The sequence below is a fragment of the Prionailurus viverrinus genome, chromosome B4 (assembly GCF_022837055.1).
Source record: "Prionailurus viverrinus isolate Anna chromosome B4, UM_Priviv_1.0, whole genome shotgun sequence".
NCBI classification, from domain to species: Eukaryota; Metazoa; Chordata; class Mammalia; order Carnivora; family Felidae; genus Prionailurus; species Prionailurus viverrinus.
Window position 1 is genome coordinate 45,668,095 of NC_062567.1, and position 144,179 is coordinate 45,812,273.

At 38.8% G+C, this 144,179-nt stretch overlaps 1 protein-coding gene across 1 annotated transcript; it reads right to left on the reverse strand.

Annotated features, from left to right (window-relative positions):
• Positions 1 to 7,772: 7,772 nt before the first annotated feature.
• On the reverse strand, positions 7,773 to 121,227 carry RERG (RAS like estrogen regulated growth inhibitor). Its single transcript, XM_047868474.1, has 5 exons — positions 120,734 to 121,227; positions 117,130 to 117,293; positions 22,233 to 22,289; positions 11,074 to 11,147; positions 7,773 to 9,503 (listed from the first exon to the last, which is right to left on the reverse strand). The coding sequence occupies exons 2-5, from the start codon at positions 117,188 to 117,190 to the stop codon at positions 9,096 to 9,098; spliced, it is 600 nt and encodes a 199-aa protein (XP_047724430.1). The 5' UTR covers positions 117,191 to 117,293; positions 120,734 to 121,227; the 3' UTR covers positions 7,773 to 9,095.
• Positions 121,228 to 144,179: the final 22,952 nt, after the last annotated feature.

A 144,179-nucleotide genomic window follows, 5' to 3' on the forward strand; every position in this document is an offset into this window, starting at 1 on the left:
GAATTCCCAAATGAAAGATATGTTTCTTTTTCTAATCTGCATTTTTTAGATACCATTTATATTTAATAAAGAAACCAATTTCACATTTATGTGTTGATGCATTTTAGAAAGCATATACAATCCTTTAACTACTGCTACATTTATAATATAGCATATTTCCATCACCCTAGAAAGTTCCCTTGAGTCCCTCAGTATGCTCTATTCCAGGTTGTTACCTTCAGATTCTGGTGACCACAGATCTGCTTTTACTGTCATTTTCCTTTTCTCGATTTTGTATCGTATAGGTGGAATCTTAATCATATGTGGTATCTTGTGTCTGGCTTCTTTTACGTAGCATAATGCTTTGAGAATCACGTAGCCGTTTGCCACTTTCAGCGTGTAGTGGTTTTTCACAGCACAGGTACACCATAATTTGCTTATTCATTGACTCATTGATAGAAAGTTGAGTTGTTGCCAAGTCTGTGGGGGGATTTTTTGGGCAATTATGAATAAAGCTGCTGTAAATGTTGGCAGACAGGTCTTTATGTGGACATAGATTTTCATTTGCCTTAGGGCATAAGAAAGGATTGCTGAATCATATGTTAAGTATATGTTGAACTTTAAAATAACTGCTATCCTGTTTTCCAGGTTGGCTGTACCATCTTGCATCCCCACTGGTGACATTCCAGGAGGTAGTCAAGTCACCTTTACCCATATATGTATCGTCAATCTTTCTTTGAATTTTAGCCATTCTAGCGGGTGTGTATAAGTAATGCATTATACTTTTCATTTGTATTTCCCTAATGTCTGAGGGTGTTCAACATCTTTTCATGCAATAGTTTTCCATTTGTATATCTTCTTTGGTGAATTATCTATTCAAAACATTTGCAGAATATTTGCCTTATTATTGAGTTCTAAGAGTTTGTATGTTCTGGATATACTTTCTTGGTGAGATATGTATTTTCTGCACATTTTTCTATCTGGCTTGCTGTTGCATTTTCTGAAAGCCTTTTATAAAATAATAACCTTTTAATTTTCATTTTATTTGTGCTTTTCGTGTTCTAAGAGATCCTTGCCTAACTCAAGGTCACAGAAATTTTCTTCTGTTTTCTACTGAAAGTTTTATAGTGTTAGCTCTTTTATATAGCTCAAGACACATTGAGAATTTAAATTTTGTATATAATGTGAAGTATGAGTTGATATTTATTTATTTATTTGGCAGACAGATATGCAATTGTTGTAGCGTTGTTTGTTGAAAACAGTATTTTTTTTAAACTGAATTATCTTGCTACCTTTGTCAAAAATCAATCAGTCTTACAGGGTGGTTCTACTTTTGCTTGATCTATTATTTGCTTGATAAGTTATTTTGACTATTCTAGGTCCTTTGCAGTTCAATATCAATTTCACAATCAGCTTGTCCTCCTTAGAAAATAGACTGTTAAAATTTTGATTGGCATTTTGTTGAATCTATAAATCAAGTTAGAAAAAAGTTAACATCTTAACAATATTGAGTCTTCCAACCCATGGACATGCATATGTCTGCAATTATTTGTAGATTCCTTAGGATTTTCTATACAAATGATCATTTCATCTGCAAATAAAAACCATTCACTTCTCCATTCCCTTATCTTATTGCACTGTCTAGAACCTACAGTATAATGTTGAATATATGTGATGAGAGCATGCTTACTTGTCTTGTTCCCTCTCTTGGGGAAAAGCTTTCAGTCTTTCAACGTTGAACATGATGTTAGCTTTGAAAATTTTGAAGATAGGCTTTTTCAGAGTGAGGAAGTTTTCTTCTGGTCCTAGTTTCCTGGGAAATATCTTAGGTTTTGTTTTTTTACATCATGATTTGGTATTGGAGTTTATAAAAATACTTTTGAGATTGTGACTCCTTTGAGATTATTATAAAATTGTATCTTAATTTGTTAAAATTGTGAATTACATTAATTGACTTTTGAATGTTAAGCCAACTTCACAATTACTAAATTTTGGCAAGGATTTTTGTTTCTATGTTCCTGAGGACTATAGGTCTGTAGTTTAACAAGTTGTTCCAACATTTACAATATACTCATTCAACTCATCACTGCCTACCTTTGAATAATATAGTTACATTTTATCACTCTTCTCTCTTACCCACTGTACACATGTGTTTCCATCTTCCCACCCCACCCTTGGCTACTTGAAAATTTTTCTGTTCGTCATTGCTTTTAAGAAATTTGATTTTGATGTTCCTTAGTGCTGCTTCCTCCACTTTTTATTCCTGAGGGCCCCTTATCCCTCTCCTTTGTTTCCAGGAATCCAATTATATGGGTGTGAGATTGATTTTGGCTCACAGACCATTGGTCTTTCCTTCATTATTGACTTTTTAGTCTTTTTGCCTTCTTTGCTTCATTTTGGGTTGTTTCTAGTGTCATCAAGTTCACTGGTCATTTCTTTAGGGTCTAATCTAATGTTAATCCAACTCGGTATTTCATTATTTTAGATATTATATTTTCCACTCCAAAAATTATATTTAGGCCTTGTTTATATCTTTCATTTCTGTCCTTATTATGCTCATGTCTTTCCATACCCTGAACACATAAAGCATATTTATAATACCTGTCCTGAATTCTCTGTCATTTCTTGTTCTGTTCCTATTTATGGGTCATATTTTCCTGTTTCTTAGCATTCCTGGTACTTTTCAACTGGGTGCCAACATTGTAACTTTTGTCAGTTGGGTGCAGGACTTTATTTTAACATATCTTTTTATAGTGTATTGGGTATTTTTCTATCACAAAATCAAGTTACTTTGACTCAGTTTGAAAATTTTCAGACTTGCTTTTGAGCTTTGTTGGGCAAATACTTAGCAGCCTGGTCTATGACTAGTTTAGATTCATAACTAATGTGATATCTTTTTAAGGTCTTGTGTATTACCTGATGCCCTAAGTATTACAAGGTCTTTCCACTCTGGTCAGTGGAAATACAAACTATTCTCAACTTTACGTATGCCCCCAAAGATTTGACCTATTGCTTTTTGGTATTTTTTTCCCTCCACCCTTGAATAAGTTTTTCTCACCATACAAAGATCTATACTCAGCTAAAGACTAAAGAGAACCCTTCTAAAGATCTCTAGAGGTTTTGCTCTATAGCTCCTTTCCTTCCAAAAATTCTATCCTGCAGATCCTTATCAGCTTGGCCTCCTCAAACTGATTTTTGTCTCCTCAACTCAGTAAGACTGCCAGGGTGTGTTTGGGTACGTGCTACTTCCTGCAACCTGCCGTTTGGCAGTAAGCTGGCACGATTATAGTTACCTCATTTTTTCCCCTTCTGTCAGGGATCACTGTAATGCTTTTTCAAATCTGAAAGCTATTGCTTCATATATTTCGTCTGATTGTTTCTAGTTGTTAATACGTAAGGGTAAATTTGGTAGCTGTTACTCCATCATGGCCAGATGAATTATATACTTTTAACACTGAAAATAAAAATCCAGCCCTACTGCAGCTAAATAAATCTTTCTCCATTCACATTCATGAAAACGAAGCTCGGCTTCCAAGTAACTAGTAGTCTCAACTTGTTTAGGATTGGCCAATCAAGATGGCTGCATAAGACCTCCCTCACACGTATCCTCCCCTCAACAACAATAATTTGGCATTTATCCATGGACAAAAGTACTTGTGGGAAATTTGAGACCTAGGTAGGAGATTCTGAAACCATAGTGCAATCCAAGGCTGAGAAGAGCCATGTTGAGAAAGCAGGCTCACAACCAGGTGGCTGAATTGCCAACTGTGGTCCCAGCTACAGATAAAGCAACAGGCTTCATACCTATGAGAACTCAGCTACGGCCCCATTTGCATTTGGGTTTTTCACCAGCACCATGCACTAAGGGACCCAGGAGGAGTCCCACTAACTCATGTTTTGGGTATGTCTATACAGACCTCAGTTTTAGCTGTGGACACTGACAAGCCTGTGAACTAGCTCTAGCCCCTGGCAGCTGTGGTCCAGGAGTCCCTGGAGGTAAAGCCCACCACATCTGGTTAGACTAGATTCTGAAAAGGCCCTGTAACTGGTCTCCAGCCCATCCAGTTTTGCTGCCACGGGGACCCTGCAAGAGACACTCCCATCTGTACTCCTGGAGTCCTGAAAGGGCCCTATACTAGGCATCAACTCCCTCCTACTTGTATCACAAGGAGCTGTGAACAAGGCAGGATAAATTCTAATCTGGCCCCGGAGATCCTAAAAGGGCCCTAAATGCAGTAGTCTTTTTAATAAATAGTGTTGAAAAAAGCAGACATTCATATGTAAAAGAATGAAATTGGGGGGTGCCTGGATGGCGCAGTTGGATAAGCATCTGACTCTTGATTTCAGCTCAGGCCATGATGTTGCGGTTTGTGATAGAGCCCTGCATTGGGCTCTAGGCCAGATGCAGTGGACAGTGCAGAGCCTGGTTGGAATTCTCTCTGTCCTTCCCTCTCATACCCTCCCATTCTCTCTCTCTCTCTCTCAAAATCAATAAAGTTAAAAAAAAAAGAATGAAATTGGACCCCTGTTTTACACCACTTATAAAAATAGCTTCAAATGGATTAAAAACTTAAGGGCAAGACATGAAACCATTCAAGTCCTAGATGAAAACACAGAGAAAACTCCTTGACATTGATCTTGGCAATGAAATTTTGGATATGACACAAAAAGCACAAGCAACAAAAGCAAAAATAAAGTGGGTGTACATGAAACTAAAGTCTCTATACAGCAAAAGAAACAATCAACAAAAAGAAGAAGCAACCTATGGAATGGGAAAAATATTTGCAAACCATATATCAGATAAAGGGTTAACATCCAACATATATAAGAAACTCATACAGCTCAATAGCAAAAATAATTCAAATCAAAAATGGGTAAAGGGCCTGAATAGACATTTTTCCAAAAAACCTGCAGATGGCCAACAGGCATATGAAAAGATGCTCATCATCACTCATCATCAGGGAAATGGAAATGAAAGCCACAATGAGGTATCACTTCACACTTGTTAGAATGGTATTATCCAAAAGACAAGAGACAACAAGTATTGATGAAGAAATGGAGAAGAATCCCCTAGTACACTGTTGGTGAGAATGCAGATTTGTACAATCAATATGGAAAACAGTATGGAATTTCCTTAGTAAATTTCAAATAGAGCTATCATATGATCCAGTAATCCCACTTCTGGGTATATATCAAAAGGCAATGAAATCACCATCTCAAGAAGAGAGCTACACCCCCATGTTCATTGCAGCATTATTTACAATAACCAAGATGTGGCAACAACTTAAGTGTTCATCAGTGGATAAATAGATTTTTAAAAAAGTGAGATAGATACATACACACACACACTTGAATATTATTCAGTCAGGAAAAAAGAAAGAAATCCAGTCCTTTCTGACAACATGGGAAGACTTTGAGAGCATCAGGGTAAATGAAAGAAATCAGTTAGAGAAAGGTATATTCCATATGATCTCACTTGTCTGTAGAAACTAAAAGAAAGTCATAGAAACAGATTATAGAATGATGTCCCAGGTATGGGGTTGGGGAAATGGGGAGATGTTGGTCAAAGTCTCCAACTTCCAGTTATGAGTAAGATCTGATATTCAGCATGGTGACTATAGTTAACAATACTGTATTATATACTTGAAAGTTGTTAAGAGTAAATCTTGAATACTCTCACAATGGAAAAAAAAAGGCAATTTTGTGAGGTGATCAATATGTTAATGAACCTTATTGTGGTAATCATTTCACAACATGCACATGTATCAAATCGCCGTGTTGTATACCTTAAACTTACACAATGTTATATGTCAATTATATCTCAATAAAGCTGAAAAAAAGTGGGCATTGGGTTCCAAGCTTAAACAGGAAAATTTCCTTCAAATTCCATTTTAGAACAAACAGTTGTATAGTGATATCCAAACCAAAAAATTCATTCTTAATTTTGATCACCCAATCAGAGCTACTTTAACATATTATCAGGCTCAATTTTAAAATATCATGGCTCTAGAGCATGAATAGACAGACCAGTGAAACAGAATGGACAGTCCGAAAATAGACAGGTATGTATGCTAAACATAGCATTTCAAATCTATGGGTAAAATTAATTCATGACATTTTTTTTTTTTTTTGCCCTCAGAATCTCCCAATAAGTTGTTAGCTCAGGACAACTTTACTCTGATTAAATTTGGCCCAATGAACTGACCGCTTTCTTACCATCTTCAAGGTGGGTACAGGCCGGCTTTAATAAGAATTCTTGGTTGGTACTATATTTGGAACCCAAAATGTTGTGTTTGTCTATGTATGTGTAAGTATTACACATGTTATTTAAAAGAAAGATCCTGAATTATTGGTTCCTTCCCTTAGTGCTGTGAGGCATGTGAACACAAACACAGTATTTAGAAATAAAGTTTTTTGAATTTTGAAAGAAAAGAAAAACAACTACAAACAGCAAATGTTGGTAGTGGTAGCGTGGTGATAACAACCCATTATTATTCAAGAACACACAGGTTTCCATTATTAAAATATCCTGTTAAAAAACCCAACTTATTTATAACCTTCATTTGTGAAGAAGCCTGAGGCAGGAAAGGAATAACTAATTTATATTTGTGCAATCTCATGTTCTTCTATAATTACCAGTTGGGATGTATGCCAGTGGTTCTTTGAATTTTCAACAGGTCCGGATTTGTATGTGTATGTCTAGGGAAGTTGATGGTGTTGTTGACTATGAATTTCACTTCCTCAGCGTCTGACCCAAAATGGCACCCAGGTATTTCACTACATCTCCTTAGGAGCTTGCTCCTTATAAGAACTGACTGAGGTCCATCTACAAGCATAGGTATGAGAGAGTGAAAGAGTTGTGATCCTAGAAGATGACAACATTTAGAAAATAATTTTACTCTCCTTTCCTTTTCCATATCCTGTCTAGATGGACATTACCACAAACGAATTACAGCTAGTCTACCTACTTGGTCCTTTCACGTGTAGTTACCTAATCTTGCAGTTTTATGAATTTTTGACATTTTTTCTTACTTCCAAATGCCTTATTTTTTTCTTTCTTTTAATTCCTTCCCTCTGCTCTCCCTTCCCTTTTGTTCCTGAAGAATGATATATGTGGATCTCTCAACTGTTTTTAATGACTACACTCATTATCACCTTTCATATCTTCGTATTTTTGGTTCCATTCTATTCCTTCTGGCTAGAATATTTTCACCATCTCTTTCCTGGATTGCTTGTACGTATTCTTCAGTGTTCAGCTAAGACACTATCAAATGGACTAAATTGTGTCAAGTTATATGCCCAGCTTCTATATAAATATTTCCTAATGAATGAATGAAATCATAAATGAAGCAAGTCTTCCCTACATTTTCTCCTTCCTGTGTCTTAATTCCCACAGCATCAGAATAAGAGCTATATGTCATTTTACTAATATTCCATAGTGGATAATAGTATGGGCTCTACAGTGTCACTGCCTCTCTGGGTTCAAATCCTGACTCTACCCACTAAATAGCTGTGCCGTCATTTTTTCTCAGGGCTCAATATCTTCATCCGTGCAATTGTGATCATCGTAATATCTCTTGCATAAGGTATTTGAGGATTTGATAATACATAAAGTGTGTAAAATAACACCTAAGCATTCTAAAACAATAGCTATTATTATGAACAGGAGCTTGTTTTGTATATTACATTCACTGCTGCATCGACCCTGCAATTTGATTGTCTTTTCAAGCCTTTCCTAAAATTACAAACTTTTCATGTTATCACAAGAAAGACTGCTTGGATGTGACAGAATGTGAAAATTATGCTTTTTATTATATCACATAAAATAGTTACACCAAATTGTCCAAATGCATTGGTGAATTAAAGCCTTCAACTCTTACAAATTTTTATACATATACTTATGCATTTATAAATACACACATATGTAAAAGATATATATTTTCTTCTAAAATAAAGTGCCCAAATTTTGATATATGGGGGCATAATAGGGAAAAAAGAGTCATAAAGTTTTATCAGTTATAGACCTTACTTCACAATATAAGAATCTGTTTTATACACATTTATTCAGATATAGTGAATTTCAATCACTCATTCTTTTCTGAATTCTAAGTGAATCAACTTATCCTAAAAATTAGAAGAAGTCATGTACCCAATTTAATGAATCAGAGGCTAATTTTTCTTACTGGCATTAGAGCGTTGGCTCCCCCAATGGAAGGTTGGTTCAGCTTTATTCTTACTTTTCCTGTTTTTTGGACTGTTGTCTTTCTGCTAAGATGACAAGCAGAGACAAATGAATGGGGCATCTCTAATCTAAATCCTTTAGTAGCATTCAATAAAGTCAGGGTTTGGTGAAAAGACTCCTAAAGTCTTTACATTGCCCTGGGCTTTGTGAGAAATGGCCCAGCAGGCTCTGAAGATCAATTCTGCCTCTCTTATGCTGAAATCTTACTGAAGCCACACAAGAAGAATCAGAGTACGATGATCAATGGCCCATTGAGAGAGCCCGCTCAAACTGAAATGGAACTCTACTACGGTGGAAAACTGTGAGAACACGTTTGGGTTTAAGGACAAAATAAAGGTTAAAGAAAAACTAGACAATTGGAGATCATTCAGAAAATCCTCTTTTCAAAAAGGAACCAGGGCTCTATTCCCTGCTCCACTGCCTCAGCTACTCTTCCTGGGTTTTTACTGGATCTTCCATTACCTTAGACGTTTAAGATGATCATTTGCAGTCTTTGACAAAGAATGGAATTTAAAAATGCCTTTGAAAGCTTCCAACCTATTGAAGCAAGGTGAAGATGCCTAAAAATAGTGTAATATGAGCCCAGCCATTTCAGAATCTCTGGTGATTACAGGTTCAAACTGCAATAGAGTGTATCTTATTCAAGCAGGAAAGGGAGACATTGTCAGCACTAAAATTGCATAAAACACCCTATGACTTCTCAACATCCAGGAAGCCCGGGAACAATGGGAAGCCCAGGCATTTCCCAGAGTCAGCACAAGGAATGCAGTATTTTCTTTTATTTTTTGGGAAAAGGGGTGGGGGGAAGAGGGCAAGAAAGTGTTTCCAATAACCTCACTCACCTCCGTAGGGGCTTTGCAAGAACAGTGCTGCCTTAACTACTGATTTTGGTGAGCATCTTGTTAATGGCTTGCTTGACATGCGTGGTGGAGCTGCGTCGCCTCGTCTTGCCCTGGACCATCCTCCTGCGACGCACCTCTCGACACAGCTCATAGAATATCTCGGTGATGTTCCCTTCTCCAGTGCAGGCAGAACACTCATAAAAAGCACATGCCAGTTCGGTGGCCAGCTTCTCCCCTTCTTCTGTACTAACCTGTCTGGAGTGGTCCAAGTCAGCTTTGTTTCCAACCAAGATGAGTGTCACATTCTTGGGCTTCTTGACCTCATCCAGGATGTTCTTAAGTGGCAGCACTTCCTCAAAACTTCCTCGGTCAGTAATGTCATAAACCAGCACAAAGCCTTCTCCCCAACGCATGTGTCCTTCCCTCTGAATGGTGTCTTCCTGTTGACAAGAAAACAATGGCAGTTGGGAGAATTAGAAGTAATCACCATGTATAGATGTGGCTAATGCCAATGGTGATTCCTTAATTACTACTCCATGTCATTAAAATTTCTTGATAGTCTGCCTGTACAAGCTTACCTTCTACTCCAATCACTTTGGAATAGAAGCATTACTTACTCATAGCAAGATATGTTGGGGAACTAAAAACGTTCTTAACTGCATAGACCTTTAACTTTCTGCTTCTAATTTTCTTCTTGCCATATCATTAAATCCATAATTACAAGAACTATAAAGAAATTATCTTAGTTGAACACACTGCCTCTAAGGCTTTTCATCACAAAGAATTGGCAAATAGGTAACAGACAAGTAGACATTACCCCACCCTATAGAGATCAGATTTAGAGGCACAGCTTAGTGAATGGTTTTGATTTTGTTTTTTGCTTTAATCTCTTTGTCTTCGGCTTATAGACAATTAGGCACCAGGGACAGAAAAACAGTGAACAAATGGATAGAAAGTCAAACTCAAAGCTAGGGGCTTTGGGCGTTTTTTTTTTCTTTCTATCTTAACACCACAGAAATATTATAAAGTCCCAATAATGATAGAAATTCATTTCAAGTGGTTTTCTAAGGGGATGATCACTCCTTCTTAGGAAAGTAGCACGTATGATTTGAAAATGCATTGCCCTCATGAGCTCAAATAACCTTTGCAGACATGTAATTCCCTGTCGCCTCTTTCTAGAATCAGGGCTGGGTGGAAGGGAAAAGATAAAAAGGAGGTGATGGTGAGAAAGAAAAGTGTATAGCTAGTTACAAGAACATTTCTTGGATTAAACAGTTTAATTCAAGTCTTCTTTGGGTCATAGGTCACTGATGAAGCACCATGGAATGCGTCAGCTTCCTGATTTTCATTCTTAGTGGTCATTCTTATTCTTGGGAATGAAACCTATCCTATGAACCCATTTGTAATCTCAGAACATATGGACATCAGAGCAAATTTATATTAGCTTCCTTTTTAATGGATTATTATTGTTCAATTATGTGGCTCAAATTTTCAATAGGATATGGTGAGGTCTGGAAAGAATATTACAGGAGAGATTCCCAAATAAAGTATTCTGAAAAAATATTCGGAGGTTATATAAGTTTGGAACAGAACAGCTACCGAAACTCTTAAGGATTCATCATACGCTAAGGCATACTAAAGGCTCTGAGAACTACTCCAGTAAAAATATCTGCTTCACTCTATCAGAGCATTTCAAACACTGAACCATGAATCTATTAATATCTTGCCATCCCCCAAAAATATATGTTGGTAATTCTATTCTGGATGACGTCATGTGAATGTTATTTTCAACCTCCCCCAACCCCTGAAGTACTGGGCAATTTATATAAGGATGCATACACAAGCTGTTGCAAATATGTTAATATACAAATAACTAGATAATTAAAGAAAAAAGTCTTTAGGCATAATTAGTTAATTGTAGGAAAATATCTTAATTTTGTTTATAGAATGCACATACATGTATCATTTTTATTTAATACAGAAAACATTTTAGCTGAACCCTTTATTCACCTGACCAGCAGTATCTAGTATCTCCATGGTAACAACTTCATCATCAATGTTTGCTTGGTGTCGGTAGGTTGATTCTGAGGGAATGAGCAGAAAAAAAAAGAAGATAAAAAAGTAAATAAGTGCATGATTTAATTCAACCTTTAGTCACAGAAGTATGTCTGTTTATTTGGCATAAGGAAATGTGCATCCTGGAAGGAGAGGATGGATGTCTAAGAATGTGCCACTTCTGTACTCTTTAAGATCCTGGAAGTATAGGGTCTCATCAGGGAGCCACAGACTTTCAGGGTATAGCATGGGAGAATCTCTTTGTCTCTTCACTCACTCTATTCTCCTATCAGCTCAGCTTTCTGATGATCTCTTCCTCCTAAAATAAGGCTTCCACATCCTAGACTGAGAAGGTGATTCCCACAAAACACATTCTGTCTTGATACTCCTAAAATCCAGTTTCTGGAAATCACTTTTAATTACTGTTCCTGACAAGATGACATAAAAGCAGGAGCCGTTCATTTCTTTCAAGACCTCAACCCTGACAATGCGATAGACATTAGAGGATGTGGATAGCCATCCATGTAAAAAATTACCATTTAAAGCTATGAAAAACCCTTGTGGCAGTAGAAGGAGATCGGACCCCACATTTGGGGGTTGTGAGGAAAGCAGAGGAAGGCTGGGCCACAGGGATGGAGACACAAGAAAGCAGAGTTCTCTTGCTCTTATTACCTCTTCAAGGTAGAAAAATAACAGCTCAGTACCAGCTGAAGGCTGGTAGGTTAATATCAGAGTGGTCGGTCCCCAAGCTCTACTGGGGTGAGGAGAAGTTAGGAGAAGTGAGAACTTTGGGTGGTCTGAGTGTGCCTTTCACCACATGAAATTTAAACCAGAGATTAAAATAAATACCACCTGGTGCTGCTCTGTATGAAAACTAGAACAGTTGAAATAATGAAGTCAACAAATGTTTGACCGAGCTGAAGGCCAGGTTGGGGAACTCTTCCAGAAGATATCAGTAAATGATAAGAAGAAGAAAAATGTAAAGCTAAAATATAAGAGTGATGGATAATAGATCTAGACATGTTATTCTCTCTTATAAAATGAGCCTCAAAGAGAATAAAACATATGGGGGGGTGGGGGATGGGGGTAAACATATATGAGGCTGTAATATCTGAGAATTTCTAAGATAAAAGACATTGAACAATTCAGTTCAAATGGACAAAAAGGGCACACAAGAGGAAAAGCCCCATATATAAAACAATTATAGAAACATTTAGGGATATCAATGATACAGAAAATTTTTAAAGGATCTAGAGAAAAAAGGCACATCACTTACAAAAGGACTTGACTCAGATTGATATTAGACTTCTCACCAGTAAAACTGAATACAAGGTCCCAATGGAGTAAAACAAAGGAATAAAACCACATTGAAAGTAATTGAGAACTACTATTCTAGATGATACCAATATATCAGGGTGTGAGGGCTGGGGAGAGACAAGAGGCATATTTGAATGAACTAATGTAGTTGTCTTACTCCCGAAGATGACATCAATAAATAAGAATAGGAAAAAAGTGAGTTAAGTAGTCAACTCAACATATCAGAAGAGGAACATAGAATAAATCCAAGAAAATAGGAGGAAAGAAATAAAAGAGAAAAAAGTGCAGAAGAAAAAATTAGACAAGGTTAACAAACCAAAGCATGAGGCTTGAAAGGATTAAAAAAAGAGGGGGGGAGTAGAGATAAAAAAAAATGTGGCAATACTGACTAGTAAATTGAAAAAGAAGGAGTAATCAAACAAAATTTGGCATAAAGGAAGAAATAACTACATATTCTGATGAAATGAAAATACAATAATATTATGAACTGTATACCAACACATTTCAAACCCTGATAAATTCTTGGATTAAAAGATGCACTGATGGGTGCACTGAGAACTACAGCACTTAAGTTGATCACTAACCAGTAAATAATTTAGACATTAATTGTAGATCTCTTCTAATCATGAAAAGCAACTGCATCCAATTGGTTTTAAAGGAGATTTCTAGAAACATTAAACAAGTTGTTCTAGAAAATAGAAAAGGATATCTATCCAATTCCTTTTATGGGGCATATGCTGACTCTAATAAGTATTACAAGAGTAATAAGAGAAAAAATAAAATAAAATCATAGGTTCACTTCATTCTTGAACATTGATTCATAAATTTTTTTAAGTTTTTTTTTTAAGTTGATTTTTTGAGAGAAAGACAGAGACAGAGATAAAGACAGAGAGCAAGAGCAGGGTAGGGGCACAGAGAGAGAGAGAGAGAGAGAGAGAGAGAGAGAGAGAGAGAATCCCAAGCAGGCTCCATGCTGTCAGCACAGAGCCTGATGCAGGGCTCAATCCCACAAACCATGAGATCATGACCCAAGCCGGGATCAAGAGTTTGATGAGCCACCCAGACACCCTAGAGTCATGAATTCTAAATAAAATATTATCCAATGGAATCTAACAGTGTAATAAGAAAAGTATATCACTGATCAGTTAATTTCAAAAATGCAGGGTGTTTAAAATCTATCAGTGCAATTTTTTTCAGTTTTTATTTAACCAGTTAGTTATACACCTGGTGCTCATCATAAGTGGACTTCTTAATCCTCGTCACCTATTTCACCCATCCCTCCACCCACTGCCCCCCCCCCCCCCCCCCCGCTAACCATCAGTTTGTTCTCTATAGTTAAGAGTCTATTTCTTGGTTTGCCTCTCTACCCCTCCCGCCCCCATCATTATTTGTTTTGTTGCTAAAATTCCACATATGAGTGAGATCATATGGTATCTGTCTTTCCCTGGTTGACTTTTTTTGCTTAGGTGATACTCTCTAGCTCCATCCACGTTGTGGCAAATGGTAAGATGCCATTCTTTTTTATGTCTGAGTAGTATTTCATTGTATATACATACAACCTCTTCTTTATCCATTCATCAGTTGATGGAAATTTGGGCTCTTTCCATAATTTGGAGAGGTTTTTTAAAAATTTTTTAATGTTTATTTATTTTTGAGAGAGAGAAAGAGACAGAGCGTGAGCAGAGGAGGGGCAGAGAGAGAGGGAGACACAGAATCTGAAGTAGGATCCAGGTTCTGAGATGTCAGCACAGAGCCTGATGCGGGGCTCGAACTCACAGACTGTGAGATCATGACCTGAGCCAAAGTCGGATGCTTAACCGACTGAGCCACCCAGGTGCCCCAAAATTTGGGTATTGTTTCTATCCATGCAATGTAATACACTGAAGCACTAAAGGGAAAAAAAAAGCACTAGAATAAAGAACCACATGATTACCATTATAGGAAGATCTATAGCACAATGAAGTTTATATGAATTTAAAGTATATGGATACACACAAAAATACCTTTTTCAAAAAATATGTAATACTTAGTACATACTGCTTGCCATTTGAACATGAATTGTTCTAATGCTTTACTCATATTAATTCATTTAATCTTCACAAATATCTCTGTGGTAGGTATTACTGTTACCTCCATTTTACACAAGGATACTGAGGCACAACAACATTTAATAACTTGTCAAAGGTCACACAGGGATAAGTGGTAAGTAAGTGGTAGCATTGGCCTTGAAACTCAGGAAGACTGCCTTTGGAATCGGCTTCTACCACTATGTAAAGTGTCAAACATATTAGATTATACACCTATGGGAAAGAGGAGGGCAATGGTGTCAAATGGGAATGCCAGAAAAAGAAAGTGAAATAATATAAATAATATATATAATAATAGAAATATAATAATACCTAAAATATACGATATAATTATGTAAACATAATATAAATAATATAAAGGCTTCACAAGCACATGGATACAGCAGTATGATTAATTTAATTCTTTACACCTCAACTATCCAATTCACCAACCAATCGACCAACCAACCAAATAAACCTGCAGGTTTCTCTCTCAACAGGGTAACCAGTGAGCCAGTCCTTTTATTTATTTGTTCTTATCTCATTTTTCTGACTTTCATTTCTTTATCTCATCAACTATTTTACAGTTCTTTTGGGACCACACAGTTTTTTGCTACTTTGCTACAAATATATCGTCCTACCTAAAAATACAAACTGCAGAAAGGAGGCTTAACTAAGTGGCATAACCTAGCCTTCTACCTGCCATCAGCCTGTGTCATGATCATTGCCATAGGCATGGCACATAACTGAAGTCTTTTCTGAACAGTAAAATGCAAATTTTTAAAAATATTTATTTATTTTTGAAAGAGAGACAGAGTGTGAGCAGGGGAAGGGCAGAGACAGAGGGAGACACAGAATCTGAAGCAGGTTCCAGGCTCTGAGCTGTCAGCACAGAGCCTTTTGCGGGGCTCAAACTCATGAACCGTGAGATCATGAGCTGAGCCGAAGTCGGATGCTTAACAGACTGAGCCACCCAGGCGCCCCTGAATAGTAAAATTTTAAAGTGAGGTTATGTTTGGGGTGCCTGGGTGTCTGTTGAGCATCAGAGTCTTGATTTCAGCTCAGGTCATAATCTCATGGTTGTGAGATCGAGCCCTGAGTGTTGAGTGTGGAGCCTGTTTAAGATTCTCTCTCTCTGCCCCTCCCCTGCTCAAGTGCGTGTGCTCTCTCCCTCTCTCTCAAAAAAATAGTGAGGTTATACTTAATATATTTTAATAAGCATATTTTGCAGCATTATTATTCTCTTAGAATAGGTAATCCATACGTGGTATGGACAATGGTTCTCAATTCTAGAACATTTCATCCCCCTACTCTTTATGTTAAATGGGAGGTTATTCTTTTGTATAATTTACTGCTCTAAAATACCATTTACAGGTGCATGTGGGTGGCTCAGTGGGTTAAGCGGCAGTCTTTGGCTCAGGTCACAATCTCGAGGTTTGCGAGTTCAAGCCTCCGGTGGGCTCTGTGGTGACAGCTCAGTCTGGAGCTTGCTTTGAATTCTGTATCTCCCTCTCTCCCTGCCCCTCTCCCCTGCTTTCTCTCTCCCTCTCTCTCTCTCAAATAAATAAATAGTAAAAAATTAAAAAAACACCATTTACAGCAACTACTCATGTATGAATCTTCTCTCAATGATTTCCTTTTGCATCTTCAGTGCTCCAGCTTGAGGAAGAGAGGCCCAGACTGCAGCATGCATGCTAGGATCTATGTCCTTTCTGTCTCTCCTGCTACTGTTCAGCGGTGGCCTTTGTGCTACCTTCCTTTTTAAAAGGGCTGGCATCCACCCTGGGGCCTGGAAAACAGAGTTCTGGGCCCTCTTCCATCTCCTTACGCCATAAGTTGCCTGACAGACAGGGACATTTTTCTCTGTTGCTTCCATGATAAATAGGATATGTGTTTCAACCACAGAAGGCCACAGTAGGGGGGAAATAAAATATAATGAAAATTGTATGGAGCTGTGCGATTCTTTGGCTGTTTGTTAGCTAAAATGAAAGTGATGAAATGCAGGAAATGAGGGAATGTCTGTCACAGACACAGCAGCGGGGAGTGACAGTGATTTCATCTAAGCTGAATACTGGTTTTATGCCATTTTGAGCCTTCTCTCTTTAAGCCTCTTCTCTCATTAGAAACACATATCTTCACGTAAACAGCGGAAGTATAGCCCACACAGGCGAAATGTACATCTGTGTGCTAACTGCAATGAAGATATAATTCTAAAAAATGTACTGAGCACTTTTTGGAATTAAACTCCACTATGCATTTTAAAACGTAAGAGACAATGTGAATCTGTGTGGAGGTTGGACACACTTTTCATTTTGTTCATATTAACTTAAAATGTAATTTTGAGTCTTTTTTTTCTTTTCTTCCTTTTTCTTTTTTCTTTGAGAGAGAGAGCGCGTGTGTGCATGTGTGCACACAGAGAGCAGGGGGGCAGAGGGAAAGGGACAGAGAGAATCTTAAGCAGGCTCCACACCTCGTGTGGAGTCTGACTTGGGGCTTGATCCTATGACTCTGGGAGCATGACCTGAACCTAAATCAAGAGTCAGAAGCTCAACCAACTGAGCCACCCAGGCACCCCAAGTCTTTTTTTCCCTTTTAAAGGGAAGCGGGGGGTGATTATTTTTTTTTAATTTTTTTTTAACGTTTATTTATTTTTGAGACAGAGAGAGACAGAGCATGAACGGGGGAGGGTCAGAGAGAGAGGGAGACACAGAATCCGAAACAGGCTCCAGGCTCTGAGTAGTCAACACAGAGCCCGACGCAGGGCTCGAACTCACATACCGCGAGATCGTGACCTGAGCCGAAGTCGGACGCTTAACCGACTGAGCCAACCAGGCGCCCCAAGGGGGGTGATTATTTAAGGCATATATCTAAATGAACCAAAATATCATATACTATAACACCAATTATTAGTTTCAAGATGAAATTAGGCATATTAAAAATTATATCTGAGTTTCATTGTATATGAACTGCATTCAGCAACATTTTTATAAATCGAAGTATATTTTGTATATTCTAAGAGAAATTGATGCTCAGAGGGACGTCGTATATGGTTAATCCTTTTACCAATTTAGCTTTTTGCAAATTTCAACGTATTAAGATGGACATGTAGCCAGCACAGTAACAACAGCAGTTAGTAATGTTTTGATTTATGCTACAATGGAAATTGTACTGACTTGAGTTCCATTATTTGACTTGAGTTCTATTCCTGGTCTAACCACAAACTAGCCACATAATCTTGGATAAATTTACTTCACTGGCCTTGTTTCCTTATTTGTCAAACGATGATCTTTACGTTCCTTGCTGAGCCGATATTAAATAGTTCCATGAGTCGGCTAAGCACCTCTGCCTTAGTATCCAGTTGAGTAAATTTGTTCCGGGTGTGCCTCTCTCTTGGATAAGCCTTTCCAAACAGAGGGTAGTGCAGTGCAGGAAGGAAGAACCAATCACAAAATCAAAGTGCCAATGGATCTGTCTGCCAATTCCTACCCTCATTCCCATCTGAGCCTTTACTAATGACACAGAGAGCCCTGTAATCCATTCAAATGGAGTAGGGTGCCTCCAATACAGTAGTAGTAGCGGTAAGTGCTGACGAATAGTTTCTCTTCCTCTCCAAACACCCCCAACACACACACACACACACACACACACACACACACACACACACACACCTATACACACCATTTCAGCCTTTACCGTATTCTCTGGCACGATCAACACTCTCAGAGGGTAATACGACTCTCAGAAGTAGGGATTCAGTTCTTGCTGGGGATCTAATCAGAACATGGACCGTGTTGTTCGACAACTAGAATATTACACTCACCACCATCAGGGTTTTTCCTGGTCAGATGATGCAAGTCCCAAATCTCACAGGCTGCAGTGCTGGTTTTCAAATGCTATTCCTAGGTCAGCTCTGGTCTCTGACAAAGAGTTCACTGATCCCACAGTGAAATAAAAAAAAATTAAGGAAAACTAAATTTCTTAGGTTATATCCTCCAAAAAAAATTGGATGTTAAAGGTATTCGCTGCTTCTATGAAATGCAAGTGCAAATAGAATCTGGGTTTAGTTCTCTCTCACCCTCTGAGCCTTGCTTACATCCTAATTGGAGTTCCTATGAAAATCCTTCTCCTTAAAAAAACAAAAAGTGGGGTGCCTGGGTGGCTCAATCGGTTAAGCATCCGCCTTCGGCGCAGGTCATGATCTGGCGGTTCATGGGTTCAAGCCCGTGTCGGGTTCTGTGCTGCCAGCTCAGAGCTTGGAGTCTGCTTCGGATTCTGTCTCTCTCTCTTTCTCTCTTTCTCTGCCCCTCTTCCACTCACACTCTGTCTCTTTCTCCTTCAAAAATAAATATTAAAAACAATTAAAAAAACAAAAAGCAAAACCTACTGAAATCTAAAAGTCCGGGACTCATTTGCTAGTGTACTAGCAAATCTATTCTTCATAGATTTACTTCAGAGCAGTAGATATTATTCCAACTGGGTTAATATGTGGAATGGTGTTCATAGTCTTCAGCTTCTCATGGGGCAATAATTCTGTTACAGGTGGAAAAAATTGCACTATTAAACATTTTTTCCCTTTCTTTCTCTTATTGAAATATAATTAACATACAGTGTTATACCCCATGGTTTTGAGGAAGGCTCTGAATTCAGAATTCAAGACTGGTTTTTACAGATATGCCACTTTGCTTTTTAATGGTAGCTTTCCCTTTTTGGTGGTGGTTTTGAAACTCTATGACAAAATGTAGTGAAGTCCAGGACGTGCTTGATTCATCTTGAATCAAATAGATGGGGGGCTCCTGTTAGCTAGAACACTGGGGACTTCTAGCACACAAATACACACACATGCACACACACACACACACACACACACATCAGTTTCCAGGGTGAGTTCGTAAAACTCTCACCTGGGAGTGAGTCATATGCCTGGTACTCCCGAAGTCTGATCAACGCTTTGTTGCTTAGCAGCTGAAATCCTTTCTGAACAGTACAGTACAAGGTCACTCAATAAAGTTTCATTGTTCTTAGTGAAGGAGGTCTGCATTATAAATAACTGATACAGGCAGATTTCTATTAACAGCAGTTGTTTTTCAGAATGAATAAAAGAAAAGGGAAAATGGTTCACCTAAGACTAATGTAAAATAGTAACATTAGTTACTGGAACATATTCAGAGAGGTAAAAAAATTTATGAGATCATTTTTCATAAGTTTCATCTTTTGTTGAGATACACTGGGATTGGTAAATAAGATTAGTATTTTTCTACTGAACGCCCATAGCCATTAAGAGTCTCTGAACTACAATCTTTATAGAAATTATGTAAGTAATAAAAATGTAAGAGTAAGCATTTACTTACGTGGGACAAACAATACACAATTGTTTGATATTTTAAAACCAAGTGTGTTCTTGATCCAAATACATCCTCTTAAGATTAGATTGTGGCTATATTCAAAACATTTTTAAAATTATTGATGTTTAAAAACTATTTAATAGCAAAAACAGAGAAGTAAAGATTAATAAATGTAGAGGCATACTATTAGATTAAAAAAAAAACAAAACAAAACCCTGAATCCCATAAGGATGTGACTCTTCTCAAAGTAATTTATAGTTTTAATGCAATTCTAATCAAAATCATGTCATGTTATGACAGAGTTTTTAAAATTGGCCTGGGGGCGCCTGGGTGGCGCAGTCGGTTAAGCGTCCGACTTCAGCCAGGTCACGATCTCGCGGTCCGTGAGTTCGAGCCCCGTGTCAGGCTCTGGGCTGATGGCTCAGAGCCTGGAGCCTGTTTCTGATTCTGTGTCTCCCTCTCTCTCTGCCCCTCCCCCGTTCATGCTCTGTCTCTCTCTGTCCCAAAAATAAATAAACGTTGAAAAAAAAATTAAAAAAAAAATTGGCCTGGAAGAATAAACTAGAAATACTGGCCAAGATAATTTTGTAGAAAGTTAAAGAGAGAAGATTTTCCCTCCTGTGTGTCACAATGTGCTAAAAAGCATACAGTTATCAAGAGTGCGGTACTGGGGATAGACATGAGAAGCAAATCTAGAACTGCAGCCTAGTGTAAATAATCCAGTGTATTAAAAACAAAAACAAAAACAGCTTTGAAAGTAGTGGGGAAAGGTGGGGACCATTTACTAAACAATAGTAGGAAAGTTTGTCAACTATTTGGAAAGATTGTTTGATCTTCAGTGTGTACTTCTCACTAAAATAAGTTCCAGATAGATTAAAAAGTTAAAAAATAAGTAAACTATAAGATCACTCTGTATTCCTTCTAAGTCCAGTCTTCCTTCATAGTACTTATCACTATTCATTGTTTATTTGTTTATTGACTCTTCTGTCTTTACTAGACTGTTAGCTCAGAAAAAGCCACAGGCTTAGAAAAAGCCACAGGCTTTCTCTTTCTGCCTATTGGTTTATCTTCACCACCTAGAATAATATATACGGCATTATATATATATATGTGTGTTGTATATAATATATATGACATAGGAGGCATTTAATACTTATTTGTTGAATGAATGAGTAAAATCAATGAAAGGAGGCACAAAGGGAAGCCCAATGTGGGGCTCAAACCCACAACCCTGAGATCAAGAGCTGGATGCCCTACCAACTGAACCACCCAAGTGCCCCAAGAAGGCTGCCTTTTAACTTGAACATATGTATGTAGGGGCGCCTGGGTGGCTCAGTTGGCTACGCGGCCGACTTCCGCTCAGGTCATGATCTTAATGGTTCGTGGGTTCGAGCCCCGCATCGGGCTCTGTGCTGACAACTCAGAGCCTGGAGCCTGCTTCGGATTCTGTTTCCCTCTCTCTGCCCCTCCCCCACTTGTGCTCTTTCTCTGTCTCTCATAAATAAATGAACATTAAAAAATTAAATTGAACATATGTCAGCTTGGAGTGATAACCAAAACAAAACAAAATGAAACTTTCAAAAGAGGAGTATTCTTTGCCCGTTTCACTATTCTGAGTGAGGCCAGCTCAACCTGGACACTATGCCTGGTAATCAAACAATGGATGTACGTCTCTCCTGTCTCTGGATCAAAGTAACAACTTTTACAATACCAGCTGGGCTCCTTGAAGCATCAGAAACAAAACTCAAAGGATTCACGCAGAATAAAATCTGAAGCTTAAATTAGAACCCATGGATTGTCAGCATTATTTTGAAGATGGTAACTGAATAGGTATCTGATATGTTTTGGACAATTTAAAAAACACCATGAATGGTTCATACATCAATATTATGGCTACTTTCAAGATCCACAGATACCAGGTTTGCTACCACTTTTTTCTTTTTTAAATAGGCTTTGATCAGATTCACTGAAGAGAAATATGGTTTACTTTTATGTTTTCCCAAAATCAGCATTCAGAAGGCTTCTTTTATTGTAATATTCTCCTCAGCATGCCATTCTCTTCCACACCAGATTAGCCTGTGCACTGTGGCATCCTTCTCCCATTAAAACGATGCTACATTTCCAACAGATGGACATCATGTTGTACCCACTCCCTTCTTGTCCCCAGTTTGACCTGATTTCTTCATGTAGGCATGAAAATCCTGCATGGTTCTAAGCACGGAGAGCATGAGACATACGGCTAGCTCTTTAAAGACTTCTTTGCATGATTTGATAAGGCACTTCCCAAACACCTGGTAGGTGCTTCAAAAGGTTGCAACAGAAAATGTTATTGTCTCTTTTGGGTCATAAACTTTGAGTGGAAAGGAAGAGGAAACAAAATTTGACTTACCAAGAGTGGGATCATATTCCCAGATGAAGCGCTTGGTCAGGAATCTCACTACAAGAGCTGTGGAAGAAAAGAGCAACATTTCAAACAAATTTGTTAATTTCCTTATAGTTCTTATCCTTGTGTGGAAAGAGAAATTGCCCAGACAACTATATGTGCTTTATAGTTCTTGGCATATAAACCCAATCCATTCATTTATGTTTATTCAGATGCTTTTTCTATTTCATATTGTGGCCTAAAAACTGGTATAATGTTTTAATGGCGCATTAACCAACAGGCTAGATTTGTTCTCTTAGTTATAGGATAAAAACAAACAAACAAAGAAAAGACATCACAATTTGAACATGCCCATATATAAAATTTTTAGCAGAACAATGAATTTGGATGTAAAGTGTCACAATACAGGCATCTGAAGTTTTGAATATTGCTAACAATTGACAAAGGTGAGTTGAAAACATGATTTTTAACTGCAATGAAAAGATCATTAGCTGGTAATTGGTATTATTTAAAAAAACAGATTTTCAAAATTAAGGATTTTATTAGTACTCATTAAAGCTCATCAAAGGTAACACTGATGAAATAATACAGTCAGAGTTAGGGTATGGAACTGGGCTAACACTTCACTTACATGATCTTCTCAACCCTTACCTCCTCCCTATGAGTCAGATACTGTGATTATTCCCATTTTTCAAATAAGGAAACTGAGGCTCTGAAAACTTAACAAATTTAACTGAGCTCACTGAGCTAGTTAGTGGCCAAGTCAGGATTTGAGTCTAAGCAGTCAACTTCCAAAGCCTGTGATTTATCTATTGTTCTAAACTAAATATGAGGCCGGGGCCATTTAGATAATACTTGACTGGAAGCCCATGACAGAAGGAGAGGTGGCATAACTAGAGGAGGCTCTATTGTCCTTAAAACCTGATGGGACACATGCTCAACATTTTCCTATAGGTGTAGCGAAAGCAGCGGCTTTTAATCTTCTTAAAAACATTTTTTTTTTTTTTGGAAAGGGGTGTCACAGACACTTTGAAAATGGAATGAAAGCTTGGAATCTTTTCCCCGGTAAAATGTATATACACACATTTTGGCAGATAATTTCAGCAGCCTCATGAGCCCTCTGAAGACCTTTAGTGGTCTTCCTGGGAATCTCACTGATCCTAACAAAAGAATCAATGTCTATCATATTTTATAGTCAAAAAAAAATCTATTATGAGAATATTTTTATTTTTACTGAAATGCCCTGTATGTAGTAACCCAAAGCTACTCTTTGAAGAAAGACAACTAGTCAGCTGGTATTGCCATCAGTCTGTCCTTTGTCTGTTGCCACTGTTAGGATCAATAGAAGTCTGTCATCCCTACCATAGTGCCTTATGTGAAAGATCACAGTGCAATTTGCAATGAGAACCTCAAAACAGAACACAAACATATGTGGCTTGGCTGGAGCCTGAAAGTACAATGTTTTTTCTAATTACAGAGTGTGAGTCTGAATTTAAGCCAAAATATTTGCAGTGCCTAAAGTAGCAAGGCCACTGACCCTATAATACTTCCCACAGTAAGTGTACTTGTGGGTTCATCTGCAATTTTCAGAGTCTGTCACTGTTCACTCTCTTGAGGATGCATTTTTTTGCATGTAAGAAGCAGTAAGCAGTAGCCAATTATTTTTCTGTTTTTAAATTAGCACATTAGTAAACATAACTGCCTGTACTATTGAGTTTTACCATTTGTTAGAGTTATGTAGTTTTAACTCGAAAGGTTTGGACCAGAAAAATTCATTCATCTGACATCCTGAAGCAATGAGGTATTAAAATTAATCAAGTTTCACATAGCTGAAGTTTGAACTTCCCTGATTCTGAGGCCATTTAAACTTTAATTACTTCTCAACGAAATCTTTCTACAATGCATTAGGCTTTCCATTGCCTTTCAAAACCGGGTATATTGAACATAACTGAATCATTTGAAAATGTCTGGATCTTAGTTAACAACCTGGATTAGTGCCCTGTGCGGTTATACAGCAATACTTTGAGAAGCCGAAGAATGGTCAAGGCAGCACAGCTCAAGAGTGCTAGGGCTTAAATGGTTTTAGCTTTTGAATATATGTATTCATACACACATACACACACCTTTTTTCCTCCTTCGAAAACAATGGCTTTCTCTTTTTGCCATGGTCACTGAGACCACCTCCCATAACCAACCCATCTGTATGTCTCCTTTGTGACTTTTATCATTCCAAAGACTGATGAGCCACGTGAATGAGCCTGTTAGAATTTTTTCTCATATTAGAATAAATTAGCTCTGGGGTTGGATTCTAAGGAAGCTGTTCTATGAATACAAAGAGGATTCTGGTGACCTTTGAGATGTCATGTTTGTTTTTGAGAAGCTGCTCCTGCTGGCTGCTGGGTTATTGGCTCCGTTTCAGGAAGGTACTTTCCAATGGGGCAGTGTTGCTAGGCTTAATCACTGATATCAATCTAAATATTTCTAATATTCTTTTTAAGAGATGAACATTATTATTTGATGGCTATTTTGACAATAGGATCATATGTTTTTTTAAACAAAATTTACTCTATTTCAAATACAGCAAAAAACCCCAGCAAAACCATACTGAAAAACTGACATGCCTTATGTTTATTCTTGGAAGACGTGTTTTTATCTCTCTTACACAGATTATTCATGGAAAAGACAAATGCACTGTCTGTATTTTTAAGTTTTAAAAAATATTTTACTTTCAAATTGTCAGTCTAAAGAATGAAAATAATGTTGTATACGTGGAAGTGATAGCTGTTAAAGTCTTGATTACTTACTTTGTTGTTTGAAGTGCTTAAATAACATTCACCACCTACTGATGTAACCATCAATCTTCAGTATTATTTACCCACAAATTTGATTAGAATTTTATTAGGGAATATAACTTTTACATGGGACATACCTTGCAGGTCTCACCTCCTCCATCACTACCACTCTCTCATCACATGCTTTCACCTGTTAACGATAATGCAATTGTTTCCTTGGGGTGTCCCTCCTTCAGCCATATCCCTAGAATTCCTTTAAACTACTCTCTATGCAGCAGCCAATGTTTCTGCTAAAACTTAAGCCATCTCAGGCCACATTTTTTCCTCAAATTCTTCTTGACCTCATCTCACTGAATAAATACTTACTGACTGCCTGCTCTGTATCAGGTTCTGTTTCAGGTGTTTGGAATAATCCAATAAGCAATTCAAAGATCTCTGACTTTACAGAGCTTATACTCTACCAGGAGGAGACAGATAAAAAATAAAAATAATAAATACGTTACATAATACATTAGAGGTAGTAAGTGCTATGGGAAAGGAAGTAGAACAAGGTAAGGGTATTGGCATTGGGGTAGGAAGATGTAAGAGTTATTATTTAAGATAGGGTGACCAAGATAATCCTCATTGAGGAGGCGGTGTAAGAAACAGATGAGAGAAGATTTCTGGGGGTAGAGTGTTTGAAGGAGAGGGAGAAGCCAGTGCAAAGGCCCTAAAGCAGGAAGGCATGCTTGATATGGTCAGGGAACAACAAGCTGACCCACTGGTGTGGCTAAATCAGAATGGCAACAGTGAGTGGAATAGGAGATGAGGTCATTTCTTGCCACTGTCCCAGTCAGACATTCCATAAATCTACAATTACTATTGTTAATATCCCCACCACTAATAATAATAATAGTGATGATAAAAACAACTGAAATGCTATTTTACTATTATCATTATTTTATTATTATTATCATTATTATTATTATTTTACTTGATTCCTTCTTTAGAATGTATATTCATAAGGGCATTACATTTGTTTGATTTATCACTGTTCTCTAGTATCTGGAACAGTGTCTGGCACACAGTAGACTATAAAATACTTCTTAAATAGATGAGAAAGATTGATCACTTCAGGTCACAGCTCACTCTTCTTAACAGTTAAACAATAACCAGGCATTGAGAGAATAAGCAGAAAAAACAATCCAAGAGAATTCACAACAGAACCATGCCATCTTTCTACGACTTTTTCTTGAAAGGTGATATTAACATATAATCTGAATGCCTTCTAATGGCTATTCCATGATCCTTCTGCAAATTATACTTCTGGAGTTTACTCAAATGGTTAATACAAAATTGATTTACTTTTCTTTTGAATACCTGGTCCTCTCTATCCCAAGTATCTTGAGCAAAGGTTTTCTTTTGATGCAAAAGGGTGGTTTTGCTAAACTTCATTTCCACTGGCAATCTGATATAAGATCTTGTTTTCCCTGAAGTTTTAAGATTTGACATATTAGATTGGTTGCAGTTAAGTTTCTGCATCCTGAAATATCTTATTTTCTTCCCATTGCCTTGAAAACCTACCTTTCCACTGAATAGGTGAACATGTCTCAAAGTCAATCTGGAGAAGAACATTTTGCCTAATTTATAACCAACATGAATAATTCTTCATTTTATGTGGTTTATTTTTTATATTACTGGAATTGCATTTCATGATTACCTATGAAAGCTGGTTTTAACAAAATGGAAAATTCATGAAGTAGAATTTAATCCAACGATAATATTTCATTTATAAGCAAATGCTAAAAGGCATTATTTCTACAAATAGTTATGTCATTTTGAAATAGATTAACAAGTCTGGGCTAGTTATTCAAAATAATTTCTGATGTCATCATCAAGATGAGGAGGACATTGAAAGTACCAACTTTCGTGATCAGAATAATATTTTAAAATGAAAATTCAATGGATATGATCCATACAGTAGATAAACTTTTGGAAATGAACTTTTTTTTTAACATTTATTTATTTTTGACAGACAGAGCGTGAGCAGGGGAAGGGCAGAGAGAGAGGGAGACACAGAATCAGAAGCAGGCTCCAGGCTCTGACCTGTTAGCACAGAGCCCTATGTGGGGATCCAACCCACGAACTGTAATGGTTAACAGTGTGATCATGAGATCATGACCTGAGCCAAAGTCAGATACTTATCGGACTAAGCCATGCAGGCGTCCCAGAAATGAACTTTTGAGGTAAATGAAAACTAACACACACGATATTCTTTTGCTCTTAAAGACATTTAACAATATACTCTAGAGATTCCAATAGAACTTTCAAGTGTTACTTTTTACTTACATTTACTTTTTTTAATGTTTATTTTCATTTTTGAGAGAGATAGAAAGAGCATGAGCCAGGGAGGGGAAGAGAGAGATGGGGACAGAGGATCTAAAGTGGGCTCTGTGCTGACAGCAGAGAACCTCAGGCGGGGCTTGAACTCACAAACTGAGAGATCATGACCTGAGCTGAAGTTGGACATTCAACCCACTGAGCCACCTAGGTGCCCCTAGGCCCAAATTCTTAAACAAAATTCTTGTTACATCATTATTTTTCACTTATATCGTTTATGAAATAACCTGAAATAACCTGATTAACAATGCATACAATACAATTGTTCCGTGGCTACTTAAGCATATATGACCGCCTAAATATTTGTGATTATTGTTCTTCTCTATAGGTCCTTTAAAGAAGCATCCTTACTGTAAAAATCTAGTCCTTTTGTCTGAAGGGAACATCCATGTCTTTTCACTGATGTGTACTGAATGCTCTATCAGTTAAAGTAGTTTCCAGTTACCTGTCCTCTCCAAACTTCGGCTTTCTCATCTGTAACAGATGGCTAGCCACCTTGTGGGTCAGAGTTGATTCCTTTCCTTCCTCTGATCCCCACAGACCTGTGCAACCTGAATTTCAATTACTTTCAGTAGCACTCCTTATGCTTACGTCAGCCCAGCAGACTGACTGTACTACTTAATATGCACATTCAACTCTTAACGCATCTAATCATGTTGTTACCTCTGCCTCGAAGGTCCCTATCCAACTAATAAAATCCTAATCATCCTTCAAAATCTAATTCACATATAACCTCCTTTGTGAAACCTTTCCTTTCTTTCTATTAGTTATTGCTGCTGAACAAATCTATCTCAAAACTCAGCAGCATGCAACAATAAGCATTTATCATGGGAAAATTATAATAAGCTTATGGAATTGTGGTCGACTGATTGTTCTGGAAAAAGCCTGCTACACATGTTTCAAATGGCCAGTTCAGATATTTTTTTAAGACAGGTAAAGAATCTGTGGTTCAATTAAGTACTTCAAAGAACTTCATCACCTGAATTCCTTTTGGATTTTATCTATAATCCTGATAACACACCCAGTGAAAACCATTGATTTAATGCAGACTCAAAGATTGTGCTTGTTATCTACTACATTCATATCATAATGAAAAGTTATTATGAATATATATTAAGTGATGTGTATGGTTTTCATTCTGTAACCTGCAGAACCTTCATAAAAAATACACAGTTACTTTTTTTTTAAGTTTACTTATTTTCAGAAAGAGAGAGAGAGAGAGAATAAGTGGGGAAGGGGCAGAGAGAGGCAGAGGGAGAGAGAAAGAATAAGTGGGGAAGGGGCAGAGAGAGGCAGAGGGAGAGAGAAAATCCCAAGCAGGCTGCAGCTCTCAGCACAGAGCCTGATGTGGGGCTTGATCCCATGACCCTGGGATCATGACCTGAGCCAAAATCAAGAGTCTGATGGATGCTTAATTGACTGAGCCACCCAGGTACCCCATATATAGTTACTTTTAAGTTGTAAGGCAATGAACTAGTCTTTAATGACCTTCCATAAGAGTATGCTAAATTCAGAACAATTATGTCGCAGAGTGTCAATTATTCTGTGAAAAATAAACAGCTATTTTTGTTACAGGAAAAGAAGGCAAATGTGGACAATACACACAGTCATAGTCCACTATCGGTTGTAAGTATGTTCACAACTTGTTATTCAAATTTTTTCTCTTTTTTTACAACAAAATTTTTCAATGTTTCATAGAATTCTTAAAGCTTGAAAACCACATGGAAACATTATAATAAATTTACGCAGCATCCTAAACGTGAAACTTCTCAAAATTATGCTGCAGCTGGGAGATAGAGTAGCTCTCTCCCCGTCTTCTCCTCCTTTCTACTTCAGTACAGAATTTACAGAATCTTTACTTGGCCAGCAGAAAACAAGAGGCAATGGTGTGTATTCCTAAGCCAACACGGGTGGCCAAATCAACAGTAAATTGCTTTCAGTTTGAATTTTATGAATGTCACAATCAATGATGTATTTGAAAAATAATGAACAATACAAAGGTGAGAGAGTTTAATACAACTTGGGAATTGTTTTTCTCACTTCATTAAACACTGATGTGCTTAAGCAATATCATAAACATTATGACGGGAAAGCATTTAAAAATAATGCAGTATTGTTAGTATCACTATCCACGTTCATCTATTGAGAATGCACTATTAGGTCGGGTGTTATGCCATATCTTTACATACATAGTTGACCCTTGAACAACACAGGTTTGAACTGTGTGTCTACTTACGTGCACAGTTTTTCAATAAATACAGTACAGTACCATACATTTATTTTCTTTGCCTCATGATTTTTCCAATAACATTTTTTCTTTAGTTACTTTATTGTAAGAATACAATACATGATATATAACATACAAAATATGTGTTAATTGACTATTAATGGTATTGGTAAGGCTTCTGCTCAACAGTAGACTATTAGTAGTTAAGTTTTGGGGGAGTCAAAAGTCATATACGGACTCTCAACTGCACGGGGGGGGGGTGGTTAATGTCACTAACTCCTGCGTTATTCAAGGGACAAATGTGTGTCTTTACCCTTCATTGTCCTATAGCACCGAATATATGTATATGTATATACTTAGGCCTATGTATATGTATCTGTGTGCAATAACAAAGAAAATGAAGCTCAGATTATTTACATTTCTTCCTCAAATATGTGTGCACCCTGGTCTGATCCCAGGAACCACATTCTTTCTTTTTTTGTTTTTTAAATGTCTATTTATTTCTGAGACAGAGAGAGACAGAGCGTGAGTCGGGGAGGGGCAGAAAGAGAGGGAGACACAGAATCCGAAGCAGGTTCCAGGCTCCGAGCTGTCAACACAGAGCCAGACGCGGGGCTCGAACTCACAAACCGTGAGATCATGACCTGAGCTGAAGTCGGTCGCTCAACCTACTGAGCCACCCAGGCGCCCCACCCACATTCTTTCAGTGACTCACCCTGACTCATTTAATAGAATCTTCTTTTTTTACAGGCGAGAAATTTGTCATCAAACGGCCTACAATTCCTGGTAATATACTCCTCTCCTGTTACTAAGCTCTTAATTTGAAAAATTTGGGAGTGAAAATTGCATATACTTTACATATAGGGTACTTCTTAAAAATGTTTATTTAGAGAGAGAGAGAGGGCATGTTTATTTAGAGAGAGAGAGAGGGTATGTTTATTTAGAGAGAGAGGAAGGGGCAGTGACAGAGAGGGAGAGGGAGAGAGAGAAAATCCCAAGCAGGCTCCACACTGCCAGCTCAGAGCCGGAGGCAGGGCTCAATCCCACCAACTGTGAGATCATGGCTAGAGCTGAAATCAAGAGTCCAGATGCTTAGCCAACTGAGGCACCCAGGAGCCTCAATATAGGGTCCTTTGATTACGCTACTTCATTACAAAAGATTAAAATCAAATCTCTGGCAAAAATAAAGCCTGAAGTGTCTCTAGGAAAAAAAATGACTTTCTAGACATAAGCTTCTAAACATTCATGAGCTTCTTTTATTGCCTCCATGTGGAGCACTAAACACTATTCATTCTGTAATCCATGGTGGATAAAACCGTACATAAGACATTGTAATCATCCTCATGATGCAGTTTTTCTTCATCATTTCAATGTAGTTGACTTTATGTTTCTTTAAGGTGTCTTTTAGGATCTATTGCTACTATTTTAAATACAAGGCAAGACCATAGCTTCTTTTGGGTGCTCCATAAATACTGTCAGGCTCATTTCCTTTTTAACTTGGCACCCCTGAAAGTCCAAATATGCTAAAAACGAGTCAGCATATTAAGTAGGAGATAGAACTACTTTGGTAGATCAAAGAAAGGGGCAAAGACAGATGAATTTAGAAAGCTGCAGACTCACAGATAGTGTTACTATTCACCGCATTTCGGTCTGTGGTAACTAGTGAAGGAGCACCTCCTTTAAAGTCTTCCCTGGCCTTCCCCAACCATTAATCACTCCTTGTATGACATGAAATTGTCATTTGTTTCTTCTCTATTATAGGACAACTATAGAACAACTTAGGCAGCTTGCAACTGCCTTATAAATATGAAGTTATATTCCTGTATGTCTTACAGATTCTGAGATTGTAGCCTTATTCATCTTCATCTCTGGTGGCTGGCACACTGCCTTATACGTGACATGTGCTCAATAAATATTTGAGATATAAACGAGGAAACAATTAAAACCTGGATAAATTATTTGACTCCCCTATTACCATTGCACTTAGGTCTGTACTCTAGGGTGTCTTTATTGTTTAAAAAACAAGTCCCTTGAAGGAACTTCCATTGACTATCTACCACCATTTCACTGGTCCAATGTCTAGTTCAGGTGCCCATTGCAAACTTGATGGACTGAAAAGGGCAAGATCCACCAAATTTGTGGAGCCAAGAATTCATATACAGTAAAACCTTGGTTTGCAAGCACAATTTGCTCCAGAAACATGCTTGTAATCCAAAGCACTTGCATATCAAAGCGAATTTCCCCATAAGAAGTAACGGAAACTCAGGTGATTTGTTCCACAACCCAAAAGTATTCATATAAAAATGATTACAATACTATGCTATAATACAAAATAATAAAGAAAATACAAAATATAAAGTAAGCAAATTAACCTACACTTACCTTTGAAAACCTTCGTGGCTGGTATGAGGGAGACCAGAGAGAGGAGGGTTATTGTGTAGGATGACCTTCACTATCACTAACAGAGGTTGACTACAGTACAGTATGAATGAACTCTTGTCATATACTGTATTTAATGTAACTGGCAATAAGGCCACGGAGGAAAAGGTCTATATCTGTAGGCAGCCCAGCCTACAATGAAGCGAAGCATTCCTAAGGTTACTCTTGTATGGAAAAGTAACGGACTGTCCACAGGTGCTTTGAAGTGACAAAAAATACACTAGTGCCAGTTGTGGGTACCTTCCAATGTTCTGAAAAATTACTGATTTCTGCCAAACACAGAGCGTCCAAACATGGGAGATGATCACCCACCATCCCATAGTGAAAGACAGAGAAAAGAACCATGGCTCAGTTGTGATCATGTGATGTTTGGTGTCACATACGACTCAAGGCATCGCTCCTTTATCAAGTTAAACTTAATAGAAATGCTTGCTCATCTTTCATAACACTCGCAAAACAAGTTACTCGCAATCCAAGGTTCTACTGTATTAGTGATATTAGCTCTTGGATTAAAAATGTATATACTCTTCAAAAATATCTTTAGGCTTGGGGTGCCTGGGTGGCTCAGTTGGTTAAGCATCCAACTTCAGCTCAGGTCATGATCTCACAGTTTGTGGGTTCGAGCCCCACGTCGGGCTCTGTGCTGACAGCCCAGAGCCTCAGAGCCTACTTCAGATTCTGTGTCTCCCTCACTCTGCCCCTCCCCCACTCATGTTCTGTCTCTCCTGTCTCTCCCTCTCTCTCTCAAAAATAAATAAACATGAAAACAGTTTAAAAAATATCTTTAGGCTTTAGTTATGTTCTAAATTCAAACATGAATGGGAATTCTGGAATGCTAAATATCAGAAGGGGAGTTTGTACTGAAGTTTGTATTGAATACTGACTACGAGCTTATTTATTTCTCAAAACACTCTTAAAAGTAGGAATTAATGGTCCTATTTTACATATAAGAAATCTGAACTGAAAAGTAAATAAACTTGTCTATTTTACAAAGCAGTGAAGTGACAGATCTGAGATTGAGCCCAGGTTTGTATACTTTAAAACTCATTTTCCCCCAATATTCAATACACACCACTATATTTTAATATTTCAATGGATATGATATAATTCTGAATGGCTGATAGTATTTTCCAGATGAGTATACTTTTTATGAAGAGGCATGCTTTGAAAAGCACATTTTTTGCTCATGAGTAGATTTCTTCATCCTTAGTGGAGGGAACATCCATGACCAGAAACCATGGCAACACAGAGAGAGAATATGAATTTCAAGAAGGAAACTCTTATATAAATAAGATTTTTGTTTTTCTCTTGAGAAGGTCTTTAAGGATGCAGCAAAGGAGGAAAACAAGTAGATAATGATATAGACATAAAGTGGAATGTGATAAGTAACTGTTTCCTCACTAGTTTCCTCAGTCATTAGCAAGTTCATTCTTTCAGCAACAAAAAACAGAATGTCAGGAACCATTTTAGGCCAAATGGCAAAAAAAAATAAGATACAGTTTCTATTCTTTAGGAGATGAGAGTTTGGGTCTTTGCATCTTTCAGGAAAAATAAAAAAGATCTGGGGGGGGGCGGGAAACACTTGTGTTTTGTGGAAGAGAAAATGTAATAGACAACATCAGGGTGGTATGTATAAAGCATCAATCCTATAACTACATCTGTTCCATCTTAGAGACAGCCAACCAGAAGGTTTACCTAAAATATAAGAGGAAGTTCAGTTTCACTTTCTTTGCTCTGTCACCTAGACCTCTATTAGCCTCCTGTCAATCAAAACTCTGAATCAAATTTCCCTATTCCCCCACCTCCTGGATCCAACACTTCTGTTCCTTCATACTTTATTCCTGGGTCTTTCCTAAACCACCAACCCCCAAGTTCATGTTCTCATTTTTAACAGTCCTCTCTTTTCTGTGATTATTCTAACCTCGTCTAAGAAACATGGGCCATTTTGCCTGAAATCAAAGTGAACTATGGAGATCTTGGCACTGAGGCCTGGTCTAGTAGGTCATGGCAGGTGAGGGACTAACAACTGTCAGTGGCAGCTGAGACCAAGAATGCACCAGTTTTGAATCTCACGGCCTGTAGTGGGAAGGCATGCTTTGAAACTGAGGAGCTTGAGGTGCCTGGGTGGCTTGGTTGGTTAAGCATCCAACTTTGGCTCAGGTCATTGTCTCACAGTTCGTGGGTCCGAGCCCCACGTTGGGCTCTGTGCTTATAACTCAGAGCTTGGAGCCTGCTTCAGATTCTGTGTCTCCTTCTCTCTCTACCCCTCCCTTGCTCATGCTCTGTCTCTCTAAATAAATAAATAAATAAATAAATATTTTTAAAAAATTTTTAAATGAAAGTGAGGAGCTGAACTAGAAAGGAGTTATCAATAAACTCCAGCAAACTGTGACTTAAAATGCCAGATCTTAAGGAGAGGGGCTCAGAGCAAAGTTGTACACACAGCATTCAGAACAGAAATATTGATACCTAAATTTAATAATTTTCAAGTGCTCTCTCATTGGCTCTCTCATTAAATGTTTCTGTTCTCCCTACTCCCCTATGGGTTCTACACACATCCATTTGATCAATATTCATTGAGCGCTGTGCTAGCCACCAAAGAAAGCAAGACAAAGAAGATTCCCTAAGCAAGATATTAGAAATGACTCTATATTAGAGCTAAATTTTGAGCTGGGTCTTGGATGAGTTGAAGCTCACTAATTTAGGCAGAGCATTCCAAGCAAAGAGCATCTTCAAAGGCTTCTTTCATGGGAGAGCCTGGTTTAGTTAGGAATCCCATGTGGTTCAGGGTAGGTTGAGTGGTGTTGAGGGTGGAGCTGTGTGGAAGGTACTTATGAGCTTTTTCAGAAACCAGACTAGGAAGATGCTTATATGTCACCTTGAGGAGTTTAGATTTCACTCTGAAGTCTATGAACACATAGCAATTTGAGTAGGGGTATGGCTCAGTATGAACTGGTTACCTATAGAAATTGTTCATTGATTAGCTATAGAGGTAGAGAAGTCAGTCCATATGAAATAAAAGTCTGGGGTAGCATTATTCTTTGAGACAGAAGATAATGAGGAAATGATGTAAGAGCAAGTGAGGTTAGGCTTAAACATGTTGAACATGAGACACAATGAGAACTTCCAGATAGAAATGTTCCATCCATCATCCATCCATCCATCCATCCATCCATCCATCCATCCATCCATCCATCCTCTATCCTTCCATTCATCTATCATACATTCAACATGTTTGTCAAATATCTATCACGTCCCAAGTACTGCTTGACACTATCACATAGAAAACCGTCTTCATACTCCTGAAGCTGGAGGGAGTGATCATTGCCATAGTGACACTTTCTAGTGATTAGTAAATGCAATGGGTATGGTTAAGATGTCCCATATAGGTATTTAAAGTAGGAAAAGAGGACTTAGCACAAAACTCTATGTTTAGCTTAATCTCATGATGTCCTTTTTTGCTTCCTATGTTCTCCCCACTTCAACTCCTCAACATTTCTAGCTAAACTATAAAATAGTTAACAGATTAAGCCAAGGGACAAAAATTTGTCCATATAGCTGTAGTTTCTGAAGCAGTCTGTCTCCTACCCCATCCCCTCCCCTCCCTGCCCCCACCTGCCTTGCTCTACTCCCTGTGAAGGTCAAAATCATTGGACATAAAAAACCCTTAAGCCACATAAAAACATAGGAATTGAGTAATTTAATGGAAATTTAAAATTAACACAATATAAAAGTGAATGCTTTATAACACCACAAATTAAAATGAGACATAAATTAGTTCCATATGGGGGTCTAGAAATTGCTTTTAAATTATTATGGTTAAGCCTGAAATTTTGACCTGTTCTGCATTCTGACAAAATTATCACTCTGAGAAAGAGTTAGAGAATAGACGTCAGTTCTCCTCACGAGGAATTTCTTAAGGATAAATGGTATAGTCTCTAAGAATTATGAGGCAAACACTTGTCTCTGAAAACCTAGCCTGGCAGTCTGGCTTCAGTGCATCCCAAGTCCTAAAAAGTAGGAAGGTAAAGGTTAATTTGATACTGATAACTGGGTTTAGGATGACAAATGAGAATGGGAAAATGGCAGAATCATGACTTATAATTCCTAGCATGTTTGATAGGGAGTAGAGGTTAGGGAATGCTTATAAAGGATGTAAAACAACAACAAAAAAGATGTTCAAAATTAAAAAAATAACTTGTATGATTCAATAACAATAAACTCTTCCTGAATTTAAACTGAAAACAGAAATAAGAGGAATTAAGTTTGAAATATATAATCAGCTGATTTGGCTTTGTCTTTTGGCTTGTATCTTGAGGGTTAATAAACCGAAAGCTATGGATTCTGTGCCCAAGAATTCAAACCAGTTTTGTTTAAGTTGAAAATTATTTATTCATTTTAATTATGAGTGATGCTTAAGCATTAAATTACTAAATTTTCCAAACTAGAATTTTTAACTTAATAATTTATAATTTATTATGCTTTTTATTAAAAATAATATTTTATCTCTAAGCATTACATTTAAATAGAATTATCTGTACTATATTGAGTATTTTTCTAAGTTTTCAAGGAATTTGGATATAAAGGGATTTGGGTATAAAATTTGTATTTTTTTTATTTTAAAAAGACAAAATGTACATGTATGCAATAATAGAAAGGACAGAGGCAGAGAGAGAGAGAGAGAGAGAGAGAGAGAGAGAATCTTAAGTAGGCTCCATGCTCAGCATGGAGCCCAATGTGGGGCTCGATCCCATGACCCTGAGATCATGAGTTGAGTTGAAATCAAGAGTTAGATGCTCAACTGACTGAGCCACCTAGGCTCCCTAAAATTTGTATTTTTAACTTACATTTTTTATGAAAGAGGACATACATATGGTGTTAATGTCTTAATTTTTTCTATGCTTCATTTTTACTAGAGCACATGAGAAACTGGCAACTGAAAACATTTGGACTTTGTTGGGACATAAAAGTGATTCAGAATGACTAAATATCCCAGAGAAGCAAAGGAATATCTCATATAATCCCCCTCTTTTGTAAAGAAACAGGGAGCTTACAAGTTACTCTGCTCATGTATGCCCTGTGCCCCAGACTCCATTTGCTTCACACAGAGATTTAATAGGCTGTTGCTATGACTCTAGCCCAGAGGGGCTACCTATAGAAGTCTCCATTTACGGCACGAACCACCAATCCTACTCCTATCTTTTTAGCTTCATGAAACAAAAACAAAAACAAAAAAAAAATGGAAACTTAATCCATAGTATGTATGGAGAACTAGAATCTGGCAAAATAAGAGTGGAAGTGAGAGGAATTGGGAGAGATGGGCCAGAAAAGTACTCACATTCTGAAAAGCTGATAACCCAAACTAAGAAATTTCAAATTAGGCTTAACATGATGATAAGCCATTAAAGTACTATAAACACAAAGATGTCACGATCATCTTTTTTGTTTCATAAGGGTCACTGCTGTTTCAGTACCAAGATGAACAAGGGGGAATGTAGGTAAGACTGGAGACAGGAGGACCGACAAGGGAACAATTCCAGTACTGCAGAAAGGAAAAAACATGAAGCCAGATGGCTTCTCGTTCACGCCTCTCCACTAGTCAATATGCCAAGTCATAATTAGAATTATACAGTTCAGTCTGACTTCTTCTACTTAGCACTATGCATTTAAGGTTTTTCTGTGTCATGTCCTGGCTCAAGAGTTTATTTCTGTTTATGGTTGAGTAGTCCGTTGTATGGATATACCACAGTTAGTTTATCCAGTCACCAGCAGAAGAACATCTTGGATGCTTCCAATTTGGAGCAATAATGTTTTGGCTATAAACATTCACATGAGGGTATTTATGTAGCCAGAAGTTATCAGATAGTTGGGTAAATATGTAGGAGCACGATTCCTGGATTATGGTAAGCTTTGTAAGAAACTGCAAAACTGTTTCCAAAGTGGCTGTACCCTTCTGCATTCCCACGAGTAATGAATGACAGTTTCTGTTGCTATTTTTGTCAGCATTTGGTATTGTCACTTGTCAAGCACGTAGCCTGCTTAAGATTCTGTCTCTCCCCCTCCTCATACCCCTCCCCTGCTTGCAAGCACACTCTCTCTAAGTAAAATAAAGTACTAACATAAAATAGAATAAAATAAAACTATACTGTTTTGCAAGTAATGCAAGTTACTTTATAACAGGATATTCCCAATACCTCTCTTTCATCTCTTATGGCATCACTGTGACTCATTTCACTTGCCCATATGCTATAATTATTCAATACATTATTACCACTATTACTTTGAACAATAGTTATCTATGAAGTCAATTAAGAATAAGAAACATACAAGATTTTATTTTTTTTGCGTTTATTCTTTCTACAATGCTTTTCTTTTTTTCTGTAAACCTGAGCTTCTGACCTGTATAATTTTCTTCTTCACGAAGAACTTCTGTGTACATTTCTTGCACAGTAGCTCTGCTAGTGATGAATTCTGTCAGTTTCTGTTTGAGAAAATCTTTACATCTTCACTTGTAAAGGATAATTTCTATGTTTACATCCTTTCTAATATAAAATTCTAGGTTGTTGGGGTTTCTTTTTTCTTTCAATACTTTAAAATATGTTATTACACTCTCTTCTTACTTGGTTCCTGATGAAAAGTTGACTGTAGAATTCTTACACTTACTCCTCTATAGGTAAGATGACCCCACTCCATTCCAGTTTCTTTCAAGGTATTTTCTTTGTCTTTGGTTTTTTGCGGTTTGAGTATGATGTGCTTTCATGTAGATTTTTTGGTATTCACCCTTCTTGGTGTTCTCTGAGACTTTTGGAACTATAGTTTTGGTGTCTATTACTCGTTTTGGAACATTTTTAGTCATCATTATCTCAAATATATCTTCTGCCCCATTCTCTTTATTTTCCTTATGGGTTTCCAACTGTTTGCATTTTATACTTTTTGGGGGGATTATCCTATGGTTCTTAGATAGTCTGTATTTGTCTTTTTACGTTTTAGCTTGGGAAATTTCTATTGACATATGTTAAAGCTTACTGAATCTCTCCTCAGCTGCGTCCAGCCTACTGGTGAATCCATCAAAGGCATTCTTCATTTCTTTTACAAAGTTCTTCCTTTTCAGCATAACCTCCTGATTCTTTCATAAAGCTTCTATCTTTCTGCTTACATTACCCATCCATTCTTGCATGTTGTCTACAATCCACAGAGAACGGTTCACAGTTCCATTAGTTTCTGCCCAGATAAGCTAATCTTGGCTATGATTTTCAATACTTGCTCCTCTCCAGATTTCAGGATATATGGTAGACTGCTCAGCAACTTCATTTTTTTGACTGTTCCAAGAAAAGTAATTGATTTTGTTTGTTCAGCTCTTCTCTTGCTGTAAGGATAGAAGTGATGATTTAGAAGCTCTTTACATTTCAGGGCTGAAATTGAAAGGTTGTCCAGCTTTTTTACATGGTAAGTAGGCTTCAGAGCTTCTTCACCCTGTTGTTCTTTTCTGCCTCTTTTATATTCTCACTCTTCTTCTAGCTCAGCCATGAGTTACCTTTATTCTAGAATTTTTAAATAATGCATTATTCACATATTTTTACGTATGCAATGTAAAGATGAATTTCGCTGATCTACATCAACACCGTATGGTTGGAAACAGAATTCAGTTGATAATATTTACTATTCTACCATTAGTCTTATTTAGTTTATTTCTAACTTTTCCAAATTACTCATATTACTTCAATTTACATATTTTACAAGAATATCTAGTTGATGTATTTTATATATATATGTTATATATGTATATACATAATCACAAACTGATGATTATCCTCTATTAATAAAGTGTGTTCACATTTTTTCATAGAGTCATAACCTTACATGTGTTATATTTTACCCATCGATTTATTTAAATTGAGAAGTTATACTCCAGATTCACTTTCCTAATCTTATTTTTTCAACACAAATGACACAAACATATTCTCTTGCTAGCAATTTCTCTAAGAGTAAGTTGTCAAGAAAAACCAAATTGTAACAGCTAGAAATTTATGGACATGAAACAAAGTTTCTATGTCACTCACTAGAGTATTTTATGAAAAGATTCCACTTTATTTTTTATCTGTTTTGTTACTTTTGTTCTAAAATAAATTCATCTTAAAAGCTCACCAACTCATTGTCATGTTCATTTGTTTATTATATACATGATCCTAAGATGAATATACGGTTGATAAGACTCACATGGTGTGATTTAAGTGTCAATTATGGACTATTTGGTGGTGATTTATCAATTAGTCTTTTTTCATTTTCATTTTTCAAGCAGTTTTTCTGGATAACAATAATATTTTGGATCCCAGGAGAATACTTTGGATGGGATAAAAGAAATAAAAAATGTAACACTAGCTCTTCTAATTAGATAAGTTAAACCATCTAAAAAAATCACTGGCATGTCTTTATACACACTTTCTAAAACTATATTGTCATCTGTTATGTTTTCATTTTGAAATAATTGGCCCAAATTTGATGCATATATTGGCAGAAGCACACAACTTAACCAACTCTTTTCTAGCTGTTCCAAACCCATTTTTCATAGTGTGGGATAGAAAAGCAATCTGTACCATAGCAGGGAATAGATTTGGATGCAGAATAGAGTGACAGAACCCTAATTTCAAATCCAAAGGATTTGGCTCAATGATCTTCTTTAGTACATGTTTTCTAAAACTCTGCTGGGCACTAATGGTCGGAATAGTATATTAAAGTGGTAGCTCATGTTAGTAGCTATTAACAAAGGCCTTTATCCAGTATATGTTACCAGGCTTGTACTTAAGCTCACTAAAGGATAATTCAACAATAATTAATGGTTCCTTCCACAGAAAATCTCAGAACAAAGACACAAGCTATAGAAAAAATAAAGTGTATATTTTTTCTGTGTTTCAGAGTTCAAGACAAATTCTCATAGGTTTAACCCATTTCATTACATCAATGCAACATATTTTTAGTAATAACTATTATGTGTTGTCACTGAGCTGGTTGCTGAGTAACAGTACTGGCCCAAGGTTGTTTGTTCATTAATCCACTCAATATTTATTGAGCAACTACAATGTGCCAAGCTCCTTTAAGATCTAGAGGTGTAGGGGCGCCTGGGTGGCGCAGTCGGTTGAGCGTCCGACTTCAGCCAGGTCACGATCTCGCGGTCCGGGAGTTCGAGCCCCGCGTCAGGCTCTGGGCTGATGGCTCAGAGCCTGGAGCCTGTTTCCGATTCTGTGTCTCCCTCTCTCTCTGCCCCTCCCCCGTTCATGCTCTGTCTCTCTCTGTCCCAAAAATAGATAAACGTTGAAAAAAAAAAAAGATCTAGAGATGTAAACAGACAGAGCATAGTCTCATCCCACAAGACTTATGGTCCTTAGATTCCAGTACAGGAGGGCAGATAAATAAAATAAAAATATAAATAATAAAATAAAACAAAATAAAATAAAATAAAATAAAACAAGTAAATAAATAGTGTGTTATATGGTGATATGCTATGCAGAAAAGTAAAGCAGAGAAGAGGGGAGTGGAGGAGCTGGAACGGGGTACTATTTTCAAAAGTGTGATCAAGGAAGGCTTTACTGGAAAGATGTTATCCTGGAAGAGATGCAAAGTGGGTAATGGAGTCACCTGTCTAAATATCTGGGGGGAAATGTTTCAGACAGAAGAAAGAACAAATGTAAAGGCCCTGGGGAATAAAGGCACTCGGTATGTTTAAATAATAGGAGGCAGCCATTGTGACTGGAGTAGAGAGAACAAAGGGAGGAGTGGAAGGGAAGAAGAAAGTGAACAGTGGTGGGGTCCTGCAGAGTCATGTAGGTGAGTGTACAGATGTTGACTGGAGACAGAGAAACATCAGACCATGGTGAGGAAAGAGGGGATGTGATTTGATCCCTATAAAGGCTAAGAAAGGAAAGGAGAAGGAGAGTAATTAAGAGGTTATTGTGATAACCGAGATCATGGCAGTAGGACCAGGGCAGAGCAGCGGAGTTGGTGAGGAAAATCAAATTTGCTTTTGAACTTGCTAAAGAGTGTGAGAGGAAAAGAGTGGAGAATGGTTCCAAGGTTTATGGACTAAGAAACGGGAAAGATAAAGTGCCATTTGCGCAGATGAGGAAAGACTACACAGGTAGAGAAGATTGTAGAGGGAAGATCAGGAGCCAATTTCAAACATGGCAAGTGTGTGATATCCTTTAGACGTGCAATGCGGACGTTAGGAGGCAGTGGGATAGAAGAGTTTGGAGCTGAGGGCAGAGATCCAATGTAGGGAGGCAAATCTGCAAATATGTCAGCATAAAGATGGTATTTAAAGACACAAGACTGGATGAAGTCACCTGAAGGCTGTAGAGATATAGGAGCTCCCTGAATTGGGGGGTACCTCTTTTAGCAGTGAAGTTGATGAGGTAAAAACCCGTGAAGGTGACTAGGAAGGTATGTAGGAGGAAGACTTGGAGGTTCCAAGTCCTGGGAGCTATACAAAGAAAGGTTTTTTTGTGTTTGGTTTGTGTGTGTGTGTGTGTGTGTGTGTGTGTGTGTGTGTGAAGAAGGGATTGATGAACCATTTCAAATGCTGCAAGTAAGAGAGGGATGGAGAATTGGATTTAGCTGTGTGAAATCATTGGCGATGGAGTGGTGTGAATGACAGCTCAATGCAAGTGGGCTCAAGAGAATACAGACGGGAGGAAATGGAGAAGTAAATCTAGGCTTTGAGGCTGTTATCAAATGGTTCTGAATCACATAACAATTCACAGTGATGTGCCCATTTTAAACATTTGTCAGTCATCGTTGTGTTTGAAGATGACATTGTGAATCACACAAACTTAATGATACATTCAGCTACTATTTAGCAGTATGCTAAATATAGTTTGAATGTGTAATGCTATAGTGACAAGACCAGAATGAAATGACAGAAAGTTGTAAGATAAGAGTGAGAGATAATGTGGTGAAGCATTTACTTAAGTGCATGTGTGGCTTTTTTTAGTAGAAAATGTCTTGATTTTTTTCCCCCACTCTCTTTCCCCCTTTAAATTAGACCTTGACTTCCACTCACCCAAGGAAAGGTAAACCAGAGCAAGAATACAAAGAGAAATCAGATATTAATTCCCGGATTGGAGCATCCAGAAGGCAGGATTTTGGCATTAATAATTAGATTCTACCCAGAACCCTGTCTACCCCCAACTCCCAAACACCCCTATTCTCAGATGCCTGAGAAAAATGCTGTTTTTATAACAGGAAGAGAAAAACACAGAGAGAAAAGCAGGTGAAATTTTGATATGAGCCTATACTTCCCTCCCTCTTAGGCTGAGCCAGAAATGTGGGGCTGGAGAAAAGGTCGGAGGAATCTCTAGTTAGCCTTAGTGGATTTAGAACAAGGGGGAAGAACCTCTCCTCCACAGCCTGTCCTGGCCCTCAGAGCCCTTGCCAAATCCCCTGCGGCTAAGGAGGAACAGCAGGGGCACCTCATGGGATGACCAAGCTTATGGGATTTCCAACAGGTTCTCGGAACCACTGTCCAAATAGACCCACGGCATCTCTAAAAGCTTGCTCCATGGCTCAGAAAGCGCCCAGGGTGTGCCTTCAAGAGCCAGTGGGCCTGAGCATATTCTAGAGTCTGACAAGGGGATTTCAACAGAAAATGTGCTCAAGTTCATCACTGGTGTGGCTACACAGAGGGAGGGCTGTGACTGAATGCCGATGCCAGCAGACACCTGCCAGGAAGTGGTAACGAGCTTCCAATGCTTGATATAAGCTTGTGTATTTTATATCTCACACCAGGGAGTGGAGAGGGGGCACAGCAAAAGCCGACCGTGGACCATAAATCCACTAAAAGTTTCAGACGAAACGCACGTAAAATTGACTATTTTAAATTCATGTCAGAATGCAGAATAAGACATAAGATTGACATTAGGTTGTTTTAGAGAAATTTATACCGGCTACAGGAGCCTACAATCACACAGAAAATGTGTTTACAAGCTCTTTGGGTGAAGCCCTGGTATAGGGAAGGACAATACCCGGTCCTTGGAACGGTAAGACTTGGGTATGAACCTCAGCTCTGTTCTTTCTCGAGAATTTCAAGCAAGGTCATTATGCTTTCTGAGCTCCGGGGCCCTTATTGGTAAAACGAGGACAAGTAAATACACCTTGCAAGGCTGTTGTGATTATAAAATGCCATACCATATGTAAACATGTTTTATAAACTTTAAATGTTGCAAAACAAAGGATAAAGAAACCGCCACCACGTGTTGCAATGTACCAAGCTCCTTGTATTATAGTAAATATTATGTGTATTTTATACTATATTTTTATATTTAATGTACAGTATACTATAATATATATCCTAGCTATGTTGCTTTATCGGAAATCAAATCTAGGTCCACCACCTTGAAACGTCAGGCTGTTTTTATCTATTGTACCCTCGTGTAAGGTAAGATATTACTCTCTTTTTCCCTTTTTTTATTGAAGCACAATCAACATACAGTGTTATTTTAGTGTCAGACCTCCAACATAACGATTCAACAATTCTACGTATCACTCAGTGCCCGTCATGAGAGGTATATTTTAATCCCTTCACCTATTTTATCCATTCCCCCCCACCCACCCAGTTTGTTCTCTGTATTTAAGTCCGTTTTTTCGTTTGCTCACTTGTTTTGTGTCTTAAATTCCACACGTGAGTGAAATCATATGGTATCTGTCTCTCTCTGACTGACAGCATTACTCTTGATTTGCATTAGAACTATGTGATGTGTAAATTGAAGCAATTTCTCTGAGGCCCAGGGGAGGGGACCCATTTGGACTGACAGCAGCTCACATCAAGGGCAGGATAAAGGCTAATCCTTGAATCCCAGAGCAGGCAGCCTCCCAAATCCTGTTTACCTTTAGCGATTTGGCCTTTGCATTGTATTGGCAAACAGTACAAAAGCATGCAGATCTGCTTTCAGCAAACCAGCTTAGAAATATTACACTAACAACCCCTCTTCGGTTTTCTTTTATTTTTATTTGGGTTTTAGTCTAATAGTCTTAAAAGGGAAATCTACATCTCTCTCAAATCTGCCTTTTCCTTGCTATTCTAAAGCTTTTAATTGCGTCCAGCTTGTAAATGTAATTTAGTGAAACCTGAAAAAAAAAAAAAAAAAGCTATGTTTGCTTCAGCTCAGCCTGGATAAGGTTCATGCCAGATCTCATTTTAACAAAGTGAATTCACTATTCCCTGGTAAACATTGGATGAAAGTTATAATTATACTGGTAACCAGAAAGCCTCTCTGGCTTTAGTTTACAGAATTATGTGGGCTTAAATTAATATTATAAATCAAAAAGATTAAAATCTGGATCTGAAAGTGAACACTATTTCTATTGTAAAATTTGCTTTAAGCAAAAAAAAACGTTTTATAACATTCTCTAAGTAAAAATGCATCTTTACAAGCCAAATACAATGGATATTTTGGGGGAATGATCATTAGTTAATTCAGGCTGAAAGAATCTAAATGAAAACGGAGGCAAAGTGGAATCATTTTTATTTTTATTTTGGGGGGGTTATTTATTTTTGAGAGAGAGAGAGACAGAGTGTGAGTCGGGAAGAGACGGAGAGAGAGAAGGTGACATAGAATCTGAAGCAGGCTCCAGGCTCTGAGCTGTCGGCACAGAGCCTGACTAGGGGCTCAAACTCAGGAATGGCAAGATCATGACCGAGGCTGAAGTCGGATGCTTTACCGACTGAGCCACCCAGGCACCCCAAAAGTGGAATCATTTTATAACTGTAATTATGCAGGTATATTTATTTTTCAGAATTGTGAGGGCATAAATTAGCATATTCTTATACTGATAAAAGATGAGGGAAACTAAAACTTTTTAAAATATATATGTACACATAGAACCTGTATCTGAAATGAGGCCCCCTGACCCAGATACCTCTATCAAAATGTGCTTAACTATTTAAAAATATTAAACATCAAACCAATTGATATCCCAGAATGATTCACTGAAGATTAGATCTGAATGCAGTAGAAAGTAGATTGTGAGAAATTCATGTATTAAGGTGCTGAACAAGAAAAGAGAGACCAATGAACTTTTTTCTACCTGGGAAAACATATGTTTATAAATTGGCGCTAATCCTACCATTTCTATAGAATCAAAAATGTGATCTCAGGAATCAGACAGCACATCTGTGAATCTTGATGGATAATACTAATCTGTGCACATGAAGCATCAAACACATATGTGAAGTGTATCACATTTCCTCAGAATAACATGCGGGAGTGTCCAGATCTGGGATCTCCACTCACAGATAGTGTGGTCAGTAGATCCTAGAAAACACTTCAAAAGTTGAAAGCAGTCTCACAGCCTAGGGACTGATTGCAATACATTCTAAGATAATGTGAACTGAGAGGGGGAACAAAAGCCATATGGAGACGTTCTCCAGAAGACAAGGCTATAGAGGCATGCAAAATAAATTACAAGTGAGTTGTAGGTAACAAAGTCAAAGGACACCCAGAAAGCTAGGCAGACATCATGGGGACTTTTGGGATGTTGAAAAGATCAGTAGAAATGCTAACTGGAATAAACTAGAAGCGGTAAATAAAGAATGTAGAAGGAAAGAAAGAAAGAAAGAAAGAAAGAAAGAAAGAAAGAAAGAAAGAGCAAGAAAGAGAAAGAAAGGGAGAAAGAAAGAAAAATCGAAACAAAAACAAAGACAGCAAAGGAAGAAGAATGCCAGTAATAGTATGCTTTAGTGAGCCTACTGTTTCTGGAAGAACGGGGACTGAGTACTCTAAGAATTAAACTTAAAGACACTAGAAAAAGATTTCTATCCATGTCATCCCAAGAAACTTTGTAATAATCCAAGCACATGAGTTATTAATGAATAAGCTGTATGTAAGATGAGTTGATAAATCAGCCATAGATGCCAAGTGCAAAGGCACTGAGGGGACATGAAGTGAATTAGAGAAGGTCACTTTTTAATTAAAACTACCTGTTCCATAGGCATTTAGAGATTTTTTAATACTCCTATATTCCAGTTCCAATATTAATGTGCCCATTTATCATCGATATTTTGGTCTGTACACTAACACCACAATCACTGGGACAATGGTTCCATTAAATGCATTAGCGACCTTTAACTGTTAATGTCCTTACAGCAACTGAGAAAAACAGGGCTGAAAAATAGTAAAAAGTATCCTTATATTTAAAGCAAAACATGTGTATCCACATCTACTATGGAAAAAGGCAATGCTGTCAGTGTCATCGGGGTGGGAATGAAACACAGAAGCCAAAGACAGAACTTCTACTTCAGGGCTCGGCTCTTCTGATGGGAGGACAGTTGTTCACTAATAATAGTACGTGGCAGAATGTGACCTGTGTCATCTATTGGAAGGGCAGAGTGCATTCTATAAAAGACTGGAGATTTAACTCCATAGTGACAAGTCCACTTGCAGGAATTTATCTCAAAAGATGTGCTGGACAAATGCAAAAAGATGTCTGTACCAAGATGACTCCTATGTCAGTATTTTGCCTACGTATACTGAACAACTAGCCATCTGCTTGATTGTGCCAACATGCCAGTCCCTGTTACACTGGATTTGGAGTCAACAGGAAATTAAATACTTAAAAGAAAGAGTGTACATATGTAAATGCTATCTGGGGCCAGCCTACAGACGTTCACTATCCCTTTCTGTGCCTGTGACAGACATGACTAATTGATCATGGCGTGCTTTCATCCGTGTTCTCACCACGTCCTTAGAATCCTTCCTTCTTGACATATTATTCTTGAGAGTTGCTACCAAGTGAATAAGGTGGCAGGAATGCATTTTATTATCCAGGATCTAGGCACTCATTCTCATGCCACACTCTCCGGGTCAGGGAAAGTTCTTGGGAGCTGCTAGAAGCAGTGAGTAGAAGGGAGAGAGTGTGTGGAGATCCGAGGTTTCTCACTGTTGCTTCTGTCATAGCAGCTCCTCTGGCCAACAGTTTGCACTTCAGAATAAGAGTTCTTTGGGGCAAATGGATTTGCTACTAATAATGTGAAAACTACTGGGGTACCTGGGTGGCTCAGTCGGTTGAGCAGCCGACTTCTGCTCAGGTCATGATTTCATGGTTTGTGAGTTTGAGCCCCGCGTCGGGCTCACTGCTGTCAGTGCAGAGCCCACTTCAGATCTTCTGTCTCCCTCTCTCTGTGCCCTTTTCCTGATTGCGTTTTCTCTCAAAAATAAATAAATCTTTAGAATCTGAAAACTTAAGACTTATAATTTCCCTAATTGATAAGGACAAGATCCTTGATCTTGAACAACTTGTTCTATGACCCAGTTTATGGATGACTATATGATAATGACCATAGAAAAAAACTTGCAAGAACACAAGCAATCAGACTATTCTGTTCTTTGCCATAAATACCACACCATAAATGCCATGCCATACTTTGCCATAAATACCACATCCTTGCTCACTCTTAATTTTATCCTTTTAAATTTAGATTTCTTGATATCTCATTCATATCATAGAATTTAACTGTTACAAATGAGTCATTTCTATTGTGTAAGTAAATTTAAACTCAAGTGCTTTTCAGAAGCTAATAATTATTAATGGATTTCATTTTTTAATGAAAATATCACTTAAACTATGTCTTTTGTTCTACTGTTTTAAAAATAAAAAATGGCCTCTAATTCTCTTATGTTGGTTAAAAGTTAAATCTCCACAGAGTGTAAACTGATATAACTATTTTGGAAAATTAAATGGCAATACAATTCTAAAGCCAAAAATATGCTTACCTCATGACCCAGCAATTGGGCTCCTAGGTGTTTATCCAATGGAAAGGCATACATATGTTCACCCAAAGTCATGTGCAAGCATTATCACTGTATCAATATTCGTAATTGTCCCAAGTTGGAAATCTCCCAAATGTCCCAGAGTGGAATGTATACGTTGTGATGGGCCACTTAATAGAATGTCATGTATAGAGTAATGAAAATGAATGAACAACTGGGATAAGTCTCACAAATATAAAACTAAATGATAGAAGTCAGACACAAAAAAGGGTTATAATGTCTACTTCGGTGTATATAAGGTTCAAAAATAGGCACACCATCTAGGTGTTGGACATGAGCTCAGTGGTAACCATTGAGCTCATGTCCAACACCTAGATGGTTTGCCTATTTTTGAACCTTATATACATGTGACTGGGACAAGTCACTGAGCCCTCCGTTTCATTTTCCTTATTTGAAACAGGGATAAGAATATCTAACTCATAGATTGTTATGAGGGTTAAATGACATAATAAATGGTAAGAACTTGGTATAATGTCTAATATGTCATCTAAAATATTAATAATAACAGCTAACATTTATAGACTACTCCCCATGTACCCAGCTAACATTTATAGACTACTCCCCATGTGCCCAGCACTTAATTTTCTCCTAAAAATCCTGTGGGGCAGGACCTTTATTTGACAAAGGGAGACACTGTAGCACTGATTTTAAATTACTCGTCCAAGATCACACAGCTATTAGGGGGAAAAGCCAAAATTACAATCCAATCAGGCTACCTACTTAACCAGTAAATTATCTTGTGTAATAAGGTCCTAATAAATGGCAGTTATTAGTACTGCGAAAACAAATACTGGGAGAGATGTGGGAGAGGTTATAGGAAAGAACTGAGTGTGAGCGAAATTGCTGTTTTCCGGGAGGTGAATGGCAACTCCAGTGTTAGGCTCTGAAAATCTGTGCTAAATAAATGGCTGCTATTATTATTATGCAATTGCCGTACCTAATTTGAGAGAGAAAATGAAATACATAAATGCAATATTATCATTGCCCTTTATAAATTGAAAAAACAGCTGTGTGGAAAGTTAATGACATGCTCACCCTCAGTCCATCAGAGCCCGCTCCCTTAGGATATATCTCAGGGAAGCAGTCTACCTTGGTAAGCTGTATCTAAAACCAGTCTTGGCTTTGGCGGAACTGTGGGCGATATTTTTGCTCTCTGGATTTTCACTATTGTCTACCATGCACACACTTTACTTCACAGTGGAAAACTCACTTTAAAAATAAAATGAAGTGAAAACAAAAACCAATTTCTGTAAGGCAATAAGAACCACATGTCTTTTAAATGGAAAACATGCTCATTTCTCCTTTGTTTCTTGGAAGCAGCTTGCCAGACACACAGTCCACAGCTTTGAACCGTTTACATAAACAGACTCGAGCCAAGGGCTTGCACGCAACAGTTAAATTGCACCCACATTGGCAACTGAATAACTTTGAAGGGCAGTGGTAAAAATTGATACTCACTTCAGTTGAATTCACCTTAAAAATTTCTCACAAAGCACACACCAGTGACATCTGTGGTAGACTGGAGCATCCCAAGTCACTCTGAGAGAAAACCCCATTGATGTTGAGATGGGGGAGAAAGGACAAAGTGGTTGCAAAAGGTATAGATCCTTCCAGTGAAATGGAATGTCCAGGAATTGAGTGCTGCAAGAGCATTTTTATCATCCACTAGAGGGCGCTACCAGTATGTATGTACACAACTTCCTCAGGAAAAGTTGAACATCGCACTCCCCTCCCCAGTTCTAAGCAGACAAAACCAATGTGATTAAGTCAACAGAATTCCACTTTTATTCTGCTTGCTTTCCCTTCATAAATTAGGTAAGGTATTTCCTCCTTATGAGGGGATTGATGGACTATGGGTTACCCTTCGTATTTGGACTCCCTTAAATTGCTGTAACCATTTGTAAAAACGCAATTTTACAATAAATGTTGTGTATTCCGACGTGCTAAATACCAAGCTTGTCACTATGATGGTACAAATTAACTACAAGACCACCTCCTTGCCTTCAAGTTGGAGATAAATAAAAAAGCATCTGAGATAGCCATGGGGCACATGAAACAAACTGGGAACTATAAACCATAGAAGATTTACGCTATTTTGCTTTACACTGCTAAATACTATTGCTCAGTGATGAGAATATTGGCCATAGTCATTTTGGAAAGCCATTAGAGGAAGACACAGAAGGTGATGCAACTAGAACAAGCAGAGAGGAAAGGAGAAACCAGCATTAGCAATGTCACAGAAGTAGAAATTTCACTAAGAAAAACAAATGCCTTCCTTAAAAGTTTATTTATTTATTTATTTGGGGAGTAGGGACAGAGAGAGAGAAGGAGAGAGAGAGAATCCCAAGCAAGCTCTGCACCGTCAGCAGTGTGGAGCACGATTCCGGGCTCGAACTCGCAAAACCATGAGATCATGACCTCAGCAGAAATCAAGAGTCAGGCGCTTAACCGACTGAGCCACCCAGGCACCCCTAATGCCTTTTACTTAATATTGCTGGCTGTGTGAACACTGATTTGGAAAACTTTTAAAAATTCACCTGCTTTAGAGAAGAAGTGATGGTTCTGTCTCTCCTACTGTAATAGGTGGGCTTTTCGTATTTTCTGAAGCTGGTATCTATAGTGGGTTGTGTTTTGTCTATTGGTTCCTTTGTTTTTTCCCTAACAGAGCAGACTCTGAAGCAAGCCACCTCTTAGGAACTCAGATCCTCACCTTGTCCTGCCTGATCCTGGACGTAGTAGGGGTTTGCTCTAAGAACAGGAAACACATGGCACTGTCCCACTTGTGTGGGTCATGTATCAGTGCCCAAGGAGTGAAGTTTGACACTGACCACTTGAACTGAGGGAACCAATCTGGCTGTAACATCTCCTAGTGTTTTCCCATGGACTATGAGTGGAAATTTGCTATGAACAATTATATTTTATTAAAAGTCAGGGGTGCCTGGGTGGCTCAGTCAGTTAAGTTTCGGCTCTTGGTTTTGGCTCAGGTCATGATCTCACAGTTTGTGAGTTTGAGCCCCATATCAGGATCCATGCTGCTAATAGTGTAGAGCCTGCTTGTGATTCTCTCTCCCCCTCTCTCTCTGCTGCTCCCCCTGCTCATGATCTCTCTCTCAAAATAAATAAATAAAAATAAATAAAAGTTAATTTTCAAGTAGTATTTGAAATTTAACAGAATTTTTTTTTTTTGGAACAAGATCTAGTATACATGTTTTCAAGTATTAAAGTGTAACATAATTTCATTATTATTATTTGGAAAAAAAGGATTATTTTATCATAATAACTTTTCTTTAAAAATATCACTGGGGCATCTGGGTGGCTCGGTCAGTTAAGCATTCGACTTTGGCTCAGGTCATGATCTCATGGTTTGTAGGTTCAAGCCCCGCATCGGGCTCTGGGCTGACAAGCTAGCTCAGAGCCTGCAGCCGGCTTCTGATTGTGTGTCTCCCTCTTTTTCTGACCCTCAACTGCTTGCACGCTGTCTCTCTCAAAAATAAATAGAAACATTAAAAAAAAATCACCACTTTTTACTTATATTGAACAATTGTTTCTTCTGTTGTACTACTTAGGAAAATGCTACTTTCTTGTTAAATTAATATGTGCAGACAAGCATTTACTCATTACACATCAACATGACCTCCTTATAAGTCATCACTCCTAATATTTATGGCCTAAGGATGAAGTAGTCGGGGTGAGTCACATATTTACACTTAGCCCAGAGTTTAAAAAAAAAATTAATACCATAATTTCCCTTGAGTAATGGAAAAGATTGTTGCACATCTATTTTCTGGGTCAGTATTTTTCCAGTCATTCCACAGAGCTCAAGTGTCAATCAAGGCTTCTTCAGATTTTCTTGAAAGGAAGAATAGGGGAGGTTATGATGGATCCTTAATTTTAGATTACAATTGTCTGCTACTTTAAGAGAACACAGCCAGGAGTGCCTGGCTGGCTCAGTCTGTTAAGAATCTGACTCTTGGGGCGCCTGGGTGGCGCAGTCGGTTAAGCGTCCGACTTCAGCCAGGTCACGATCTCGCGGTCCGTGAGTTCGAGCCCCGCGTCAGGCTCTGGGCTGATGGCTCGGAGCCTGGAGCCTGTTTCCGATTGTGTCTCCCTCTCTCTCTGCCCTTCCCCCATTCATGCTCTGTCTCTCTCTGTCCCAAAAATAAATAAACGTTGAAAAAAAATTAAAAAAAAAAAAAAGAATCTGACTCTTGATTTCCGTTCAGGTCATGATCTCACGGTTCGTGAGTTCAAGTCCCATGTAAGGCTCCACACTGACAGTGTGAGATTCTCTCTCTCCCACTCTCTCTGCCCCTCCCCTGCTCATGTGCAAGCTCTCCCTCTCTCTCTCAAAATAAAGAAATAGGGGCGCCTGGGTGGCGCAGTCGGTTAAGCGTCCGACTTCAGCCAGGTCACGATCTCGCAGTCTGTGAGTTCGAGCCCCGCGTCGGGCTCTGGGCTGATGGCTCGGAGCCTGGAGCCTGTTTCCGATTCTGTGTCTCCCTCTCTCTCTGCCCCTCCCCCGTTCATGCTCTGTCTCTCTCTGTCCCAAAAATAAATAAACGTTGAAAAAAAAAAAAAAAAAAAAAAAAAAAGAAATAAATTTTAAAAAGAGAGAGAGTTCTCTGGGAAGGTTACTCTTCTGGACAGTGGAAAATATAAACCGGTGGTATAGACTTTGAATGTTTGAAATAAATGAAAGTGAACTAAATTTCCCAAGCAACAGGGCTCCAGACATGTTACCCAGCAAAAAAAAAAAAAAAGAGAGAGAGAGAGAGTCTGGTGTTTATAAATGAAGAGAAAGCAATGAAGTTCAGGAAAATGCCAACAGGGTCTATGAGGAAATAACAGAGAGTCAGTCTCTGGAAAATGTAGGAATAATTGAATAGTATTTATAATTTATATTAAAAAAACATTCATGGTACATTACTTTTGGCATCCTATCATCTAAATAAGACATCTGGAATAAATAAATTCACTGAAGGCAAATGATATGATTCACATAAATTTTATTAGTAGTTATAATGATCCTCTCTGGCGATTTTTCGAGATAAATACTGCTATGGAGTGAATTGATTTTGAATTAATATTGATATTGAAGTCCTAGCCCCCAGTGCCTTTGAATATGACTATATTTGGAGATAAGGTCTTTGCAGATGGTCAAGTTAAGATGAAGTCATTAGGATGGGCCCTAATCCAATACGACTGCATCCTTATAAGAAGAGAAATTTGAATGCAGGGACAGACATGTAGAGAGGGAAGATGATGTGAAGACATGGAAGACCACTATCCATAAGCCAAGGAATGCCTGAACCACCAGAAGCAGGAGAGAGGCCCAGAACAGATGCTGCCTCACAGCCTCAGAAAGAATCAACCGTGCTGTTGACACCTTGATCTTAGACCTCCAGCCTCCAGAGTGGACCGATGATATATCTCTGTTGTTTGAGCCACCCCGTTTGTGGTGCCTGGTTATGGTAGCCCCAGAAAACAAATACAGATATGTTTTCCTAATCCCAGTCTGTTGGCTTGCCATTTAGTTGCTGAGCCTTCCTGGCAATCAACAGAGCACAGAAGTTGTGTCCAGATTGCCTTTATAGTCAACCACCTGATCTGGGTCTAAACCATCTCACACTGCCACCCATCTAAGGCAAGTTCCTTTTAAAATGTGCCAGAGCGATACAATTAGAAGGGCAAATCTGTTGTAAAAACTCACATACTGCGTGACGAAGTGAAACAAATGCTACTTTGATTACCGCTCCTCATAAAGGAGGCAGTGGCCTCAATAAGCAGAAAAGAATCAAGGGTGGACTGTATTTCATTTTCTTCCAGGAAAATCTGGCCAATAGCTAGAGTAGCCTGATTTATAAGAATTTAGCAGAATGTAAAAATAAAACAAAAACAAAAACAGAAACAAAAACCACTGGAATTAACCAGAAGCTACTCTGGATATCCATTGACGGTCAAGGAACACAGCAAGTCTTCTGGTGCTTCTATTTACATGGCGGGTCATTCATCTCCTATTCAAAAGGAAATCAATGTAGGTTAAAACTTGCCTCAGTCATGCTCAACAGTCATGTTTATAAACATTATTTCTGTGTATTACTTAGGAAAGATGATGACTTAAACACTCTCATGCAAACAGAATTTTTACTATTATAGTTTTTAAAATTATATTAAGCTTCAAGAATGGGTCTGTCCTGATATTTGATGGCAAAGCTTTAGAGAAGCTAATTTAACTGAAATTACAGTATCATACATTTTTGTTTTTTGAAATGTAAGTTACACATGCTTAGGCTCAATCCTTGCTCCACAAAGAGACTTGGAAAAGAAACTGAATAGCATATGTATAAAATGGTAAGTTGTGATGAGAAGCTCAGCTAAGAGATATTCAGGGGGAAAAAAAAAGAAAGAAAGAAAGACCAAACAAGGAAACTTAGGTGAAGGAAGGAAAAAAAAAAAGCAATCATACTAATAGACTATCTAAAGTAATCTAACACCAACCACTAAGTTTTTTCATCTTTCATTTTCCCGTAAGGGTCTGTGATGCATTGTAACTATCAGAAAGATATGCACACACCTGGTGCCACCTTGTGTAGGTGTGAACAGAATCCGCCTGTTGGAAAATAAAGGATTTAAAAAAATGAAATTAGAGAAAATGACACATAAAAGGACAACTTGAGTTTCCAGCAATGCAAATATACTACTAAGATCATCAACCCTCCAGCATAGTCCTTCCGGGCTGTGTTTTCACAGGAAAATGAGGGTGGAGAGAATCACAAAAGTCTTGGCTCCCATCCATCCCTGTGGCCTGCTAACACAGGCCCAGCTCCCTAGAGCACTGGAGTCTACTGGAGTTGCTGCCAGGAGATCTGTTGTCATGAAAATGGAGCGGGAAGGAGAACCAGCAGTGTGGCTGGGCAGAATAACTGCCCAGCCTTCTGGTCCTGGAAGGGGTTGGGGTTACAGAGGGGAGGGGTTTCTTTCTCACTGGGAGGCACTGGGTTGGACGTGCATGGTAGTACCTACCAATTATTTTGTCTGGCATTTACAGCTTTCCCCATTCCTGGGGTCACTGCAGTGCCCCAGGGACTCCAAAAGCAGCCAGTTGTTATTCTCATTAAGGTTATGATGGGGTTTATGCTATAGAGCAGAATTCTTAACCATTCTTGTGTCACGTACTATTTTGGCATAGACTATAAACCAACTCTCAGAATAATAATAATATATGGGGGCACCTAGGTGGCTTAGTTGGTTAAGCATCAGACTCTTGATTTTGGCTCAGGTCATGATCTCATGGTTCGTGAGATCAAGCCCTGCACTGGGCTCTGTGCTGTCGGCACAGAGCCTGCTTGGGATTCTCTCTCTCCCTCTCTCTCTGCCCCTTCCCCACTTGCATTCTTTTACTCTCTCTCTCAAAATAAATAAATAAACATTTAAAAAACATAAAAGACATATAATTACAAATAACACCAACTAGGTTGAGAAAATACTATTAAAATATTTAAAAATACTAACATCCTATTATAAAAATATTATTAAAAAAATTTGTGATATAGCAATTACATGCTTCTTTGTTAACATTTTAAATAAGAACTAGTCACAAGTTTGATAATTACCTAAAAATTATCATAATCTCAGTTTTTTTTTAAAGATTTTAAGTCATCTCTACACCCAACATGGGTCTCGAATTTACAACCCCCGAGATCAAGAGTTGGACGCTTTACCGACTGAGCCAGCCAGGCGCCCCATAATCTCAGATTAATTGTGAATATAAATGACATTTGAAACATCAGCAACAACTGACAGGACTGAAAATATCTGTGATTTCTGTTGGTGACAAAGTCTGACAACAATACTGTGATATGTATCTACATTCACAACAGAAGGCGGTGCTAGATTTCACTTAAATAAAATTTAAACGTTAGTGGAAATTAAGACGAAATGTATTCCCATCCAAGTTCACAGACCCTCTGAAATCTATCCGCTGGCTGCTCGGTGGGTCTGGCCCTCAGGTTAAAAACTATACTATAGAGGTATACCTACCCTGATACAGAAGTTTACCACAAATAATGACAATATCACAACAGTTTTTAAGCAATTGTATTATGATTACCCACTTTTAAGAAGTGATAATTTAATCTCTGTCTCTCTGATGATTCAGAAGTCACTTCAAAATCTCATAGTGTGCCCACCCAGAAGTAACACTGTGAGAACCAAATACTGTTGGCCTGAAAAGGAATGCTTGTTAATGAAATTGCTGGGGTCAGAAAACCTGTAATGGATGTTGGTGTTTTCTTTTTAAACCAGGATAGGCAACAAATTAAGTAAGAGTGGATGATGTTCTCAATGTGCTATGAGCCTTCAGGAAAAAAAAGTAGAGTGTGTTGATCAATATAGTTCATAGGACAGCATAGTTAAAGCTTAGTGAGATTCTGAAGTTATTCAGAAGTTCCTTCAAACCTCAACCCTGCCACTCACGTTTGGCAAGTCATTTTACTTCTCTAAATTTTAGTTATCCGAGCTGCTGAAGGGAGATAAAAATAGTGCCCATCTCAGAAATACTAAGGGACCAAATGAGATAAAGTCATAGAGTACCCCTGTTGTGAAATGAGCAAATGAGGGTCGGCCACAGATCTAACATCTCAACCTGTCTTCCCTTTCAGCTTCTTTTCTTGGATCCGCTCTAGATTCTCCCCTTTAGTGGATATGCTCTGCTTTTCATTCTGGACTCCAGGTCTCCTCAGCTTAAAAAAGCAGGAAGAGATGGAAGAGGCCGCTTAGATTACATAAGGCAGATGCTCAGGGCATACCAGAATAGCGTAAAATTATTTGTAGTCAGCAGATAAGAGTGTAGGTCTGCTATCAGCTCTAAAATATTTTGTGATTCGGGGAAATATTTTACAATCCAGCCACCCCCAGTTTTGCTTTGCCAAAATGTCACAAGGGACATGCAAGAAGCTTGAGAACTAGCAAGTAATTTTTCATGCAAATTCCCACCCGTTGGGGCTGACTTGAAGAATGTAATTTATCGCCCTTCTTGCGAAACAACCATATTCCTGTTTTACGAAAATATGGTACTATAACTGATCAACTGCATTCTGTCCCTAAAATAGTAGGCCTGAACGTACCAGGAGTGTCTCTTTTTTACCCCTTTTGGTTCTTACCTTACACTTAAAGATACAGAAATTTAAAATAAAGCAGAGCAGAACTCTAACTCCAAAACACATGAGCTAGGGAATGAGAGTTTGGGGCTGCTTATTTAAAGAAGTTGGGCTTTCCTTTCTTATCCTGGTGAGATGCAGATGATTGCATCTGCTGATGGGGAAATTTTGCTTTCCCATATTTTTTGTCATTTTTTGAGAACGTGTTGTCAAACCTAGAGAAAAGCTATGAAAATAGAATAGCTCTCATATACTCTTTATTAAAATCCACTCATTGTTTACCCTTTGTCTCATTTATTTTATCATTAACTCTCTTCTCTCTATACCTAGATGGACGATAGAGAAATAGATAGATATAGATATATAGATTGCTCTCTCTCTCTCTCTCTCTCTCTATATATAGCTACACACGGAATATATATACATATATTCACATTTTCCAGTACCATTAGAGAGTAAGTTGGAGATATGCATTCTTACCTCTAAATATGTCAGTATTTATACTTAATAATAAAGATATTTTGTAACATGCCAATACAATTATCAAGATCAGAATTTTTTTTTTAATTTTTTAATGTTTACTTATTTTTGAGAGGGGGTGGGAAGGGCAGAGAGAGAGGGAGACACAGAATCCGAAGCAGGCTCCAGGGTCCGAGCTATCAGCACAGAGCCCGATGTGGGGCTCGAACTCACCAACCGGGAGATCATGACCTGAGCGGAAGTCAGACGCTTAACCGACAGAATCACCCAAAGTGCCCCTCAATATCAAAAAATTTAACATTGATACAATATTATCTAATCCACAGTTCATATTCAGATTTCTTCAGTTGTCCCCATGGTCCAGAGTCTGATCCAAGAGCAAACATTCCATTTAGTTGTTACATATCTTAACTCTCTTTTATTTTTTATTATTTTTTAATTTTTAATTTTTATTTTTTTTAATTTTTATTTTTTAAAAATTTTTTTTCAACGTTTATTTATTTTTGGGACAGAGAGAGACAGAGCATGAACGGGGGAGGGGCAGAGAGAGAGGGAGACACAGAATCGGAAACAGGCTCCAGGCTCCGAGCCATCAGCCCAGAGCCTGACGCGGGGCTCGAACTCACGGACCGCGAGATCATGACCTGGCTGAAGTCGGACGCTTAACCGACTGCGCCACCCAGGCGCCCCTTTTTTAATTTTTTAAAATGTTATTTATTTTTGAGAGAAAGAGAGACAGAGTGTGAGTGGGGGAGGGGCAGAGAGAAAAGGAGACACAGAATCTGAAGCAGGCTCCAGGCTCTGAGATGTTAGCACAGAGCCCATGGTGGGGCTTGAACTCAAAAACTGCAATATCATGACCTGAGCCGAAGTAGGATGCTTAACAGATTGAGCCACCACCCTCTCTGCCCCTCCTCTGCTTGCTCTCTCTTTGTCTCTCTCAAAATAAATAAGTAAACTTAAAAAAAAAGAAAAAGAATCAATAATATCAGTAACAATCTAATAATAACGACAAACCATATTGTTGAGCACTTACTAATTACAGGTTTGTTCTGTTTACATGAAAAATTTTCCCCTAAAACATGGATATCTATATCTATATCTATATCTATATCTATATCTATATCTCATCTATATCTATATCTCATCTATATCTATGTATCATCTATATCTATATAGATTTCTATATATCTATACCTATATTTATATCTACTGTTGTTATTATCATTTCACAATTTTTAAAAGTAAGTCTTGAGAAGCTTAAGTAACTACCTGGCAGAGGCAGAATTTAAGCCCCGTCTGTCTTCAGTATCTGTATTCTTGGTAAGGAAAGTAGAGAACGCTGTAAATATACTCTAGCCCACACTAGGGGTAGAAATGAAAGACTTTCCTGAGGAAGTGTTATCTGAACTAAGACATGAAAGATGAGATACTGCCTTCATCCAAATGAGTCTCTTATGAAGCTTTCAAGGTCCTTACATAGGACAATGGTAGGGCGATGGGAAGAGAAACGTTTGGAGGCAGAGGAACTAAAATGTCATCGTGGAAATGACCACCCACTTTGGTTATGCACCAAGTAGACACAGGGGCACACACAGCCCGGACAGGGCACTGTCACCAGGAGAAAGAATGGGGTGTGCCAATCAGAATAAGGGGAAAAACCAGGAGATCTAGTCTTCCAAAACACCGATATAATCCTCCAGCTAAGAAGTCTGAAAACAGAGACTCCAAGGCCCCATTAGTCTTTCCTCCCACTTTTAGAGCCAACTGCCACAGCACTGTTTCCGGGGCAAAGGGATAATGAGGCATGCTTCACACATCAAAGTGTTAGGGACTAATATGGATGGAAGTATCAGAGTGGGGAAAGGAAGCAAGAAAAAAGGTTTTGCTTTCCATGCTCAAGAAGATCTCAATCTCAAGGAGGGAAAATAAAGTATGAAGAATATGAAAAAGCACAACTGAATTTACCATACAGTTATAACTATATTTCTGGGCTCTGAGAGATTATCTAGTCAAAATCGCTTAGTTGGCAAATGTGAAAAGAGACCCATAAAGAAAAGTCTTGCTCCTGGTCACATAGCTACTGACTGGCACAGGTCCCTTTACAATATAGTGCCAGGCCTTGAAATCCTATAATATACATTTGTATTGTGAACAATTTAAATTCTTACCATTATCAGTAGCTCTATAGAGAGATATTCAGGTAAGCCTAAATTTTTGCTAAGAATTTCGACAAATTTTGCTGAAGCAAATAATGAGGATCCCCAGCTTCACAGTGGCATGGCATTTCTGCCTTCTGTTTGAAATATGACAGATGTGGGTGGACATCACAAGCACTTTCCTTTCGCTGTGAGCCAACAATGCCAGAAGCACTACAGGAACCTGAGCAGAAACCGCCCCCGCCAGGTGGCCTGATATTCAAAAACGAGAAAGGAATAGCATAATAGGAAAAGTCGATGACTCAGGCTGAAGGGAAGGAGGGATGAGGATTAACATTTATAATTTCATTTTGTGACTCATAAGACCATCTTTCCTAGATTGTATTGCAAATGGTGCCAGCTAAGTTTTTAAATGGATATATTGATTTGACACAAAAAGGACAGATGACCCAAAAGAACTAAAATTCAACATGGATATGAAGAACCAGCCTAGAAAGAAGAACTATTGTCAGTAGAAAATAGGAAATAAATCTGGACTAGGAAAGGAAGAAATTTAATAGTCAGATGGTCTCTGATGCAATTTCAGATCTTCTCAGTGGGAGTGCATCATAGGGTCTAGACAGAAAAATATAATATCATTCTAGGTCTTCCAAATAGAGGGCATTTAATAGAAGGAAATTGTTATTCAAAGTGATAGAAGACCTGGAAAACCAATTAGGAGATGGAGAGGCAACAGCAGAAAGCTATAACGCCAACTAGAGCTGAAAGGACAATGGGAGAAAACAAGGAAGGCCTAGCATCTGGAACCTTCCAAAAGGAGCCGGAGTCAGTGGAGACTGCCTCTGGGAGATGGGATCATGGAGGGAGGGCTTTTTTTTTTTTTTTTTTGAGGTAATTAGAACTCTAGAGGAAATGTAGATACCACAGGAGACATAAAAAGAAGCAGAGAGAGAGAAAGAGGGAGAAATATTGTGGTTTTCCTCTTTCCTACCCTTCAATCTTCTGCCATTGCCTCTCACTGGCCAAATATACTGGTAAAGCAAAGGACAAAGGAGCCTAGAAAATGTAATTCCATTTGAAACAGAGAAGAATTTGAATTTGAAACAGAAAAGGATTTGAATTTGAAATTTGAATTTGAAACAGAAAAAGGTAGAAATAAATCTAAAATTACACAGGTAGTTGACCAGAACTCAGCACATTTAACACAGTCTGACCCTAACAGATGCTGTTCCATTGATCTCTGAGCAAGTCCTGACTGAAGCCAGTTTTCCATTAGGACTCTGGTTACTGTGGGGTCTAGATTTGCCCATTCTCCCCTCTGGTGCTTCTGAAGTAAGCTCCAAATTCACCATCTATTCGCCAAACTTTAAAGTGTTTGGACCATCATAAAGTTCAGCTCCAGCTCACCACAAGAGTCTACTCTGAACCTGCTACATTTTTCTAGGACCCTGACAGCCTAAGCAGGTCTTACTAATTCCCTCTTTCAAGATACATGAGCAATCCTGAACTCTCAAATTTGGACCAGAATACTGATCCAAAATGAACTGATCACCTGGCATCTCAGTGCAGCCATCAATAGGATGTCCTTCATGGCCACCAGTGAGTGTCCCTGACTCAGTTTCCCCAACCACCAGATTGGACCTCCTTGATATGGTCAACAGTGCCTGCTTTCTTCATCTGAAGGCTGTCAGCCTTGGGGCAACAGAACTACTGTTTAGTTCCCTGCACTCAGATAGCCCCTGGTTTCCACTAAGCACTAAAATTCAGTTTTCCTTCTTTCCTTCATTAATTTGCCACCCAGGAAAGATGTTAATTAGCACAAAACAGTCAATAGGTGTATGAGAATAAGATAGAAATAAAACTAAATTTCTTTAGAAGCTCTACCCTTGGTCCCTGGAGAGACTCCAAAATAACGTTTTTGAAGTTTTCCACTGAAGTGCTCTCTCCATTAAGCCAGAGTGCCGCCCCAAAAATTTAAATGTAAGAGCACATTGTAAATAATCCTCTTGGCACTAAGGCTTGTGATCTTTCTTCAAGGCTTCACACTGCTCCTCTAGAGCAGACTCTGTGCTAAATGAAAGTGGAGAACAAAGTGTACTGAAACCCCAATGGATTCTGAGGACACGGTCAGCTGCTTGACCATTTTTCCTTTCCCTACGGCACTTCAAAGCTCAAGGTGAAAGGAAGTCTCCTGGCTTCCCTGCTGAGGCTTGGTGGCATTAGTCATAGCAGGACAGCAGCCACTCAAAAACTGCAAATTACTGACTTCTGGCTCTGTATGTAAACCGTTACGGTACAACGGAAGAGACTAGATTGGAACCCCATATACCAACTGCTTCTTCTAGCCAACAATCTTTTAACTTCTGCCAAGGATTTTTTTCACTAAAATAAAGTTGCCCAGTCTCCAAAAATAACATCTGTTGCTCAGAGTAACATTTTCAAACAACACAATAAACTGTACTTCCAGAAAATATACACTCTACGTTTTCCTGAGGGACCTTGTAGAATGGATGATGGAGGGGTTCCTGGCTCCCCCATTTCCTGCTCTGCCTGCTCCTGGGCAAACGATTTTGTTGTCATGAATGGCGGTAAGAGTTACCATGCACAAGTTACATCCAATTGCAGCAGGCAGTGACTGGGCAGGCTTTAAATGACAGCTGTACCCAGATGTCTGGGGCAGGCTTTCACAAGCAGGATGTTTTTAAACTGGGGTATGGTACCCCGGAGTTGGTTCCAGGGAGATCCAAGAAAGTTAAAAAATAAAAATGACAACGGTAACACTTTCAGCATAGCACATTGCTAGATTCCCTGAAAGTCAGCTCTGCTTTCAGGGATCACCTAACCTCTTCATTTCCAATTCCTCAGGAGTAATGGGCAATTTGCTAATCTTAGCGCTTTATCCTCTCCATCCCTCCCACTCAATCTTTTAGAGATAGGACAAAAGCAAGGAGGTATTTGGATCACAGTCTGCTCCAGGACTACAGTGAGCTCCCCTGATCACTCGTTACAGGAGGATTGGGATAGATAGGCTATGTTGGTGGTGTAGAATCACTACCACTACTGGAGAGAATTCAAGACGTTCATTTCTGTATGCACAGGGTGAAGGACTTAGCTCTATGACCTATCATTTCTCATTTGAGCAAGAGCCCCAAAGACATTTCTATTGTTACTGACCTCTTAAAAGCCTGAGAGATTGCTCTGCTGTCTGCCTGGGAAACGATGTGTGGTACACACGATGAAGGAAAGTGGCTACCAAGAGCAGATGAGCAAAGAGGCATAGCTAGTGACCCCAGGGTTTCTTAGAGCCTAAAAAATATTGAAAAGGCATATCCACTCTCATGGGCTTGCAAGGAGAATTTTTACAAAGAAACCCTCATATTCATACAATTCTTCCAATTTAATCTAATTGCTTGATCCTATGGAAGTGTAATGCAAAGAGGATGGGAAATGTGAATTTCAGTCGGAATTTTCCCATTTAATTATGGGACACTGGAAAAGTCACTCAGCCTATCGGAGCTTCAGTTTCCTCATGATGATGATGATACCCACATTCCCTAATACACAGGTTATTTAAAAATTGCATTAAATTAGCATATACTAACCTATAAAGATGTACCAAATTATAAAAGATATTTCACTTTGCTATTATCATGACTATCACCATCATGATTATTATTGAGAATGTTGTAAATAACGACCATACTGCCTGACAAAGAGCTGGACTACGTGGCTTTCAAGAACCTCCTGACCCTAAGATTCTACTATCTCATGCACTCACACTCTCTCTTACTATCTAAGGTCAAAACACCAATGAAAATACCCTGTCTTGCAAGTAAGGCAAATCGTACCAGGGAGACAATGCAGAAGCAAGACTTGCATATCATCTCTGCCAGATGCAGAAGAGGAATTTTCTTACCTAGTGTAGGCCATGTGTAAAGATTCCTCTGCGTTAGCAGGACTTGGCTTTCCCAATTGGCACTGCCTGGAGGACCAAGCATACCAGGATTTCTCTGAGACTGTATTTCCTAGCCCAGATTGAATGCAACCCCCTGCTGGGTTGCCCTGAGAGGAATTCAGTCTCTAGACTGGCCCTCCCAGTTTGTTCCATAGTAAAATCAGAGGGGATTTAGGTTTTGCCCTGAAAGAACCCTACCCCCGCGTCAATGCCTGACTCTTCTGGAGAAGATATTTTCAAAGTTTAAAATCATCAGAATCACTTGGAGGGCTTCATAGAGATTCCTGGACCCTAACTCTACAGTTTCTGATGTGGTAGTTCTGGGGTGGAGCCTGAGAACTTGCATTCCCAAGGTAATGCCCATGCTCATGGTCTGAGGACCACACACTGAGAGTCACTATTCTGGAGGAGCCAACATATGTACTGGTATCTAAAATAACTGTTTACTTATTTTTAATATTTATTTATTTATCTTGAGAGAGACAGAGAGAGTGTGCATTAGCAGGAGAGGGATGGAGAGAGAATCCCAAGCAGGCTCCATGTTGTCAGCGCAGAGACCAGTGTGGGGCTCAATCTCATGAACCACGAGATCATGACCTGAGCTGAAATCAACAGTCAGTGGCACTTAATCAGCTGTGCCACCCACGCACCCCTAAAATAACTGTTTTAATGTGCCTCAGAAACAAGCGGTCTTCTGAGTTGGTTCTGATGGAAGCTAGAATAGAAAAAGTTGTTTTAAAGAAGGGTATGAACTTTAAAAATAGGTTATCCAAATAGATTCATCCAAATAGATACTCCTTTATGGTAGACTTTTCTTTTTAACATTTTTTATGAAGACAAAATCATCAGGTATCTTTTTTGTTTGTTTTATCTCCCCCTGCCCCCAACCTCCGGCTAGGAAAGCGAATAAAGTTTTAATTGGTTCTTTGCCCAAATCAAGGCAAAAGGCTTTCAGATTGGCAACACAGATACACACTTTGTCCTCGGGAAGTTGAATAATAATTAGAAATTATGGCCCGAGAGAAGGTAAGGTCAATTTTAGACCTCAGGTTTTTCCTTCATTATATCTCCAAGTTTGGCTTATGATTGCTTCCTACTTAATTAACCAATTAAGCTCCTAGCCTTTTGTTGTCACCCTCAGGGCTTCAAGGCTCCACTTTAATAGTGTATTCCATCATAACAAAATGTGGACAAGTTCCCTAATTTCCTAAACTGTTACACTTCCTAAGATTTATGTGCTTTTTTCAGGTTCAATACGAGTGATGGGAATGCGTCCTCTGTAGTTTCAATCAGGCATCACAAACAAGAAGTGAAGTCTGAACACGGTCCAGCCTCTACCCACCCTCACTCTGCTCGCCTTGTTGGCTCCTGAGATCCTGTTCTAAGCCTGAAGACTCAGCCTCTGTCCAGCTGTAACTCATACTGGTTGCAGAACCTCAAGGAAGCCCGTGACTCCCCACACCTTTCCCATGGTAAAATGGGGCCAATATGCACCTAGACTACTTTGAAGGGTTGTTTTGATGATCAAATAAAAAATGAGATAACATGAGTAACACTTTGGAAACTGTTAAGCCTTAAAATCAGCAAGGTTTCAGAGCGCCTGGGTGGCTCAGTTGGTTAAGTGTCTGACTTTGGCTCAGGTCATGATCTCGCGGTCCATGAGTTTGAGCCTTGCGTCAGGCTCTGTGCTGACAGCTCGGAGTCTGCTTTGGATTCTGTCTCACTTTCTTTCTGCCCCTCTCCCACTCACACTCTCTTTCTCTCAAAAATGAATAAACATGAAAAAAAAATTTTTTTTTAAATCAGCAAGGTTTCTTTCTTTTTGGTATCAAGTTATGGGCACAGTGTATTCCCAGTGATTGGATTGTTAGTTCACCCTGGTCTGCATTCGCAGCCGGCTCCCTGTGAGCTGTTTCTCAAATGTGTGCTACTGGTTCCTACTTGCAGACTGACAAGATAGGTGATGGTTCCATGCCACTCACCACCACCATAATGCTAAAAATTTCTCTGCTATGGAATAGATAATAAAGTTGCTTCTAAATACATGACCTCTCTTAACCTTTAAAATCCTGTAAAGTTATTGTTATTTTCCCATTTACAGATGAGGAAGCAAAGATGCAGATTATCAGTATTCCCACGTAGAGAGGCAAAACAGAGCCCTCTCAAAAAGTCCAAGGTCTCCCCATATCTAAGATGGCTCTCTTCTAGCAAACCAAATTTAAATGAAAAACAGATAGATAGGTAGGTAAGTAGATAGATAATAGATGGATGGTTGATGGATGGACAGACAGATAAATAGCCAACTAAAGGATGTGTTCTGCTGATACACTAAAGCCTTCTTCTTTATACAATAACATTATTTTAATGATTTGGGGGCGGTGTGCAGTGGGGGTGGGGAGAGGTTTGATATAATTTTCAACAGAGATCCCAAGGCAGGAAAATAAAACAAAAGAATAGGAGTTCTGACTTGCCAGTGAAATGAGCCATAAACTCTAACTTAAACCTGTAAGGGTTAAAGTAGTGAGGTGAAGGGGCACCTGGGTGGCTTAGTCGGTTAAGCTTCCGACTCTTGGTTTTGACTGAGGTCATGATCTCATGGTTTGTGAGTTAGAGCCTGACATGGGGCTCTGCACTGACAATGTGGAGCCTGCTTGGGATTCTCTCTCCCTCTCTCTTTGCCCTTTTCCTGCCTGCTCTCTCTCTCTCTCTCTCTCTCTCTCTCTCTCTCTCTCTCTCAAAATAAATAAACAAAAAAAATAAATAAAGTAGTGAGGTTTAAATGGTTTCAGCTCATGAAGGGTTCTATAAGAGGTAACCTATAAAGACATCTGTAGTGTCCCTTTTAGATAAAAGGGCTCCCTCTCAAATGTGTACAGAATCTTATTTTTCTGTGTTCCTAGCCAGACATTCATGTGACACCAATTCCTGGGCTATACTAAACTTCCCCCTTTTAATAATTAACCAACACTTCTTAGGGAAAGCAGGAGGTGGAAACTTTCACAGAAGCCAGATGTAACATAATGAAACCAGGGGAACACACATCAACACATCATTCACTTTGAAGTGTGTGTGTGTGTGTGTGTGTGTGTGTGTGTGTGTGCATATTGTGTGTATCAGGGATCTAAAATGAAGGAATTCTGGGGAAAACAGATGTTATGACCCAGCTTAAAAAGTGTTTTGTATTGCTAATTATTGTCAAGCCCACCGCATTCAAAAGTGACATATGCAGACATGGAACCAGCACTCAACTGAATTCAACTACTTTAATAATAAGACCTAGAACCACTTTAACTTAAAGATACAATTTTATTTAAATAAAATCAGCGCTCTAAATCATTTTACAATAAATATTGAGAGTAAGCCCTAATGGACTATGGACATGGATGACAATGATTTGTTACTGTGGGTTCATTCATAGTAACAAATGTGCCACTCGGTGTGGGATAGGGATGAATTTCATCGGAAACTCCATACTTTCAATTTAGCTGTGAACATAAAACCACTCTAAGAACTAAAGTTGAGGGGTGCCTGGGTGGCTCAGTCGGTTGAGCGTCCGACTTCGGCTCAGGTCATGATCTCACGGTTCGTGAGTTCGAGCCCCATGTCGGGCTCTGTGTTGACAGCTCAGAGCCAGCAGCCTGCTTCGGATTCTGTGTCTCCCTCTCTCTCTGCCCCTCCTCCGCTTGTGCTCTGTCTCTCTCTCTCTCTCTCAAAAGTAAGTAAACGTTAAAAACAATTAAAAAAACCCCTAAAGTCGATTTTAAAAAAGAAACATCCATAATCTTTTTAAAGGCATACTTTCCGGAGTAGTATGGTCTTCAGGATCATTGCTGTCAAGTGCTTCTTACAAACAAGCAGGGGCCAGTGGGCTTCCAATCTCTGAGTACAATATACTGGTCTGGAGGCTAGACTCTAGTTTAACTTTTGGTTATAGACTTTTGCTCTGAATAAACATATTTTGTAGAACATACAATGGGAAGCCACATTGTAAGGAAGGCTGCAGAATTCTGCAGTATTAAGGCACTCTGGATCAAAATGACATTTCCAGCTCTCACTGAAGACGCCAGTTTCCCATATACTTGGCGTCCTAACTACCTTAGGTCCCTAAAGAGAAAAGGCCCCAAACAACCACTTTTTAAAAATCTAAACACTTGGGGATCCTGGGTGGCTCACTTGGTTGAGCATCTGACTATTGATTTCAGTTCAGTTCACAATCTCATGGTTTGTGAGATCGAGCCCTACATCAGGCTCTGTGCTGACAGCACAAAGCCTGCTTCGGATATTCTCTCTCTCTCTCTCTTCCTCTCTCTCTGCCCCTCCTCTGCTCTCGCTCTCTCTCTCTCTCTCTCTCTTCATCTGTCTCTCAAAATAAATAAATAAACATTTTTTTAAAAATCTAAATCACTTCCCTAACAACCAGGGAAGTAGAAATTACCTTTTTCTTTTACCACCTGAATGTGAGCATAAAGCTCTTGTAGACATTTAAGGAAACCTTAGAAAACCTCAGCTACACATACAGGTGATTCTCTTTGATTTCACAACACAGAGATTTTCACTGCAGTGACATGAATGATGATTTTCAGGACTCGCGGCTTAGAAAGATCACTGCAGTGTGATGCTCCTGTCTTGTTTTGGGATGTGTGCATCCACCTAGTTAGGAAGGTGTAGTCAAAGCTGGTAACTGGAGCTGGCATTTGACCTTCTTGCTGTGTTATGTTTGAGTTCAGTAATACCACTCATTTCTTCTCTGCCCTGTGGCCTTCTGATTTTTCCCTACATGCCAAGACCTTTAGTTTACTGTACATATGATACATAGTAGACACTGAACAAATATTTTCATTTAAAGATTACCGAAATAAATGAATGAATGAGTGAATGAATGAATGCCAAGTGAGTTCAGAGACCAAATCATTTGAATGATTTACAGAGTCTGTGTAAGAGCAGCAGATAAGGCTGGCCTGTAGATTGCAATTAAACTGTGGGAGACCCTGAGTGGCTGGCAGAAAAGCCTGGAAGAGAAGAGCACTAAAAGTTTCTGAGTGAGACAGGAACACAATCAAACTCACTTTAGTAAGAATGCAATCAGGAGTGTTGAGCCAAAGTAAATATCTAACAGACATACTTACAAGGCAATTATTCTTTCTTTTTATCTTATATCATTACTGAATTATTTTGGAGTGTATTTTAGGTTAACCCGAAGAGATCTTAGAATTTCAATAAAATTAAATTATTCGGTTTCCTTGAGAGTATTTTGTAAGTGATATATTTCCACAGGGGGGAAAAATTAACAAACTCTAAGAGTGCAATCTACCTAAAATAATATGGGTCATTGTTTAAACACCCCAGTAATAAAAACTATGTTAGCAATTTTTTAAGTTCATTTATTTATTTTAAGAGAGAGAGAGAGAGATAGAGAGAGAGAGTGTGTGTGTGTGTGAGAGACGGGGTGGGGAGGGGGAGAGAGAGAGAGAGAGAGCAAGCGAACAGGGGGCAAAGAGAGAGAGGGAGAGAGAGAGAATCCCAAACAGGTTCCACACTGTCAGTGTAAGAGCCAAATGCAGGGCTCGAACCCACGAACTGTGAGATCATGACCTGAGCCGAAGTCAACAGTCAGACACTTAACCAACTGAGTCACCCAGGCGCCCCCTATGCTAACAATTAATAGAATTATGATATGTAGTCCTCTAATTTTCATGAAATAAAGCATCTAACATGAAATAATTTTTGTTTATTCTTTTTAAGCTATGTAATAGCCTTTTAAAAAATGGATTTATTAAATAGAGGTAATTGACATAAAACAAATTCACCAGTTTAACAGGTACAATTCAATGTTTGTAGTGTAGGCAATCTTTCTGTATCTATAGATTCATCTATTGTGCAAATTTCACATTAATGGTATCATACAATATGTGATCTCTTGTAATTGGCTTCTTTCACTTAACATAATATTTTCAAGGATTATCCATGTTATAGCATGTATGACTACTCATTCCTTTTTATTACTGAACATATTCTATTATATGAACACACCATTTTGCTTATCCATTCATTGGTTTATGAACATTTGGGTTGTTTTAATTTGGGGGCTATTGTACATAATGCTGTTATAAACATCCATAAACAAAATTTTGCACCTTTATATACCTTTTCTTTCTATTGGCTATCTATCTAGAAGGAGAACTGCTTGGTCGTAGAGCAACTTGATGTTTAACATTTGAGGAGGTGCCATTTTTTTTTTCCAAAATGACTACACCATTGTACTTTCCTATCAGCTTTGTTTGAGAGTCCCAATTTGTCCACATCCTTGCCAACATTCATCATTATTTGTGTTTTTGATCACAGCCATCCTTATGGGTGAAAAATAGTATCTCATTGTGGTTTTCACTTGCATTTTCTGAATGGCTAATGATGTTGAGCATCTCTTCATGTGCTTATTTGTTCATTATATATCTTCTATGGAGTTATGTCCATTTCAATCTTTTGTCCATTTTAAAATTGATTTATAATTGACATACAATATTACATTATTATCAGGTGTACAATATAGTGATTGGGTATTTTTATATGTTATGAAATGATCACCTCGACAGGCCTAGTTACCATCTGTCACTCTATAAAGTTATGATAATATTATTGACTATATTCCCTGTGCTGTACATTACATCCCTGTGACTTAGTTATTTCATAACTGGAAGTTTGTTACTCTTAACCCCTTTCACCTATTTTGCCTAGCCTCCCATGTCCCTCCCCTCTGGCAACCACCAGTTTGTTCTCTGTATCTATGAATCTGTTTCTGTTCTCTTTTGTTTGTTTGTTTTGCTTTTTAGATTTCACATATAAATGAAACCATATGGTATCTGTCTTCCTCTTACTGATTTATTTCACTTCACATAAGAAGCTCCGGTCCATCTCCATCCATATTGTTACAAATGGCAAGATTTCATTATTTTGATGGCTGAGTAATATTGTTTTATATAATTTATAATATATATATAGCCACATGTTCTTTATCCATTCACCAGTTGATGGACACTTACGTTGCTTCCACACCTTGGCTATTGTAAATAATGCTTCAGTGAACATAAGGGTGCATATATCATTTTGAATTAGTGTTTTCATTTTCTTTAGATAAATACCCAGAAGCATAATTGCTAATAGTTCTATTTCTGAGTTTTCAAGGAACCTCCATACTGTTTTCCATAGTGGCTGTACCACTTTACATTGCTACCAACAATGCACAAGAGTTTTTCTCTGCTTTTTAAATTGGATTATTCACTTTTTAAACATTTAACATAAAGGTTTTTTTTTTATAAATTCTTTTACATTTATTTATTTTTGAAAGACAGAGCATGAGCAAGGGAGGGGCAGAGAGAGAGGGAGACCCAGAATCAGTAGCAGGCTCCAGGCTCTGAGCTGTCAGCACAGAGCCCAGTGCGGGGCTTAAACCCACGAACCATGAGATCATCACCTGAAGTCGGATGTTTAACCAACTAAGCCACCCAGGCGCCCTATAAATTCTGGATACGAGTTCCTTATAAGATATTTGATTTGAATGTACTTTCTCCCGTTCTGTGAGTTGTTCTTTCACTTTCTTGACAATGTCCTTTGAGGCACAAGTTTTTAATTTTGATGAAGTCCAATTTATCTACTTTTTCTTTTGTCACATGTTTTCATGTCATAGCTAAGAAACTATTGCTTAACCTAAATTCAGAAATATCTACTCCTAGTTTTTCTTCTAAGAGTTTATAGTTTTAGCTTTCACACTTAGCTCAATGATCTATTCTGAGTTAGACTTTATATTTGGTGTGAGGTACAAGTCCAACTTCATCCTTTTTACATGTGGATATTCCGTTGTCCCAGAACAATTTGTTGGAAAAATCTATTTGCTTTTCATTGAATTATCTTGGTACCTCTGTAAAAATCAATTAGTCATAAACATAGGTTTATTTTTGAGCTCTCAATTCTATTCTACTAATTTATATCTCTATCCTTATGCCAAGTAGCATACTGTTTTTATTATTGTAGCTTTGTAGTAAGTTTTTAAATCAGGAATTACGGGTTTCCAACTCTGGTCTTCTTTATCAAGATTCTTTAGCTATTCTAGATCCATTGCATTTCCATATAAGTTTTAGGATCAAATATGAATGTCAGTAGAAACTCCAGATGAAATTTTAATGGGTATTGCACTGAATCACTAGAACAATTTGTGGAATACTGCCATCTTGCCATCTTAGCAATGGTAATTCTTCCAATACATGGACATAAGTTGTCTGTTTTTTCACTTACTTAAGTGTTCTTTAATTTCTATCAGCAATGTTTTGCACTTTTCAGTGTACAAGTATGGCACTTCTTCTGTGAAATTTACACCTAAGCATTTTATTCTTTTTATGCTATTGTAAATGGAATTGTTTTCTTCATTTAATTTTAGAATTGATTGTTGGTATACAGAAACATAATAGATTTTTATAAATTTATTTTTTATCTTGAAACCTTGATGACCTTGTTTATTATTTCTAAAGTTGTGTGTGTGTGTGTGTGTGTGATTTTCTTATACATGGATTTTCTATATACATGAGCATGCTATCTGCCAATAAAGATTGTTTTATTTCTTCCTTTCTAATCTGGACGCCTTGTATTTTAAAAATACTTTTATACTACCTTTCATATTTACCTATGCAGTTACCTTTACTGATGTTCTTTATGCCCTCATGTAGAGTCAAGTACTCCTTTGTGTTTTTTCAATTCTGCCTGCAGGATTTCCTTTAGTGTGTTTTGTAAGACAGCTATATTAGAGACAAATTCTTTCATGTTTTGTTTTTTGAAGAATTTCTGTTTTCTGTTTTAATTTCTCCTTTTTTGAAGCATAATTTTTCCAGATACTGAATTCTCAGTTGGCAGACTTTTTCTTTCAGTACTTTGGACATGTCTTCTTAGTGCCTTCTGGTCTCTATAGTTTCTGAGGAGAAGTCAGTTGTCACTCTTTTTGAGGATTCATTAGATATGATGGATAATTTTTCTCTTGTTGCTTTCAAGTTTCTCTCTTGGTCTTTTGTAAGTTTGACTATGATAATGTGTAGGTGTGGATCTTCTTGAGTTTATCCAACTAGAGTTTTTGAGCTTTGGGGATATAAAGATTAATAGATTTTTTAACATCAAATTTGGCCATTATTTCTTTAAATAATCTTCCTGATTTTTTTCTCTTCTACTCTGGGATTCCCATTAAACATATGTTGATATTCTTCATGGCTTAAGCAGGTCTATGAGGCTGTTGTTTTCCTTCTTTCTTTTTTCTCTCTGTTACTCATACTGGATAATCTCAATTGACCTATATTCAAGTTCACTGATTTTTTTTTCTTTTTTCTTTTGCCAGATAAAATCTGCTATTTGGCCTTTCTAGTGAATTTTTCATTTTAGTTCTTGTAACTTCAAAACCAGAATTTCTATTTGGTTCTTGACTTATAATCCCTGTCTCTTTATTGATATTCTCTATTTGTTGACTTTCATTGTCATACTTTAATTCTTTTGACATGTTTTCCTTTAGTTCTTTGAACATATTTTTTAAAGCTAATTTAAAATCTTTGTCTAGTTAAGTCCAAGATTTGGGATCTCTCAATGACAGTTTCTATTAACTGTTTCCTTTCGGGTATATGAATGTTACTTTATGATTCTTTTGTGTGCCTCATAATTTTTTCTTAAAAATTGGACATTCTTAAGTAATATAATGTGGAAACTGGAAATTAGACCATCTCCTCCCAACCAAGTTCTCATTGTTGCTATTAGTTTCTTATTGTTGTTGCTGCTGCTATCTATTTTGTAAATTTCCTGGACCAATCTTGTAAGGTTTGTATTCTATGTAGTGTGTAACTACTAAAGTCTCTGTTTGATCATCTTATTAATCAGCTAATGCTTGGTCAGATATTTATTTAAATACCTTGAATAGGTAAGTCTTCCGACCTCTGCTATCAGACTGTGTGTGTGTGATGGGGCAGGGTTCCAATGCCTGGGAAGTCAGTTTACAACTCTGCCTTAGACTATTTTTTGCTTGCACAGAGATTCAAGTTTAGACAGAAGTAAGAGACTGGGAACCTCTCAGGTTCTCCTGGGCATGTGTACAGCCTTGTGTATGAGTACAGCCTTCTAGTTCCCCAGGAATATGCTAGGGCTTTCAAAACCCTATGGACATCCCATTCCCCTTATCTTCCTTTTAATTTTCTGGCCAGGCTCTTATTTATCTGCAATGTTAAATAATCACCACTGATGTTTTTTGACACGTGCCCTAAAGATAAGGCGTTTTCTTCCAGCAGGTGTTCTGAGTCAGATCAAGTAACAACAGCACCCTGAATGGGTTTTTCCAGAGGCTGTGAGAGAAGTCAAATAGTGACAATGTTCAGCAGATGGAACTTTTTGTGGAGCTGCAAATACAGTTTGCCTGCCCTTCCCCCAAAGTGACTGCAAGTCTGCCATTTTCCACAGCTATCATGGTTGTGAGGCTGCTGGTTTTCAAGGTTGCTGCAGAGCTGGGGAAAGAGTGGTAACAGCAGATCAAGTTAAAATGCCATAAATCCTATAGTTCTTAATGAAGTTCAGCAGTTTTCCCTGAATAAACTTTTTTTAGATTGTTACAGAACTGTGGTTAATTGCCAACCACAATTGCTTTCATGGAAAGGGAAATTTACAGAGGTCCTCATTCTGCCATTCCAGAAGTCTGCTGCCATTATTTATTCTTAAAGGGAAATGAAATTTGATTAAAACTTTTCACATATTATAGGGGTACCTGGGTGGCTCAGTCAGTTAAGTGTTTGACTTCAGCTCAGATCATGACCTCACCGCTCATGAGTTTGAGCCCTGCGTCTGGCTCTGTGCGGACAGCTCAGAGCCTGGAACCTGCTTCCAATTCTGTGCCTTCCTCTCTCTCTACCTCTCTCCTGCTTCCGCTCTGTCTCTTTCTCTCAAAAATAAATAAATGTTAATAAAAAACTTTTCACATATTATAAATGATTCTTCACATCTATTTTCATCAATTTTATTTGGGTGGCTACATATTTACTTCAAAATTCATGTATTTATGACGTGGCAGAAATCTAAATTTTCTCATTCTTTCCATTTCTTCCTCATATACATAGTTCCTTGTATTATATCAAAGATTCAATTTCCTAAGTGGCCCTCCTTTCTGTTCCCTCTAGTCATGCCTTTCTTTACCATTAGTACCCAGAACAAAGCACAATATTCTTATGCAGTTAGACCTTTGCAGAACATAGAAGGACTTTTTCATTTCCCCTAATATAGTATTATGTTTATATTGCTGTTATCAGTGTGTACACTAGCTTGAGTATGTGAATCTTCACAGATTCATATCAGTTTAAAATAGGACTGGGTAATAACAAGTGATACTGATAGGTTAGTTTTCTGTATTAGAGATCAGGAACTTTGATACATGGGAATTGGAAAATGGCTAGAAGGCTAGTCTGCCAAAACAGATTTTTCCAACTGCCTGCCATGATGCCTATTAATTCCTTAAGAAACAATGAAGAGAAAAAATATTCCATCCATCTTTCATGACTATAAGGATAATCATGAGTTTAAAATACCGGAGCACACAGATTTTTACTTGGCATTTTATTTGTTATTCTTTAAAGATATTTTAATATATATATTTTAAAAAATTGACTAATGTAGGATTTCTTCTACTAGGAAATGCATTGCCTTACAGTACCTTTCTAATGTTTGATCTTTCAATAAAAGAACTTAACTATCACTAGCTAACCACATACACACTTAAAAAAAAAAAGAATACAAAAAGGGTAAACAAATTTACTTGGCCACCTTTATGACGTCTTATTAAAATGTTATCATATGTATGAAAACAATTGATTTTGTTGAAAATGTCCTTACTGAATTTTTCTGTATCTAAATTATATATATATAAGTATGCATAAATCTTTTTGTTTCTAAGTAAGTTCAAGAATATATTTTGGCATAATAACTTCTAATTTCTTAAGAACTTTAAAACTCATATGGAAAAGTTGTCCCTCTTATTAGCAGACTTATTTATGAGTTTTCCCTGAAATTCATTCCATTATTTAGTGGAACACCTCAAGGTATATTTCTTTCTAATAAGTTTAATGGCCCTATGTTTGAACATAAAAAGCAGCAAAAATAAGCACAGTATATTTTAAAATTGAAGACACCTAAGCTGTCAGCTTAAAGTAACATTTGCTATCAACCTTCTATCTTATAAACACCTAGCCTACACCTAAAAGTCTAGGACAAAGACAACAAAAAACCTTCTGAAAGATAGAGCCTATGAAGGACACGAGGAGTAAAGACACAAAAGACAAAATGAGAGACTAAAATTGTGATCTTTCTGTCCCACCCCACTTGAAATGACATCATTGGGCTTTCTGTGATATTTACTATTATATATTTCTTTGGGTCCCTAGTAAAACTGTGGATACTGGGATGTTGGCCCTGATGAATGAACTTCATCTAAACTCTGCAGAATTAAAGTATCAGAAATAATCAATACACTATCATGGAAGGCACACAGACACTATATATCAATTGTTTGGTTGTGTGTGTGTTTTTTTTCTATTAATTTTATAGAATGTTGTTTTATTTGGGGAGAGACTATGCTTTGGATTCATAGAGGCCTAGATTTGAGTTCCAGGTTCATCTCTTACTAACTAACTGTGTGGCCTTATAGAAGTTATTTATTATATTTGAGCCCCAATCTCCTCATCTGTAAAACATAGAGAATGAACCCTATTGAGAAAACCAAATCATAAACATGAATTCAATGACTGCATTGAAAGGAAAGTTTGACTTCCAAAAACTTCTAAGACACTCATCCAGGACAAGTTTTCCAATTTACATGAAGATTCCATCAAAGGACCATCCACTAGAGATGTGAAAAATATGTTTCTCAGAAGAGATTCCCCCCTATCAGAATATAACTATTTTCTTTTCTGGAGCGGTAACTGTGTTAAAATTCAGCTATAACTCTTTCCTCTCAGTTATGAGAAGTGAGTGCCTATAGCAAATTTTTTCTAATTAATTACTAAGCGTTCATGTTGAAATTGTAACCTATTACTTTCTCTAGATGATATGTTGCCTAAATCGCAATTATTCGCCATACTCCAGTTAAATGAACATTTTTGGACATGAGAAATGTAGAAGTCAAAGAGATAAAGGGAGGGAAGGAAAGGGAAGGAAGTCAAGAGTGGGGAGAGCAAGAGAATGTGTGTTTATGTGGGGTGTGAGAAAGACCGGGAGGGAGTGAGGGCGGCTACTTCTTAGCTCTCCTGGGACCAACTTAAACCCCTCTATTGTCCTTTAATGAATACGACTGCTTCTAAAGACAGCAGTGATTTTCTCCTTACGTGATTGGCCATAACTTTTGCCATCTCAAAGGCAGTTTGGCATAAAAGGGTCTCAAAAACCAATGCAGTTTGGAGAAAGGCTGAAAGCCAGGGCTCTGCACTGCTTTTATCTACCTCAGTGGAACTCTGGAACTGCATTAAGGTCTGTGCCGTCAATCACCGTTCAAGTCCAAGATGAGAGTTCCACTCCAGCTCAAAAGCAACCTCCTCGTCCTACATTGCTACGATTAAAAAATATAGGTTTTCTGAATTTCCACCAAAAATTTCTGAAGTATCTGGCTAATTCCCCTGAATGCATTATCATCCATATTTAGATTGCATTTTATCCAAAAAAAAAAAAAAATTGTTAGGAAACATTTGCTTGCTGCCGTGTAACATCCAAAAATATCAAGGCATTAAGAGACGTGTGAGAAAATGTGTATGGGTTTCTTATTCCAGTTGCCATTCCTGAAAGCCACAACACAGTGATTCACTGCTTTTCATGGAGAAAATTACCAATTAACAGAGAAAGCAAAACGAGACACTGAAGGATAGTGTGGGCAGCTCCCGTTATAGTCACGCATTATGGCAGCTTATCCGCCGCACAGCGGGAGCTTCAAAAGATGGTGTCTGGACTTTGCATGAAGCACATGGAACAGTACTTCCCAAGCTTGGACACAGATCATCAGGGCCGGTGGCCAGGCCAAAGCTGTAATGAAAAGCAGGTGGTTGAGTTTAGTAGTTTTGAGAAGGAGGAGGAAGAGACATGAAATTCATGCATTTGATCCTATTTTAGGAGGCTTCCAGTGGAAGAAAATGAAAGAATGATAGGATAACAGTATTCTTCACCTAGGAATTTTAACTTTTTCTAACTGGAAAGTCAAGGAACATTATAATGTAACACTGTCTTTCCAAACAGAGAGGAATATTATCACACAAGCAATTGAGACCTTGAAATTTTACTGCAAAGGGCTGACATAGGAAGTTAATACAGTTTTGAATTGGAAAATCAAAAATAAAGATGCAGCCTTATATCTAGTGTGAAATGAACCCATAAAATACATATGGGGGTCCTGGGGATCCCTGCCTTCGACCATTCATCCCCCAGAAGCCTTCTTCAAACCCCTCTTTCTTGTCCTGGAGCCTTGGGGGGAAAGGCCTGAGCTACTGGGTATGACTCTGGCATATAGGAGGATCCCTGCCTCTCTCTGCACAGCCCTGACAGCCAAGCTTCCTGTAAGCAGAAGCTCTGAAAACTGTGGCCAAGAACATTCAAATGCAAAACCCCACGCCCTTGAGGCAAATCCAATAAGACATCCAGAGCACCCTCTAACTAGAGCCACAAGCTTGCAGACTGGAGTTACACTGGCTGAAGTCAATAGAGATGATGTGGAGCCCTCATATCTGCTGGAAACTAGATGATTCTAAACCCCTATCCGTCCCTGGCACTACTGATAAAGAAATCCCTGAGGTGGATCTCTCAGCTTCACTTACAGGATAGATGCCTCGCTCCTGACTCCATGGGGATATATCTTCCCCTTCTAAAGCGGTAAGGGGTGGAAGGAGGGCCTCCCAACTTTGTGAGTGGAGGGCAGAATTTTCTAGTATTCTTAATTCGAACTGGGGAATAAGACCACACAGTCAGGTTGCTTCTAGTTGTTAGGCAGACCATGAGTTGTAAAGGTACTTTACATGTTCCAGTCTCAGTTCTTCTCATATATACAAATGATTAACAATGACAACTCTATGGCATCCAGATAATTTGTTTTTTTCCACTTATTTTTTGTTTCCTTGGAAAACATCCCTTAGCCAGGAAGAAACTGAACATAGACATCAACAGCTTTAAAAATCTGGTTTGGGTTCAGCTTTTGCATCTGAGACTGGCTTCATTCAGAACCAGCACATACACAGCAGTCCAGATAAAGCCCTCTACCCTCCCAGTGGAGGCCCTGAGTGAGTCCCAACAGCCAGCAAGCTAGTCTTCTTCATCCTGAAAAATGTTAATAATCCATACAGTATGTGAAATATTAAGCTAGAGCACTTTTATGAAATTCCACATCCAATTCAAAAGCTAAATGGGGTTTGTTTCCTTGTTTGTGTTCCCAGACACCCCATTTGTCAAGGCTGCTAATAGCTGGGCTTTGCAGACTTAAACGAGTGAGCAATCAGCCGTTGTCAGGGCACAGTATAGGGTGCTGGCAGCCAGGGCTGCTAAGTTTCAAACCCTGGTTGTGCCACTCAAAGTCTTCCCCTCAATTTCCTCATCTGTAAGCAGAGATAATGGGAGCTATTTCATAGGGTTGTTAAGAAATCAACTAAAACAAAAAGAAATTAATTAATATATGTAAAACGTTCAGAACGATTCCTGGAACATCAGAAGAGCTCAGTAAATGTTAGATTCTGTTATTATGTCTGGGTGAACATACTCTCCATCCCCTACGGGAAAAAAGGAAATGACTAGAATCTGCCAGGGTAACCCTCATAAGTTTATATCAATGAGGAGAGGGTGGAGAACAGAGAGAAGAAGGTAAGAAGTGAGGTGACACATACAGCCAGGTGGAAAACGCCCCGAGAGGTCATGGCAAAGGTGTGGCTGAATGGTTTTGTTATCCTGAGTAAATTCTGGAAGAAAGTCATTATGATGATGGGCGGGAGTCATCTGGAAATATAGTCATTTTCTCTTTTATACTCTCAAAATTAAATTACAGTTGATGAGACAATTTTATCTCAGACTACACTTGAAGAGGGTTTCCTGGCTTCTTACTAAATGAACTATCCATCTACACCAAGTAATTCCTCCCCAGTCTTCAACATAATGGGACCATAATGGCTAATAAGAGTTTCAGAGGTAAAAAATAATCAAATATGGACTCAAAGATATAAGATCACATAAAATACATGTCATACTGCTTTTCATCCAAAGACATTAAACATAGGTAAATTCTAGGAAAGATGAGCCAATCACTAAATTGCAAAACACGTGCTTTCTTCATACATGTTGATTCCAGAATGACCCCAACATCAAGTGAATATAAACTGTTCATCTCTATATTCTGACTTAACAGTAATGATCTTTCACTTCCTGATGACTCAGAATAGATTCTTATCCAACCATTATGAAAAAGTGATGGAAGACATGGGATGGCAGACCTAAATTTTGATAAACGTAATGATAAAACTTGAAATGTAATAATATAATATTATGTAATAATACATAATATAACTCATTATCATATCATCTTTAATGGTTTCAAAAATGTCTTTTCAGTCAAGACATCATTTAAATTTTAACAAACTGTGAGATAGGAAGGAGTATATCTGTGATCAAGTAAGTGCTAGAGTATTAAAACTGACTCATCAACTCATCAACTCATCAGTGGAGAAGTTTAAAAAAGTAAATGCTGAATGAAAATAATTTTGTTTGCAAATTTAAGTTGTAACAGTCCACTCATTCTACAACATTTTTGCAACTCAAAAATTTGTGTCAGCTTCCTGAAATATGTACTCATAAATAAAAGTCTTTCTTTTTGGCAGCCAAAAAATATAGGCATCTATTTCAATTTTTAGTGATAGAAAACCAATGAAGGCATAAAATATGGTATTCTGAACTTCTAGTTCAGATACACAATTTCTAACCCAGGGAGAGTATTTTCCCTGATGCTACGTAAAGTTTTATGCTTACAGCATATTTATTTCACAAACTGTCATTCTGAGATGTCAAAAAATTAGAAAGCTATTAAGATATTTTCTTTTCTTTAAATAACTAGGCTTCCTGTATTATTTGAAAAAAAATTTTAATGTTTATTTTTGAGAGAGAGAGAGAGAGAGAGAGAGAGAGAGAAAGAAAGTGAAGGGTGGGAAGGGGCAGAGAGAGAGGGAGACGTAAATCAGAAGCAGGCTCCAGGCTCTGAACTGTCAACACAGAGCCTGACACAGGGCTCAAACTGAACATGAGATCATGATCTGAGCCGAAGTTGGATGCTTAATTGACTGAGACACCCAGGCGCCCCACGGCCTTCCTATATTATTTTAGAAAAAATCATTTTATTATTTTTTATCCTAAATCCATAAAAAGCATAGCTCTTACACAGGCCCTTGAATAGTGTGGAAAGCAAAGGCTCATCCTGATTAACCCTAAACTCACACATTTCAGGGTGAGCCTGCCACGGACCCAGCTGGGAATAATGCCCAGTTTTATCAGAACTGTGTATTTCTTCAGCTTCTCGAAATAGTGTAACGAGGAGCCTGTAAGCTAACACTTAATATCTCTGTTTTCCTATCAAATTTTTGTAGGAAGCCAAGTAACTTTTCCAAAAGTAAAATGTGTGATGTGAATTTATGGAAACCCACCATACCCTGCTATCATTCTCCAGCTTCTGCAACCAGCAGACACACATGTCAAACCCAATGACACTCGGGAGTCAGAACATGGTGGTGAGTACAAATTGGAGAAGAAAAAATATGGGTGAAGCACGTAACACATCTTAGTCCATTTTTCATCCACACCCGTAGTCTCTAAAGGGATGCAAGAAGCAAATATTCAGACTTCTGTTTCTATTCATTTTAACCTCTCTTTTAAAAATTTCTACATGGGGCGCCTGGGTGGCGCAGTCGGTTAAGCGTCCGACTTCAGCCAGGTCACGATCTCGCGGTCCGTGAGTTCGAGCCCCGCGTCAGGCTCTGGGCTGATGGCTGGGAGCCTGGAGCCTGTTTCCGATTCTGTGTCTCCCTCTCTCTCGGCTCCTCCCCCGTTCATGCTCTGTCTCTCTCTGTCGCAAAAATAAATAAACGTTGAAAAAAAAAATTAAAAAAAAAAAATAAAAAAAAAATAAAAATTTCTACATTTTCTATTTTTTATAATGTGAATGATACATGAGTTTAGTAGCGACATGTAGTTAATTCAAAGGGGCCTAGTCCAAACAAACGGAAAAGATGTTCCTTTGTTTGTAAGGGCAGTTTTGCAGAAAGAAGGTCTTATTTTTATTCTCAAATTTATGCCATTTGCTTTTCTTAAACTTGTGGCTTTCTTCTTAAAAAAATTTTTTTTTATGTTGATTTATTCTTGAGAGAGAGAGACGGAGACAGGAGCATGGGGCGGGGTGGGGGGCAGACAGAGAGGGGGACACAGAACCTGAAGCAGGCTCCAGGTTCTGAGCTTTCAGCACAGAGCCCGATGCAGAGCTCGAACTCACGAGCTGTGAGATCATGACCTGAGCCAAAGTTGGATGCTTTAACTGACTAAGCCACCCAGGCGCCTCTGTGGCTTTCTTCTTAAAAAAAAAAAGGAATATAAACTATATATATATATATATATATATATATATATATATATACACTAGTGAAGATTTAATAAACCAGAGGGTCTGAAATCTTTCAATCCAGCAAACCTTCTTCCCCATGCGTATTACATGACCATTCAGGCCTAATTTATCAGGAATTCACAGAGACCCAGATCATTATGACAAGCTGTAAACCTGGGAACACAGTGTGTTTGAACTGATGAATTTAATGGCATCCCATGACAGCAAATCATAATGACAGACTGTGTGTCATAAAAGCAGTCTGAAAAGAATTATTTAAAATGCATATCACCAAGTCAGTTTGGGGGCGACTGTGTGATTTTCCTGTAATTCTTCCTTCTTAAGAGGGCCAGCCTTCAGGAGTTCTTTCAGAATATGAAGTGAGGTGCTTAGCAAGTCTTAGATGGCATGATTTAAAATATCACAAGAAAAAGTGGAGGTAGGTGTAAGGAAGGACATTCTGTTTTATGTGTAATTTTATTTTCCCTTAACCTTATACAACATGCTGATGGAAAGTGACAGAAACGCAGCTACAGTCACTTGTCAAACACAAACTGAGCACAAGTAGCCTCCATCCGATTCCCCTGACATCCATCTCATTCTTAGCAGACAAGGTCTCGGGGAAGTAAGCGTGCGCCCACAATTTTTTTCCGACCCCTATGTTCATGTAATACTCATTCCCCTGAAAACATTTAGGTCTCATGTGGGTTTCCATAATTGCCAGAATACACACAAATTGAACCTAAATTCTGCAGTGTTTCAACAACTAGAATATAGAACACAATGGGGGATGGGTATCAAGGAGGGCACCTGTTGTGATGAGCACTGGATGTCATACGTAAGGGATGAATCACCAAATTCTACACCTGAAACTAATTTTACCATATATGTTAAGTAACTACAACTTAAATACAAACTTGAAAAAAACATACTTAGCTTCTTTGCTCCTGACATAGGGTCTATATTCCTAAAATTGTGTCCTTTAACAATCCAAACCTCAAATACATTCCCTAAAAAGGGAGAGTGTGGGCTGGGATGAAATTCTGTGACCTAAAGCTTGATATTCTAGAACCTTCATTGTCACTCTAGGTTGAGAAAATGTGCCTCTTTCATCTTTTTCATAGGGAGGGGAAAAGCCTAAGGTTATTAAGACATTTCTATTCATCTGATTATTTTTCCCTCTATATAATCTGGTCCTGGAGGATTCAATTAGAGCCTGGCCCTGCTATAGTAGTTCATACCTGCTAGAGAAAATAAGTTCTAAAGTACGGTTTCCATATTCCTTGCTAAAATTCCACAAGTTGAGTTAAATGAAGAGACATTTAATGTCAGTGACTTGATTCTGGGTTTAAAGGACACAGACATCCTAAAATAATCTCTGACCACTGTTCTTAATGGAAACTAAGATTTATTGAACAACTTTCAAGCACATGTGTAACTTTACATTTACAACTCATATAGGAGAAGTTAGATGTTCCCATTTTACTGGAAGTAAAACTCCGTCTCAAAATTTAAGCAACTAGTCTAAGGCCATGGAGACATGCAGTGGCCGAGCACATTGATCCCAGTGTTCTTTCTTTTACTCTGTGTGATGCCATTTTTACCGAGTTCATTCTAGTAAGTTAACCGCTTCAGTAAAGTGCCGGTTTAGAATATTGTGATGAATATACATACCAGGGTCACGGGAAGAAGTCACTACTTTGTGCAAACCCCTGCCCTCACACCTCTTCTTGAGCATGGAAGCTGTGACTTATTTATAACCAATAGAATATAGCAGAAGTGATGGCATGTCACTCCCATAGTTGTGTGGCGTTACACAGACTAGAATGAGAGAGATTTACTTGCTAGCTTTGACGAAGTAAGCTGCCATGTTGTGAGGAGGTCGTGTGACAAGGAATGGTGGGCACTTCTAGAGCTGAGGGGGGTCGCTGGCTGACAATCAGCAAGCAGACTAATTCTGTCCAAATGTTAAATGAGCTTGGACATAGATATTCCCCTGGTCAAGCCCCTCGATGAGAAGGCACCTAGGTCACACCATAATTGGGACCCTTAGCAGAGAACCCACCTCCAATAAGTCTGGCCTCTTGGCCCATGAAAACTGTGAGATAATAAATGAGTGTTGTGTTAAGTCACTAAATTTGTGGCCATTTGTCATACAGCAATAGAAAACTAATACAAATCCATCTATCTCTGCGATATATGGGTTTTATGCACACAAGGGACAAACTATTACATTAAACAGCTGTGCAGATGAAAGAGCAAAGCTGCCTTTTCTATGGCAATGAATTCTGTACAAGGTGGAGGCAATCTGCTTAATGATATTCATCTGTGCCAATCTATAAGGAACATCCTTTACACACCCTCAAGAAACGCTGATGAAAGATGAGCTTTTAAAAGTTTCTCTCTGTGGCATGCCATAAAGAGTGTTCCAGAAGCAACCAGCAACATACTGGCATTGCGTGTTTCAACATGAATCCATAGGCTCTGAAGTTTGCTTAGAAGTCAATACTCCCTGACTTCCAAGATGGGAAGGAAAGTCAGTTTAAAATGGTCCGCCTCCTCCTCTCTTCTTTTTCACCTTCAGATGTGCAATAAACATTTCTGTTTGTTTCTAGGTGTGAAAGAAATCTTGATCATCATGGATCCTCCCCTTTACCATACAATGTTGTGCAATTCTACACTCACGCCAGCAATTAAGTTCAGAGCAACAGTTCTGGAGAATGCCTAGCAGCTGTTATGTGCTGAACAGCCGCTGTCTACAGGGAGAATTTTCTATTTGCTTTGGTAAGGGTTAAAGGACACCTGATTGGTCAACTGACAGAGGTACAGGCACTCTCTTTCCCTCCCTGAAACCCTGTTTTCTTGCCACAATAGTTTTAGAGCTGTCTTACCACTCTAAGAATGTAATATATTAGTTTGACAGCAAAGATGAGCCTACATACAAAAAAATATGGTAGTATCAGAGATTCACTCCCTGAAGCTACAAATTAGTTGTTCTTGTCTGTTTTGAAAACTTGTAGGGCTGATGAATTCAGTATTTGGAAAACACTGAAATTTGCTCTCATTCTCAGCTATGATGAGGGAGCTGGGTAATGAGTGAAAGGTCAGTTATGCAATTAGAGAACAGATTTTGAGCCTCCATGATAAGCAAGGAGCTGACCTAAGTTATGTCCTGGGCAATGGCTCTCAACCTTGGCTTCTCAATGAAATCACTAGGGAAACTTAAAAAAAAATGCTTATGTCTGGGTATAGGATAACTAAGATTTTTTTAAGAGCTCCCAGATAATTCCGATACGCACTCGCAGGTTGAAAGCCAGTGGAACAAGGGAGGCTCCTCGGGAAGTTTGCAATTCAATTCTGTTTAACGAATTAAATTTTGAACCCTCAGTACATAACCAAAACACTTTTCCTCAAGAGGCTAATGGTATTTGAAGGTCCTCTTTTCCTCTTCCATGCTTTTCTCTGCTTACCACATAATCTCCTTCTTTACAGGAGGTTCTCAGTGTCTTCCTCTCCTTCTGACTCCTAACAATGTTCTGGGCAACTCCAACCTTTTTTTGTGTGTGAAAAAGACATTAAAGGAACTCATTTGTTTATTCATTCCAACAATATTTATAAACACTTACTCTATTCCATGTACTGTTCCAGACACTGGGATACAAAAGATAAAAGGTTTTGTTCTTGCCCTTAGAAACTTAAGAATTTCATGGGAAGACAGATGGAGCTTCAAGCCATTAACACACTTTACCCTTGTCAGGGTAGTTACGAAGTGCAGGAGGACAGTCCCTAACGGAGTTCTTAAGTCTGATATGTAAGGTGAAGAATGCTTCGCAGGTAGAAACCGAGCTAATCCTTGAAGGATAAATATTCCTTTGCTGAGTAAACCAAGAGCATAACTTCTTGTAGTTAAAATGAGAAACTTGTATAAAACTATGGAGGTCTGAAAGAGAACTGCGAATCCTGAACCATATGCAGTAAGTTTGTGGGACTAGAAGAAGCATGGAAACAGAAGTGAGGTGTGGAAAAGGGTCATCACACTAAACACCTTGATGATTTATTAGATTCTTAGCAAGTGCCCCAAGTTGTCTGCACATCCTATAAATATTTTCTTTTTTTTTAATTGTTTAAGTTTATTTATTTATTTTGAAAGAGAAAGGAAGCACAAGCAGGGGAGGGGCAGAGAGAAGAAGAGACAGAATCCCTAGCGGGCTCCACGCCATGAGTGCAGAACCCAATGTGGGGCTCAAACTCACAAACTGGGAGATCATGACCTGAGCTGAGACAGAGTCAGATGCTTAACCGACTGCACCACCCAGGCACCCCATAAGTATTTCCTTTTTCTTCTTTTTAATTTTTTAATGTTTATTTATTTTTGAGAGAGACACAGAGTGTGAGCAGGGGAGGGGCAGAGAGAGGGAGACACAGAATCAGAAGCAGGCTCCAGCCTCTGAGCTGTCAGCACAGAGCCTGATGTGGGGCCTGAACTCACGAACTGTGAGATCACGACCTGAGCTGAAGTCAGATGCCGAACCGGCTGAGCCACCCAGGTGCCCCCATAAAGTATTTTAACTTCATGGCACACATATGCACTATGTATAATTATTCTCCTTTATAAATGAGAGAACTGAAGTCAAGAGAGGTCAAGAGTGTTGTTCCAGGTCTGTAACCAGCAGTGCACATTCTTATTTGGTCAGACTCCAAAGTCTAAGCACGATCTGCCCCTTTAAAGAGAAAGTGAGACAGCTAAGCAGGTGTCAAACTTATAACGGTAAGAATGGCCTCCAATGGGAACTCTTAGCCACTTCTCATTGTCTATGTCTTCTTTGGAATTATTAAATTAATTCTCTCTCTCCTGAAAACTATTCCCTCTCGCATTGGTCTTGGGTGTGACCAACACATCAAGATTTCTATAAGCTCCCCCACATAATTCTAATGTGTACCCAAAAGCTGAATATCAATGGACAGAAGGTGCAAGTGTGGGTAAAGGAGGTCCTTACAGAGCTTACAATTCAATTCTGTGACCTCTGCTCTTAGAACTCCTGAGTCTCCTAGACCTCCTTGGATACCACTACTTTCCACTAGGGCAAGACAACTCATTTACTCTCAAGAACCTCTCTATCTGTGCAAAAGCAATGACATCCATTTTAAGCAATAATAGGACACCAAGGGAAAATTCTGACATTGGAATCTCTGGAGAAAAACAATGATTTTAATTTTTTAACTGTATTTATTTATTTTGAGAGAGAGAGGGAGAACGCAAGTCAGGGAGGGGCAGAAAGAGAGGGAGACACAGAATCTGAAGCAGGCTCCAGGCTCTGAGCTGTCAGCATAGACCCTGATACAGGGCTCAAACCCACGAACCATGAGATCATAACCTGAGCCAAAGTCAGACGCTTAACTGACTGAGCCCCCCAGGGACCCCCAAAGATAATGATTTTTAAATACCTTCCTGTACTGTCAAGGTGTGGCCCTTGCAACCACGATGAAGAAATTATTTAGCAGGATGACAAAATCAAGAAGCGTAATTCTTTATTTTTTACCTGTTGAGCTTTTATAGCAATCCATATTGTCTGGACGTGTGCTGGACCATGTGCTCAAGCCAAAGATTAATCTTTGTGGGGAAAAACATTTAAAAGCCATGAACATTTAATTCTAAAATTTGAAATTTTCTTCTAAGAAGAAACTAGAAGGAAAATTAAAAAAATAGTTGATATCAATATGATACATGAGAGAATCTGGTTTTGTCGGAGAGATAAACCAACCAGAGAGGAGAAGGAGAAAGAGGAGAAAGAGGAGGAAGGTGCTTGATTCAGAAAAAGAAGAAATATTTAAAAAAAAAAAAAAGGAAAGATCTGGAGCCTACTTCTTCACAGCCATATGAGATTAGTGACAAAGAACAGGCCCTGGTATTAATGAAAATAAGCTGCCAAAGTACAGGACCATGCAGAAAATAACAAAGCATTTAATTATACAGTGACAGTTGCAGCACTGGGGATTTCCCGGAGATTAATGGAGCAGCTGGGAAGAGTCAATGGCCCTGGGGACAGCCAAAATGATCCCAGTGAATGAATAATACCCAGGAAAAGCCTCTTGTTAACTTCACTATTAAGCAGAAAATGGAGGAGGACTTGGGTGCTTGCTTTGCTGTCTCCTTTTTCTTCCCATTAAAAAAAAAATTAACACAGGGGATAGTTTGGTTTCAATTAAGATTCCTACAGAGGTAATTAGACCATCTAGTTTATCTCTCGTGATTCAATTTTCTTAACCATGGACAAAACTTTTCCACAACCCCAGGCTAAACTGGGGGTTAGGATCAAGATAATTTTTGAAAAGGCGGGAAGGGCAAAAGTATAGATGTTATAAAAATAAGGCTTACAGTATGCCAACAGTAAATGTAATATTCAGCACAACCAGATGCTAAATATTAATATATTGATATAAAATTTAAACATGATTTGGCTGGCAGCCAGAAAGTTCCATAGGTCTGGGGTCTTAAGTGCTATCAGTAGTTTGCTCATACTTCAGTGACCAGTCACACTACTGTTAGCTCTTAAGTCTGACAGTGCCCAGTATAAATGTGAATTAAGGCTGTATATATTTACTACCTTTTCTTGGTCATTTGACTATTTTTAATAGCAAAACTAAGTACTCTGAGAGCTTTTCTTTTTAGTTGTCCTCGTTAAAAGAATTACATTGCAGTAAGCCTTTATTAAAATTTTCTAAGGTTACATATTGCTTTCCTTTGCATTATCAGGAACTAAATAGACACTAAAGATACAAGGACCTAGAAAATTTCTTCCCACCAGAGTAAATAAGAATAGAGAATGCCAAGCTGAGTTATAAAGCTCCAGAGCTAGACTGGGCTATTATACAGACAGGAGTCTTAAGGATGAGGAATAGATATCCAGAGAGATGGATTACTTGCTTACCCAAGGTCACAAGGCTAATGAGTGGCAAAGTCAAGACCATAACTCCTGTCCCCCACCCCCACCCAATCCAAAGTTCATGTACTTCCACCTGTATTTTCTTTTTCTCACATGGCCAACTTTAATGTCTCCTTGGTGAAGAGATGTTTATCTTTCATTCTTTAATAGAATAAGCTTTTAACAAAGGACACAAAAAGCATACTCTGCTCAAAGATCAAGCTTGGGTAAGCACTGTCACTTGGAGAAGGTCACAATGTTTCTACAGATATAATAAGGAAGTTACACAAACACATGTACAAAGATGTCTAATCTACTGACATTCTTCTTTGATCATCATGCATGAAGAAATGCCCAGAAAGGAGGCAGTATAAAGTATATCAGTGAAAAGCAAATGGTCTTTGGGATCAGTTCTTGCTCCAACACTAATTCCTACACTAATTTATCTTCTCCAAAATGTGGCTTTAACAAGTAATGGAGATACATTTTGCATACTTAGTGTGAAGATAAAATGAGATCGTTGTATTTAGTACATTATGGGTGCACATAATGTGTGCTTATACCAATATCATATTAAAATTGTACTTAGCATGTGATGTGTACTCAATTAGTAACATTTTATTTTCTCTCCCTTAACAGAGCTTTTCCAGCTGAAATGATCATTCTTAGAGAAAAACAAATGTTCTACTTGAGAGAAGGAGGAACCTATTATCCCTTCCACAGGGTTTTGCTCTCCATTGGCAGGAGTTAAGAGGAATACCCGAGCCCGCCATGTCCTCTCAGGGTAAAGGGAGAGAGATCCCTTGGTCATATGACAGCAGTCAGCAAAAGAAGCCAACTTTTCCCATATTCTCCCTCTTCCCAATAGGTCAAATAGAACTTTCTGCAATGATGGAAATGCTCTATTTGCACTGTCCTACCCCGATTATTTAAATAGTCAACTAACTGTAAGTCCCACCCTTGTTTTCAATCTCTCTACCCTAAATACACACTCTATCGTATTCTTAGCATAGAAATTAGAGTAGTATTAATAAAATGTAAACCATATCATATCACTGCTCTGCTTTCCATCTCATTCCAGTAAGAGTCAAAGTCTTTACACCTACCTATATGGTTTCACTACCTTCAAGAATCTCTCTGCTCCTTCCCTTCCTCCACTCCACTCCTCTCCAACTAAATTGGCCTCCCTCCTTGGTGTCCTTGCATACACAGAGCCTTTGCACTTGCTGTTTCCTTTGCCTAGAATATTTTTTATTCAGATAACCAACCACAAGACTCACTCCCTTACTTTCTTCAGACCTTTGCTTAACTGACATCTCATTGAAATTTTCTCTGACCAGTCTTTAAAATTGCAACCCTCAACACTGTTTCTATTCCCTGCTTTACTGTTTTCCATTTCAGCTATCATTATTTGACACAATTTGCATTGTAAAATTTATTTGTTTTCTTATAGTATCTTTTCGCTTTAGAATGCAAATTCAATTTCATTTTTTTACGTTTACTTATTTTGAGAGAGAGAGAGCGAGCATGAGGGAGGGGCAGAGAGACAGGGAGAGACAGAATCCCAAGCAAACTCCATGCTGTCAGCGCACAGCCGAAGTAGGGGCTCGAACTCACAGACCATGTCAGATCATGACCTGAGCCAAAATCAAGAGTCTGATGCTCATCCAACTGAGACACCCAGGTTCCCCTTCAAATTCCATTGTTTTGAACTACTTTTTTCATTATTATATTCCCAGAGCTTGGGCAGTGGCTAGCATAGAGTAGTGGTAAATATTGGTTGAACAAATGGTTCTATAGCTAAAATATTAGGGAGAATTTGCATGACCTTCACCAACAGTGAGGGCTAAGAAGTGGATAGCTTGGTGAATCCCATCCTCAAAAGTTCATGGAAAACTCAGAAAGCCATAACTTTCTAGTTATCACCAATTTCAGTAAGGATATAAACCAGAGAGCCTGACATTCAGAAATTTATATGATTTCTTAGACTCTGTATATCCCCAAATATATTATTTTCATAAAAATCTATCCATTTCTTAGCATTAACTTAAAATGTTACTTTTCTTAGCAATAGTTAAGATAGGGGAAAATTGAGGGTAGGCTATATAGGGTCCAGGTTAGGGACGAGATTAGGGTGGTTCAAAGAACTTTAAGAGTTAAAGCAGATGATGATAGCTTAAATAAAAGCCAGATGTCCCTTAGGTCCATAGTGCCTGTGGTAAGTGACATAGGAGAACATGGGAAGCCAGTGTGGGCCTACAGTGGGTCTTTAGGGTTTAAACAGAGATTAGACCTTTGGGATGCTCAGACCCCTGAAAGCAAATATCACTGGTAATGTGTCATATACACATCAACGTTCTAGAGAGATCCAAACGTGGTAAGATATTTTTTAGTTTGCAAATTAACACAGTTATAATACTAGAACCAAAGAGAGTTTTTGATATTTGGAACGTCTGGCTTAAGTACCTGGAAACATAAGGATAGATTAAAAATAAGAAGAAAGACCCTTGGTTTAAGATTCTAATAATGGAAAGAGCTAGAGGTAGAAAATCCAAAAGAGAGGACAAAGGCATCTGGAGCAAGTATATTCAGTTTTTGTGACTGCATCACAAATTGCCACAAATCTAGAGGCTCAAAACACCCTTTATGATCTCATAGCTTCTTGGGTCAGGAGTCTCACCAGATTTCAGTGTCAGTTGGGACTGTGGTATCATCAAAGGCTTGACTTGGGAAAGATCCACTTCCAAACCTTTTCAGGTTGCTGGGAGAATTCAATTCATGGAAGTTGTAGGACTAATGTTTTGTTTTGTTTTTGTTTTTGTTTTCTGGTTTTTAGTTTTTGTTTTGTTTTGGGTTTTTTTGCGGGCTGCCAGCCAGGGGCACTGTTAGCTCCTAGAGGTTACCCATACTTCTTTGCCATGCAGCCCTCTCACAACATGGTGCTTTACTTTTTCAGAATCAGCACAGGGATCTCTCGCTTTGGTCAGCTGAGATGGGGTTGTACATAATGTAACTTATCACAAAAATGACATTCCATCACTCTTGCCGTTTTTTGTTTGTTGTTTTTTTTGTTTTGTTTTTTTTTGAAAGAGAGAGAGAGCATGAGTATTAGAGGGAGAAAAAGACAGAATCCCAAGCAGGCTCCATTCTCAGTGCAGAGCCCAAAATAGGGCTCAATCCCATAAACCATGAGATCATGACCTGAGCCAAAATCAAGAGTTAGATGTTTAACTGACTAAGCTGCCCAGGTGCCCCTATTCTTGTCATTTTCTATTGGTCAGAAAAAAGATATAGTTTTTCTGCCCAAACTCAAGGAAGGGGACATGACTCATTAGAGGTGCTCTTATAGTGTGTGTGTCACACCCACACAAGCATTATCATAGATCTCCAGACGGCTATATTTGAGTCACAGGCCACCACTGTCACACATGATAGTGTGGATCTATGCATAAACTAAGAAACGACTGACAGATTCTAGATGCAGAACTGAACATTCTCAACAGAAAATGCTCCCTCTCCCTCACCACCATCACACAAAGAAGCATTTAACTTCTGTTCATGAGACCTTCCTGAAATCTCTCAAATCTGTCCATTTTCTCTATAAAGCTTGCCATGTGTCAAGGTTATTATCACCCCTTGCTGGGGCTGCTAGAACAGCTTCCTCATTGGTTTCCCTGCATCTCTGCCTCTGCCCCATCCCTCTTTATAATCTATTCTTCACAGGGAAGACAGAGTGATTTTTCTCAAATGTAAATATGATGAAATCACTCCTCAATTTAAAGCTGCTTATTAGCTGCCCCTCATATTTTAGTTACAGACTTCTTAACATAATCTGGTTTCTGCTTAACCTTTCTAGCTCCCCTTGAACTCCATGATCTGTCCATTCAAGTTAACTATGCTTGTTGTTTTTTCAAAAGTTCCATGTTTTTTCTTGCCTCCACTCTTGCTTTGTTATTGCTTTGTTACCTCCTCTCTCCCCAGACCATGAAGACTTGGCTAATTTGTATTCATCATTAGCTCAGTGATCTCTGATGCCCCAAGCCTGAGTTAGGTGCAGCTTCTGTGTTTCCCCATAGAACCATATACTTCCCTTATCCTGGCACTTGTTGCTTTATCAGGATCTACCTGTCTTGTCATCTGCTAAATCCCTAAGACGAACACAGTGAATCGACGTAGTGGCTGCTGAGTAGCTGCTGAATGAACAAATGCCAAGTTTTATGATAAAAAGCAATCTTGCCACTGTCCCAAATGCCTTACATTTATTTTCTAGTGTTGAAAAGTATAGAGAGATAACTAAATATCAAGTACACAAGGACTTTTTATGTTGAGATAATTTTAGACTTACAAGAGTTGTAAAAATAGTACAAAGTTCCCTATTGCCTCCACCCACATTCATGTAATGTCAGTGTCTTACATAACCATAGTGCAATGTAAGAAATTAACATTGGTACAATACCATTAAGTAAACTACAGATTTTATTTGGATTTCACCAGTTTTTTCAATAACGTCCCCTTTTCCTCCTTTCCAGATACAGTTGAGGATCCCATGCCACATTTGATTGTCACGTGTCCTTTGTCTCTTCCAATCTGTGACAGTTTCTCAGTCTTTGTCTTTCTCCACCTTGACACCTTTAAAGAGTAATCATCAGCTATTTTGTAGAATGTCCTTCAATTTCGGTTTGTCTGAGGTTAATCCATGATTAGGTATGAGGATATTGAGGTTAATGGAAAGAATGCCACTGAGATGATGTGCCCTACCTAGTGCAGCTTCTCACCATGTCATTATACCTTATGCCTAGTGATGCTAACCTTTAGGACTTGGTTAAGGTGATCTCTTCCAGGTTTCTTCACTGTACAGTTATCATTGATCCCTTTTTAATTAATAAATGTTTATTTTAGGGACAGCTGGGTGACTCAGCTGGTTGAGCATCTGAGTCTTGATTTTGGCTCAGGTCATGATCCCAGAGTCATGGGATCAAGCCCCGTGTTGAGCTCTCCACTGAGTGAAGTCTGCTTAAGATTCTTTCTCTTTCTCCCTCTGCCCCTCTCCCTTGCTCGTACTCTCTCTCTCTCAAAACAAAATAAATGTTTATTTTAGGGGTGAATAATCTGCAAAAAGTTGTTTCTGCTTCAACTTTTACCCACTAAATCCATCAATGGTTGCCTGCAGCAATTATTACCGCGGTGTTCTTACATTCTGTTTCCTTTGTTCATTCTTCATTTATTAATTGGAATTGTTTTATAAGGAAGACTTGTCATTTCTTCCCCTTTTATTTCTTTAGTCACTTATTATTGGATTTATGTTCATATTTATTTCGTTCAAATGGTTCCAACTCTCGCCACTTGGAGCCCTTTCAGGTTGGTAGACCTGTCTCTGTGCTCTCCTATTTTTCAGCACTTCCTTACTTTCTGATAACACCAGATAGCCCACGCTTATCTTTCATTTGCCTGTCCTAGCCCTGGCACCAACCACTTCTCCAAGGAATCCTGGTTCTTTTTATTAGAGAATTATACCTGCCTATCTGAACTCTACACCCATTCCCACACTCCCCACACTGGAGTCCTCTCTTCTGTTTCCCTGCATGAGACAGTTTTAGAAACCTACAAGGGACCATGACATAGTAATGGACACATGGCAATGCAATATAGTAGAAAGTGTGCTGAATTTAGAGCTGGGAGAAATGCTTGATAATCTGGAATTTTGACTCTGAGTCTGGTTTGGATATTGTAAGAAAAGAAATTATAAATATCATCACAAATGAGAGGAATCTGCCTAAGAACATTTGGGATATTATTTTCCCTGCATGCATTCTCATGTTCCTAAATTTCAATGGCAGGCAAAGGATTCAGGTTATTATTATACTATAAAAAGGAGTGAATCAGTGAAAAAAGCCTTGTTTCTTTTTACTTTCTACTTTCCCACCCCTCCCCCCCAAAAGGATTTGAATCTGAGATTTCATTTTGCCAGCAGGAAAAAAAGTAAGTACCTTTACAAGAACAATCAAAACAATGACTCACAAACTCTGTGCGAGGATTTAAGATTATGTGCCTGTTTTGAGAACTTTGGGGGGATTATGCTAAATAATATGCTGATGGGAAAAAAAGAGTGTGTGCAGCTGTAGGACATCTATGCTTGCATGACACACATTCACAGGATCCAGGCTGTACTCTAAATAACAAACACTGACTTCCTTCAACAGCACATTCCAGGCCTGCTATGAAGGGCACAAAGGCAAAAGACATTGAAGTATGATCATAAGTGATCATTCACAAGTCACTGGAAACTGATCTTTTGAAGCATTCTTTTTGTACTCCTCATTCATTGTCTGCTGCTCCTCAGGTCCTGAAATATATATGTTCTCGTCTCAGAATCTACGCTTTTGAAAATAGCTTTTATTAGGCTGAATGTTTTTAATTAAGAAAAAAAAAAAAGAAGCCTGATCTCTTGAAAAAAAGGTTGGTGTTCAGTAAAATCTGTACTAGGAATGCTTCACTCTTTTACTAGCATTCCATTATCTCAGATTCGTGTACTATATATACAGTCTTGGTGTTGTTTAAAAGCCTGGAGCCCATCTCTTCCAAGAATGCTTAACATGATGTCCAGTTCACAGCTGCCAAGAAAGGAGTTCTATTTTGCTTTATTGGTTAAAAGCAATTTTGTTGACAACAGCAGGACCTCTTGCTGTGTCCATACTTCACCCTCTGGTTGCTGCAGGATACTGGGTTAATTGTCTGACCACTGAGAACTTGATGAAACCCACAAAGAAAATCTTACGGGTGGTGTCAGGTTCTCCGCACACAATTTCCACAACCATCTCAATATCCACTATCTCTGCAAGACCAGTTTCCGGGCTGTCAGATGGCATGTGGTAACTTACGTCAAGGATTCGCCCCTTTCACATGCATCAGAAATCGCGAGCTTTTTTGTTTTTTTTCTTAAATATCTTCCTGTATTATCTTCCAATGTGCAAAGGTTTAAGGTACCACCCAGAAAGTTACAGCTTATCAAATTGATGCTTGCAAACTGACTTGAGTTAAGCCCTTTTGACCATCATTATAGTCATTGCTAATGAACAGACAACTGCTGAAATGGAAAGATTCTAATTAGCTACCGGGAGGTGGTGGCAAAACTGAAGAGATTCCCACACTACCTTCAGGAGTGTCGGTATGGGTCAGGTCCAATATGGCTGGGGATTAGCCTAACGAGGCAGGTATGGAATGAGGGGCAAACTCTGTAAGACCACCTCACGTCTCTTCCCCACCTTACACACAAGTGGCACTGCCCCAAATGCCAGGGTGCCTAATTAGGAAAGGAAGAGATGGATCATCAGAGACAGGTCATTATTACCCTTGCAGTCTTTTCTGCCCACTCATTTTCTTCCTGCTAAGTAGGTGGCCTTCACCCTGCTCCAAAGATGATTGTGTCTCCTGGTTCTGAAACCATTCCTGGAAAATCTTCACTTACTTCCTTAATGCACAACAAGGTTGACTGGTTTTTGTTTTTTGTTTTTAAACCAGTTGGTTTAGTTCATTACTCAAGTCCATCAGCAGTAATCTGTCTCAAATTGAACTGAGGTCAAAAGAAAATCAGTTCAGGAAGGTGGGAGGAAATCGGTGTTGGCTGCCATATGGCACCAAACTGAGGCAAGCAGATACCTAGAGAAGTTGCATCATAGATGATAAATACATTATTAACATGCCATTCTCCTCCCCAGAAGGCTTGTAGCTTTGGTTACCATCCTGTGCTCCTGTCCCCAAATCATACTTAAATTGGATTTATGAACAACTGAAGGTGGAGAGCCACTCTATCAGATGGATTTGTGTTTTATGTATCTTGAGATATTTACAAGCTGAATGGACAGGCATGTGGAAGGGACATAGCTGTCTACCCAGAATGCTCAATAGGCTACATGAACGCTTCACCCAGAGTAATACTCTCAAAGCTGAGTGTGTGACCTGTGACTACCTGAGGAATATGAGCCAATGACGTCTCCTCCTTTCAGGACATTTAAAATCTGGGCAAAAAATGGCTCCATAATTTACATGAGTGAGCCCTCTCTAGTCAACAATTTGTTGAAAAGGTTTCATCCTAGGTCCAGTTAGAAAGCACCCCAGGTAGAGATCTGTGGGATGGGCACACCGGCCATCCTGGTGAAATGATGTGGACACAGAGCTTTTGTTTATTTATGGGAAAGAGAAAAACATCTTGTTCTACCCAGGCACAACTTTCCTGATTGAAGAGGTGATCCTGGCTTCCTGGATGAAGATAATTAACATTATCAGCTTCCTACCAGGCTGGCAGAGTCGTGCTAGAAAATGATACCTTGTCTTAATTGTTCTTTTCCCCTGAGGAAGTATTTCTCAAACACCTGAAACCTCCAAGCTTGGGCTTCATATGAGTGACTGTACTCGGGTTTCAAGCCCTGGTGTAAAGGTCAATCAGGTCTCCTCTTTTTCCAGACTGTGGACCTCGCACCCAAAATGTGCTGAGCCAACTCGAGGAAACACATGAGTGCAGGGAAAGTTTTGGTGATTGGTGAATATTTGGTTTACACTGAAATCGTTTTTAAAGACCTTCAGAAGTCGCGATTCTCCAATACTGAAAGGTATTTTCTACACCTTTGTGCTAGACAGGAAAGGCTATTCTTCAGCACTCTTAGCACAATTTGTAAATACCGTGTAAGCCTTAATTGCTGCCACTGAAACAAAATAGTCATAGGAGAGAATGAGAAGTGACAGAAAGGCCAGGGACAAGGGAGAAAGGTTCCAGTCATAAAATAGCCAAACCTCTTCATCAGCGGCACCTTAAGGGACCACCAGCCTGTCCAAACACAGATCAAGGGTTTCAGCCTCATGTACAATAACAACTGCTAACACTGACTGAGCATTTAATAGTTGTCAGGCACCATTCTAAGAATGTTCACAGATTATTCCCCTTAATACATGCAATGGACAGCAAGTCCGCAGTGTAGCAGTTATCACGTTCACCTAATATGTGCAATGGCAACTAAGCAGTCTTTCATTCTGCAAATATTTACTGAATACCTCCAGTGTATGAAACTGGGTGCTGGGGCTGTTGCGCTGATCACAACATGCCAAAATGCCTGCATTCTGTAGCTCACCTTCCAGTGCAACCAGGAAGCAGTGCAGCCAGGGTTTGCATCCAAGAAGTCTGGCTACTGGGCTGTAAAATTATTAGTTATTAGCAAGGTATCATAAAATGTAGCCTCTTTTGGAGACCCATGAGAAGTTCATAAATCACCAAGAGTTAAATGTGAACCAACGGGGAGATATTTGCATTCTATGACCGATACTACTAGATTGCTGAAACAGAACTATTCTTGACGAGCACAGTCTGAGCAGGCCCAGAACAGAAAACAGCTAGCATTTGAGGTCAGCACACCTGGGTTTCAGTCCTGCCTCTGAGATTCACTACATCTACACCTTGGGCAAGTTGTTAAACCTCTCAGAGCCTCGATTTCCTCATCAGGAAGGCAGGGCTTAGAACAAGACTTAAATCGTGTTATGGTGAGTTATTAAATAAGATATAAATAAAGTACTTTGTAAAATGCCTGGTGTTGTATGAAGTAAGCTAATTTTATTATTTACCGTTTATGGGCCCTCAAAGCTAGACAACAGAATGTTCTCATAAAGCTAATTTAAGTCATCTGAGGAATGTGAGCCCTGCACCTTATAAATTCCTGACTATACAGACTGAGGCACACTGCAGTCCATCTGTCTTCAGCATGTGTGCATGTGGGGGTGGGCAGTGCAGAAAGCCCTGTTACCCAGGGCATGATCCAGCCCAACTCAAGTGCTGAGCAACCTTTATCAAGGAGACTGGTTTTTGTCCTGTGTTCCCAGCTTTGCTTCCTTTAGGTGTCTGCCCTCAGAATGACCAGGCCATCTAGGGCCCCTAGAAAACAAAGATGCCTAAAGATCCCAAACTGCCTTGTCTAAGAGGATATCACTTGGCCTGGGTCTCCATATGTGGTGTCCCAGTTCTCTTTAGTTCACAGCCTCTGGCTCTGTTTTCTTTGCTCTACATTATACTATCTTCTCCCTTTGTAAGGATGCTTCCATTGACAGATCCACATGGATTCAATGATTGAACTACATGTAGTTCCTCTCCTACATGTATAGTTCTCAAAGGCACCCCCATTCTTTACAAAAAGGGGTGCAAGACTCAAGCCCACTCAGGCCATGCCTTGCTCAAATGATCATTCAACATGATCCCCTGAACCTGGAAATTGACTAGTTTTGGTTCTTCAGGATTTTGGTCATCTCCACCCATTTGGTCTCCCCCAAGTCTTATTTGGACTCCATTCTTGAGTTTTCACAGGCTATTTTGAATTTCAGGGTAAGGGGGCAAATGTAGACACAGACTCAGACAACTTATTCTGTGTAGAAGAGTGGTTTCTCACTGTATGCAGCCATAGCTTCTAGGAGCCTCAATTTTCATGCTTAAGAATCCAAATTATCACACATTTAGTGCTCAACAACACAAATTTACTGTCTTGCACTTTTGTAGGTTAGAAGTTTGACACCATCACCAGGGTGTCTCTGGAGGCTCTAAGAGAGAATCCATTTCCCCACCTTTCCAGTTTCCAGAGTTGACCCACATTTTTTAGCCAATGGTCCCCTTTCTCTGTTCTCAAAGACAGCACCATTACATCTCTGTGACCATTCCTTCTCAGTCACATCTCCACCGGCCTCAGCCTCTGACCTCAGCCTGGAAAGGTTCTTCAATTTTTACGAATCATGTGATTCGGCTGGGCTCACTTGGACAATCTAGAACAATCTCCTCATGTCAAGGTTCATAATCTCAATCATATCTGCAATGTCCCCTCTGCCATGTAAAGTAATATATTCACAGGTTCTTGAGATTAGGGCATGGGCATCTTTGAGGGTCATTATTCTGCCACTGCATTCCTCTCTCAGCCCCCCTAGGGGAGTCCCATATGCAAATATATCCACTCCATCCTAAGGTCCTCAATATTCTCAGTCCATTACAGTATCTCTTCATGGTCCCAAATCTCATGTTAATCTCACCAGTTCCAAAGTCCCAAATCTCATTAACTACCTCATACAAACCAGCTACGGGTGAGGCTCTGGGTGGCAATATGTGGGTCTTTTTCCAATGCAAATAAATGTTTTAAAATAACAGAGTTGTCACTGTTTGTATAGTTAATATATTTTATCTAATGTTTCCATTTGGTGATGGCATTCTGATGAATTTTTACTGAAAGGACCATGAGTGGGTTCTTTGTTTGGTTTTGTTTCTGTATGCCCCAATATGTCTTCTGTGTTCCATTTCTATCTTTCTATTCTGTCTGCAGCTCTGTTTCCTAGAGTAGAGAGAGTCCATGTTTTTCTCATATTGCCATATTCTAGACTAGCGTTTGCCACATATGGAGGAAAAGCTACACGAGACTAAGTAGAAACTAAATATCAAGCACATTAGCATCTCAACATTTTCCATACGTTTCAAACCTAGAAAACACTACTGTTCATAGAGGGTTTAGGTTTTGAGTTTTTTGGAGTAATACTCTTAGCGAACACACACACGTACACATATACATACATGCTCATATGCACATTCATCAAATAACAGTGGAGATTTGAAAATTATCTAATTTAACTGAATGGCTAGTCCAGTATCTTTAAAGTTCAGTTTGACAAATTCAAGTTTGTTTGACAAATTCAGTTTTGTTTCCACCTTTATCAATACATCTTTATAGAAAAAGCACTCTAAGATTAAAATAAACTTGATAGTTCTTGGAAATTTATTTCTTTATTTTTGTATTTGTTCCTCAGTAAAACACAACCCTGTCACTGTCATAAAATCACAGTAAATTTGGGGTCATTCAAACCATCACATGTTATATATAAACATATTAATACTGTGAATTGTATCAGAACTCTACACAACATGCATAGGACTTACAATAAACTTGACTGAGCAGACAGAGTAAGGAATTTGGGAGTCTATATTGAATATTCTGTACGAATCAAACAAGATAGAAGTGTTTACTTACTAACTATGGCAATGCAATATTGCATAAATAAAAGATAATTTTAAAAACTCTTGCTTCATGATACCTTAAATAAAACATATTTACAAAAGCTCATGTTTTCTCATGATGGCTGGTTTGAGAATTTCTTAATTTGTACTGAACAAAACCTCCTTTTTACTGAATCTGAAACAATTACCTGAAAAAACTATATGTAAAATTTCCATTTTGACATCACAGCTGTTTATGCCAATTATTCATCCAAAATAGCACCACCATAATGTAGTTTTGAATAATTAATTATGGGATCAAAAATAATTGGCAACAATAGATGATAGTGGTTCCTTGAATTTATAAGCAGTGTCACAGACTTGAACAATATTTATTAACTTAGACATCTCAGCAATAATTAATCATGAATTATTCACAATCTAGATAAAGGATCTCGAGTTATCTGATGGGATCCAATCCTACCCGATCTGCCCTCATAAAATGTTTGAAGCCTCTTGGCATTTTGCCCTGTGTAGGAGCCTGATTCTTCCAGCTATTTGGTTCACAAGAACATCTTGTATTTCAGTGAAGAAGAAAAAAAACCACTCTCCTATTGTGATAAATAATGAAGAAAATCTCTGCAATCCAGTACTTTTAACACATAACATCATTTAAAAACTTTGAGTTGACTATATATTTTCCTTAATTTTGACATGCTAGGACTTTCACGTTTTTAAATAGCTTCTGAGTTTTGCTTCTGGGGCTCTTCCAGGTCAAATTATTAATGTATCCTCCCTTCCCACTGAGGATATTTAACACACTTCACATTTTTCACATATTCAATGTTAGGCTCGTCCGTCTTTCTTTATACTTTCCATCTTCCTCCCTTAACACCTCCTTCACATACTGTGGGGCCTCAAAAGCCAAATAAGAGGTTTTAGCATGAAATCATAGGCAGAGTTTGGGATAGAAATATTATTTTGAAAGTTCAACTGAATAAAAATATAATATAAGGCTATAAGATCTCTTAGTTAATCACCATCTTCTCTCTCCTGGTTCCTCATTTTTCTCTAGTAGGATCTAGTGAAGTAAAGTACTTTTCATAGATACTGAGTAAACCAAATGAGTATTCCTAAGTAATGAGGAAGAGAAGACAAGGGGAGAGAGAGGAAGATAACACTTGTGGAGTATTTCTAGCCTTGTGCCTGGTGTTTTGTTAAAATTTTCAGAGTACTGTGGATAGAAGGACAGACAGTGGAGGCCAACTGCTGGGTTTGAATCCTAGCTCTGCCGAAATCCAGTCACTAACTGTAGGACCCTGTGCAAGTTAGTTCCTCTTTGGGAACTCAAACTCCCTGTCTGTAAAGAAGGGATAATAATTGGGCCAAATTTATCGAGGTGCTGTGATAATTATTTGGGTTCGAGTGTGTTGTGTCCTGTAACAGTGGTTGGCCTATAATCAATGCTAGAAGCATTAGCTAGTTACTAGGATTGCTGACTATTATTACTGAAAGGGCGGGGCCATGCCCGCCTCCATCTTGTTCTGTGTCCTTCACCTTGACCACACCTCCTTCCCTTGAGTAACCCCCCCCCCCCCCAACAGGACTCGGACCCTTCCCCAGCCAATCTGCTGAGGCCACAGCCATTACCTCACCAACTGCCCCTAGGCCCCAATAAAACCTTTGTCCTTTTGAAACTCGCTCTCTCTCCCCGGTATCTCACCGCTACGTCGGTGCAGGTAGGGGATTGAGCTCGAGCTAGCTCAAATAAAGGCTTTTTTGCTTTTGCATCGGACTCGGCTCCCTGGTGGTCTTTGGGGATCATGAATTCTGGACATTAACAATTACATCTCATTTGTTTTTGGTGCACAACAGCTTTCAGATAAGATGGTTATTATCATTTGCATTTCACTGAAGAGGAAACTGGGGCTCCCCAAAGTTAAGAAGCCAACCATACATACAGTTAGTAAATGATCTTTTGGGCTCCAAGCCTGTGTTCCTGGCACTAAAGGGAAATGAGGACTGCTGAGCTAGTTCCAGGCACCTTTAAAAGGACCTTTCCTGGGACGGAATCAGCAAGATTTCGAAAGCTCTTCTCCCTTCCCAGCTTTCATTCAGTTCCTATCTCTCTTTTTTCACTTTGTTGTCCTTTCCCCGCTTCTACTTCCAACATTGATGACATATGTGAATTGGTATGAGGAAAACATCATAATTTTGAAAGATAAGAAACAAGAGGGAAGTTGTTCCGTTCCTCACCATAAAAATCCCACTGAAGTGACAGGATTTTAGTGTCACTGCCTCCCTCAAGGTCTCCCCAAGTATTTCCCACTGATTTCTCTTACTCTCCTCAATTCCTACAGCATTTATGGCCTAAACTAAACTGCTGGAACATCTTATGTATGACCTACTTGCTAAATTGTACATATTTCAATGTATACATTTCTGACAATAAGTAATTTATCAGATTTCACCTTTTGAAAACTCATGAAGAGCTCTGTCCTTTCTCAAAGGCTCTCCTTCTGTATCCTTCCCAATTGCCTTTCCAAATGGGTCCTGAGCCTGAATTGAGTCAAAAATCAATCATTTTAAGATCTATAACCTAGTTGTATCCATGCCACGCAACTGATATGGTGTCTATGTTAATTTCTTGGTTTTGACAATGTATTGTGGTTATGTAAAATGTTATCACTGGGAAAAGCTAGGTGATGGGTACACAAGGACTCTCTGTACTGTTTGGTAACTCTGGCAATTTTTTAAAAAATATTTCAAGATACAAATTTGTAAAAATCAGTCATCCTGCTGGAACATAAACTATCACTAGGTGATTTCTAATTGTAAGTCGTAAATGTCCAACAAAACACCAACGTCCCTGAAGACAAGGCCAATGATGTAGTTCTCTGGACTTCCCCCACAAATATTGACATTATTGATGGGAGAATAGAGACAGTAGAAGAGTTGGGAACATAACAGTAATGTCACAAACATTTGTAAATTGGTAAATGGGAGACATAAAAAATCATGGGTTAAATTGGAAGACTCAAGGATATTCAGACTCATGGTTGCTATGCTCCTGATTTCACCTCTTTTGGGACACTGTAGAAATACAAATTCAAGATATAAAATATCTTGAATGGAAAAATGTCCCAGACATTGGAACAGATAACCATTACTCATACTACCATGCGTGGTTGAGTCTTCCTTTAAAACCTCTAAGTCAACAAGTGTTGCCAAATGACTAGGAAGCTGGCTCAGTTGTTAGATTTAGTTGTAATTTATGGGATTCTTAATGCACAAAAAAGTCAAATACTTTTCAGACAAATAAATATTCACAATTTTTTATTCTTGCTTTTTAAATTTTTGGCCTCGCCTCTTAAATTACTGCCCAGTCACATAAAACAAAAGAGACCTTTTTCATGTATTTTTAAAACCAGGAAATGCATCATTGAGAAAAAGATATCTTTTTACCCCCGACAGTGGAAACTTACGAACTTTTCTCAATACTACAGTTCTGTCTACACACCACTGCATAAGTTTTATATATGACAACACCAAAGAGCAATTTAAAATCATTTTTCCAAATCATTGTTCCAAAAGAACAACTTCCTTTCTTTAATTTGGTTCTATATTAGCCTTAACTTGATAAAGTGGAGCTTGGTGTTACTTAAAAGTTCAAGGTTATGGGTTCAATTCCTATGTGGTCTGCTTAGTTTCTCTCAGTAGAAAATTTGGTACCATGGTCTTAGATTAAACGTTTAATTCTCAGACACTTGACACTGCAGTTTATTTAGCTCAACCTACACCTACCATTGCCAAACATCTCATCTTAAAACCAAAGCCCAGCATGTCGCAGTTGTTAAGACATATATTTTTTTTTAACAAAAGTTACCAGACCATGGGAGTGAAAAATTTGAATTGTAAGGAACCTCAGAAAAACCTCACATTTGCTCTGCCCCATAGAGTATTTTTGGCTCACTTAATCCACTCCAATATAGATGTTAGCCTCGTGAGGGCAGACAGCCCATCTGTCTTATTTACCATTGTATCACCAGTACTCATCACAGTGCCTGACACTCAGTGTTTCTTACAAGCTGTTGGAGAAGAGCTATGTGCATTTGCAAAGCTGAAAGCACCTATTTCAAATGGAAATTAAGTGCTTAGCAAACTTAATACAATGGTTCCCAAAATGTGGTCACCAGACCAGCATCATTAGCATCATCTGGGAACGTGTTAGAAATCAGAAATACAAATTCTCTGGCTCTACTACAGACCTACCGAACCAGAACCTGTGAGGATGGGGTCCTGAAACATGTGTGTTAACAAGCTCTCCCTGTGATTCTGGGGTAGGCTAAAGTTTGATATCTACTGGTATAATCCAGTGAAGAAAATCTCTTCCCAAACTCAGTTGTGATTTGCAGCAGCAGTCCCGAAGCACATAAATTCAGCCACTTCAGTACAGAAATGTACATACAGATCCTGGATGAGTCTCTGAAAAAACAACTTTCTGTATCGAATAGATATCTGGACCAATAAAAATTGATCACTGGTATGCACTTTATAGAGCTATGTACCTTGAATCTTAAGATAAGAATGTGAGACAGAAACAAGAAATGCTAAACAAAATACTAAATGAGGGATCATCACTGTAAGACTTCCTCCCAGATCACCCTTTTTAAGGCAAATCTTAACAGAATTTATTTAATGAACCTGGAAATAATGTGATATGCTGGTAATGTCCCTAAATCTTTGTTTTTCTTTACTGGCTGTAAATTATCCAAAGAACTCCCTGGGATTCTCAATCATTTCAATGAGCTAAATAATACCAAAGTGGAAAATTCTATGATTCAAGCAGAGCATCAAGGGCCCATAATGTTCCAAGACCAACATATTTCTAGATGACAGAAAATAGAGAAGAATGATACATATACTAGACACAAATTCTCCCGGCAGGCCAGAATAGATTAAATCTAACAAAACCATATTTAAGAGGATGAAAATAAACTTCTACACCTGGGTTAACCATACGCAAACTATAGGTTTGGGAAGATTTCACTCAGCAACAGCACATATTTTTTAAAAAGACAACTTCATTTGCAGTAATGTCCCCATGAGCCAACACTACATCCACTGTAACGCGGAAAGCAACAAATGACCTAGGATGTCTTAGCAAAAGCAGGGTAGGCAGTCACAGATTCACAGTCCTGCTCTGATCTGGCCTGGAGGTCCCACATCTGACACGTCTGCATTCGCTTCCAGCCCCCACACTTTCTGGAGTGCACAGATCAAGTGGAACCGCCGCCGGTATGGTGCTAGGATTAGAAACCACACTCTGGGGGCGCCTGGGTGGCGCAGTCAGTTAAGCGTCCGACTTCAGCCAGGTCACGATCTCGCGGTCCGGGAGTTCGAGCCCCGCGTCGGGCTCTGGGCTGATGGCTCAGAGCCTGGAGCCTGTTTCCGATTCTGTGTCTCCCTCTCTCTCTGCCCCTCCCCTGTTCATGCTCTGTCTCTCTCTGTCCCAAAAATAAATAAAACGTTGAAAAAAAAATTAAAAAAAAAAAAAAAAAGAAACCACACTCTGTAGGGCAAATGAAGTAACTAAGAGTAACCAGACTGTGGAAGACAAAAGCCAGCATGGGTCCAGGCACGCTAGTTATCTGCAAATGTGTTAAGGGCTGTCAGATGGAAGAGGGATTTAAAATGTCTCCTGTCACTCTGAGAGTAAGCTTAAAGTCAACAAGTAGAAGCTAATGAACCCCTTTTGGCTCCAAAGGTAAAGTAACAAACAGGAAGAGCTGTTGTGATAGTTTCATGTGCCAATTTGGCTGGCCCAAAGCAGTGCCCAGTTATTTAATCAAACATTACCTTAGGAGTAACTGTGAAGGTATTTCGTAGATGTGGTTAACATCTACAGTCAGTTGACCTTAAGGAGATTAGGTTTAATAACGTGGGTGGGCCTCATTCAATTACTGGAAGGCCAATAGTGCAAAAACCAAGGCTTCCAGGGTGAAAGAAATTCTGCCACAAGACTGCAACATTAACTCCTGCCTGAGTTTCCAGCCTGCTAGCTTGCTCTACAGATTTCAGTCTTGCCAGCATACATACATACATACATACATACATACATAAATCGTGTATGGGTGTATGTGTATGCTCTTGTCCTATTGGTTCTGTTTCTCTGGAACACTGACTGACAGCTGTCCAAGGGAAAAATAGTCTACGTCCAATCATACTGAGTTCCAATCACTGGAGATTTTCAAGTGCAGGTGAAGAAACTACTTTGGTTATAACAAGGAGACCATTAAAATATATGCCTTTCAGTAAAATTATAAACCATGTATAGAACACGTAGTCTAACTCAATTTGTTCATTTTGTTGAGGATCCAGTCTGTGTCGAATACTGTGTGAGGGTCTAGGGATATAATGATGAGCAGATATATCTACTGTTCTCCCTTTTGGGAATGTAGATGTATCCTATACCATGTACAAATACTCTAGAACACAAAGTTGACTCAACAGATGTTTGTTGGATGAATGACTGAATGAATGAGTAAAAATATACTTTAAGATTAAAAGGAAATATGGAGATACATATATTTATATATTATTTGAGAAACCTTTCTACCAAAATATTTAAACTTTTATCCTTTAATAAGGACAAGATTCGATCATCAAAAAAATTCTATAACATGTCATGCTTCCTTCTCCAATAAGGCATAAGTCTGAATTATTTTCTTAAGCTCTCCTCCCATCTTGACTTCTTACATACCGATCTTTAAAAAATCTCAACTCAGTACTTACTCATTTCACATATTTGAAAGGGCAAGTTACTTAAGGCATAGAAACTGCTACACCTGAATAGTCTGTAATGTTATGTAGTTGGTGGAGAAACATTAACAGTCAACTGCTGAATGGAGCATGTTCGTGTGGCCTCCAGCAATGGACAGTTAGAGAATTCACCACACTGCTTGTCCAAACAGAAATGTTAAGGATCATAGAGGAAGAACTGCATGGACTTTGATAACAAGAGCATCATTGGATTAAGATCAAATTCAGATCACACTTGTGATTTTTCAAAGTACCTTCAAAGCCTATCCTACCTGCCTTGTTATATCAATCAATCAATAAGCAAGCAAATGTATATTTCATTTGACAGATGAATAATAAAAGACATGAGCAGGATGAAGCTGAAGTTTAAACCCAATCCTTTCAGTCAGTAGAGTTGAGTGCCTTTTTAAATATAATTAGATCAGGGGCGCCTGGGTGGCTCAGTCCGTTAAGCGTCCGACTTCGGCTCAGGTCATGATATCACGGTCCGTGAGTTCGAGCCCCGCGTCGGGCTCTGTGCTGACAGCTCAGAGCCTGGTGCCGATTTCAGATTCTGTGTCTCCCTCTCTCTCTGCCCCTCCCCTCCCCTGTTCATGCTCTGTCTCTGTCTCAAAAATAAATAAATGTTAAAAAAAATTTTTTTTAAATAAAAATAATTAGATCATATTGACAGGACATAGTGTAAAATATTCTTTTGATAACAATGAGAAATTTATTCTTTAGCAGAGGATGACTCATCAGTTTTCTTACACTTGATCCAATGCTATAAGAAATGAAATACTATATTACAGAGGAACTTTCTTACATATATGATTGTTAAGAATCTTACAGGTGGCCATACTGATTGGTAACACACCCAGGAGTCCCAGAAGGCTTTGCTATGCACTGGTTATTTATTGATAACTGAAAGTTTCTTATAAACACAAAATTCACCAGGTTTTAACAAGGTTCATTTTATAAAATCCTAACGATCATCTCATTTCCTAACACAAGGTGTTCCAAAGAATGTGGAAAAGAATGGTGTGATACCAAATGAACACATTTATTTGCAAACTTGCAAGAGTCATAAACTAGGGACTCTAGACTTGGCTGTGCACCAAGAAGTTGGGTGATCTATGTAACAACCTCTCTCTCATATGTATATACAGGAGCTTTATATATTTGCTTACTCCATGCTGAAATTACCTTTTCAGACTGCTCTGTCTCTATAATGTAACTGCTTTCATTTTTAATGGGATGGAAGAAATTATGGCTGTTTTTCTGAAACCACATCAATTTTCAAAGGCAGCTGTAGCAACAGAGATGCGTTTGCACTGGAATTTTGGCTTCAAGGACAGTACCACTTTGAAAATTTGGCTGATTTCCCTAAACCCATAAGTTGGAGAAATACCAGGAATAAAAAGGGGAATTACATGGATGATTTACAATTTTCTTCACTCCCTTTCCTTAAAGTTAGTCCTTGTCAGTTGCCAAGAAAACAAAAATGGAACCAAACAACAACTGACAATTAACTACAGGAAACTATTTTGATGAATAAATTACCTGTCAGTTAAAAATAAAGGATACCCAAATTTTAATAATATATTCCAATAGAAAAAAGAAAGGACAGAGATATGTCCTTTTAGCTTTGAAAACCAGGTCTTGATTTTTTTATTTTGTTTTGTTTTGCCAGTATTGTTTCTTGCCTAATTATATTTTCCTTAGGAAAAGTCTAAGAATTGGTCATTGCCAACCTATAACATGTTTAACCACCCACCCGTTAACAACCGATTTTGCTTTTAATTTTTTTCTTTCCTTTTCATGTTTTCTTTTCTTTTCTTTTTCTAAGCCCTCACCACTCCTCATCCTTGCTTTTTTCTCTGGGTGTACAATAAAGGTCATCGTGACTTACAGCTTGCACAGAGGTATGACTTTTACACATATCCAACAGGTGTGCACCTGGGATTTGAAAATACCCTTTTGTTCCTCTTGGGGTGGAAGAAACAAATGAAAATCAACTCATCTAGGCTGATTGTCTCTTCTCGCTTTTCTCTCTTTGCAAGTAAAGGTAGTATAAATGCTTGAAAGCCAAGGTAACCATATGATTACATTCATGGCAGGAAAACAGCAAGTTTTCTAGCCTCATCCAAACTTGTCTCAATGCCAACTTCCTCCCGTGGGCCCGGTCCTTTAAGAAACACTTATTTCAGGGGTGGGAAGGAGGGGAGGTGGGTGATGGGCATTGAGGAGGGCACCTGCTGGGATGAGCACTGGGCGTTGCATGGAAACCAATTTGACAATAAATTTCATGTTAAAAAAATCATGAGATAAAATAAAAAACAATTATTTCTCTAACCACCAACTAAACAAGGAACCAATGGACCTCATTTCTGGCAATCTTTCAAATTCAAGAACCACCTAGGAAAGCCTTTTTGGTATGCACATGCACACACACACATATATACCCTTGTGTCTAGTGTTCATGTACATACACTTGTGTTTGCACCAACCCGAAACATAATCTGTCCCTCTTCTTGTTCAGACAAATTTTTAAAGAAAATTTACCATCAAGATTATACAATTTTAAAACAAGAGTGACCAAGAACTTGAAGAGCTGGTTGAGAACTTAAATAAGTAAAAAGTGTGGGACAGGACCATTCTCAGTGGTCGCTCACTTTCATGTGACGTGCACAGCCGAGGTCATTTCCTAGACTTGTGGTTTTCATATTGGACCTGGAGCTTAGGTGTTATTGAAGCCACAGGTCAACTTGCTCTATCCTCCCAGGGAGTCCACTTTGGTCACTGTTTGGTGGGGGGTATCATTTTTATACTCAAACAAACATGGATATATTATGGAGCAACATTGAATTTTGCATATATTTTGTGTAATTTATAAAGCACGCAAAATAATTACATGATTGTCATGAGATGCTTACATACTCCGAATCGCCCAGATCTTTCTCTTCCTCTTTTATTTATTTTTTATTTTTTTTAATGTTTATTCATTTTTGAGAGATGGAGGGAGAGCACGAGCAGGGGAAGGGCAGAGAGAGAGGGAGACACAAAATCCAAAGCAGGCTCCAGGCTCTGAGCTGTCAGCACAGAGCCTGATACGAGGCTTGAACCCACGAACTGTAAGATAATGACCTGAGCCCAAGTCAGATGCTTAACTGACAGCCACCCAGGCACTCTTTCTTCTTTTAATAGTACTTTGAACACAACGTTAAAAAAGCATCATACTACACCATTAAGTCTGAATGAAGGGAACGAACCGGCATTATAGCTACATACAGAGAAAAGGTTCTAAAATGCAAAAGGTAGGTTCTATAGCATAAGGAAACTGACCTAGCCAGGATGCTATTGATATTGCTGTTTTCATTTAACATATGTGAAATCTCATGAACATACCCCAGCCGTAAAGCATACATATTATGTTAAAGCGGTATTTGGTACTTTCTGGAAGAGTCATATTTAAAATCAGAATTGTCCTTGCCCCACTGAAAAATAAAATGAAAAAAGTTTTTCAAAAAAAAATTTTTTAATTGAGAGACAAAGAGGAGCAAACAAGAACAAGGAAACAAGGAAAAAGAGGGAAAAATAGATCACTTCTCTTTGTGCCAAGGAAAAATATATCACAAGCTCGTTTGTGTTTAGCACTCAATTTATAGCCCAGCAATCTGAATCTCCGAACTTAAGCCTTCACGGATGAGTGCCCCAAGTGGCTTTTGAATTAGAGGATAGCATTACTCAATTTGAGGCTAGCCCTTTCAGGAAATATATTTAGCTACGGCACACAATATTTCAATTCTAAAATGAGAATGTCAACTGTGAAACTAAATTTAAAATTTTTGTTGTTTTTCTCTCAGCTCCTCCCACACTTTACTATGAATTTGAATAATATGAATCCAGGAAGCATTTAAGTAAATATGGTGTGCATTCTAGGTTTTATGGCAGGCATTACTGCTTTGATCACTCGGAGCCTATCAAATTATAGGCTGACACACACAAGTGAAGAAATCTACATCCCACATGCCATGTTATTAGAGCTCTACCCTCAGCCAGTGAAGGGGCATGTCTACCCTGCTGGGGTAAGAGAAGATACAATGGGCTGGGAAAAGGACCCTCTGCCATCTGCATCATTCCCCACAGTGCTCACCATGCTGAACCAGCAAGCAAGCTCTCAGAACTGCGAGGTAAAATCAGACGGAAGAGAAAAGAATCCTCCCAATACAAGACCATGTATATACTCTGTATGTAAAAGTACACACACACACACACACACACACACACACTCCTCACGTTTTATCAGTTCTCCTTAGTAATTAACAAATTACTAGATTTTGCCTGTGCTAATACTTCTATGGTCAACCTGTCAACCAAAAAGTTCTGGTTAAGGTCAAATTCTGTTTTAAACATAGAGGGCCTATCCATTACCTGGGCTTAGGAAGCTGCCTACCACATACCAGAAGTACTTTCAAATTTAAGGTGTAAATTTATTGACGACACAAACATATTTTTGGCTGTTCTTCCAAGATATAAGACACAAGAAGTAGAGTTATGATCACCAGTAGTCAAACTGTAACTGACATTAGCCAGACTTTGAATTCAAGAGAAAGAGACACCGGCATCCAGGTGGCTCAGTGGGTTAAGCATCCAACTTCAGCTCCGGTCATGATCTCATGGCTCCTGAGTCCAGCCCCACATCACGCTTGCCGTTGTTAGTGACAGAGTCACTTCTGGATCCTCTGTCTCTCTCTGCCCCTCCCCCACTTGCACGCTTTCTCCCTCTCTTTCAAGAATAAATAAACATTAAAAAAAGAGAAAGAGAGAAGTTGTGTGTGTGTGTGTGTGTGTGTGTGTGTGTGTGTGTGTGTGTAGGGTGTGCAGAGTAGCAATATAGAGTTCCTGTCTTATATGCTTTCCGACTTTTACTGAAAACCAAAATACCCACTTGAATGTAAATGCATCTCCGACAGTATGTTTTCTCTAGAAAACTTAACAAATTAAAATCAGTATGCCTCGAAAAGCTATAATATTATAAGCTAATACTGGAGCACTTACTATGTGCCAGGTGCTGTTCTAAAAGATTTGCATGTAATGACTCATTCAATCCTAACAATGACTCTTTGAGATTGGCACTATTATATCCTTTTTATAGTTGAGGAACTTAACTTGCCAAAGTTGCCATGTTCACCCCGATGATAAAGTATAGAATTGGAAGTCAAATCTGACTTGTCGATTAGCAAGTAGACAACATGTCTTGCTTATCCCAAATTCTAACTTGGTAGTGAGTATGGGGAGAAGTAGATGGTACAGGTAAGACTTGAAGCCTCTGATGCGATGAACACAGACCCAAGTCAAATCAGAGATGCTCTATTTCTACCCTTCCAAGATCGCAAGCTGGCTCCCCTAAGAATCCTTCCCCTGCTGGGTGTCTGGAGAGAAACAGATCATTGAGCCCATGGGAAGATCATGACCATTTGTGGGGAGGCATCTGAGAAAATGAGAAGCTGCTGTGACATTCTAGCAGGCATAACGTCTTACAGACTTAAAAAACAACTTATAAGAATGATACAGACTATAGGATAGAAAAGTGACCATGTGGTACAACAACTAGGCAGAGACATCAGACATTCACATTAACAAAAAATTAAAATAAACGTGAGTTTAACATTGCTACAGTCAGATTCCAGAGTTGATGGATACAAAGCACTCTGTAACTGTTTTCACTGAACTGTGAGAAAAGGTCTCAGTACTGTCTCCCATGCACAAGTCAAATTAGTACCACCTTTTAAATGTGACGTGTGGTTACCAGGTCTCAGGAAAAACAGTCTAAATGCTGAAATAGGGAAACACTGTGTATAGATGACAGACAAAAGGGCAATTGTTTAAGGCATGTAAGTCTATCACTCTCATTTTCACCTACATGAAAATAAATACAAATGGCAGAATGTATACAAGGTGGATGGAGAAACCAGTACAAAGAACATGCATTAAGAATCACAGGACTTTAGAGTTAGAAAGGAACTTAGTGAACAAGTCCAGCTTCTGCACTTGACATAAAATAAAACCAAGGTCAGCAGAATTTGGATTGTGTGTGCAGGTGTTATCTTCAACTATGCGGGTGAGGAATTGCCTCTAGGGAGAATGTATGGAGCAAGAAGATAAGAGGTGGGGATGCAGGACCTTGAGGTTTCTGAGAGGCGGGCTGATGAAGAGCAGCCTAGGAAGGCAGTTGGTTAGGGACAATGAAGAGGTAGAGCGAAACCCAAGAAGTGTGAGGTCACGATAGCCTGAGACAGAAGGAGTTTTAGGAAAGAATACGTGGTTGTATTGAACGGCAGGAAGAGTTCTAAGAAGACCAGAACCGGGAAATGTTCATTAGATTTGGTGGCTATTGATTAGTGGTGACCTTAGCAAAAGCAGTTTCGGAAGCATGATTGCAGTGGAAGATTGCCACGTTTTAAGCAATGAATGAGAGGTGAAAGAAAGAGGAAAGAAAGATGTCCAGTGCTTGCCCTCAGACAGTATAGATGAGAAGGGATGGCTACACATACAGCAAGCTAGTTTCTCAACCAAATTTTAATTTTTTGCTTAACTTTTCCAACCATGTGGAGTTTATTTTGATAAATAAAAGGAGTTCTAAAACTTTCCTTCTTTTACTGCCTCTAGTAAGTTTTGAATGAATGAGTAATAAATAGGCAGCCCCAGGCCTAGACCCTTCACTCACGAAGGACTTAGGCAAGCTATTGTTGGCAGCTCTCGCCTTCCCACAGACTCCCTTCCCTTCATCCTCCACTCACTGGAACAGCTTCCTCATTCTCCAGAGCTTTCTACCAGCTACGGAAATTAGGTTCTCACGCCATTGGAAAACACTGAGGAGATTAATGGGGAGGAGTTCAACTATCTTCAATCTTGTGAAGGCTGGCAGTTTTTAAGCCTTGCCAACTATCTATTTTCTTTGCTTGGTTTCTGCCAGAGGCAAAAGTCAGCAGCAAGAAGAAAGGGTGATGGCAGAAAAGAGCACTCTTAAAAAATTAAAAGAAAAAGAAAGAGAGAGAAAGACTTAGAATAGGGAAGATTTACTGCTGAAATTAAACCAGAGAGCCAGTTAGGAAAGGGAAACTGGTCACAGAATTAAAAGCTATTTATGTTTGTTTATTTAAGATTATGTGGATTACCTATTGTATTGGAACCCAAATGTCTCTCCCTCTACAAATACGCTCCTACTAGACATCTGTTGGAGTCATTTCCTGAAAACCAAGAGCTCCGTGTGCAAAGTCAATTATGGTTCTTTCCTCCAGTAAGAGATCAAGACAGCATGATCTGAAAAGCCATGTTGCCTTTACATTTTAGCAACATCTACTTTCGCATTGTTCTTTAATTATGAAATCTGAGATACATTTTCAAAGTGGATTAGATGCATTTTCACATCCACCATTTCACCCTGAATCTTAAAGGTCTGTCAGTCTTTTCTCATGTAAGGAATTAAAAAAAAAAAAGTCTCTGAATTACTAGTGTAAGCCACAATACGATCATTTAAATTCACTCCAGAGGCACTGGTGGCGATAGCTGTCTTGCTTGAGGTCATGCATTCTAAATTTTCTTCCCCATTTTAAAAGTGTCGGGTGTAATGCAGTTCTGTTTCTTGAAAAGATATATTCATTCAACAAGTATGTGTTTAGCATCCAACACATGCTTGACATTGGGGTGGTTGCTGCAAATATCAAGATGGATGAGATATAAAAGTGGCCCCTTCGGATCTTGTACAGAGAAAGAAGAGAAAATACGTATTTTTTCATTTCCACAATCTGATTTCTTTGGAGGTTTGTTTTATACCTTTCCTCAGAATACCACGACCTATGATACCTCCCTTGCCTCGTGTATTATCAGCCGAGCTACTTCATCATAAATAAGCAAAAAAGTACATAAAACTTGTTCCGTAAAATGAAAGTTCTAGATAAAGAGAAAGAGACTTCACCTAAAAGAGCAACACATGAGACTATGAGAAATGCCGACTACCCTCCTGTCCAATCTCAGGAGGCAGTATCACAGACACACGCGTTCGTGCGAGCACATAGACACTTCAACAACCACATCAAAAAACTTACCTGACTTGCCCACACCTGCTCTCCCAAATATTGCCAGTTTGACCTCTGCACTTTTAGCCATGCTGGGTGTTGGTAGATAATTCACTGTCGTTCCAACTAAAGAGCTGAGAAAATCTTTTCGGTTCCCGCCTTTGGATTCACCATATCATTGTAAATCTGCAATCCTTGAAAAAAAGAGATTTGGGAATTCATAAGCGACTGCAGAGAAGGCTTAGTGTTTATTAAGCATTTCCTACATGCCAGCTACCGTTCACTTTATCAGCATTTTCCATTGTGATCTCCATCGCAATCCTGTGAGAGGGCTATAGCAACTGACTGCAAACTAGTCAACGAATAAACGATAGATTCAAGACCTGAATTTAGATCTCTTTGGTTCTAAAACATATACATTTTCAGACACAATAGCATAACCTGAGACATTTTTAATGAAGGCATTGTTTTTTGGTCAATAACTGATAACAAATACTTGATGTGTGTGAATACGTGTATTTACCATGTGTCTATAAATACCCAAGACGCAATACACATAATGGGGGAATCACATTTGGAACTCTTTTATTTTCCTTAGGGCTGAATAATATACATTCATATTAGTCAATCCTGTTGTAATTATTGAATTTGCACTTCAAGGTTAAATTTTAGCTCAGTTCACACGAGATCACATGATTGAGTCATGTGACAGATACACATGTTCCAGGAATTGATATATAATATCTAGTTAATTTTTTTATATATTTCTGGGCACAATACCATTGGCACACAAAAGAGAAATACCATTCCTCAACTTCTGATTCCTTTTCTAAGACAATCTTAAGTAAATTAGTTTATGGTACCATCCTAACCCTTAGGAAATGATATTATATACAATGTAAGTACATTTTATATAGATGGGTGCTTTCGGAATGACACCTAGGTTCTTAGTACCATGGAAATGTAAAGTTGGAAAGAGCCTTGGGGTCAACCAAAGGAATCCTCTAGCCATGTCAGGAATCGTTCCTTGAGATCAGACAACCATCTTGTGTCCGACTGAACACTTTCAAATACCTGGGGTCAGAGATGGTCAACGGACAGAAAGTCAACTTTTTGTTTACATTTACTCAGAACCTTTCAAGCAGCCCAGCAACTATTAGGACCCTCTGCCCCATCCTAGGCGACTACTTTCTAGGAAAATGAGACCTGGCATCTTCCCTTGTTCTTCATAAGATGCATGGTCTTGTTTGTTTTTTTCTCTGACTCTTGCCTTCTCTCTTCGCCACATGCACTTTGCTGGCACTTGCCATTTCATCACTAAAAACATGGCCTTCCATCCATCCACTACTTGCGACATGACTTGACAAGCTGACCTCGCAAAAGTTCACTGAGATTCTCCCAATTCTGTATCCGGCACTGTGGTTGTACAGCCACTGTCAGCAAGATTCACATCTTTCACAAGAACTGCAGACTCCTTCATTCAGAACTCCTGCAATCAGTGTCTTAAACTTAAACATGACTTAACTTTCATCCTTGTTAAACTTAATCACGTTAGTGATTCATTCATTTCATCCACTCTGTCAGTCTGCAAAGATATTTTTGCAACACAAATCGGTTATCTAAACGTGTAAACTGCTCCTGGCAGCATTTTGTCATCTACAACTTTTCAAAAGAGCTTCTCAAGAGAAAGAAAGAAGTGAAACTCCTTCTGGAAAAGTATTTCTACGACGGCATGAGAGTGTAATTGCCTTCTTCATCATGCATCCTAGCCTTGCACCCAACAAAGTTTGTATTTGCTGATTTCCAAAGGACCAGAGCTTCCTCTGAGGGATAAAAAGGTCAACATTAACATTAGCTATTGTTTACTTCATCCCCAATAACAAACAAAATTTCTCTGTAATCATTAATAACAGCACAAAAAAACCAGAAGCTTTAACATCTGCAATGTGACTAAGCCCATACTTTTGGCTAAAGATAAAAGAATTTCCTTATTTGTCATTTTATATGCATTCATTAAGGAAAAGCCTTATGTTTAAAGTTCAGTGCTTCATCACAGAAGCATCACAAAAGCATAATATCTGCAGATATATAACTGTATAAATTCTACATAAGAATGGCAAGCATTTCTTTGAAACACAGACCAAGCAAGGGTCTGTATAAACAATGATTTGTTATTTCATGCAAAACTGCTCATTTCCATGCACATAAATTCTAAGTAATTATCTATCTTATTTATACATCATGAAAGTAGTCATCAAATGTGATTTCTAAAAAATATATAAGCCAAATACTTCATTAACTCCCAAATGACCTCAGAGATATAGGAATTGCACACAAGAAAAAAATTGTGTAGGTTAATTTTTTTCACTTATAAGGATACAGCTGCTGACTATCAACCTATTATTTAGGAAGATCACTTAAAGAAGATGCAAACTGACATGTACGTTTCAACATTTTGGTTTTCACATAAACATGTGAAAAGTTACATTTGACAAAAATATAAAACAAAGACAAATGTGTAAATTGGTGTATTAAGTGATCTTTTGCCAACTTCTGATGTTCAAAATAATTTATAATTCCAGACCTTCCATGACATGGACCTAAAAACGTTTGTCTTAATGTTGTTGTATAGAAATATACTGGCAGGGTCTAGAAGTTGCCATTTCCTTTTTATGTGGACAGTGCTTTACTAGGACAAAAGAACTTCTGAGTTTCTATCACTCCTAAAGCTAAAATGACACCTAGATATTTAGGAGACTAAAGGTAGAGTGATTTCCCCCTAAACATAAAGGAACTAAAAGAAGGCTTAGAAAGAAGTAAAAGAAGCTAGCCTCCAAATCCTATGCTATTATTAATACATTTGTTGATCATTCCACAATTATGCTAAGCACATACAAACAAAAGTGGCCACCTTCCAGGAGCTTCCAGTCTGTCAAACCTGTGACATTTAGGTCACCAATAACCTGGTTTTATTTATTTCAAGAAAGGTTTCATTAATAATAAATCATTCCCAAGACTATTGTTGTCAAGGTCCTTGCCTTCTACTTCCTCTTTGGGGATGGGGTGGGGTAGGGGGAACCAAGCATCTTTATAAGGTAATAGTTTTTCTAACTTCTGTATGTATCATCAAAATAAAGCACAGCTGTTTAGGCAAGAGGATTCTGGTCTTAGGAATGAGATCCTCTTCTTTAGCTCTGAAATCAAGTTTTCCTTCTCCCGCTACCAGGAATTCTCCCTCATCTTGCAACGCAGCACCCACAGCGACGAGGATAATTGTGCAAGACCCCCCCCCCCCCCCACCTCGGGTATAGCTTTGCTCCAGAGCAACAGGTATCCGAGAACGATCAACAAGCCCATGGGGACTGCAGGTCACTTGCTCTCAACCTGGAGAGCAAATGCAGCCTAAATGAAAAGGGCATTCATTCTCAGTCTCAGCCCGGAGGGCGCTGTCAAGCTCTGGGCGCCGGCGCTCACATCTGCCCTCTCAGCGAACCCCAAAGCCGCCCCGGGAGGACCCGGCGACCAGGACGACGGATCCAGAGGCCACGCGTCCTTGGGGGGCGGGGGCGGGAGTCCCAGGGGTGTGCAGGAAGTCGTTCCGTAAGAGCCACCTGGGCACGTGCGTGACACTCACCTGTTCACACTCTCCAGGCCCGGGAGAGCCGCGGTCCCCTGCAAGTTCGGAATCGGTCCCCGCGAAGCCCTCCCACGCTGCGCAGCCCAGCCTGAGGCTCGCGTTTCCGCGGCTGCGATCGCCAGTGGGAGCCGCGGCGGCGGCGGCGACTGCAAGTGCTGACGGGCCGGTGGGGGTCTCTGCGCTCGCGCTCGCCCAGACTAGCGGCCGAGGGACTGCGGCAGGACGCGAGCTCAGACCGGCCGGGGCCGCCGCTCTGCCGCCAAGATGCTGCAGTGCGGCGCGTCGGCGCCCCCTACTGGGGCCCTGGGCCGGTACCTCCCGCGACGCCGCCTCCCAGTCCAGAGGAGACACATCCGCCTTCTGCGTGCTGCATCCCAGGCTGGCTTCCCTTTCCCGCGGTCCTTCCCGGCCTCTAGGTTCTCGAAGAAGGACGTCTCCTGTAGGTTACAACTTTGCGTGTGAAAGCATCGCTCCGTGGTGTTTTCCGTTCCTTACTTGAAATGGTGCTCACAACATCCCTCTGAGGTATGTTTAATTATCCCCATGTTACCCAACAGGAAATTGAAAGAGGATAAATAACTTGTCCAAGGCTAATAAATGGCTGGAATGAAAACCAGGCCGGATTGGAAGCTAAGAGATGCTAGGAGCGATATAAATACCGAATCCAATTGAAATTTATAGTTATATATTTGACAAAGTGCCAAAAGCTTTACATTCTCCTTACAGGATCAGCATTTACAGGGGCTGAATAGAAGTCATACTTCATCTTCCTCAAAACCTAACAAAGATGATTAATATTGGTACTGTGCTAGGCCAGCTTTTCTCTCGTCTCATTTGATATTTATACCCTCCCTTGAGGTAAGCACTAGTATTATAATTGTTAGCCTTTCACAGATGAGTAGGTGGGTTTCAGAGAGGTTAAATGATTGCCCAAAGGCTATGAATCTTCTGATCAAAGGAGCAGGAAACACCTCGGCTAGTATTTCTTTCCTTCAAGTTCTGGGTGTTCTTACTAAGAGACCAGGTGGCCTCCAGAAAACCACTGCAATATAGAGCAGACAGGGACCTACCACTAAGTGAACAATCTTCAGTGTGGCCTTAATGGAAGAGGTGTAACCATGGAGGCAGTTTCTGGGGCCACTGCTGACCTGGAAACCCACTGCACAGAGAGTCAGGGGCCAGACTGAACGAAGAAGCTAGATCCGTGGCGGAGGGAGGAATTGCCAAGCTGCTCAGGTGCTCTCCTGCTTTTTCTTTGAGGAGGCTCACCTGTTGTATCCTCTGTGACTTTCCTGACCACCAATCTATTTCCTCCTCACAACACACACCTGGATAGGATGAGCCTTGTAGCCTTATCTGTCATCATATTTGCATTGTACTCATTTGCATTTCTCAGTCTTCTCCATCAAACCTGACCTTCCTGGATGGTGGGATATATTGTACGTATGTGTTCATTTCCAGCCTCTACCACTGTGCCTGGCACATCGTGAATATTCAAAAGACAAGTTGTTGAATGAATGAGAAGAAAGAACAAGTTGTGACCAGATATGCTTGATTTTTTTCTTACATACTGAATTTGGAACAGTATAGGCAGTAAGAAGTTGAATATATATGGGTGTGAAATTTAGGAAAGAGGCCTGGGAAAGAGATTTCATTATCTCAGCATACAGGAAGTCTGGGATGGGCAAAGAATTGTCCAGGTAGATTATATGGAATGTTACAGAAAACCAATTACGTGGGATTTCATGGCATTTGTGTTCAGGTCCAACATGTTACCTTCTTCCCCTCTCAAATCCTGTATTCCTGAATATTCTATATATATATGATATCTCCTATTTATACAGACTTAAGTGGACATTTCCACTTTGCCAATCTTACCTGATTGGAGTTATGGAAAAGACCCCAAGCCAGACCTTTTTTGAAGCAGTTCCTTGGGATCTTGTTTACAGAACCTGTTTCCCTCCATTTTCCCACTTAGGCCAGCACACCTCTATCAACCAGGGAAGCATCTGTATCCATATTTTCAGTTCTTAATGTAATATATATACCAAGAGAGATGAAGTAGGTATACTGGAGCGTGACCCCATTGTGCTGTATCTTCTGTAGGGATCCTGTATTGACTGGGAGTGTTTCCTTTGTCTCAAAAACAGCAGAAAGGAACCACTCCCCACCATGCTGCCTGCTTTATGGATGGCTAAAGACAGAGGGGACATGTCACATGTACAGCTTCACCATATTTGTTTGCTGGGCAGAAATTCCCCTGCGGAGAGGTCTTCTCATATTTAAGTCCCTTAGCCTGGCTTGGGCTTGAGCTAAAACTCGTAAATGAATTGTCAGTATAACCTCAAAACACACCGAATACTGGAATTGTACGTATGTATGTGTGTGTAGATGCTAATCGTGCTCATTGTAAATTAATTAAGCAGTAGAAAAAATACAAAGGAATAGAAAATCACCCCCAAAATCACACCATCCAGAAATAACTGCTGTTTTCATGAGAGGACCATCATTGTTACCGTAATAGAACACAGATGAAGCAAGAGATATGTTAAATGGCCTTATAGTTACGCTAAGTTCTTTTATACTATTTTAACAAATAAGTAAATGCTATTTTTAATGTTAAAATACACTTAATTAAGCAGGAGATAAAGAACTGAAAATGAATGATAAAAGATGGCTGAACTTTACATGCTTACTCACCTCACAAGATATTTTTTTATCTTAAAGATTCCTCTGAAGTTAAAATTACGACATAAAATGATATCTGAATGCATTGTGTTCAACCATAACTTCATTTATATTTTTTGTTATATGGTTATATATTTATATGGTTTATATTTAGCCACTTATTTGTTTTACTCAATATCATTTGGCTTCTTACCATTTCAAAGGAGGAAATTAGCTGTCCTATTATGTCTCTCTCTTCTCCTTTTTTCCTCCTATAATTTTACTTCTGTATTATTTTTTTATTGTCAAGATTTATAATATGTACATTGTACTGTAATTCTAATTCCCAGAGCGGTCTAAACTTAGTTCTATATTTAAATGAGATAGGTTTATTTAATTATTTTACCATAGTTTTTCTATTACATACTTTTTATTTTGATTAATCCCTTCATATCTTCATTAAGTGATGTTTCCAAGAAGGTCTTATAGATGCTGTTCCATATAACTGAGGATACCCATGTCTTCCTTTCCTTGTTTTCAATTTATTTTGTTATTTCCCTACTTTCGTGTACCATCATCTTTTCCTCCTTTTCGTCCTGCACAAAATATTTTTGTATTTATTATATTGTTTATTTTTTAAATCAAATATCATATTGTCTGTGATACATAATAAGTGAATTCTTTTTGGCTCCTACACTACCTTATCTGAGACCTTTTTTTGTTTTCTCTATGGAACAGTGGTTTGAAGGCTGAGCATTCCACTTTGTCTACCGTCCTGGGACAAGGACATAAAGCAAAGAAGAGAGGTCATCTGAGTTTCTGTGCAGCCTCTGTTACAGGTTACACACCCTGCTTTCCTTCTAAGGTTTTATCAAAGACCCTGTACCAAGATTTAGTGCAGGCAGTCAGGATGAGATACCATTCTAAAGAAAAGATTCCCTGGAGCCTGAAATAGCTTGCCTGTTAATTCTTAGCGCCCCCTACTCTCTCTCCTAAGCCATTTCAAGGATAACTACTCAGTGTGTCCCCTCCTCCTGTCAGAAAAGATGAGGGTAGTTGGCTTAGGTCATTTCACTCCAGATTTGGAGATGTTCATTATTGGTGAAAAAGAACACCCAGGATTTGATGATTCACCAATACTGCTTCCGGAGAGAAGGCAGTCTGTATCATGATCTTTTATTTCTTTAGAAGATCCATTTTGAAGTTTTATGGTAAGAAATCATAACCCTTTCCTTGTTTTGTTGCTACTAATGATTTTTTTTTAACTCAAGGAGGTATTTTATTATTGTTATTGTTTACTGAGGTAGATATTAGGCAAGAGTAAGTCTGATTTTGGCCATGATTGGACTTTCCCACTGACTGAGAACAACTATAAAACCTACCCGAAACATACTGTTTAGAAGCATTGGAAAACAACCTGACAGAGGGGAATGCACTTGGGTTTATCCCCACAGTCACCCAAGTTTTCTCCTTGGGGGCATTTTAAGGGCCCTGGTCCATGAAAGTGGGGCCCAGACAGCAGTGAGATCAGAGTTCAGGGCTACTAATGCAGCCAGGTTCAACAGGTTAAAGTGTTGCAGACGATAGCCACAGAGAGACAACTCCAGATATTTGCACAGAAATGTCTCTAGAACCTTGGTCATTTCCTGGACTGTGTGTTGTCTGATGCGTCTCTTGGAGCCCTAGTAAAAGGGCAGCTGCCTGGGGTCTGAAAGCTAGGTGGGGTTTCAAAGACCTCAGAGTCCTCAGAAGGACACTGAAGTTGAGCCTACTCAGAGTTCAGAGTAATTTCTGAACATCTTGGACTTTCAGCTGAGGACTCAAAAAGATTATATTCTAGGAGTGAAGAACATGCTGTGGGAATAAGGGCAATAGTATAGGAGTAATGGCAAATCTGACCCTCCCTAGAACAAAGATTAAAATGAAGAGCTGACAGGGACAAACTAATCCACCAGTAAATTAACTGCCTGCCAAAACAAAACTCAACACTATGAAGAAAGATAATGTAATCCAGAGCCTCTATAACTATCATCTATAATGTCAAGCATCCTGTATTAGTTTGCTTGGGCTGCCATAACAAAATACCACAGACTGGGTAACTTAAACAACAGAAATTTATTTCTCACAGTTCTGGAAGCTGGAAAATCCAAGATCAAGGTTCTGGCAAAATAGATTTCATTCTGAGGCCGTTCTTCCTGGCTTGGAGGCAGCTGCCATTTTACTGTAAGCTCACATGACCTCTTCTTTGTGCCTGTAGAAAGACAATGAAAAGTCTCTGGAATCTTTTCTTATGAAGATACTAATCTTATCAGGTTAGGGTCCCACCTTTATGACCTCATTTAACTCCAAATACAGTCACATTGAGGGTTAAGGCTTCAACATAACAATTCGGGAGGGTCAGAAACTTCCAGCCCATAACACATACAATAACAACTACTAGGTCAGCAGGAAAAAATTACCAATAATAAAGAGATAAAAGCCAATAGCTATACAATACCAGATGACCTAAAGTGAGTAGGCAAGAACTTCAAAATTTCTAAGATTATTGTGCTAGGAATGATAGACAAAAGTAGACAAAAACATAAAATATTTATCTGTTTCGTCCATTTGTATATTTCAACAATAAAAAAAATAGATGCTATAAAAAAGATCCCCCCTACAAAAAAACTTTTTGGCTTTATTAATCCTGTCTTCTGATCTTTCCATCTAAACCCATTGAATGAATCCTTAATTTCAGGTATTATATTGTGTAGTTCTTTTTTTTTTTTAATTTTTTTTTCAACGTTTATTTATTTTTGGGACAGAGAGAGACAGAGCATGAACGGGGGAGGGGCAGAGAGAGAGGGAGACACAGAATCGGAAACAGGCTCCAGGCTCTGAGCCATCAGCCCAGAGCCTGACGCAGGGCTCGAACTCACGGACCCCGAGATCGTGACCTGGCTGAAGTCGGACGCTTAACCGACTGTGCCACCCAGGCGCCCCTATATTGTGTAGTTCTAAAGTCAAAGATATGCCATTAGAAAATATCCAAAATGAACCACAGAGAAAAAAAACAAAGGGAAAGACCACAACAGAACATGAGAAATGTAAAACATGGTAAAAAGGTCTAACACATATGTAGTTAGAGCTCTAGAAAGAGAAGAAAGAAAGAATGAAATACAAGCAATAGTGGAAGAAATAATGCCTAAAACTTTTGAAATCTGGTGAAAAATAGCAATATTCCAATTCAAGAGCTCCATGAACCTCACTCAAGATAAAAAGAAAACTATACTTAACCACATCACAGCAACTTACTGAAAACCAAGTTACAGAGAAAATATTAAGGTCAGCCAGGAAGACAAACAAACAAACAAACAAACAAAACAAAACAAAAAAAACAAAAAAAAAACATTATTGCAAAGGAAAAAAAAAGAATGAGCAGTAACTTCTTAACATAAACTAACAAAGACATAAGATGATGTAATGACATCTTTAAAGTGCCAAACTAGGGGCGCCTGGGTGGCGCAGTCGGTTAAGCGTCCGACTTCAGCCAGGTCACGATCTCGCGGTCCGTGAGTTCGAGCCCCGCGTCGGGCTCTGGGCTGATGGCTCAGAGCCTGGAGCCTGTTTCCGATTCTGTGTCTCCCTCTCTCTCTGCCCATCCCCCGTTCATGCTCTGTCTCTCTCTGTCCCAAAAATAAATAAACGTTGAAAAAAAAAAAAAATTAAAGTGCCAAACTAGAATCCTATATTTACTGAAATAAATCACTCTCAGGCAAACAAAATTTGCCAGCAAAACAATGGGGAAAAAAAGATTCCAGATGGAAGTATAAAAATTCAAGTAGTTATCAGCAACATTAGATAAGGCAAATATATAAGCAAAAATAAATAAATGAATATTGACCAATAAAATCTACAAGCATTATGATGTCTCGTGGGGTTAAAAGAATATCTAAAAGAAAATTATGTGACAATAGCAAACAGATGGGAGAGTTTAAGCAAAGTTACACTGTTATAAAGTTCTTCCGTGATTTGAGATGTGGCAAAATTAGTAATTTATGATATACTACTAATTTTAGAATGGATTTTGCAGTTCCTAGGAAAACACTAAAAGAATCCAAAAATATACTAATAGAGAGGATAAAATAAAATTAAAATACTTTATTAATAGAAAAGAAGGCAGGAGAAAAGGAATAAAGGAACAAATAGATGGCACAAATGGATAGCAAATAATTAGTAGGAGACCTAAATCCATCTATCTCAGTAATTATATTAATTGTAAATGTATTATATACTCTAAATAAATGACAAAATTTGTCAGACTGAATTAAAATGAGGCAAATATATATATATATATTTTTTTTTACAAAAATAAAAAAAAAACACCTTAATGACATAGGTAGACTGAGACTTAAAAACAAAAGAAAGGAAAATGTGTGCCGTACTTAAATACTACTCAGAGGGCAAGGGCAATTTTCCAACTGAGCTTTATTCCATACCATTACTTACATGAAAGTCAGCCCAAAGCCCATGTTCTCAATCATCACGCTTCACCACTTTTATAATAGTGGTGGGTTCATCTCTCTGAGAAAGATTTCCCCACCATGGTCAATGTGGATTCCCTCCATTCTTCTTTCCTACTGTCAGTTCTCCAGCTGGTGCTATACTGAGCATGACCACAGGAATATTAAGAATGAGCATGTTTAGAGAAAAACAAGTTAGGGCTAATGCCCTGTACCTCTTTTGCATAGGATTCTCACCCTGAATCCTCCTCCCTGCCGTGATGGACAGGGATGTTGTAACTACATCTCCCTTTATTAGGAAAGAGAGAAGACAGTGAATGCCCATATGAGGCTGCAAAAGCAAGTTTCTAATTCATCAGATTTTTGAACCATAACCCCTGAACTAAATTTAGCTTTCAGGAGTTCATCTCTGTTAACTATTTTTCCAGATCACTGCAGATTAAATTTTCCTAGCAGAATTGGAATTCTTATTGAATTCTTATTGCTTTCACCTTTACAGATATCTGACTGAACAGTAGTGTGAGAGAGGGAGAGAGAGAAAAAGGTAAGGGGTATAAATGAGTGGGCAGGGCATTCACTCTGAATGCAATTTAATTGCTGCTACAGTTATATAAGCTGACTCAAAGAAATTAATACATTCAAATGGAATAGTAAAAAATTTTATTGGAAGTTAATACTGTTCAGTTGATATCAGATGATCTTTACTTCATAAACTGGCAGGAAATTAGAAACATTCGTGGAGTTCTGACGACGTGTGGGACCTGAACTGACATATTAATCATAAAAATCGGCCTACCACAGAGTTAATATGAAAAGTTAAATTTGTTTACATGGGAAGGGAGCCTGGGTGGCTCAGTCAGTTAAGCGTCCCACTGAATCTCGGCTCAGGTCATGGTCTCACAGTGGTGAGATCGAACTCCTCGTTGGGCTCCATGCTGATAGCACAGAGCCTGCTTAGGATTCTTTTTCTTCCTCTCTCTCCACGCCTCCCCCATACTCACTCTCTGTCTCTCTCTCTCAAAATAAATAAACACTTTTTAAAAAATTTGTTTATGTAGGAAAGTCCACATGGTTTTTCACTTTCTAACGTTGCCTTAATGATACATGAAAACAATGCTGAACTGAAACATTCTTCAAGCCTCACAAACTAGGATGGAATAATCAAACATATGATCGGTGATTAAAAATAACGCTAAAAGGGGCGCCTGGGTGGCGCAGTCGGTTAAGCGTCCGACTGCAGCCAGGTCACGATCTCGCGGTCCGGGAGTTTGAGCCCCGCGTCAGGCTCTGGGCTGATGGCTCGGAGCCTGGAGCCTGTTTCCGATTCTGTGTCTCCCTCTCTCTCTCTGCCCCTTCCATGTTCATGCTCTGTCTCTCTCTGTCCCAAAAATAAATAAAAAACGTTGAAAAAAAATTTAAAAAAAAATAACGCTAAAAAACCATATGCACCAGGGTCCTTTTCCTAGCTGCTCTGTCTCCTACATAGGGTTGAAAGAAGACACTATTCTTCAATGAAATGGTAATTTTATGCATAAGATGGCTGTGGACTGGAATGAGAAAAAGTGAAGTAGGAAAGTGGGTGAGTAGGGGTTGAAGGCTTAAGAACATATCACCAGCTACTAAAAATTCTAAGGCTTAACCACAGTCACCCACTGATTTAGATAAGCAGCTAACTCAGAGAAAACTGTAGAAGTTGAAAAATAGTACAATTTTTGGGTGTTGTATGGAAAACGATTTGACAATAAATTATATTTAATATAAAAAATAAAAATAAATAAAAAGTAGATAAAAAAAGAAAAATAGTACAATTTTTTCACCATCCCTCCATGACTTTTAGCACAGTTTCTGGCACTGAGGGAATTCATTTTTGTTATTGTTGAACAAAATAAGTGAAATAAAAGAAAGCATGTATATAATCTCTAAATAATTAATATAAAATAAATACATAGTAATTTATGATTTAATATGTCAACTGGTTACTTGTCCCTGGCTAAGCATCTCTGAAATTGCAAGTAAAATATGTAACATAAGAATTCATAAAGATGAAAACTCACACTAACACCAAAACCTAAAGCAGCACTTAAAACCAACCACTTTAACAGTTTAGGATATATTCTTCCACTGTGTATGATGTACCCAAACATAAACACAGACACCCCAAAACATACATTTTTAAAAAATGGGGGCGCCTGGGCGGCTCAGTCGGTTGAGCATCCAACTTCGGCTCAGGTCATGATCTCGCGGTCCGTGAGTTCGAGCTCCGCGTCGGGCTCTGGGCTGATGGCTCAGAGCCTGGAGCCTGCTTCCGATTCTGTGTCTCCATCTCTCTCTGCCCCTCCCCCGTTCATGCTCTGTCTCTGTCTCAAAAATAAATAAACGTTAAAAAAAAGTTCACATATTGGATTATAATCTACAAATTATTCATTTTCTCACTATAGTTTAGAGATCTTTTCACATCACCACCTATGTCTGTGCCTCGCTGATTTCAACTATGTCACGGTATTCAGGTACTATTGTACCAAATATAATTTGTACATTTAACCACATAAAGAATACATCTTAAAGCAAGGAATACTACATATCATCTTTTAAAAATGCAATAAACCGATATACGCTGACATAAAGATATTTCCAAGTAAACAAGGCACAATATATAAAATATGATATCATTTATGTCAAAAAGCCAGAGAGTATAATTTCTATGTGTATACACACACATATACACACGACTTTATAGGAAATGCATGAAGGATATGAAGCTAACAGATGAAAGCAGGCACCTCTGGGGAGGTATCTAGGGTTGGTGTAGGTAGATAAAGGTGGTGTTAGGCTTGTCTGTAGGGTTTTAGTTTGTTTTATTTGGTTTATCTTATTTTTATTTATTTGTTTATTTATTTAAAAAAAATTTTTTTTCAACATTTATTTATTTTTGGGACAGAGAGAGACAGAGCATGAACGGGGGAGGGGCAGAGAGAGAGGGAGACACAGAATCGGAAACAGGCTGCAGGCTCTGAGCCATCAGCCCAGAGCCTGACGCAGGGCTCGAACTCACGGACCGCGAGATCGTGACCTGGTTGAAGTCGGACGCTTAACCGACTGCGCCACCCAGGCGCCCCAATTTGTTTATTTTAAGTAGTCTTCACACCCAGCACAGAGCCCAACACAGGGTTTGAACTCATGACCCTGAGTTCAAAACCTGAGCTGAGATCAAGGGTCAGATGCTTAACTGACTGAGCCTCCCAGGTGCCCTCGTTTTGTTTATCTTATAATGAAGATATAGGTGTTGTATTAGTTAGAAAATAAAAATTATACTTTCCTTTAAAAATCAAGAAAATATTAACCGAAAATTAGTACATGTATTCTGGACATGGTTGGAAAAGCTTGACAAGGAAAATTGGTTCATCAACGCAAAAATGAGTAAATAGGCGGATTCTGGAGAGTTATATCTCTTCTTTTTTTCTTTTTTTTTTTTTTTTAATTTTTTTTTCAACGTTTATTTATTTTTGGGACAGAGAGAGACAGAGCATGAACGGGGGAGGGACAGAGAGAGAGGGAGACACAGAATCGGAAACAGGCTCCAGGCTCTGAGCCATCAGCCCAGAGCCCGACGCGGGGCTCGAACTCACGGACCGCAAGATCGTGACCTGGCTGAAGTCGGACGCTTAACCGACTGCGCCACCCAGGCGCCCCGAGTTATATCTCTTCTATGAATGCCGCCAAGAATCTTCATGCACTTTTCTCCAGTGGTTCTGAGTAGTATATTTTAGCCAGCTTGCTTATGAAGGGTGATGATGGAAAAGCATTAACGTAAGCTGAACGATGCGGTCATTCCTGTCAAACACTGAGACTGGGAAGGCCACAGCCATGCTGCCATAGGTCCAGCTGGTCCCGGCCATATCAGTGCTACCACGGGGCTGAAGTCATATTCAAAAGGCTCACATTTAAAGGCCTGCTTCTAGCAAAGTCACCTTTAGGTTGCCTTGTGGAAGGTACCCCCTTTTAAATTTCACACATAGTTAGTCTTTATTCCTTTTTTCTTTTTCTTTTTTTTTCTTTAGCCAGATAGTAATCTTGGGAGATAATATCGCTGGAGCTTGTTGAAAAGCAAACACCAAAACTGACAACTTTTTAATAGACACAGAGCTCAGAATTGCAAACACACAAGTAAATCTCTATTTCTAGGTGTTTACCAAAAATGCTAGAAGAAAGCAATTTCCTTTACATTTTAGTAACTTGAAGATCTGTAATTAAAGTGGGCTTTTAACTAATACAAAAACTGAGCATTCTTTCGTTCTGATACAAAGAAGGGATTGTCACATCTTTGAATGGAACAAGAATAATCTAAGATTGGCAGAAGAGCATCAGTAGAGTCTGGGTTATGTAATGAAATAAATCTGGAACCAAGGAGCAGGGAGTGGTTCCCCCAGCTGCCACAAAGGCTTTTATGAGTTCTCTAATGGGGATGAATTGTAATGCCAAGAGCGGATCGTGCAGCAGGAGCAAGCGTATATAATTATTCCTGACTTCACAACATAAAGCAATCATTCTCACATTACATATTCTTGCCTTTGTTATAAAGTCTTTTTTTTAATGTTTATTTATTTTTGAGAGAGAGAAAGTGCGAGCAGGGAGGGGCACAGAGAGAGGGGGACAGAGGATCTGAAGCGGGCTCTGTGTTGACAGCAGAGAGAGCCCGATGTGGGGTTTGAACCCACGAACCATGACATCATGACCTGAGCCGAAGTCGGACCCTTAACTGACTGAGCCATGCAAGTGCCCCATGTCGTCAAGTCTTAAGTTAAAGTTAGCCTCCTCAGAAGTTTTAGACTGGGTAGACCCCACCTTGCCATTTTGTGAAGATTCTGCAAATTAAGTAAGCAGACCTCTTACTATATATGTTTTTAATTTTAACACTTCAAAAAATAGTTGTATCTTGCATCATATAGTCTGATGCCTGAGGACAAACAAGATATTCAGAGGCTTTCAAGTGTGCCAATCTTCGCTGGTACAAGAGGAGGGGAATGAATATCTGAAAAAAATTCTTATAGCATGAATCTATTCTTACAGCATTCTATAAGGAGCTACAGAAACATTTGCCTAACATTAACTGATTTGCCACCCCAGCCAGAGGACCTTGGCAAGGATGGAGGTTAAAAAGACCTGGCAGGACAAGCCAAGGTGGAAATATACAAATGTTAAAGCCTAGGGAGTTGTCAAATGAAAGAGGCATAGATAGGCAGGTTTAATTAAAGTCAAACTATAGAAGCAGGAATTGGGGACCAGGAGACAAGCAGAAACAAAAGCTGGTAGGAACTAAATAAATAAGTACATCTGTTTTGACAATTGTTTATTTAGGGATTTCCATCTCGTTTCCCGCCGTCTCCCAGATGCCCAAGCCCGGCTCGCTCTCCACTGCAGTGATACCGTGAGCCCTGTTCTCCAGTGGAAAATGTGCATCACTCAGCTCCATCTGTCCTCCTTCCCTCACTGTTTGCCTCTATCAAGTGTACCTGTCTGATTGATGTCTGGTGCTCTTAGATTCTGGCTGGGAGACAGAAGCAGTTTGATCAATGAATTCCTGCCAGGTGTTAATTGGGGCAATAGCATCATGAAAAAGGTCAAGAGCGGCCTAGGTTGGAATAGAGGCTTTGCCATTTGACAATAGCTATGTGCCTGGGCAGTAGGTAGTCATACCTATAAAATGAGGACAATAATGCTTGTTTTAGAAGGTTCTTGTGAGGACTGCATTGGATAAGTTACGACATGAGCTATGAGATGGTGACAGTATTCAATTTCTTTTTGGAGGGGCAGAAACCAGAGCTAGAATTTCAAGTGGTTAATAAAGTTTTCTGTTTTTATTTTTTTTTTTTTTTCTTTTTTTTTTTTCTTTTTTTTTTTTTTTTTTAATTTATTTTTTTTTATTTTTTTTTCAACGTTTATTTATTTTTGGGACAGAGAGAGACAGAGCATGAACGGGGGAGGGGCAGAGAGAGAGGGAGACACAGAATCGGAAACAGGCTCCAGGCTCTGAGCCATCAGCCCAGAGCCCGACGCGGGGCTCGAACTCACGGACCGTGAGATCGTGACCTGGCTGAAGTTGGATGCTTAACCGACTGCGCCACCCAGGCGCCCCAGTTTTCTGTTTTTAGAGATGGAGACACCAGTGGGGCAGATGCCTTCTGTTCTAGGATGAACTGCATATAAGAGTCCTTTTGAATTATGTTGATAGTAACCAGGGCATTGTTTTAAGGAAAAAATACCAAGAGAGGAGTTTGTTTATTTGTTTATATGTTGTGAGTTTATTTGTTTCTGCCAGTCATGAGCCTGAGCTTTAGCTACTCCTTAGGGAACATGAAGAATCACCCCCCCCCCCACCGCCCCCTCACAGATCTCTTTGCATCCATGAATTTAAAATAGAGGCAAATGGGGTCTTTAGAGAATGTCCTGATGAACTAGACCTCATTATTTTTATTTTTAACGCTTATTTATTTATTTTGAGAAAGAAAGAGAGAATGCAGGAGGGACAAAGAGAGAGGGAGAGAGAGAAAATCTCAAGCAGGCTCTACACTGTAAGCATAGAGCCTGATGTGAGGCTCAAACCCATGAACCATGAGATCATGACATGAGCCGAAATCGAGTCTGACGGTTAACCGACTGAGCCACCCACATGCCCCTAGACCTCATTCTTTTTGAAGTTGAAAGTTATTGGGGCGCCTGGGTGGCGCAGTCGGTTAAGCGTCCGACTTCAGCTAAGTCACCATCTCGCGGTCCGCGAGTTCGAGCCCCGCGTCGGGCTCTGGGCTGATGGCTCGGAGCCTGGAGCCTGTTTCTGATTCTGTGTCTCCCTCTCTCTCTGCTCCTCCCCCGTTCATGCTCTGTCTCTCTCTGTCCCAAAAATAAATAAACGTTGAAAAAAAAAAAAGTTTGAAGTTGAAAGTTATTGAGCCTGACTGATGGGTCTCTGAGGTCTCACAGAGGCTACCAGCTTCAAAGGTAAAGAAGGATCACCAGGCTCTTGAGTTAAAACACTGTAAAGAACAAGAAAGTCTGGACTGACTGCCTGAACTCAAAACCAGTGCCTCACCTGTGAGATGAGGCAGCTGCTTTGAAGCACAGTGTGGAACTGGGCAAGAAGTAAACTCTCAAATGATGAGATCACGGTTCCCAATCTTGGGAAGCTGTCAGCAGACTGGTGAGACAGTGGAATTAGGCGGGGATTGTTGGAGTTGGCTTCATAGTATCTAATATTCCATGAACAGATTTTGAATATAAACTGGAAGCCATTTCTGGTCACTTAGCTATTAAAGGACCCTAGGGTAATTGAGAATATTTCCCAAACCAGGTTCCTCTAGGAAAGAATAGAGCAGTAGTCTCAGTTTAGTTTGGTGATTTGTATATGACTTTGAACATTTGTGTCAAGTATTTGGTGCCAGTAATAGAAGCTGGATAATACCCGAAAGGCAGACAATAAGGTTAAGGTGTTATCAAAGGAACTCTAGTTATCTGCTTAGGAAGAGGTCTCACAGGGTAGCATTACCTTCTGACTTATAATAAACTGTGGTCTGGTTTACTGATATGGGCTCTCAGAATTGATTGACTTCATCTGACTTGAGTAATTCAAACTCAGCAAGAGATTAAAGTATATAATCAGGTGACTAAATTTTAACAGTGTGCATCAATTTTTTGTGAATGGAAACTCTGTGTTCCCCACACCCTCTTTCCTGTATGTCTGGAAAGTACAATAATATTCATAGGACTGTAAATAATATAAAATTGGCACAAAAGAAAATTTCATCTGGAGTAGACCATGGCAAATTGTATTCCTTCTTTTATAATTTTTAGTTACATTTTATATTATTTTATTATTAAATTGTAGAAAAGGTACCAGTTGTGCATGTGCAATGGGAAGAATTTCTCAATATATTTGAAATCCACCATACACGGGGCACTTGGGTGGCTTAGTCGGTTGGGTCTCTGACTCTTGATTTCAGCTCAGATCATGATCCCAGGTTCATGGGATGGAGCCCTGCATCAGAGCATGGAGCCTGCTTGGGATGCTCTCTCTCTCTCTCTCTCTCTCTCTTTCTCTCTCTCTCTCTCTGCCCGTCTCCCCACTTGCTCTCTCTCTCCCTCTAAAATAAATTTTAAAAAATTAAAAAGAAATCCACCATACACACAGAAAAAGGGACCCAGCTTCTGTTTTCCTCTCCTTTACTCTTTTGTTCTCTTTTTCTAGAGAGGATACAATTAATTTAATTAGGCAGTTTGGTACTAAATTATCAAATTCCAAACCCTGTTTGGAGTTAAAATACTTTTGAAAATCCACTCCTCACTCAATTATAGAAAATCTGTTGATTTCTTCTCATAGCCATTAATTTACTAGTATGGATTTCACTTGTTTAACTCCTAGAGGGAAAAATTATTTCCCTTATTCCCAAATTTTCCATGGGACATCTTGGTGGCACTTGCAGACAGAGGAGGCTTGTTGTGGTCACTCCGTGACATAAAGGCTGGATACTTACTTTAGAATTGTTCCTTTTCTGTGGCATGTTTCACTAAGCAGACCTATATTATGGGGTATAATCATTAAATGTCTAGAGAATCATTTAATGTCTATAGATTCATTAAATGTCTAATTAATCTATAGACAGTATAGAGTTCTATATCCTACAAATAAGCTCAGAATTTAGAGTGCCCATCCTTCTCCTCTGTGCTAACGATCAGGGATGCTGGTGCCGCTGGCCTCAGTCCAGAGTCTACCTTGCTGCCTCCTGCTGTCACATAACTATGATTCTGAATCTTCAGCTTTCAAGAAACACTTTTGAGAATTTGGCTTTCATCATTCTCCTTTACCTAGAAGCAGTCCATAAGGAATGACTTTCCATCTTAGGAGACTAGAGTATTCCTTTTCCACAAAGTTTTCACTGCTATGATGAGGGAGGTTTTCCACTGTCCCTTCCGCTGTTACAGTGAAGGGAGGCTTTCGCCCATGTGAAATTCTCCAGCCGCCTTGGGGAGATAAGAGTCTGAGATTTGGGTGCCCCCTGAGAGATATTGTCCATTACTGATCTAAACCCTCACTTTATAGTGAAGTGACCTTCACTTTAGAGCTACTTATTAAGTAATGGACGTATCCTCAAGTCCATCCTATAGGGATTAAAACCATCACTTGATGCCTTCCAAGCTTTTGCTTTTAATATGACAACATACTTACATTATTTTTGGCTCAGGGAATAGTTTATTTGTGAGTTAATTGCAAGGATTTGTTAACAACAAGAGTGGAATATGGAACTATTTAAATTTGAATTTTCATCCCTGCATTAGATAAACACCGTAAAGTTTTTAAGAGTGGTTTGTTTCCACATGTTGATATAAAACAGCAGGCTTAAAATCTGAAATACAAGATAACAATCAGCTTAAAATAATTGCCTGCTTCTTTTAACCATGGATACTCTCTTGCTCCACAAGCAAGAAAAAGCTTAGGATAGATGAACTGATACACAGTAAATTAGAATCTTTAAATTAATATATGCAACCTAACCAGGAGGCATATATGCATTACTCTCATTTTAAAGATAAAGGGGAAAAAAATAAGTGATTTGCCTCTTGTGGCCAGCAAGTGAGAGCAACCAGCCAGGAGAGGAGTTCCTATAAAGTTGTCACTGAGACACATTGCTCTTATTAGAATGCAATAGGCTTCCAGGTGGTTAACATCCTCAGACTGTAACAACTAGATCATCACCTTCATATTGCCCACATGCACAAAAACAATAATCTCTAACATTCAGATAGCACTTTTATGATGTTTTCATTTCTCCCACTCTACCATTAGCTTCCTTTTAGAGATAAGCAAAGGGACGCACAAAGAGTACCTTGTCCAAATTTACGAAGTTAGTAATTATTAGATAATACTTAGTTATATATATATATATATGTATATATGTATATATATATATATATTTAAAATGGAATATGAATTTCTTTTTATAAAATATGTTTGGTCACTTAACCTTTTGCTTCTGGGTTATCTATATCATTTATTTATTTCACAAACATTGAGGCTCTAATATCCCCAAGGTACTGTGCTGGATTCCCAAGGGAATAATACAGACACAGTTCATTTCCTATAGAATTTACAATATGTTGGGGAAAGGCAGCTGTTAAATAAGTTTTGATTCTTATGAAACACTTTCAAGGAGTTTTATTCACACTTGCACCCACATTATTCACAGATACAGTATGTATCTTTCCACTTGCTTGTTGTGTTCTACAACATACTGGTAGACTCAGATACACTGGGCATTAATTGGGTGTTAACTTCTCTGAAAAAAAGAAGACTCATCAATTGCACGTAAAGAGGGCCGGTGGTGGTCAAGGGGCAGGGTTTGAAATCAATATTCCAGAGGTTCAGTGAAATGGGTAGGTTCTGAGGCTGAATTCCTATGCAAGGCCTAGAGGAGTGAACTTGAGCAAGAATATCAAAGATTCTTGGGAACTACCCAAGGCTGGAAAGGGAGGAGGAGTACACTGGGACCAAATTCAGCAAATGCAGGGGCAGGTCTCTATGTTATATTCAGTAGAGGAGGGTGAGAGGCGGCCAAGGCAGCGTCAGAAGCAAAGGCCGTAGGACAGCTGTGGCCCAGAAGGTGAGCTGGCTTGCAGATGCTGCCATTAATGGGGCTCCAGACTTCCCTAGAGAACCTTCTCTGGGGCTATTTTTCTAGTCCAAGAGAGAAGAGTATTTCCCCTTAGTGGCCATCTCTTGATGCAACTAGCAGTCAAATGAGATACTCTTGTAATTCCAACGAATTTAGAAGGGGGAGAAGCAATCTTGTTTGTTCTTCCTAGAAGAAAAATCCTCTCCTCAGTAAATATTCACTTTTGTTGAATAAATATTTTATTAATATGATTGGAGAAGATCCAAGACTCTCAAAAGACAAGCTGGGTAACAATGGCGTGTTGATAAGCTGCTTTTTAAGGAGAGTGGGGGATATGGGTAAAATGGGTGAAAGTGGTCAAAAGATACAAACTTCCGGTTATAAAATAAGTCCTGGGGATGTAATGCATAGCATGGTGACTATGGTTAATAATACATGCATTGTATACTTGAAATTGCTAGCAGAATAGATCCTAAAAGTTCTTATCACAAGAAATGTGATGGTGATGAATGTTAACTCAACTTATCATGGTGATCATTTTGCACTATATACAAATATTGAATCATTATGTTGTATTCCTGAAACTAATATAATGTTATATGTCAATTAATTTCAATCTAAAAAAAAAAAAAAGGAGGGTGGGTCCATTTACCCTGAATAGTTCTTTAAGTGAGATCATTTAAGTTTTGGGTAAAATCTGAATATGTTGGGACAGTAGAAAATAATTTAGAAATGTATGGGGGAAACATCAAAAAGTGAAGACACTTATTGGCTGATAGCTAACATATCACTCTTGTAGGAAAAAAATGTAATGGTGATCATTGTTTGCTATGAGGTATATAAGTAAATTCGCTCTTTTATTCCCCCAATTAAAAATTTCATTGCTCTTTAATGCTACTCTAATGTGCATTTGACTTTGGAGTGCATGACCAAGTACCGAGTGTTCATTAGAGCTGGTACAGAAAAAACTATGGGCTATACCTATGGAAAGCCGTATATGGGTGACAATATTAATAATAACAGATGCCACTTAGATGCTACTATGCCTAATGCTTTCTTTATGTTACCTTGTTCAATTTAATCTTTACCCCGACTCTTCGATTTAGTGTACAGCTATGATTTTAATTGCCTTGGCCTTTAATTAACACACATCACTACTTCTTCTCATCTTCCATTAGCGAAACTTAGTTACGTGGTAACACCAGATGTAAAGGAGCTGGGAAATGCAATCCCTCCTGAACAACCTCTTTCCAGTAATAACCTTGCTCTTTGCAAATGAGAGCACACGTTTCATAGCCAGACCACCATACCAGCCATATCAACTAGATAGGTAGTATCCCCTCATGTAGCGGAGAAAGGTGAGTCATTTCCTCAATGCCACACAAACAGAAGTGGAAGATCTTGCTCCATGCCAGATATTTTTGTAGACGTTTAATGCGTTTGTTTTTCATTTAAATTTAAGGCAAAGATTCTTTAAGTGAAATGAGTTCGATGAAGCAAAATTAAGATGGCTGCCCAACTACTAGAATTAAGACAACAGAAAACCGTTAAAAGGAAGAAACTTTTTAGGTAAAGGCCAGGAATGACCACCTTCTTACATGAAGAAGAAACAGTAGGTGAATATGATACAATTTGTACTTAAAAAAAAATTCTCTTCCAACCATGCATGAGTTCTCATCCATCCATCCTCTGTCTCTGGAAGGAGGATACTTGGTGCAGTGGTTTCCTCTGGGGAAAGGAACTGAGGCTTGGAGAGATATTTACCTTTCATTATGTACTCATTTATGCCTTTTTAATATTTTATTATGTTCAAGTAATTCTTGTAAAAATTCTAAATTTAAGTAAAACCACAAAAAGTATCAGGAGATAACATAACCTTTTGAGAATTGCTGTTCTTTTGACAGATTGGAGAAAACTCCTTAGTGCTGACCTTCCTCCCACACTCTTGGCAACCATCAGTAGCCTGCAAGTCTATCATTCCTGACTCCTTTGGACTTGAAACTGTAGTGACTCCTGGCAACCTTAGGGAACATTGCCCCTGGTCCCGTTGCTAATAAACAACTCTTTGACATGGTTCTGCTTCCCCATTTCCTGGAAATTGAGCCATCCAGGTTGACTAAGCACCAACCAAACACCCCTCAAATTTACCACTTGTGCCTGGATCTACTCTCCCGAGCCTGAAAGTCTAGCCAAACTTTCTGGATGACTGGTCCTGGTGCAGCACACATGGAGAAAATCTGCAGAAGTCAGCCAAGATGTATGGTTGGTAAAGGAGTGAGTTGAGAACAAAGAGTAGTGAAATTTCAAATGTGTATGTCTACAATGAAGGATTTTAAAGAAACAAAGAATTTTTTTTCTAATTCATGTTTATTGGAACAAATTATTAGTAATTTTTATGCCAGCTATCTAGTTAGATCAAGCTCTACTGTGACCAGAACTGATTTTCACAAACATGAAAGCAGGTGCAAACAACTTAAAAATAGCCTTGAATGGCAATGATAACTGTTCTATGTGATCAAGAAAGCATATCTTTGTGCCAGAAAGCCCCTTTTCTACTTGGCAAGGTCCTAAATACCACTGCTCATGAAAAGAGTTGATGCATTAGTTGGAATTTCTAGGATTCCAATGTTTAAAATTGTTTACTAATGTTTAGAAAATGCTAAAAATTATCTTTCAGTTCAAGATGGCTTCACAGACAATAATTGTTGTTCTGGTGATACATTAAATGTTCAAGGGCGCGTGGGTGGCTCAGTTGGTTAAGAGTCCAACTTTTCATTTCAGCTTAGGTCATGGTCTCACGAGTCGTGAGTCTGAGCCTGTGTCAGGCTTTGTGCTGACAGAGAGGAGGCTGCTTGAGATTCTCTCCCTCTTTCTGTCTCTGCCCCTCTCTGTCTCTTTCAAAAAATAAGTAAATAAACATTTTTTTTTAATGCTGGTTAAATACTTTAGGCTTACTTTTGAGTCTCTTTTCCTTTTTTTTTTTCAGGGAGAGAACCCAGCTAAGCAAATGTAGACATTAATCCTTAATCCTAACAGCTAAATTTCCCTTTAAGGCAACAAATGTTGTCTCTACTAGAAGTTCAAATAATTTAAACTACAAAGTCAAAACAAAATTTATAATTGAAAGTGTTTTAGAGCATAGGCTGTATTAGGATAAGTGATACCACATTCTTCAGAGAGAACATGATGCCCTGCTTAGAATACAGATGGAGAACATATTCATTGGACTTTCCAGACATTTTCAAATTTTTCATGCTGTTTGGAGCATGGTACACATTACATACATTCTTTAACGTGTTTGTATATTCACACATGCCAGACAAACATTTCTAAGATTATTGATTTTTAAATGTATGTGGACAGTAAAAAAAAAGTCAGTATACAATATGTTTATTCTTGTTAGGTCTAAAAATGGATATCTCAGCTCAAATGTCAACTTTTTAGAGAAAGAGAAAACAATTATGTTCTAGCATTTTGATATGGGAATGAAAAGGAATACAAGCTGCTTTCCTAACTTTTTTGGTTGGTTGGTTAATTGGTTTTTTGTTTTTGTTTTCATTTTTGGCTTTTTTATTGGAATTTTCTTCCTTGCCCCACAACACTTTAAAACTGAATTGTGCTCCCTGGTGCTTTCCATGTATTAGACTTTGTTACTGATCAAACAACCTGAAAGCAATTTACTTCTATTTCAAAGGTCATTTCATGATATTTTGGTTCACCAAGGCTTTTAATCTTATTATAAATTACAGTACATCCCAACATTAGCTAATGGATTTATGTCTGTCAAGAAACAGCAAAAACAAATTTCATCTCTGGTAGAGAAAGACCCACCATGGTAACACTTTGCTTTTTCCTCTTCGAAATGCCGTCATATACCACCATCTATTTTTCCCCTCATCTCTGTCTTTATCCCTTCTTGAACTCCTTTGCAAGTTCCTTCTTTACCTTACATCTGAATACTGGCACTTCTTGGAGCTGTTATGTGGGCCCCGCATTCTTTTCTCCCCCGCCCCTTTCTCTCTCTCTTCCTAAATTTTCTCAGGCAGTCCTATAGTTTAAACACTATCTCCATGCAAATGATACCTACATTTATGTAATATTATAATAACTGTAAAGTTTCTCCCCTCTGGGTAGGGGTCTAAAGCCTGAGAGCAACACAATACTACTCAAGGACCTCCACACCCTAGAGAAGAGGCTGATGCCACATGGGGGGAGTGGGGTCATGCTGAGGGGTAGGAAATGAGCACAAGTAGCATTAACCTGTTGCCTGCCCTCAAAATCTAAAAGGAAGACAGCAGATCCACTAGGAGGTTGCAGCTGCCAATAGCATGGGTTTCCTTGGTGGAAATTGTCAGGGTGCTGTGCGTGCGCCCCCAGGTACTCCACCCAGTGGTGAAGGAGGAGAAAACACCTCCTCACCTTTGTTTTCCAGTAAGTTTAGTTAGTAACCATCATCTCATATAGAAAGAAAGGAAAGAAAAAGAAAGAAGGAAAGAAAGAAAGGAAAGAAGGAAGAAAAAAAGGAGAAAGAAAGGAAAAGATAAAGACAGAAAAAGAAAAAGAGGAAGGGAAGAAGGGAGGAAGGAAAAGAAAGAAAGAAAGAAAGAAAGAAAGAAAGAAAGGGAAAGGGAAGGAGGGAGGAAGGAAGGAAAAGGAAAAAAGAAAGGAAGACAGGAATAAGAAAGAAAGAAAGAAAGAAAGAAAGAGGGAAGGAAGGAAGGGAAGAAGGAAAGAAAGAAAAGCAAGAAAGCAAGAAAGAAAGAAATAAAGAAAAAGAAAAGACAGGAGAAATAAAAAGAGAAAGAGGAGGGGAAGAAGGGAGGAAGGAAAAGAAGAAATAAAGAAAAAGAAAGGGAGAGAGGGAAGGAAGGAGGAAGGAGGGAAAGAAAGAAAGGGAAAGAAGAAAGGAAGAAGAAAGAAAGAAAGAAAGAAAGAAAGAAAGAAAGAAAAAGAAAGAGAGAGGGAGGGAGGGAAGGAAAGAAAGAAAGAAAGAAAGAAAGAGAAAAAGAAAAGAAAGAGGGAGAGGGAGGGAGTGAAGGAAGGGAGGGAGTGAAAAAGGAAAGAAGGAAGGAAGGAAAGAAGGAAGGAAGGAAGGATGGAAGGAAGGAAGGAAGAAAGGAAGGGAGGGAGAAAGGAAAGAAAGAAAGAAAAGATTTTTTTCCTTGTGATAAGAACTCTTAGGATCTACTCTCTTAACAACTTTCAAATATACCGTACCGCGGTGTTGGCTACAGTCATCATGTGGTATATTAAATCCCTGGTACCTATTTATCTTACAACTGGAAGTTTGTACCTTTTTGGCCACCTTCATCTGTTCCGGTCTTAAATCATATGAGTCAGGATCTGTGGGAACCATTTAGAGTTTAGCAAAAAAGTTTTAAAACACACGAGGACTAGTATCAGACTCCCTCAAAGGACACATACAGAGCTTGAAAGACAGAGAAAAGAAGATTGTGGTAGGCTGAGTTGCAGGCTCACAGACTCAGGGTAAAGATGGATATTTTCCAGGCATCAAATGTGGATCCGTCTTGAAACAGGTCCTTCTCCGGAAGACTTTCTGTGGGGGTGGCCCTATTCTCTGCAGGAATTGGCCAGGAGTATACCAGCTATTCACTT

What these genes read in the sequence shown, in the direction of transcription:
- RERG (XM_047868474.1), bottom strand. Translation starts at nt 117,190, where the DNA reads ATGGCTAAAAGTGCAGAGGTCAAACTGGCAATATTTGGGAGAGCAGGT. An exon ending in AGCAGGTGTGGGCAAGTCAG is followed by an intron (nt 22,290 to 117,129) that starts GTAAGTTTTTTG and finishes TTTCTTCCACAG; the next exon opens with CTCTTGTAGTGAGATTCCTG. An exon ending in TACTAGATACTGCTGGTCAG is followed by an intron (nt 9,504 to 11,073) that starts GTGAATAAAGGG and finishes TCTTGTCAACAG; the next exon opens with GAAGACACCATTCAGAGGGA.